Source organism: Catharus ustulatus, chromosome 2, assembly GCF_009819885.2.
Source record: "Catharus ustulatus isolate bCatUst1 chromosome 2, bCatUst1.pri.v2, whole genome shotgun sequence".
In the NCBI taxonomy this organism is placed as follows: Eukaryota; Metazoa; Chordata; class Aves; order Passeriformes; family Turdidae; genus Catharus; species Catharus ustulatus.
Window position 1 is genome coordinate 118,047,390 of NC_046222.1, and position 144,179 is coordinate 118,191,568.

The following is a 144,179-nucleotide window of genomic DNA, read 5'->3' on the forward strand; positions in this document are numbered from 1 at the left end:
TGGCAGGGAGCGCCAACACCAACCCTGGTGGCACATCTTGCAGAGGGCTCCAAACCATGAGGCTGCTCCCAGGAACAGCCTCCCCCCAGCCTGGCTGCTCCTCAGCACCAGCATCCACTGCTGGCCAGTGTGGGGCAGGATTCTGGCTGGGTGGGCACCAGCCTGGTGCAGCACAGCCACACTTAGGGCTCTGTGATTGATGCTCTAAGGTGTGTTGTATCATGGCACAATAATTTACTGCAATAAGAGAATCAAACAGTGAAGTCCAAACAAAATGGTTTTGCTTCTTCAGAGAAGAAATTATCACAATAATTAAAATCAAGCCTTCTGATGCAATATCATGATTTGATGACTTTGTTTTTCTAAGGATTTGGGTTGTGTTTTTTTCTGAGATTATTACATTTTCACAGAACATTTCATTTGCATTTATGCTGTACTTTCTTGTAGAAAATGAAGTCATTAGAAAACATAATTTATCTCTTCTGGAGTTTTGCAACAGTAAAATTGCAATTCAGATTGTCTGTAGTTGTAAATCAAACAGACTTATTTTAATGGCCTGGTCTGCAGAGCTGGAGAGGCCAGCTCTATCCATCCAGTTTGTAATGAATTGATGAACAACCCTGCTCCCACAGCAGTCTCAGACTGCTCATAACACTCCAGCACTGATGTCTCAATATGAACAGTTTCTTTAATTACCATTGCCAATTCTGATTTTCCAGGTAAAGGCAGCCACTTTGCTCAAATGTTGAAATCATTTATTACCTGTCACGAAGCAGAGTCTCTTGGCATCCTCCTGTGCAGTGAGATATGCTTTGATCTCAAAGCATTCTATCTACGGTGGGGTAAGACAAAGCACCACCTGCTATGAAGCTTGACAGACTATATAAAATATAATTTATGTACATTACCATCTTGTCTGGCATAAAAGAATCACATTAGAGAACAAGAAGAAAAAAAAAAGTAACTGTAGTCACAGGCACAAGTATCTTTAATTTGTGACAGGCTTAATAAAATAGGGTTTCTCCCAAATATGTGACTCTCTCCAGGAGCTGTGCAGTGACTTCATTTACATGATCTTAAATGAAAAGAATGCTGTAGTCAATACAGTGCTACCAAAAGAAAAATAAAAATATCCAGATGATCTGATAAACTTGTCTGGTCAGTCTTGTGTACAAAGGACCAGAAATCTCAGGGTAAGAGCAAAACCCACCAGTCAACATGTAATTAGTTTTCACATTTTCAGGTGGTAGAACTCCATTAGCAGCAATATCCCAACACCCTCCAAGATGCACAGGAGTGAGCATTTCTATACATTGTCTGGAAAGATGAGTTCCAGTTCCCACTAACAGATATCACCACATCACCTCAGATGATCCAGAGGTGCCATCCAACTCCCAAAGGGAAACCAAAATCCTTCTCCTCATCAGCAGATTCTAGGTGGCCAGGGGCCACCCTAAAAAATGGGCAGAGGAAATACAAGAGCTTGCTGCCAGAGGAAGCTGGTGGGATGGGCTTGGAGGTTGTGGTGTCAGGGATGGGGCAGTCCCAGCAGTCACTGCCCTGGGAGGGTCCAGGCACATCCCCCATGGCATGCAGGGCATCAGGATCCTGCACTTCCATGGTGCCCTGGTGGCCAAGAAAGCCAATGACCCCTGGCCTGGATCAGGAATGGTGTGGCCAGCAGGAGCAGGGAGGTCATTCTTCCCCTGGACTCAGCACTGGTGCGGGCACACCTTGAGTGCTGTGTCCAGTTCTGGCCCCTCAGTTTAGGGAGGACGTTGAGATGTTTGGACACATCCAGAGGAGAGCAGCAAGGCTGGTGAGGGGCTTGGAACACAAACCCTGTGAGGAAGGGCTGAGGGAGCTGGGGTTGTTCATCCTGGAGAAAAGGAGACTCAGGGGTGACCTCATCACTCTCTACAGCTCCCTGAGAGGTGGCTGAGCTCAGCTGGGGTTGGTCTCCTTCTCCAAGCAACAACTGACAGAGTAAGGCTCAGTCTTAAGCTGCACCAAGGGAAATGAGTTGGATATTAGGAAAAAGTTTTTTACAGAAAGGGTGATAAAGTACTGGAATGGTCTGCACAGGGAGATGGTGGAGTCACCATCCCTGGGTGTGTTTAAAAAAAGACTGGATGTGGCACTGGGTGCCATGGTTTAGTGGGGTGTTAGGGGTGGGTTGGACTTGGTGATCTTGAAGGTCTCTTCCAACCTTGTGATTCTGTGATTCTGTGTGTATTTCTGTGTGTATTTCTGTGTGATTTCTTGATAGACATGGCATGTTTGTAGGGCAGTGTGTTTCAGGCAAACCAAAGAATTATTACTGGAACAACGTAGGGTATTTCACTGTCATCCCTGCTGTGTCCCTCAGAGCATTTAGCTTTATATCCAGCATGAGAGGGTGAAGGTCCTTGATAGACAACAAATCCCCGCTTGCCATGATGCATGCTGCCAACTCAGAATTAAGACACAACAGGGGGTTGTGAACCTCATCTGAAAGGTTTCATTCTGGTCTTCAACTCACACCAAGGCTGGGGAGGATGAACAGCCCCTTCAGCCCTCATGCAGAGAAGTCTGGATGAAGCACAGTCTGGCACCCTGCTTTGCCCTTGCACAGAGGTGGCAGGGTCAGTTGAGAGCATTTCCCCCCAAAACTTACATCCCAACTTGGATCTTTGTACCCAGTCCCCTCACCAGGAATATGCAGTGGGGGCAGCGCCACTCACAAAGCCACGGGAAAATCTTGGCATCAGGGAACTGAAACCCTTTGTGAGAAAGCAAAACTCAAAGGGGATGGTTGGAGCAGTTCTGACCCACTTTGGGCAGCCAAGGGCTGTCTCAGGAGGGCACTTGCCCGACAGCCCAGGAAGGGAGGTGAGAGAAAGGACTTATGCAACCTCCCAACACATCCATGGGATACCTGCACTGTCCAGCCACCCTCCAGACACCAAGGACCAGGGAGTGACTGCCTTTGGGACCTATGGGGTCTTGCAGTTCTGAAACAGAAGGTCGTTTTTACACATCTAGGTCTGGAAAGGAGCACACAGGCTCCTGGAATTTTTCAGGAATCGTTGCATTATGGTTTTTTTAATTTTGTCCATCTGTACTACTCTATCACTCCTTTTCCCAAAACAAGCCTGAGCTTTTAGATAGAATACAGAGATGACACAATTTTGTTTTCCTGCTTTGCTGAGCAGTTTCAGAGGGTGAACACACAGACCAATGCAATGTTCACTTCTCATTTAGATTCAAGTACAGTGCCAGAAACTGGTAGCAAGGGTTACTCAACCCTGCAAAGTCAAGTTTTTTTCTTGTTTGCTTTCCAAATGAAAAATATTTTTCAGTCGTGTTTCTGATGGGGAAAACCAACATATCTATTGTCCCTTCCACATTTTTTTATTCCCTCAGTAGTAAACCTCTGTATTAATGCAAGAACTCCAAAGAAAGTCAAAGTGATTTTTTCATGTTATGAATTTGCCTAGACACTAAACATGTCATCTTAAATGTCATCTTCTTTCGTTTTCTTTTATGTCATTATAAATTAGATTATCTTGCTATTGTTCTACAAATTTGTTCTCTGGAAAAAAAATTCCAAGCCCCATTTCTTGCTTTCTGCTAAAGTTTGAAGTTTATTCTTAAAACTTCCTGGAACCAGAACAAAAATGGTTCAAATTGTCACTTGCTTGGAAATAGAAATGTTTGGTGGGAAAAGAGCAGAGAGATACTAGGAGCAAACAAACAAGGCAAAAAAATAGTCTTGCATTTACTGAATCTCTAATTTCTGAGTGTCCAACCTACAACTGCTATAGCCAGCCAAGCCTGAGGTTTATACATTTTCTTTTGACATTTGAAGATTAAGTAAATCATGTTTATGTGTGATAGTACCAGCACACACCTGACTCCAGTCTCTCCCCACCTCTGCAGGACCTGTGGCCAAAGGGGTGCTATGGAAACAGCATCAGGTGGAGATGGCCAGGAATACACACCCATGCACGAGGCCACCACAATTAATTCATCTCCTGATTAAAGGGAGCACTGACAAAATCTCCAGCTCTGCTTCCCTTCTGTGCTGGGCAGTTGCTATAGGTCTGTGTTCATGTGCAAATCAAGCTGATAGGCATGTGCTTGTTACCTCTACATTTGTGTTTATTTACCTCTCAAGTTTTAGTAAGGGTACAATTAAGGATACCAGTTCTTGGCTGCTGTTTGCTTTATAAAGTAAACATTAAACAACTGACTGTAAGTATTGAGTCTGCAGTGTTTTACTGAGGTCTGATTAGAAAACCACTAAAATGTTCTTAAAGGCACTCCACTTTCTAAAGGTTCCTGAAAGGTATCTGAGATTGGCTTGCAGAAGCAGAGTGTTGAGTTTGCCTTTATTGTCATTTATTTCTGGCCCTGCCTCATGTGGCTACAAATTCATTTCAGCAACTTTTGCTGAGGGTGAGAACAGATTCAAGGAGTTTTTTCCTGAGGAGTCCCATTCTGTATGGAGAATGAAAACAGTTGAGTCAGACACGGATGGAGAGAGGAAATGGAGGGAGAGAAGGAAGGGAGGGAGAAAGAGAGAAAGGAAGAAAGAAAGAAAGAGGAGGAATGCAAAGCAGAGAAATGCAGAAAAGAAAGTACAAACTGTTTTATAACCTTGATTTAACATCCAGTCTGAGCCAGACCTGTTATACAGAATATGGTTCCTTGGGGGTTTATAATGAAACTACTACAGAGAAACTAGCATGAAGTGACACAGCATGAACTATTCAGCAGCCTAGTAAAAATATGAATAGCTCATAATGACAGGAGAATCAAACTATTACTGTCTGGAATGTGAGATTATAAAATGTGAGATGATAAAATATCATGATCCAGATTGAAAATCAATACATTTGTTAAAGTTGCCAGCAAAGGAACATGGACTATTGGAAAACAGTCAGTGCATACCCTAGAGCTGCTACCAGAAATTCTTTGGATAAGGCAAGAAGTTGCAAGTTCAAAGTAAAGATAAATTAAAAGGTTCTTATATCAATTCAAAGCATTCAAAAATAGAAAATGTAATGGGAAGCAAGTAGTGGAAATCCAGAGAAGAGGGGTGAACAAGGGCAAATGCAGCACTGATGTCTCAAAAACAACAGGTACATCACCCTTAACTGGAGGGGTTCAGAAGGTGCTTTGCTGTAAGGCGATGCCCTTGCAATATTTAAAGGGGTTTGCTGTTGGAAACTCTTGGATTAGGAAATTTTACATGCGCCAAGTGAAATATCAAAGAGAGAACTAGCCAGCCTGCCAGGTTAGTCACTGGGGTTGGTGCAGGTAAGGAATAGCAGTGAAGTATCCCTGCTCAGATAAGAACTTAAACAAACGTTTAGAGTGTGCATATTGCTTAAGTGTTTATGTAAATAATTTAATACACTCTGGCCAGACTAATGAAATTCAACTGCTATTCATCCCACCACACAAGTGTCCTCCGTAGCATAGATATGAAAGCAAATAAGATAAAAGGAAAGGTAAAATAAGAAAAGAGGTGCTACTTACCTGTGCTATGCATTCTGTCTTTTTTTTTTTTCTAATGGAGCCATTTATAACCAATCCCTAGCATGGTTTGTATTAAGTCTGGATCACAAATGACACCTACCATGCAGCTGTTTACATCTGGCTCACAGGTGTGTGACTGGTGTTTGCCAGGGGCAGATGGATGCCTTAGAGGGACCTTCCAGTGCAGAGACAGAGAGGAGGAAGGGGTGAGAGTCTTCAGTGTTCCCTCCCTATTGAGCCTCATGTTATGAAATACAAGTCAGCTTGCATGGAAATACTGATTGGAAAAGGCTCCAGATTTTGCTCTAAGGTAGTAAAAAGTGCAGTAGGGAATACTTGAAGGAGCACAGGGCAAGTTGATTAGAAAAAACAATATTGCTTGGCAATCCAGGTAAAGCTTCCAGCAACAGGAACTCAGCCTATGCCTGTACTGGGATTACAGAGCTCATTGTCCTGTGTCCTGCTCCAGGGGACAGAAATGGGAGCATTAGATTAAAAATCTGTCCAGTGCTCGTACACACACACCAAAGGCATCACAAAGCCCTGTGTGATGCAGAGCTCAGTGCTCCCCACAGGCTGAGGGGCCAGCTCTGGTTCTGAAAACCCATTCAGCATCACCTGCTCAGAAACCAAGAGCTGGGTCTGACAGAGGGCAAACCTAGAGGCTGAGGGGAGACCTTAAAGTGCTCTACAGCTGCCTGAAAGAAGGCATCAAGTTGCACTGGGGAGGTTTTTGTTAAATATTATGACAAATTTCTCCACAGAAAGTGTTGTCAGGCATTGGAGCAGGCTGCCCAAGGAAAGTGGTAGAATCATTGGAAATATTCCAAGCATGTGTGAAATACTTGAGGACATGGTTTAGTGGGGAACATGGTGGTGGTTCTAGGTTGACAGGTGGATTTTGTGATCCCAGAGGTCTTTTCCAACCTCAGTGATTCTGTGGTTCTGTGCAAACCTGACTGGAGAGCAGGACTTGGTAATGTGGGGCCTGTGTAACCTGTGGGCTGCCAGGAGGACAAACCACCATGGCTTGCTGTGTTCCCACCCATCACAGCCTGAGAAAGCAGAAAGCAGCAGGACAGAAGGATGCAGGAGGCAGGATGGGCTGAATGAGCAGGAATTACCAGCCTGGCACTTTCAGAGCCAAGCACATCAGGGCTTTGGCAGGGGAGTTTTTTGGAGAGGAACAATGCCACAGACACGGGTGTAACAAAGAGATCTTTGTGAGCACAAGAGCAGGACTTCCTTTCAGGCTGGCTGCCTGGAATACAAGGAGGACAAACAGCTCCCCAAGTCAGAATAACATGGCCAAAAATCCCAGCACATCCCCAAAGCTCCCTGCCTGTGCAACTCCTCAGCTGTGCAGCAACTTCTTCCTGGGTGGGAGGACTTGAATGGAAAAGAAGGGGAGACGTGGGGGCTCAGGCCAGGCAGAGCAGGAGCTCTTTGCATGCATGCACACACAGCTCTGGCTGCAGGGAGCCAGGGGCTGCCTGGCTCCAGAGTTTGGGAAGCCCTGTGGCACATAAAGCTCTGTTGAACTGAGACAATAGTCCTAAATTCAGCGCTTTTGCTCTCCTGAGCCAATGAAAAAAATCCTCCCCCTCCCCCAAACTTTGGCAGATCAACTGCTTCCAGATTTCCTGATAAATTATCACAAGGAAGAGAAATCATCCTCAGCCCTTCCTCACTCAGAAAGTTGAGGATTTTTCCCCTGGTCTGTGTAAAATGAAGCACACCAAATTAGCACCATTCATTCTGCCACAGCCAAGAACTGCCTGTGCAAGTACATCCCCAGTAAGAGTGTTGCAGCCTGTCTTAAGAACATACAAAATAAAATGTACCCATAGAATCCCAGCTCAAACACACCACCAAACTCACCCACTGCATCTCTGACTTTTTCAATAAATTTAGGCCACAGGAACCCAGTTTACTCCAAAAGATTCCAACTCCTTATAAGCCAACTTCACAGAAGATTTTTCTTTTTAAATAACTGTCACCAAGCCTATGCCTTAACCAACATTCAGAAATCACATGCTCACCAGCTGGATTGGAAGCCTGTATTTTATTTTCAGTTCCCATCACAAATTCAGTCATCAACAATTCATCAACAATGCCATCAAGCTGTCTCTGAAATATTCTTACACCTCTATCAACTTCAGGGGCACTGCCATTAGTGAAGTGAGACCCTAAATCTTCCATGCACGAGCATGCCTGCAGATCAACACACATATTGCCACTGAACTGAAATATATTCCAAAGATACCACAGTGCCTTAAAGGAGAGCACTAGTCCCCTGGAGGAGAGCAGTGATGGCACTTGCTTTGCTGGTGTGAGGCTGGCTCTGCCTTTCCACAAGAACTGCCCTTAGCTCACAGTGACTTCAGAGTCCCAGCATCCTCATGAGGGGAACCAGAGGGGCAGGCACTGATCTCTTCCCTTTGGTGACAGGGCTCGAGGAAATGGCATGGATGTGAGACAGGGGAGGTGAAGGTTGGATGTCAGGAAAAAGTTTTTCATCCTGAGGGGGTTTAAGCACTGGAACAGGGTCCCCAGGGCAGTGGTCACAGCACCAAGCCTGACAGAGCTCAAAAAGGGTTTGGACACTGCTCTCAGGCACATGGTGTGTCCTGTGCTGGGCCAGGAGCTGGACTCAATGATTCTGATGGGTCTTTTCCAACTCAGCTTATTCTATATGGAACAAGAAGCTTGCTTCAGTGCAGAAATCCAAGCCAACCAACTGCCTCTATCCCTCAGGTTTCACATACTAAACCCTAATGGGATCCAAATGGAAAATCATCAGGTAACTAAAACCAGCAATAGAATGCTATGTGTTTTGAAAGAAATTTTCCCCAGCATCTGAATTTCTATCTTTTAAATATCTGCCACCCTCAACAAACTCATAACCAGAAACAAAACCAACTGAACCCTCCCTTGAAAAACTGAACAGCAACAAGCAGAAAATAAACAGTCTGTAACCCCATTTCTGCAGCACTGCCACGAGTGCCCTCCGAGCAGCCCCACTGCAATCCAGGGAGCCTCCACATGCTCCCCATGGAACCTGACACACACCACACCTGTGAGCACAGGACTGATGGAAACTGTGCAGCTGGACAGTGTGTGTGTGCTGGAGTGAGCTCTGCTGGACAGTCAGTAAAGGACCAGAGCACCCAGCTACCACTTAGAGGATATTTTTCATCAACTGTTCCCACTGATGGCTCAAATGACCATCCTGAAATGTGGCTTCTGATACAACTCCAAAAGGCAACACTGGAAAAGAAAATGCTCAAATCTACTAGAGTTTAAAAAAAAAAGAAATTATGGACTCAAAGTCCATGTACTTAAGGCTTGCTTTGATCTTCCTTCTGTCTGGCTGAATGAAGTTTGTTCAACATGGGCTGCCTGCCAGCATATTTCCCCTTGCTTTTCTCTGAAGAAATGAACATGTTATCAACTTCCCCTGCTAAAACCTCATCTGGTCACAGACTGTAACCACCCTTTTTCTCTCAAGTTGACTGGTCATCTGGCACAGCTGTGTTGAACAAAGAGTTATTGTCTCTCACCTGTGTTTTGGCTTCCTGTTTGGAAGATGCTGCTACTGGTTTCTGAGTCATGAGGTGAGAGCTGTGTGTCCACCAACATAACTGTCAGGTTTTTTGGGGTTTTTTCTGTATTTCAGCTGGTCTAATGAAAAATTCCACAATGCTCTTGAGCCCTTCACCCCATGATGAGGTGTCCAGGGAATACTGGTGGGGAAAAACATGTCACATGAGTGCCACACATCTTCTTCCTCAGGCCACAAGGAACAGAGTTCAGGTGCTTCTGGTGCCCACTGGCCTGTGCTGAGTGAGAAACGAAAAATACACTCAAATCAGATAGAAGCTGATAGAACCTTAACAAAAAAAATCAGGATGGAAAGCAAATGGTGACTCTGAGAGCTGGGACAACCTCCCTGCTCCCACCCCTTGCACCATAGGGAACCTCATCCCTCCTCCAGGAGTTTGGCTGTGCCTTGTGGCACCCCTGGCAGTGGTTGCTCTTCCCACCACGCCCATTCCCATGTCCATGGTTCCCATGCAGTGACAGGCCAGCTGCCATCCTGAGGCTGTGAATCTCTTTGGCACAGCCTCTGCTGCAGAAACAGCTTTCCTGAAACGCACGTGAGCCCTGGTGCTCCAGTTACTTTCAGGAATGTGCCCCTACCAAGGATTAAGCAAAACAAATATTATCTGGTTCCATATCTGTTTTCATGTTTGCTTATGCATACCTGCCTCCAGCCCAGTCCAGTGCTTAGATTTTCCAACAGCTCCTAGCTATTTGAGAGCATCTCAGTTTTACAGGGTCTCTTTTGACTTTTCAAGACCCTTTTCTCTTGAGAAGTTACCTGTTTCTGTTCCCTCTCTAAATCCACAGACATCATAAATAGAGTTACAGTTCCCTCAAAGGCACTGCAGAGACTATCCCTGCATTACAAAGAATTTGTGTGAAAAAACAACCAACAGGTTATATCTGAAGAATGCTAACATCTGCAAGATTTCTTTGGGTGTGCTGGTGAGCTAAGGGTGTCCAAATATTTTTTTTTCCTCTGGGACTTAGGTGAGCTCTCCTCTGAATTACTTAATGCATACTTTTTTTTTTAAATCACTTTTTTTGGATCATATTTTCTTCTCATTCATAAAGAACAGCTTCATTAAATATCACTTTTCTTGCTCCATATCCAGGCTACTTCTTCACAAAATAGTTCAGATTTTCTGCTAATTCTCACTGATGCTGCCAGTAGCATCTGCAAAGTGCTACCCCAGAGCTCTACCTGACCAACAGTGCTGATTTTTAGTGAACAATGTTCTTCTTCCCGCACCCCAAATTTGCAGCTATGACAGCTTCTGGTTTTCTGGAGATGAGAAAACTGTTGGACTTCAGGGAAAAGACCAACTCTCACACTTGGGGAGATGAGGACTTGCAATGTCTCTCTCTGCCAGCCCACTTCAGCAAGCTGCAAGGGAAGCACAGGGATTGTGGCTCCAAAATGAAGGGTCTTGTGCTTTACTTTTGTCAGCAAATAACACCAAGCAGGTGGTTTCACCCCGTGACAGAGACAGCTCCTGTGCAGCCATGGGGAGTTCAGGGTGGCTGTATGGTGTGGGCAAGTGGATAAATTTGCACATCACCACGTGCAGCTACAGGAAAACTCCCTGGGTGAGTTTTGCAGAAGGGGTGGTCACGAGCACGTGGGGCTGGATGTTGTGGGTGATGCTGAGTGGAATTGTTGGCCATTGGTTCCTGTGGAAAAAGGAGACAGAGAAACAAATTACCTCAGTTCCAGGCTGGAGCAGCACCTACTACTGCCCAGACAACTTATGCAAAAAAAACCTAGATCTTTGAACTTTGGAACATTTATAAACTTTGTGCCAGGATCCAGATGAGTGCTGTGTGTGGAGCCCTGCATTTATGAAAATTAATGAATGTACAAGAGCATTTGTTGGCCCCACCACCGAGCCAGTGATTTTGCCAGCAGCCCAAGCAGTGCTTCAGGGCAGATCATTTAAAAAACTTGTCCCAAAGCTTTCAGTTGCACCTGAAACGTGGCACTTTACAAATGAGTTGCAGATGCAAATAAGACTGTTTGAGTTCCCTTTACCTGCTTAGCATGAAATTCAGCTTTGTGGGGAACTCCTCAGGGGTCTTCCTGACGAGTCCTCAGGGCGAGAGCAGAGTGTTCGCTCCCCTTCCCTTCCACTCCCTCATTTCTGGGTGATCCCTGTAGGACCAGTGCACAGGAGGGGACAAAACCCTTCCTTGTGAAAAATCTGGCTGAACAAGACATGAATAGATGATTTTTACCTGCCAGGAGGACTGCATGGAATAAAAAAAAGGAAGAAAAGGAAAAAAAAGAAAAATGTGATGCAGTGGGTGTCCAGAGCTGTCAGCACAGCAGAGAGTCCCCAGAGCCGTGAGAACCCAGCCAGGCAGGGCAGTGCCAGGCCACACTCACCAGCCCTGGGCCATGCCCTCAGCAAAGAAAGAACCCCCTTTTCTGACAAACAAGCTGTGGGCAGGGTGCCAGCTGCCTGCTTCTGAACGGGGAAAGGCTGCTCCTTGGACAAAGGCTGGACCCAGGCACTGGAAAGATTTAACCCTTCCAGGGTTGGTTGGTTTTGCAGAATGTGACAGGGCAGCTGGTGTGCCCAGTGAGAACTCACCAGTGATAAATCCTGTCTAGCACAAGCTGATGAAGCTCACTTTTACAAGTGTTGTGCACCTCCAGAGCAGACAGACATCTATTTAATAATTTGCAGCATGGGGCCAAATCAAAGGCACGACAGCAATTGTATTATCCCCAGACATGTAGGCACTTACCATATTTCAAAGGGTGTTGTTGCAGTCTCCACAACTCTGTGCAGCTGTGTGGCCCATGCTCATCAGCATTCCTCATTCCAAGAAATGTGCATCTTGCAGAAGAGAAGGCAAGGACAGCTTAGCTTGTGTAGTGCTGCCAGTTTGCTTTTCCTCTGCAGCCAAATGCAGCTGATCTTCAGTGTTAAACTTTTAAATCTGTTTCCCCTGCACCCCCACCCTCAGTTTCTTTCTTTGTTAGATGTGTAAGGGCATGCTTTGATTTTCTTACTTTTTTATCCATCCACAGACCACCCATCTGCTGCCTGACAGAGCAGCACAACGTGTTGTGTACCACAGACTGAAAAGCACTTTCCTTTCCCTTGCCTTGGCATTACAAAATGCTGAACTAAACTACAGCTTTATGTTAAGAAAGAGCAACTATAAAATCCTTAGAAACAACCTAGCAGGACACCTCTAACCTATTATAAAGGTAGCAGTTAAAATACAGAAGGATTAAAGAATATTGCCAACTTCAGAGAAAATGCAAAAGAAAGTTCTCAAATTACACACACTTTGTAGTAACTTGTATGAGCAGGAGGGGACTGAAGCAGTCTCAGAAGATTCCACTGTGATTTACTATGGGTTTGGAAGGAAATGCATAAGTTAAAAATATTGCTGGTCAGTTTTTCAGGTCCTGCTAAGGGACATGAGCATCACACAGTTGCTACAGCTATGAAGAAGTAACTTGGGTAAGAGTCACTTGATCCCATGTCACATCCTACAATTGATCTGGTCCCTTCAGGCTTGCCCTGGCTCCTGACCTTTGTCTCTGCTGCTCCCTGATGCCCTCACAGCATCTTTTCACACCACAGACAGCCTGCTCAGGGGCAGGCCATGCATTATGGATGATCCATGCCTTCCTGCACTGTGCCTGAGTGCCTCGGCACTCGCTGCTCAGGAAAGGTCACTGCCTGACCCCCTGGCCCTCTGTGAGTGCCCAATAAAGCACTTATCCTTCACATGAAATTATAAACTCATGTGGCTCCAAAAATAGGCAGTGTCATCTGGTTTGGAGTTGTGAACCTTAAATCATTGGCTTAAAGACCAGGAAAAAGCCTGCTTTTCTCCATTAATATAAATAAATAATTGGTACCAGTGCAGCAAATTTGGGAATAATTAAATACTACTGTGTTATTTCATCCCTTTTTTTATATGGCTCATAGAACAAAATTTCAAATTACTATAGCAACAGGCTGAAACCATACTCTGGAACTTGTCGATATTTATCCCGTGATCTACCAGGGGTTTGTTGACTGTGCTACTCTGCAAAGCAAGGACATTAAGTCAGAGCTTTATTCTTTTACCATATGGTCCCCAGGAAAGAATTTTCTCTTACACTTTGTACTCTGCACTACACTGAAGTGCACCAACAATAAGATTCATAAAGAAAGCCATTAGTTACCTGTGATTAAATCCCAGGTATGGATTTTAAATTTATGGAAATAAAATTATAAACATAAAACTGAGGTTGCATAGATCCAGATGAGTGTTAACGAGTGCGAAGGGCTGCGAGAGTAATGTGTTATTTTACTGTTATTGTAACATATGTTTATCTTTAAAGAAGGCGCCTGTGGAAGGTATTGCACAGGGATTTAAGTCATGTGGGGAGGTGCAAGTAGCACAGGATTAGGTGGCTGGGGGACCAGGCTGAGATTAAGGAAGTTACGTCATTCCCAAATTCAGAAAACTCAGGAGTGAATCTCAAAGGAATGGGGAGAACTCCAACAGAAAATTCCTTAAGACAGAGGTGAATGAGAGGATGTTGCACTACTTTTGTTTTGTGGGGGATTTTATGGGTTTGGGGGGGGCTTTTTGAGGTGTCTTCCTATAAGACTTGCAAAAAATACAGCAAGACAGACAGTGATTCTGTTGGTCAGCTCAGGGATCACTCCCAGACCCGTACACAGAGTCCCACCTCTTGTGGGACAAATTCAGTTCACAGAACTCCACTGAAGTTTTTGACTTGACTAACACGCAGTAGCGTATCTTCCCATTGCATGATTTCTGCAGTGTTATGGAAAGCAGCAAACTGCTTTTTAGGAAGACACAGCTCATTCAAAACTGGTTAGAAAGGGCATGTTGATCTGCCTACAGGACTGGTCATGTACAGTAATTTGACGATTATAAACCGCACCTGATTATAAGCCACACATTACAATACAGAGTGTGATAAAAGGTATCTGTTCTATCACCATCTGTTGAGGGTGGGGGCAGTGATCCTGATCTCCCTGGGAGATATTCTGCTAATGGGCCATCCATTGAAACCAGGCAGGGCATTGTTCTTTATCTTTTCACAACCCATCCTTCCTCCAGCCAGTCATTTTCTGCTCATGGCCATTGAGTCCCACTGTGGGACTGATAAAATTACTGCATCCCATTGGGAGTTGCTCCAGCCAGGGGGAAGAGCCCAACATTTCTTACCAAGATAAAAACAGAGGTTTTGGGACACTAAGGGAGCCCCTTTCTCCACTGGACTCCAGAGGAAAACCGGATTTCTCCACATCCCCACTGGAGCTCCAGAGGGAAACTGCACCTTGTACAGGAGCACTGCTCCAACTGAGCCACATCTGTCACTGCAGGAGGATGCAGCCACCATGGAATGGGACTGCTGCCAACACCCTGCCTGATGGGTGTCAGGTTGTACTCTGACTTTGTCAGGTTTGGAGTTTGTTTCTTTGTAGTACTGTATTTCTATTTTAATTTCCCTAGAAAAGAACTGTTATTCCTAATTCCCATATCTTTGCCTGAGAGCCCCTTGATTTCAAAACTATAATACAGTAATTTCACGACTATAAGGCGCACCCTTTTGACTAAAATTTTCCCTGGAACCCGGAAGTGCGCCTTATAGTCCGGTGCGCCTTATCTGATCTACAAAGTTCAAAAAAATTGCCTACCCGGAAGTGCGAGCTGCGAGCCACGGCGGGAGCCGGCAGGGCCATGGCTGCCAGGTGGAGGTGGGGCGGAGCAGGGGCGGGCACGCCCCGGCCCTGTGGAGGTGGAGCCGCCCCTCCACAGGCACCCACCGGCCCCGTGGAGGTGGAGCCGCCCCTCCACAAGCACCCTCCAGCCCCGTGGAGGCGGCACGGCCCCTACAGAGGCACCCCCCGGCCCCGTGCAAGCGGGACGGCCCCTCCACAAGCACCCCCCGGCCCCGTGCAGGCGGAGCCGCCCCTCCACAGGTACCCTCCAGCCCCGTGGAGGCGGAGCCGCCCCTCCACAGGCACCCACCGGCCCCGTGCAGGCGGAGCCGTCCCTCCAGAGGCACCCTCCAGCCCCGTGGAGGCGGAGCCGCCCCTCCACAGGCACCCACCGGCCCCGTGCAGGCAGCACGGAGGGGCGGTGGCCATAGCCCGGCCCCGGAGAGGCAGCGCGGAGGGGTGGCGGCCATGCCCCGGCCCCGCCGGATGCAGGCGGGCCTGGGGCCCCGCGGCACCGCCCCTGCCAGGTACAGGCGGGCCCGGGGGCCAATGACTGCCGGGTTGAGGCGGGGCCTCGGCCAGCAACCGCGCGGAGGGAGCTGGGGGCGGAGCCTCGCTGCAAAAAAAAAGTGCGCCCTATAGTCCGGTGCGCCTTATCTGATCTACAAAGTTGCGAATTTTGCCAACTCCCGGCGGGTGCGCCTTATAGTCCGGTGCGCCTTATGGTCGTGAAATTACTGTAATTTGGAGGGAGTGGGTTTACATTCTCCATTTCAAAGAGAAGCTCCTGCCTTTCTCAGCAGACACCTGTCCTCCAAAATAAAAGAGCAACTTTTTATTCTTTGTCCATATATAAGACGCACCAGTTTATAAGCTGCACTTTGGGTTCGGACCAAAATTTTAATCAAAATGGTGCGGCTTATAATTGGGAAATTACTGTACTCCTTGAGTATTGCCAGCACTCCTGGCAATCCCAGGAAAAGTGCTTCCAAAAAGTCAGGCATGAATGAGTTTTGAGATGTGAGATTCACTAACCAAGGGTTAAAACGCTGTACCTGGCTTTAGAAAGGGAGATAAAATCCACATGGACAATGATAAAGCAGTCAGTGGAAGCTCAACACTGTGAAAAATACTCAGCTGAATTATTGACAGTCGGTCAGTGACTCTGAGAGCATAAAGGGAAACAGCAGCGTGGATTTGTGAAGAGCAGATTGTGTCAAACCAACTGAATTTCCTTCCCTGGCAGAGTCACAGGGCTGGTGGGTAAGTGTGGCTGTGGATGTGGTACATCTTGGCTTCAGAAAGATTTCCAACAGCATGAGGTTGGAGAGGTCTGAGTAGCACTTCCACAGATAAAACTGGAATTCAAAGCAGCCCTGATAAAACAAAATCAAACGGATCTAAAATCAGCAGGGTGAAACTCAGTGAGAGGGCAGCATTCAGGAAGGAAAACTCAGGTGCCCAGAAGAAGGCCAAGCTGGGCAGAGTGACTGGGCTGCTGCACACACCAGTCTGGGCACACAGAAAAGCAGGGATGGAGCATGAATGGACAATGTGATATTGTTGGAAAAAAGGCAAATGTCATTCTGGGACAGGCCAGCAAGTGCTGCAGACAATTACTCCACTCTGCTCTGCTTTGAACAACCCTGAGGAGCAGCCCTGTGCAACCTTGGCAGCAGGCTCTGCAGAGAATTTAGGCAGATGGGAACGTAAAGGAAAGAGGAGCAAGAGGAGCTGTGAGTGACTGAAATGCATTATTTATGGGGAAAAGATGAAGGAGTAACTTGTGTAGGCTGGAAAAAGGGTTCTGCCATAAATAATACACAGAACAATATTTAATGAGGAATTTCTTGGGGTTGCTGGCATGGGGCAGCTACCCTGGTGATCTGTGAGAGACACAGAAGCGGGGCACAGAAGCAGGGAACTGGTCCAAAATGCTTGAGAACAAACAGGCTGCAGGGACAAGGCAGATACATGGGGGCTTGCTGAGCTCCCAGGCCACTGCTTCATGGTCCCACCCTCTTCCTGACCAAGATCCAAACCCACCAGAGCCACTTTCTGTGAAACCCTGGTCTGAGCTCACAGCTCTGCTGGAAGGAGCCAAGGGCAGCGGGTCCCTGCTGTTCATTTCAATGTGTGACTGCCATGAAATTCTGAGCCCTGAGGATGCCCTGATGGGCTTTGGGCATGCAGGGTGGTAAGGACAGCACCCTGCTGTCAGTCTGTCTTCTGCCACATGGCACCCTGGACAGGAGTGCAGCAATAATAGTCTCCTGAAAAAAAAAAAAAAAAGGCAGAAAATCAAACCAACCAAGAAGCAACAAACAAACAACAAAAACAAAACAAAAACCTAAAACAAACCAAAAAACAACCAACCTACCAAAAAATCCCCAAAACTCTCCAAACCCCCAAAGAAGTGAACCAAACCAAACCAAACCACCACCAAAAAACAACAAAGAAGACAACAGCAAATAATTTCTGAATGTGAAATAGCTCTAGTAGTGAACCAGTCAGCTGAGAGAGGTTGAGCTGGAGGTTACTGCTCTTGTCCAGGACTGTCTTCCTATCAACAGACATCTGGAGGGTGAGGGCAGGGTATCTCCCTCCCAGCAATGCAGTCCGGGGTTATCTCTGCCAAGTACCACTCATTTTGGGGTGGGAGGGTGAGGGACACATCACACATGTTCATGGCAGTTGCCAAAATTAGGCTTGCTTGCCTTTGGAAAACAAAAATCTCACTCACCTTTCCTGTGCTTCACATGACAGCCCTCTCTGCCTGGGTCCTTTTGAAAAATCCCAAGGTGACCATGAACTTTGTTTGCTTTGCAGATCATGACAGTAAGAGCATGCTGTCACTATCTGGCTGGCACTGCACTGTACACACCAACATGTCCAGGGATTTTCTTACCCACAAGCTGCACCTTGGCTGCTTTTACACTGCCCTTCAGTCTTCCCTCACCCATACACCTCTCCTGGTGAAAGAAGGTTAGTGATAAATGATTCAAGATGGATTCTGGAACTGAAGAGGACTTTTTTTATTGACTTCTGGATTTTTCATCAACTTGCTGGTTTCAGACTAATTTTCTGATCACATTAGAAAGTTCCACTACTCTCTGACAGTGGTCCAGCCCTAGGCAGGTGTAAACCTTCCCCCTCCCCAGCACAGCTCATACCAGAATACTCAGGGCTTTCCATGATCCCATCCCAGTTGAGCAGTAAATCTGCAGCACTGTGATCTTACCCAGGCTAGAAATGTCTTTCCCATCAAAGAACATGATTTAATGCATGTCTGCTAAGTTGTGCAAAGCCTTGTATTTTACTGCTAGCACATCTTCTGGGACTGTGCATCCCTTTTGATTTTCTTGGAGGGGTCCCATTGCAGCTTGGAGAAGGGCAGGGGGAGGTTGTTTCCTCAGGGAGTTGGAAGATCCCCTCCCTGTCCTCACCCCAGGACTTCTTCCTCACAGGGAACAAGCAGTGTATACAACCAGGCTTTTTGAGAACAGAAGAGAAGCATGTGACAGTGTTTTTAATGTCTGCTGCTTTTTCCAGCCCTCCCCTGAGTTTGTTTCAGCGTCCAGCAAAGATTTTTGGGCAACTCTTTGAAAATCCTTCTCCACTGTGTCCGAGGAGATATTCCTGTGAGACAATACCAAGAAACAAAAAGCATTGTGGGCTTCCCAGTCTGAGGAATACTCTTCAGCTTGAGCACACGTATCCATGGAAGGTAGAGATCAAATGAAAAAACCAGAGAAGTGTCTCAGTTATTCTAATTAATGCAAATGCTGACTCTCACAAAGTCTTCATTTCCATTGATTGAGGCACAGCCTTTAACCCACCAGGAATTGTGAGTCTGGGCAGCTGCTTTGACAGTCCTGGTGACATCCCACTGTGTTATGAAACTCTGCAGTTGCTCCAGGCTCAGTGGGTTTGCTTTGTTGTATTTCATTTTGGACTTCCCAGTTCTCTGTTCAGAAGAAACACAAAACAAAAAATTGCTCAATATTGGGGCCCAATATCCAGAAACTGAGGCTCTTCTCCCCCATGATGTGCATTAATATGTCATAAAGAGTTATGAAGTTGGTAGATATCTTAAATATCCATTCTGTGAGCCTTCTGTTCCCATCCTGGCCCTGAAATGCAAGGCAGCTGGCATGAACAGGGAAGCTCTGGCTCTCCAACAGCCATGGACATTGGTCTAAGGAAATGGTGCTCATATCAATGCAGTGTTACCACAGGTCTTTGCACAGAAAATCATTTGGAATATATGCTGCACATAAAACATTAGTGTGTAAAATAACATACACAATGCATTTTCAAAAGCTTTCTGAGTAACCTCAGCACTGGATGGTAAAATCTGTCATATATAGAATTTTAGATAAGAACCCATTGTGAGGTGGAGATTTCCCAGCATTAAAAAATGCTGGTTGATTACAACACTGAACAACTTTTTCACTTGAGGTCTATAAACTACATCATGCCAGGCAGCCCTAGCAAATTCCATGATTCCCATAACCGCATGGGAAATGGAGTTCAGGGAAAAAAACATCTCCCAAGGAGGTAGCAGAGACCAGTGTCATCCATCTCCTCTTCAGTGCAATATTACTGTAGGAGGATGAGAAACTAGAGGCCTGCTGTAAGGCTGAGAATTTATGGTCATTTCTGAACAGATGCATGTCATTGGTGAATCACACTTGTCATACAAATTAAAAGCAGGTAATATCATGGTTTCTGGCTGGACAGAGGAATGTTGTTTACAGCTATTTTTTTTTTCCTGGAAAATGCTGGCACAGATTGAAAAGAATAAGTTCTAATTTATGCCCAATGTTGCCTTGGACTTGGTCAGATAAAAAATCCTAACAAAGTGAAAAAAATAATTAAATGTTCATATTCTAAGGATTAAATGCTATGCTTTCATGTCTGAAAACACAGTTCCAGTTTCAGTTATGTAATTGTAATGTTTGATTACGGGCACAAAAAGTCATTTTTCCAGTCATAATTTTTTTTCATTCTTTGGTTCATCTAAAACAGCTTGAATATTCTTATTTTGGGGTAACCTGAAACTAATGGTGGTTTAGTTCTTTCAGTGCTGTCAGTGAATTGAAACAAACCCTAATTATTCAATCTTTATTTGCAGGTCCCATGCTCTGTTTTAATCCTTCAAAGCCTCTCAGTTTTCTAGCAATTGACGGTGTTTCAGAAAGAGCATGCGTGTACATTTATCTATAAAATACATTCTGGCACAAAACTTTTGTAAGATGGGAAAAGTTTTTGGATTTATGAGCTGCTTTGCTTTGTTTTGCTTCTTTGGTACCTGACTGAAATGTAAGACTAACTTAAAGAGGACTTGAGAAGAATATTTTATTTTAACCTAGAATTGTAGTTGCTTTGGCTAATGATGATCAAAGTCTAAAGATGTGCTTTCTGTCTCTGTCTGAAAAAAACCCATCAGATCTCATCTTTGTTCTGGAAGTTTTGATGACATTGTAAATTTGTTTATTTGTCATTTACACATGCCTGTGAAGCGTCAGATGGTTTCAGTCCTTTATGGGATTTCCATGAAGAAGTAGTCACTGACTTACATAAGTGTTGACAGAAACCAAAATCAAAACTGTCTGTCACCAGAACAGGAAACAGATTGAACTGACACTGGGATATTCCTCCAGCAGGGGAGCATTTCTGGCCCACTGAAGAGCAAACCATCAGACTGAGCATCTCTTAGAGCTGCCCTGTGGTCACCCTGGTTTTTGTAATGCCACCACTTTCCCAGCTGTCCCACGAATGCAGCACCATCCAGGAATGCAAGATGTAGGCGATTTTTTTCATTTGTCAGCTCCAGAAACCCCATGGGAACCGAGGCAGTGCCAAGGCTTTGGATCCCATGAAGATAAAAAGCCTCAGGCCAGGGCTTTGTTCTCCCAAGAATTACACAAAGATTAGCTAAAACTTGTCCTTGTGTCCAGGCTGAGTGAAGCAGCAGCCCCAGTGACCTGTCCTCCCCTGTCACCCCAGCTTTGCCCTCTTGGCCACCAAGCTGATGCTCCCAGGAGCAGAGAAGGAATTGTCCAACATCAGTGCAGGTGCTGTAAAACTTGTCCACACAGAAAAAATAAACTCTTTATAAACCAGAGTAAGGCTGAGGTGAAAATCTGAGGCTTGGAGGGTGGTGTCTGTGAGAGAGGAAGGGTTCAAGAGTAATTAGATATGGTTGTGTCTCACCCAACCCTTCATCTCTCCAGAATATGCACTTTTTGCAGGGTGTTTTGCAGGCAAAAAAAGAAGGTGAAAGATAAGCAGTTTTAGAGTGCTGGTGTGTGTACAGGATGTCCATCCCACCCAGGCAGCTCTGCTGGGAACATAGATTCATCCACTCATCTCTTTCACTAACAGATAAAAATGAATGCTCAACAACATAATGATATCTCCTACTGGTGATTCTGACATGAAAAATATGTGATGTGTGTGTCAGGTATTTCCAAGCAACTCACATTCTTGGAAATAGGCAGTGGAAGTAGAAAAGCAGATTAAAATGTGATGGCTTAAAAAAAAAAAAAAAAAACGGCACCAAGAAAACAAAACAAATACAAAACAAAAACAACAACAAAAAACCCCAAAAAACTCAAACAATCAAAAACAAACCCCCTCTTTTCCTTATCTTTTTACAAAGCAGTTTTCATAGAAGTTATTTCCCCTAACACCCTGCAATCTCATGTTTGCATTAACACATATTGTGGGCAAGCATTTCCTTTCTCTCCATCATGAATTCAATGACAATATGGGACACAAGAGTGTAATTTCCTTTAATCCCGTTCTTCCTCCAGTTGGGATCCAAGGTTTACAGAGCTAAAACTGCTTTTGTCTTCCACATACTTCTGCCTTGGCAATGTCAGCTGTGGTATGAGAGCACTGGCTCCCCAGTGAAATATAGTTGTGGCTCTGAATTTGTCTCTCAGACCAAATATCCCATTTGGGCTACTAGTAAATTCAATGTGAAATATGTCAGATGTGCTGAATGCAAAATTTGCTATCTTAGTGTTCAATGTAGGCAAGTTTAATCCTGGTTTTGTGAGAGTCTGCAGCAAAGCTCTTGCTGGCTTCTGAAGGTCCAAGCTTTCACTCAGTGTGGTTTTTCTAATCAACAGTCAGGCAGTGCCATTTAGACAGGAATCTTTCTGACCTTCTCCTCCCCTAGGAGAAGTCCTATATCCCCAAAATGCCACACAGGTGGCCAGAGATAGGAAATTTATGTTCTATTTCTTTGGACAAGAAAAAAAAAAAAAAAGAAATAATTTATTGCATCAGAATTGTGCCAGCTGCCCCAGGGTGGCAGAAGAAAAAGCCATATTGTTAGCCAAGCAAGCCCTGCTTTGAAATGATACAGCAAGACATAGTGGCTTCTTGGAGCAGAACTGCACATTATCATTTAGCTGGATGAATGCATGACACATAAAAGTTGTTCCTGATTAAAAACAAATATCCAGCATGGCAAGAAAATGAGTAAGGATAAACAGTGATTAAGTGTGATATGTCTGAAGGCTTCCCACAGTATAAAAGCCATATGTGGGAGGCAAGAACCTAAAATTAAACTCCTAACAGTGTGAGTTAAGGTTTTTGAAAGAGGCACCTGACACAGTCCAAGGGGGAAAGTTTGAGTAATTGGCTCATCGAGGGTGGTTCTCGCTATTTTCCCATGATCTGCACCTTCTTTCTTCCCCTGTGCTCATCCAAGCAGGGAAACACCATCCAGGGGTCAGCCCAGACAAGCTGATTTACTCATCCCTCCAGCCCTGCTCATCCAAGGAGCTCCCGTGCAGAGCTGAGGTGGAGAAGCAGCTGTGGGCAGCCCTGGCTCAGCCCTTCAGGGCTAAAGGGGAGCTTGGGAGGATGAAAGTGGTACAAATGCCAAAGCCAAGTCATCCTGTTGCAGCCCAACCAGCTAAAGGGAGAAAGATTAATTGCAACAAGAAATTAAGTAATTAACGCAGGCCCTTCCTTGCAAACAATGAGCTGCTGGTTGTCTCTGTGTGGTGTTGTTGCCTCAATGCCCTGGCAAGCAGAAAGCCAGAGAAGCCTGTTTTCACTTCAGGCTGCCACTTTTTCATTCCCTCAGTGGTGCTGCAGTCTTGGGTTCCACATAGAGCCTGTGATCCCAACAAGAATCTTTTGGCTTTCCTGGCTCCTGGTGGTCTCAAGGACAGGCAGAATTCTCTGGTTATTGGGAATGCAGTATATCCCAAGGCTTCACCACAAGCTGTTTGCACTCACACCATGTTTTGAGGAAGCTGCACAGTTAAGGGCTCATGCACCTGGACCAAACTCAATAACTGCAAGTTGCTTTGGCTTGGTACACACTCAGTACTCTGGTGTCTCCCCCATTAATCTTCACTGTAGACCCAATCAACCTCATCTTCTCCTTTCTCCCCTAAGGAAGAAACATACCAGGTACAGTGATGTTGGATCCCACAAACCTGGGTTTTTGTGCTTTCTGTGCTTTCTGGCACTGACCCCCTGGAGAACACTGCTTGTGACCTGAGGCCTTGGAGAAAACTCCAAATTTGAGTGATGGAGTCAAAGTCACAGGTGTGTAGCTAGAATAGAAGTGTGTGATTTCACATGGGGAAGGGTTTGAATTTGAGCTTTTAATGACATAGTAATAGGTATGGGACAGGATGGAGGATTTTGGGTGGTGTCTCCTTTTGGTGATCTTCTTTCTTCTTCTTCTTGATTTCAGGCAGTAGTTTTTGGTTGGATGGTTAGTGCTGCACTGAGGGTCACAGGAGTTTGGTTATTGGGTCAAAAGCATAAATAATATAGGTGTCAATTCTTTATGGACTGTTTAGCTTTAAAAGACCTTGTAGCAGCTGGATTCTCCTCCATTTTGCTCACTTTTAGCTGGCAACTAGAAGTGTTGCAGAACTCTCTGTACTTTAGATAAGATTTAATAAACAACCAACCCAAACACGAGAAAATTCATCTCTTTAGTGTTTTTTAACCCTGGCTCTGAGTGAAGACAGAAGAAACTTCAGACAAGCCACTAATTAAGTGGTGCAAATACCACCTTTACACAGTCAGGATACATTTGTTAGAGACTGGGAAGCCCTGAAGTTTCAGGCTCTCCCTGTAATGCTGGAACCCTGATTCCTGCTGCACAACATCTTGTTCCAAGGCCTTTGCAGAGGGAGGCCACAAAGCAGCCTGGAGTCTTTTCCCCTCTCTCTGGACATGTTCAAGAACTGAAACTGAAATCATTTCCATGACCATCCTTGCCCACACACAGAGACCTGCTGTGACCATGGCAGGAATTCCAGCTCAGGCAGAGCATAAGGAGCCTGCACATAACATGTGTTGCAAAATAAAGGTGTAAATTTATTCTACTGAGAGAAAGTACAGACACAAACCCTGAGGGGGCCACTATGACTCCCAAACTATGAGCAAAACTTGCCAGGCTTTTGTTACTGACCCCTTTAGCAGTTAAAAATCTTTTCTGTCTTTGGGTGGAGAGGCTGTACCTAGTGAGGGTGCAGCACACTCAGAACAGCCTTGGCTCTGTTTTGGCAGCCCCAGGGCCCAGCTGTGGTGCCTGGAAGGATCCTGCACAGCCCTGGAAAAGGCAGGCAGCTCCCTGGTCCACACCCTGCTGCAGGATCAGCTGCTGCATTCTGCTCCCACAAGGAAGTGCAGGGACTGGATTTGTTATTGAAGCTATCCCCCATCCCGTGTCAGGTGTGAAATTAATGAATTATTGGGAAGGAGAGCCTTCCCTCTTCTCTGCCTCTGGAGGAGCTGTCTTCATCCAACTCTACACTGCTCCAAGATGAAGTAATTTTGGCTTCCTGAGTTTTAGCTATTTGAGATAACAAACCCAAATTCCTTAGTCATCCTAAGGCCAAACTGTCTTTATGTTACGGCTTCATTTTCACTCTGACCTGTGCTCTTGGATTAGCAGGACACAGAAGAAGCTCCCACACGAGGGAAGTTTTCTGAATGAGATGTTGAGGAAGAGCAAGAGGTGAAATTCAAGCATTATCAGTAAAATTTCCGTGCAGTGCCCACACAACTGTTAACGGGAGAATTTAATTATTGTAAAGTACAACCAAATAAACAGATAGAAAATTGTGCTGGGGTTTGCACTGTTGCTCACAGGCTGCCCTCTCTTAGTCATATCTGTTTGTTGAGGCTGGACACAGCAAAGGGATTAAGGGAAAGAGCTTCCAAAGGTTTAACTGTTACTAGAAACCCAGAGCCCTAGCATGCTCCAAAATCCAAAGTGATCATGGCTTTTTTACCATCTGTGTTGCACATAAAATTTGTTAGACAGGTGAGTGCACCTTTCTCTGAGTTACATCACAGATATAGCTGGGTGAGAGATATGGTCACTAGAAACCTGATTTTTTGAGCTGCACTTCCTTAGGCAGAGAGCAGAAGTGTGAAACAAGAAACCACACAACCAAGACATTGTAAGTATCTACTACTCACTGTGGCCTGCTCTAGGCCAGGAGTAAAAAATATATTTGAAAAGTTTTCCAGAAAATTTTGTTGATTAATGAGTGTTTTCAAAATAATGAGCTCTTGTAGAAATGCATTAAAAAGGAAAAAAAATATTAAATTTATCAGATTAATTTTTGCTGACAAATTATTAACACAGCTTTTTCAAGTAGCAAAAAAGGACTGTATGAGCTACTTTCCTATAATTGTCCTGTAATTGCCTCTTGGATTCCCAGTTCTATAGAGAATTTTTCTCTTTCTTTCAGCTTAAAAGAATCTCCCATCAAAAAGAAAAAAAATTGGATTTGAGTTGGCTAGCCTGAGGATGATTAATTTCCATCTTCTTCACTCATCTCAATCACAGTGGTCAGCCAAAATTTGGGATCCAAAACACTGTCAAATTAAATAGATATTAAATCCAGTTGACTTACTGAAGATCTGTTTATCTAACAAATTAGGCATGAAGAAAAAAAAAAACCACCAAAACTCTAAAGATCTGTTCTCCTGACAGGGATGGAGCTCTTTGAGGGTACCTCTCACAACATTTCTGGACAGCAGCTGTTCACAAGTGCTTGGTTAGAGTTGCATTACCTTTCCATCATCATCATCATCATCATCATCATCATCATCATCATCATCATGTCTCCTTCTGTAGTGGTCTCTCTTTCAAAAGTCAGTTCTCCCCAAAAAGCCCATCTCTCCATGAGGTTTACACTCTTGAGCTAGTTGTGACTCCTCTGAGTGTCATAATTGGTACACCTGCTGTCTCCTAAAGAAACTATATCACCCAAAATGTGTTTTCTGTTCCTCAGAAAAAGTTGCCAGGATTAGCTTCATGGGGATGCAGTAAAGGTTTAACTCAGACAAATTGAATTTGCTCAGATATGTGCCAAACTCTTTGTGTGTGTGCACAAGTGTATTTTTATATGTGTATGTATATATATGTATCTATGCATGTATTCTCACAAAACCAGTACACATACATATTTTTATGATCACACAGGAGATATTTCCCTACAATTATACCCATATACCCCAAACAGGTGAGTCTGTCACTGTTTTATCTACTATTTTGCCACCAGACAGAGGCTTGCAGATGTTACAAGTCTTCTATCCCTGGAAGAGAAGAAACTGATGAGTTCTGGGCAGATTAGGACACCCACACCTGGTGAGGAAGATGAAGGTTTGTGGGGTTGCTGCTGCCAACTCAGTGTGTTTGTCAAGACAAGGGGGAGAGATCATACACACAGGTGCTCTGAAACAGGAACATTAACAAACCCTGAAAGAGAAAATTCTGCTTCTTCTTCTTCAGGGTGAGACCATCTCTTATCTCTATGTTTTTAATCAAAACCATCCTTTGGGGATGATCCTTCTACTTCCCAGTCTCCTGCTATGAGTAGCACTAAGATTTTATGAGCAGCTAGTGCACTCTAGGATGGTAAATGCCCATATTCCTCACTTTCTCATCATTTCTCTGTCCTAAGGAATCAGAGCATGGACAAATCCCACTGATGCAAATTCTGTGGTATAGGAAGAATGTTTGCCACCAGGCCATGCTTTGGAATGACAAATATGCAAGAATTAGCATCTATAACTCTCTATAAACATTGGGGTTAATCTCCAGGGTTTACTAGACTCTTTAAATGTGTTTTAATAGCACAATATGTTTTAGGAAGGACCCATCCAACACTTCACATATCAGCAAAGTTTACAAAAGGTAAACTGAGCCAGGGTAACAGTTCAGAGGTACAGCCAGGGCCCTAAGGAGAATGCCAAACTCAAAGTAATACACTGATTTGCAAGTCTAATGCCTTCCCAAATTGCTGAGGAGCATTCCAAATCTGGCAGGACAGTTGGAAGGGAAGAGCTGTGGGAATTCCATTGTTACCTCTCAAACTCCAAAATGTAAGAGGATCAAATCACATTTTCAGCACACAATGATGAGCTGGCCTAGACCTGCTCTCTTAGACCTGCCCACCTCACCCAGCTTGGGCAGGACTCTGCTCCTGGGACAGTCCCGTTGAGGGGACCAGCACTGCCCCACAGAGAGAACAAACAATAGTGGTTAATTAAAACTGAAGGCCCTGCTCTGTGTGGGCACCTGTTACAGGAAAGGAGAACTGACACCCCTGACAAACCTGCCATTCTCCACTGAAGACATAAAAGTTTCCTTCCAGCTTCTTAAAACCAGGTGAGATGAATCCTGCCCTGGGTTTATTAGAACCCTGAGTGCCTACTTGCTTCAGGTTGATTCCACCTGAGCAAGTCATGAACCCCATGTGGATTTATTCTAGAAAATGATTCTTAAGATGGCTGGGCTCAGCTCACCACTACTCTCCCACTTTTGTATGTACAAAATGCAGAGTAATCATTTGCTAACAGATGACCAATTTGTTTCAAGTTGTATTATTCTTTCTTCGTTTTTCATCCAACACTGAATGTCAACAAGGAAATAAAGTTGAGAATTTTAAGTGATACATTCCCATTAAATCAACATGAAAACCAGCCAAATAATCTTAATAAATAGGATGAATGAGACACTCAAAGAAGAATGACTTCTTGTTTCCCTTCTTTATCCTAATTATTGCAGAACGTTGGCCTAGACTATTTTTCCACATCTCTGTAAAGACCTGAGGGCACTTTTTGGAGGGAGTCAGCCAATATTTTAGCTGTGTATTGTTTCTGTTTATCACTTGGGTAGATTTGCAATAAAAGGATGATTGCTTCATTATAATAATTCAATCTGCACTGAGACAGGCTGTCTCCTGTGTTACGTGAGAAACAGCTAAAAACTTTATTTCATAAGCAAAACCATCACTGGCCGTTTTAAAACACCAAGAGCAGCTGTCATGACACTGTGGTTTGGCTGGTTCTGTCCTGTGGTGCAGGGGCTGTGGTGGGATGGGGAGCCTGTCTCAGGAAGGGACTGACCTCACTGCAGAGGGGTGATGAGCAAGAGAAGATCCAACCACTCATTTAGCATCAAATCAGAAAGTCCAGCAAAAAAATAATCTGTAATTGCTCATCGAGTGAATTGGGAATGATTTTTACTCCTTTAGAAACACAGATTTGACCTGATCACCATGGCTGAAATCTGGCAGGAAGATTCCCATGGCTGGAATGTTTCAATCTTTATTGGGTATTTCAGGAGGATCAGCTGAGCACCATCTGAGGACTTGTACTGTTGTTTTGGCGTGCTTCCAGATTTCTAGCAACTTGGGAACAAACATTCTGGAGTGGGTTCTCTGATGCCTACTCAGCTAGAACCTGTACTAAAGACCTAAGTGTAGAGAAGTCACTAATCAAAAAAATTTAGTAAATTGGCAGTAATGACTATGAATTAGCTGTAAACTACAGCATCATGGTAAAAGAAGGACAAATGTACATATCTATGGTCAGCAGGAGTTTTAAAAGTATGTTAGCTGCAAATGGGATCACTAGAAGGTACCAGATTGCTTCTAAATGGACAAAGTCTATTGGCTAAAACTGCCAATAATAAACCCAAAGCGGTAAAAATGATGAGTAAATATTTCCCACTTCTGTTTGGGAAAAAGCCAGATAATGCACTGCATCTTATGTAAGAAAAACAAGCCTTTCTTTTATAACAATGCTTTCTAAACTTAGAAATTTTTAATTGGCAGTTCCTGAATAATTTGCATCCAAAAGGGAAAGATATTCACTGAACCCCTGCTGCTGATTTTGAATAGGTCTTGGAACACTAGAGAAGTTACAGATGTGAAGCAAAGATAAAGTTGTGCCAGCACTTAAACACAGTAACTAGGATGATGTGAATAAATATAGACTTGTCAGCTTGACACAAATCTGAACAAAATAATAGAATGGTTATTTGGGAACTCTCTTAAGAATTACACAGGGAAAATAGAATTACATTGAAATTTTCCTGAGTTTATCAAAAACAGACCCTATCAAAATATTTTATAATGTTGGAACATGAACATGTTTAATCAGTAAAGGTGATAGAGCTGATATAAATGATACTGTTGGACTATTTTACCTCAGATAAAACTGTCTTTGGGGAATTGTCCAGTTTCATGAGCGGGGTTCTTGGCTCATCACTGTTTAACTGTTCCCTGCTGATGGGACTGGAGAATGGCAGAGCCTGTTTGCTCCTTAACTGTGGCAGAGCACAGTCAGAGAGAGCAAAGCAGGCCAGACAATCCAAGTGAGGAGAATGGTGATTCTGCAGAGATCTCCAGGTCCTGGTAGAAAGTCAGACAAACTTCAGCTCAGGGCCTGAAGGGGCCAAGACAGCTTTTGGTTGTGCAAAGCAGAGTCCACCATGGAGCAGGTATCTGCTGTGTTTCACATTGGTGTGATGGCTCCTACAGTCCTTTTAGTGTTCAGAAAAAAAATCAAAATGGAGGGGATTCAGACAAAAAACACACTAACTTGATTAAAGATAGGAAAATATGTCTTATTCTCAGAGATTCAAGAGCTCAATTTATGTGACACATCCAAAGGAGGGCTCTGGGATGACATGATGCTAATGAGTTATGGCTGCACAGAACTTGCCCAAAGACAAAGTCCTTCACTTCTTGGACAAAGGTTTAACAAATCTCATGATCTGATGATGGATAGATTCATTCTGATGGAAATAAGGCATTGTTCTTCAGAGGGGAAAATAATTAACTGCCAGAAGTACTTGCCAGTGCTTGTTATTAATCAGTTCCTAATAAAGCTTGGAATATTCCCTAAATTAAAAAAAAAAAGCCCAAAACAGCAAAACAATAAAAATTAAAAAGAATAGAAAAGGTATTCTAAAACACTCCTATTGGGAATTTAAAGCTGACTTTGAAGAAACTGATGTAGGTTCCATGGGCTGTATTACAATGAAGATCACTCAAGGAGTCCCTAAGGTCCTTTCTAACCGCCAAAAAATCAGAGACAATAGAGTGACAGTGGTGACACATACTTGCTTTCAGTGAGCCTTTCAACCATCAGACTGTCTCTCACTGAGACAACTGGGAAGACCCTGTTCTACAACTCAGTGGTCAAGCATTCCTGAAGTTACTCTTTGCTCTTACCAAACACAATAAGATGTCTTAGCTAGTGCAACCGTGTTTAGTCAGTTAAGCTTTTCAGCAGTTGTTCTTTTAATTTTGTCTTGACCACACAGAAATTTCCTCAAGGCAGAGGACTTAACAGGTCTTGCAAATCAGTGAACATTTAGCAGCAAGGAAAGTAGAGGTTCAAAACTATTTATCCCATTTCTTCGTATGCTTCAGCTCCTTTTGTGGCCTTGTAGGACTTCTTGCCCACTGATTTTAGGAAGAAGCTGGACATGTATTTGTGCTTAAAACTCAATCTGAGATTGAGAGGAAGCACCTCTGTGAGCAGATCTGCTGCACTTAGTGGGGAAGTTTCCATTTGCAAGACTTGTTCTTTTATTTCACATGGCCTCGCAGCCCATCAATTTGACCAAGTCTGAAGTTCTAAATCACAACCCAAGCAAAATCACTGTGGTTTTCCCCTTATTCCCATTAAAAATCTGTGTAACTACCAAGTTTTCCATGGCTTTTGCCCAAAACCACAACCTGCTGCAAATTCATTGAAAAATAATTCCAAACTTAACCCAGATTAATAGCGCTTCCAATTAGGATAGCCAAGTTTTGCAGTTTAGCAGATTAAAATTTGTCAGGTTTCGTGTCTCTTTGGGAACATTGTGTTCCACTCAAACCACAATCTGACAAGAAATTATTACCATCAAACTAAAGTTATTTGAAAAAAAAAAAAAATCCACCTTTGCATTTCATAAGCTCCACACTTTGGAGTTCAGTTCTGCAGTTTAATTTTGTCCTGTTGCATAAATATGGGAGGAACCTACTTCTACATCCAGAAGGGTTTCCAAGCCATGGCCCTACCCAGATTGGGGTATTTGGACCCATATGTTCTTATTTGGATCCTTTGCTAATCTTTTCCTTAAAATGGAGGGTGTGATCGTATCATCTGCAAGTGTTTCAAGCTGACATGCTTTCAGCCATTAGCCTCCCTTCAGCTGAAAATCATTGCTCCTTGACTGGAGGGTAACCAGTGCAGTGTGAAACAGGTTTGCTGGCACACCCCAAGGATGAGAAGGAGATGAGAAGGGTGAACACATACAGGTATGCTAATTCAACTGTTTGTGATCATGCTGCACACCCCCTACATTTTTCCAAAGTTGTTTTTTTGCCCCTGGCCTCTGCATTCTTCTCCCTAGGTATGATATTTGGAGACAGAAGCATAGGCTGATGATGAGTGAAACCACACTCCCCTAAACATGATGGCCCTTGCATTTTCTAGACCAAAGCACTCTCTGGCACTGTGCTGAAAAAGAAGATTTATAGTTTTTAATCTCTTCATAAGGTATGACTGAAGTATGCTGTTATATATAGGACAGGAATTAATCCTGAATTTTTCTCTTTTTTTTCTTATAGCATGTGTCAGAAGAATGCCATTTCAATTATTTATTAAGAAAATTATGTTTTTCAAGGTAAATGCATTATTTCATTATCTGCTTTCAATTAGCTGGGAATTCACTATGTTCAGCCAAATGTCCATTCATCAACAAATTCCAGATTCCTGGCAGTCTGAGCAAATTCCCAATTTTCTTCTTTTATGGGTACAATAAGTGAAGATATTCATGCCTCACGCTAAATTATGGCTGGGGTTAGACTACCCTGGAGGGAGGAGAAAACAATTGTGGAAGGTCTTGAAATGTATTAATAGATGTTTTTACTGAAGTAGAGCTACAATATTTCATAACATTTTTTCTTCAGGTGCTTTGTTATTGTTAACTGGATGCCCTCTTGCCCTTCTTTGTGGGCAATAATGATATGAGCTGGTCATCCTCCAACATGTGGACATGAGGACGCCTCTGGCAGCAGCAACCACAAAACCAATGGAAAATACATCTTGCACCACTGCAACTCATGTCCAGTTAGAGAATTCCCATTTCCAGTGCAAGGCTGTGCAAAGTATTCCCAGCAGTGTCTCAGGCTGCTCCAGGGCCATGTGGACACCCTGGAGCATCAAGGGAGGAGTGAGCAGCAAGAAGGACAGCATCCAGCCATGTGCCTGGATGGATCTGCCTTGGAAATGTTGCAGTGCTGCTCCTCCTTTGTCCTCCTGCAAACCAGGGCCCTGAGCTGGGTGCCAGCTCACAGCTGGCACAGCCCCATGGCCCATGGGAGCCCCTGCCCAGTTCCTCACCCAGCACATGCTGTCTGTGCAGCTGCTTCCATTCCAGCCAGTTCCCTCCCCAGGCAGCTGCTCACAGGGAGAAGAGAACCCCACTCTCCAGAGTGGGATCTGGGCTTTTGGCAGAGGGTCTTTCTCTCCCCAAGGCAGCATCAGCACTTTTTAAAATGCTTCATGCCCAAAGGCACTTTTACTATCTGCTTGCAATGGACACTTACAGCCCTTTAGGAGGAGTTTCTCGGGTAAAACAGGAGGGAGGCTCTCTCCCCGTCAAATGATGGGATGGAAGGCAACCAGAAACGTTGCCCCAGCCTCTGTGCATGCCCACAGCACTCTGAGCTCAGTTACTCACCAGGCACTGCTTGGAGTGGCACTTCTGTGTACAGGGTGAGTGTACAGCTCATGGGGAGAGCAGAGGAGCTGGGTGATCTCACTGTCCCTTCTCCCTGTTTTTGTTGTGGAACTGCTGTCTCCTCTGGCTTCTTCAGCTGTTGTCAAAAATCCTGTGTCCTGTCATCTCCTACAGGTCATACAAAGGCACCTGAGTTTTCTGCTGCCTTTCTGACCCTCCAATTGTATTTGCTTGGTAACCTTCTCTTCCCTCCCTTTCATTCATCGTGGATATTTTCTGCTCCTTTTGCTCTCTCTTTCCAATGATTTGGGGTCAGCAGTGCTTTGCTTGCTCTGTGGAGCAGGAATTTTCAGCCTTTCTCATCATATTCAGGTGTTTGTAGGCGTCTCCCTCTCTGAGACAGGGTTCTCTTGTGCACTGTATTTTTCATCACGTGAATGAAGAAACAGAACCACTGCTCTGCCTCTCATTCCCCAGCTTGTGCAGAGCCATCCTCATGTGGGCTGATACCTTTCCCACCAGACGTAGGAGAGGCAGGAAGACAGGAGTTTTGTGTGATTTGTGTGCATCTCAGGCATTGCTCTCAAGCCGGATTAGGCTGAGTTTTGGGGTTGAAGCTGTGCCATCCTCACTTCTCAGGGATGCAGTCCTGAGAGCCACCTCACCACAGAGCAACTCTGCCAGTAGTGAGGGCTCTCCCAACAGGCAAAACCATCCCCTCAACACGTGTCTAATGTCCTACAGCCCAGGCAACTGAACCCATGTGTTTATTTTACTGGTGGAATACACCTGCAACTTAAATATTGTATGATAAGCAGATGTTCGCTTCTATAAATTGAGCAACACACCAAGATTTATGGACCCCTGAGGTTCAGATTTAGTGAGTGGGAGCCAAGGTCACAACTGGACCTTCAGATTCAATAAATCTTGACATTGCTGGAGCACTGGGGGAGGGGAGGAAAGCATCATTATAGACTTATAACAATTTTTAAAGTATGCCAGTGATGATCTGCAAAGCAGATGGAAGTCAGGCTGATTTTGATATGTTAAACTGACCCTGCCAGGTAAGAGATGAAATACCTCAGGGTCTGATTTGGAGCCACATATGGAATACAGGAGTGGGAACGATGATAATAAACCCCTGTTCACTTGGGAAGCAGAGGGGGAAAATGGTCCATTAAAAAGAACAAATGTTTTGTTTTCATGCTCTAAGAAGGACACTATTGGTAACATTAGTGGTGAATTTATTCTAATTAATAATTCAATGACTTATCAGTGCTGTGTTTTTCCATCATGCAGTGCACTAATGAAAACCACTGGTTAAATTCTGATAAAAATAAAGTCCTGAATGAGCAGAATAAATACCTCCTGGGGGACACCCCAAAGGTGTCTCCCAGCCCAGGATTCAGAGGGCTGGCAAGGGAAATAGGTTGCCAGAAGTTATTCAGACTTTAATGTCACTTCAAACTCTAGGAATTGTGAAAGTTAGGGAGAGGCAACGAGGAAGGTTTTGAATGGGCACCAAAATATCCTGACATGGGTGTGTTACAAATATCTTTTAGGGGCAACCCAGAAGCCATTCCCTTGTGATAGCTGCAGTAAAGTGGTGCTAAGGGTGTAAATAGAAATGGATAAAGCATCACTGGAGGCAGCCTGAACTGACCCCTGCCAGCTCAGAGCCCAGCCTGGGCTTGAAGCCCTCCAGAGGAGTTACACAAGTTTGTCTGCTCCAGACTCCACAGCAGACCCAGTTAGGTTAGGTCAGTCAAAGCTAAATTTCACCAGCCAACATGCTGTCACATGTGACCAGCTGCAGATGCAAAGAGGAGAAAACAAGCATCAAAATGTCATACTCATTTTTTTCTTCTCAATGTGGTGGGTGTGCATGTAAAAAACTCACCCAAATCCAAGCATGTGAAAGCAGAGCTGTCTGAAGCAGAAGCAGCCAGGAAGATGAAGCATTTGATGACTTCTATGACAACTAAAATGAAAATTTTCGAGCCAAAGTGAAGTTGTCACTAATGGCCAGGTGAATGTGGGACATAACCTGCCTGCCAATTATAACACAGATAACTCAGAAAGTATGACAGGCTGAAGCAGCTTAAGATTTTCAAAGTGCTTCCACAGGGATGCTCCAGATGTCCATAAACAAGTTCCTTCATGCCCTCCTGAAGGGTGGAAAGTTGGAGTCAGGCAGGGGAGGTCAGTGTCCAGTGCACTACCCTTTTAGCTCTCATTCTGGATCAATCCTCACCCTTCTGGGCACAAGGCTCATTTTAACTCTCACACCCCTGCATGCCAGATATGGGTGTATTTTGCTTTAGAGGGCGTAGTGAAGCTCATGATATCTACAGGCTTGGAAAAGGCTTCTCTCAAAGCCTGATGTACAACAAAACTTCTGCTAGCTGGTCTTGCATCATCTGTGATGTTTTCTGTGCATCCAGCTCCCAAGTGATGGGATGGAGGCACAGGGACTGATTTCCTGCCCCAGTGCCACCCAGCAGTCCCCTGCAGTGATCCCAGTCACCACCTCCCCACGCCTGTGGAATTTTTCCCTGTGGCCACAATATCCAGGGTCATTAAGGAAAGGTATTTCTTGGTGATTTTTCCACTGCCTTGTGAAAGTGTCAGACAAGCAGAGCAATCAGGTAGTGTTTACATTATCTGGCCTTTGTTCTTGTGTCTTTAAACACTGACTCCAAAATAATTCTGTTTTCCATACCAAACAAGCACATTGTGGCCTCTCTGCTGGTGAGACACAGACTGTGGATTTCTCTGCCTTGGAAGTTGCAAAAGACAACTCTGGTAACTGCAACATCTTTTAAATGAGCCCTTGATGTTCTTAATGAAAAATTCACTTAGGTGGATCAATGCTCAGCTTTATTGTTATCCTATATCAGACCAGGCTGCAGGTAACATGGGTTTAGTGGTTACTGTTTATTCCCAGAGGATTCCTAACCCCATTTCCCACTGCTGAAAAAGGCGTTAAAAATAAAAGTAATGTCTCACTGAAAGGAAGACTTTCCCAACAGCTGTATCCTTCAAAGGCTTTGGCCTTTTCTTTCCCCTTACCCTCTCCCTAGGTAGCCCTCTGGGACCCACGGTTATGTGGGATGCCAACTGCTCACTATTCATCACAGCTCTGTTCTCCAAGGGCCCATTGACTCTCAATAATTTATCACTCGATGCTTTGTGTGCTCCTGCAGAAATAAATCAGGGCTGGGAGCACCAGATGCTCCCGCATCCCATCACACTGTGTTAATTTATTAAAAAGGGGTTTTCTCAGCCCAGCCGAGGGGTGCAGGGATCTCCTCCACAAGGAGCAGCGAGGATGGGGGTTAAGGTCTGCTGAGCCAAGTGCAAAAAGTGTTGAGAGAGAGAGACTTCAGCGTGGAAGCTGAACTTGGAAACCCTCGCAGGGTGAGCAGGCGGTCGGCTTTCCAAGCAGAGCTCGCTGGGACTGCGCTCCAAGAAAAATACATTTAGTCCTTAAGCGTGTATTTTTCGTTCTGGGCTCACGGTCTCTTTTTGTTTCTTGGACTAGGTCTCGCACCCGGATACAGCAAGTAAATATCAGGCCATAAATCACAAATTCGATGCTTGCTTTTCTTTCTTCAAGGTTGTATAATATAATGGGAAAGATCAAGCAAATGCAAAGCTATTTTACGCTGCACATGCAGAGTGCAAAAGGCCCTGGGTCTCTTCCAATGACCCTGCAAGAATCACAGGCCTCCTGCTAACACAAAGATCTGTTTTTCTGAGGCATCACACAAATCCTCTCATGGATTGAAGAGTTTCTCCTGTTCTTGTTTTCTTTAATGTTCTTGCAACACAGTTAATTTAACATATAATGACCCTTCATTCAAACCTTCTGCACATATATATTATGGTTGTTTCATCAAATGTGTCTCTGGCAGAACAGGAAACGCAAATTTCCTACATTCTCTCCCAGAGTCCTGAATGCATGTCAACAGCTTTTTGGTACTTATCACCTTTGGTCATTTCTCATCTCCCCTTCAGAGGGGGAGGACTCTGCCTGCTGACACAGACTTGCCTCTGACACTGGAGAGCCAGGCTGACCCCACCTGGAAGATGGAAGAGTGCTGGGACTTCTTGAAGTTCTGGGAGCTTGTCCTTGAAATCCAGCCTTGCCAAAGTTGCAGATTGTGTTCCAGCACTCCCTCATGCAGCAGGGCCTGAAATCACACCACTGTTGCTCTGCCAAAATCACCCTCCAGTTACCTGCAAGGGGAAGAGCCAAACCAGTAAGGCATGGTTCATCCTTTCATGCTGCCCCCCAACACACTGTTCAGGATAATTCCTCCTCTCCAGCACAGTGCCCACCACCCAGGAATGGTATAAAGGGAGAGGAGCATTGCTGGTTCTGATGATGAATTGTCAGCCTCTCTGCTCATCTCTGAGCATGTAAAAATAGGATTTTAGAGGATCGTGTATCTAAATGACAGCTAGTTTTTGTGGTGACGGCAAGAAAACTCTTCCCAGGTTCCAAGTCACTGCCACACAAGGGACTTCATCTCTCTCACAGGAACAAGCTGGCAGATGGGTTGTAAATCCCCATTTCTTCCTCCTCCTCCTCCTCCTCCTCAGTTTCCATTTGCATGACATTTTCCCAAACTTCTAAGCTAGAGAAAGATATCCAGTGTACATAATACTAGCCTGAAGAGGTAAAGCTTGCCAATGTTATGAGAAAGCATAAGCAAGAGATTATAATGGGAAATGTTGGGCAATCCTGTCCTTACTGAAGGCAAAATCCCCCAAAGGGCCTGCCACCAAGATTAGTTCCAGATTTCCTTAGGTTCTTGTGACATGCACAGGGCCTGTCCCAGCACTGCTTAAGTGCTGTCAGGTCTAATGCTCTCTTTCAAATCTCTCCACCCCAGCATCAACAGCATTATTTGAAAAGATTTTTCCTGAAATCTACACCAGACAACATTGGGAAATGCTGGTTAGTCAGTAAGACCATTGTTTATCCTCCTGGTAAAACACAGCTTCCACTAAACCAGAGCCCTTTTCTCCTTGAAGATAAGCAAATGTTAGCAAAATGACTGTAAATCATGAGATTTCTGGTTAAGGTTGCAGCAAAACTCCATTTGCATCTTAATTCTGTTTTCTCTCATTTACGGTCTTCTTCAAATGTCTTCTTTGGCACTGAAAACATTTGTCTCAACCTAAAAGTGAACTTTGGAGAGGGGGAGTCTGAATAAAACCCCTACAGCTGTTTTTGAGTTATCCAGGAAGAAAAAAATGCACATTTCCCAGTATAAACATTGTCTTGGTTTTATTTTGGGGCTTTTTGTTGTTTTGTTTTTTAAGTTCAAGGAGAACATTCCGTTTATTTAGAGTTTGACTATTTTATTTTATTCAGAAATCAGCACAGTACATCTGTACTACTTGGTGAGACACAGGGACACAAGAGCTGCTCTGTGGAGTCAGAGCAAGGGCTGGTCCAACCCTGGCTCCTGTTTCTGACCATGGCTGGTAGCAGATTCTCAGAGCACGGCAAAGAGGGAACAGGACCATGCCACAGGGCCTTTCCTGGTGTCCCTGCTGTGCTCCCACCACTCCATGATCACTGGGATTCCTCAGCTGGAGCTGGAATGCTGCACTGGACAGTCACCAACAGCCTGGTCCTCTCTGACTGTCTAATTTGGAGCCTTTGCAGAATCTTGTGGTGAGGGCACCAGCACGAGGCAGCTCTGCTGTGAAAGCAGCAAATCCTCACCCTCTTTCTAAACCTGATCATGTCCTTGGGAGCCTCTTTGTTCTTACACTACAAGAAAAATTGAATAGGCTTTTTTTCCCTGCACAGGCCTTTTTCGTAAGCTGTTCCATCACTCCTCTCATGCAAGCTTGGCCACAGCCTCCTTGTTCTTGTTTTGATTCTCTCTCTACCTCTGGCTCCCCCATATTCACTTTAGGGCTGAAGCGTGGCATGGCTTGGGCTTATGATTCACATGACAACTTCCTCTCCTGGTAGTTTCCAGTACTTCATTTGATTATTTTTTTCCTTCCATTGCTGAGTATCAGAAGTATCAGAGAATTTCCCAACAATATTCCAAATCCTTTTCTAAAAGGCAGCAGCGTTCTGGCTGAGCAGTGGTCATTTTGTCACTTCCCCTCTGTTTCATTGCTTTGCTCTTCCCAGTCTGGTTTCTTCTGGCATTTGATCTCCAGTCCCTCAGCTGGGAGTGAGTGAGATCCTCTTGCAATCCTTTGCTGTTGGGAGCTCTGAAGAGATGAAACCATACACAAATGTGATTAACTCACTGCTTATCCCATCTTACAGACATTTGATTAACCCATTGGAGGACCCTGCACACATCTACACTGTTTTCCAGACTGGACCAGCTCCATGAGAGAACTCCAGCCCTTTGTCACCCACAGTTTGGCTCCCCAGTGTGTATGGGGCACAGTGCCATTTTCGGGAAGCTGGATGTGCTTTATCAGTGATGCCTTGCTGAGGCACAGCCTCACTGACCTCTGCAAAGCCTGCCAACAGATTTGGAAAGCCTGGGTCTTCCCAATAAAAGCAACATTTATTTCTTTCTTCCCAACATCTCTGTCATGCACACAGGATCCATCCCTGTTTGCCAGTTCTAATATGGGATAGAATTTTCAATTCCCTGACTGGTATAGAAGGTCAGCACATTAGTTTGCAGTTCTTAGGTTCATTCTTGAATTATTTCTAGTTATGGTTAATACATCTGGAATAAAATGTTCAAATGTGAGGTTTTATTAATAATTTAAAGGACAACAAATATTTACTGTAGATAAGTTTAGTTATCCATGCTAATTTTCCTGTTAAATTTGCAGCTTCTTCCATGAACTAGTATATCCACAATTAAAATACTTTAAAAGTTTTCCTTTTTCCTTAAATAAAGCATTGATTTGCATGGAAATCCATGGAAAACTTTCCCCTGTAAACTCCAATTTTGTATCCACAATTTTCACTCCTATAACCTCTCATGGGTCAAACACAACATAAGACAGAACTGAACATCCAGACGTTGTCACATTGTTTGGCATCTGCAATTAATGCTGTGATCTGAGTTCATAATTAGAGTCCTCCTACACTGGGAAATGCACTAGTGTTGTCTTGCCTCTAAAATTTCAGATATATTGGTGCAGTGGTTGATTCCCCAAGCTTGACAGTGTCCAAGAGATTTTTGGACAATGCCCTTAACAGCATTATTTAACTTTTGCTCAGCCTTGAGGTGGTCAGGCAGATGGATTAGAGGATCCTTGTAGGTTCCTTCCAACTGAAATTGTTCCAGTCCAGTCTAGTCTAAATCAGACCTTTCCTGTGCATACTCAATCTCTGGAATAATTGTGCATATTTATTGATATTTTAGCATATTTTCCTTCAGCCTGATTATTCCCAGTTTTACAAAGCAGAAATCTGCATACTTTTAAAATGCAGCCAGATGTATAAGATTGGGTAAAAATATCAAAGTCTATATTTGACGTGTCTGTGTGTCCTGTATACCCGAGCACATGTGTGAGTATGCAAAATACTCAATGAGCTTTCATGCAGACATTGGAGAGGATAAATGTACAAACATTATGTACAGGAGTGGTGGTTTGGGTTTGTTTTTTTTCTGAAAACTGCTAAATAAAACCCAAATATGTAAAAGTTACCTATAGCAGCAAAGGCATCAAGTATTTAATGATGAACACAACTACAAATATGAGAGACTGCCTGTGAAATTAATACAATCTATCAGCTGCCTTAAAAACAAGCTCCCACTTAAATATTTTGCCCACCCAGGCTTCAGTGAGTATCACCATGGTTCCACCCAGGTAAATAAAAGCAGATTAATGGGGGAATTGTAGGTGCTTTCCCCTCGCTCCCTCAAAATTGGCAGCACCACTGCACTGTGCAATCCCACAAGATAACACATCAGGGCTGTGCAGCTTTGCCTGTAGCCTTGAGTCAGTTCAGGGCCCTGTTTGTCTCTGGGTAATGTTAGATTTAGGGCCTGAGTTTGAGGACTGCTCGTCTTCACCTCTCAGCTCTCCCAGCTGCAATACATCACTGGCAGGCCAGTACCCCAGCCCATGGGGGGGTGTCCCATGTGACACACACTAATTTATAAATGAGAATGATATCTGAATGCATCACATTTCAGTGAAGAAAAACAAACCTTATGGACTCTTTTAAGGCTGTGATAAATTAGAATGTGCATGATACAAATATTTATCTTGCACCCTTATTACAAGTATTTCCTTTTTGCTGGTTAATTTAATTAAGAGGTGCCCCTTTGGATTAAAACTTTGTAAGATGGATATATTTTTCTCCAAGCCATAATTCATTTTGAATGAAGAGAGGAAAACTCAGCTCCTGAACTTATTAATAATGATCTGAATTAAAATACATTCCTGGCTTCCTTGAACACTTACGTATGTTAGGGGATAGCTGGGAGGAGAAACAAGAGGGATTATTTTTGTTTTCATGAGGAGGACCTGATCCCAGAAACACTGTTGAACACGTATGATGAGGAGTTAGTCACAATGATTTCTTTGGCAAGGGAGAAAGCAGCAGAAACAAAAACAACAGTGACCCAACTTTCCATCAGAGGGTGGGTGGGGGATGAGAGAGCTGGTGGGGGATCATTCTTCTCTCCCAAAGCCCAGGATCCCACCTCACTCCACGAAAGCCTCCTGGCTTTGGCAGCCTGTAGCTGTGCAGGACACCAAGGACAGGAGCAGAAGTGGTCAAGCCTGCCAGCACCCTCCTGCATGGCCCTGGGAGATGTGGGGACCTCCTTTGTGTCCCCTCTCTGCACATCATCACCCAGTGCAGGACGCTGGGCCCCCAGGGAAGACAAAACCCAGAGAAGAGCCCAGCTAGTTCAGCTGGCAAGTCCTGGGGAGGCATCCTGCCTCTGAAGACATTACCTGAGCTGTAGACCCAAAAGGAAAAAGGTAAAGATGAAGACACTGGAGAAGGAGCTGTTCAGGGCTTCAGAGGGTCAGGATTTTGCCTTGGGTTGCTGTGCTGATCTCATATGTGCCACTTCATCTCACAGCTCAGGATCCCTTCCTGACTTTTGTTGGACAGTACCTGTGGATCACAACCAAACTCTGCAGTGTCTGTGCAGAGACAACGAGGCTCAGGGAGCAGCTCTGCTGACAAACAGGCTTTACAGAGGGGTGATGACAAAAGTGTGGCTGTTTTTCCAAAATCTCTGCTTTGCCTCTGCCTACAAAGCAATTCCTAGAACTGTCCATTAGAAAATTAGTCCCTAGCTCAGTCCCCACAGAGGGATGAGTGATTTTGTGCCTGATTATCTCTTCCAGGTAGAGTTTAGACTTACAAATGTTTGGGAGATGTACCTATTTTGAGAAGCCTCTTCTTCCAGAAAGGTTTGTGTTTACAACATCCATCATCACCTCTGTGGCATCTGATGAGGAGCGGTTTTAATAATTCTTAAAGTAGAATAATTGAAAAAAAGGCTTGTCTTTTCCTTTCCTCTTTAGAAGAGAATTTTCTGATCAGTTTTGAGTATTGTGTCAATAAATCCTGTCACATTCCCTTTCATTACAGAGCCCACCAATACACTCTTAGCAGACTCATTAACAAGACAAGGGGCATCACTGTCAGAAGAAAAGGCTACTGAAATGTAAATACAAAGTCTAGCCAAACATCTCACTCATATAAGCTTGAACTTGACTCATTGCTGCAGGCATAGTTGGAGGGGTTTCTCAACACATTATTCAAATTCATGTTGAAGCTGTTTTGTTTCCCACACCCCTCCAGCACCTGCAGAAACCTCTCTGCTGACCTTGAGACCCTTGGTGAGATTCAAGCCAGAGTGTTTGGTCAATGCCAGCTCTGACATCAGTGACTGGCACCCCTTCATGGCTCCCTCGTCCCACTTTTAAAAGAATAATTACAGCAATGCTGTGAGTTGAATGACAAAACTCAAAGAAAAATGAACTTGAAGATGTTTCCCTAGCAACTGTGTGCAGCAGTGTTTCCACCAGGCCAACATTACAGCATCACACTCACAAACTGAAAAAAAGCCAGACTGAAATCTTTACCACTTGAATGGCAAGTGCAGCCTGGCAGAGACTGAGCCTTCCTTGGTCACACCAGCCAGTGCCCAGCTCATAATGAAGCTTTCCCCTTATGCTGAAAACTGCTCTGGATAAGGAACAGCAACAGCTGTGAACAGAGAGGCTCAAGGAGCACAGCAACCTCATGAAAATAGAATAAAATAAAATAAACCAACTTCATTTCCCTATTGTTAAAATAACGTTGATTGTCTCTTTCACTTTCCATTCCTGATCCTTCTCACCACTGCATCAGTGCCATTCCAGCTCATGCTGTCTCATGAGTCACCTTTGGCCATCTGATGTTCTTGAAGCAGTGGCCATGAGTTCCCAGAGGGTGATCCAAGGCTTACTCACCCAACCCAGTCATCTCTGTGCAGCCAGACCTCCCCAGTCCTTCTTTCTCATCATTCCTAAAACCAACTCTTGGAAACAACATGTTCTGCTGCAACCCACCCTTGCTTTCCTGGCAGACACACAGGTCCCCATTTTCTCTGCATCCCCCATACAGATACAGTGAGTGATGCAAGCAGGAGGAGGGAAAAGGCAACAATCCCATTACTATCCTAATAAACTCACCTCTCTTTTGTTTACCACCATCATATAAACTGATGTAGTCCAGAACAAGGCAAACTTTTTATGCTGAATGCTGCATTATTACCTTTCAGAAAGACAGTGACCATTTCACTCAAGGATGGTTTGAATATTTAGGCACACAGATGAAAAACTGCTATGACATCATACTTAAAAATCTATTTGCAATGGTACATTATTTATTAGTTATATTCCTGAGATAAATGCAACATTATGCTGTATCTTCCTGAAAATTATTTTTTTTTGCTGAAAACTCCCTGCTCTATCAAATTGGAGTCCAGCTTTTGGACCTTAAACATTCTGAAAATTCTCCCCAGACATGGCCAACTGATTGCTTTCTTTAGTTGATGCATGCTCAACATCACTAACATGTATTAAATTAACAATATTAAATCCAAAAATGTCTCTTGCACTATGATTTATAGCTTACCTCCTGCAAGAGGAGAGGCCTTTGGCACACTGAGCCAGAGATGCCTCAATTGCCACCAGTGGCACAATTTTATAAAAAGATTATGAGGAGAGAGAAGTGTTCATCAGGATCCACACATCAGTGGTGCAGCTCTTCCCCCTGTTTGCTGGGTGTTAATGCTCATGCCATTTGTGCTTTCAGTAGTTCTCCATGTGCCACCAGTGCCATGTGCCACGAAAAACTCAGCCTAGGGCTTTACAGGGAAGGGCTCAACAGGCCCAGAGTGCCTGAAAAGCTCAGCTGATGAAGCAGGAGGAAGACTGTGCACTCACCCTTACCCCAAGGAAGGCAGTGTTGCCTCTCACCCAGGGAAAGGGGGAGGTTTGTGCCACTGAGAGGAGCAACCCAGAGGGGAGAAGAATGATCAAAAAGCCGAAACCTCTCTGTGGTGAGGAGGCAATTGTACAATTGCTGGGCTTGCTTTGGGAAATCAGCTCCCCATCAGCTCCTGAGCCACATACAGGGACCTGAGCAGCCCACGAGACCCAAGGCCACCTGCAGACTTCAAAGGACAAGCTTCTAACCCTTCATGGTTTTCAGAGGACAGGCTGGAGCTGAAGGAGTTCTTGGCCCAGTTATGGCTTGGGCATTTGTGTCCTTTGGAGCCAACCACTGGTTTGGTTAAGGGGATGAGTGCATCTGTCACAAATCCACACCTAAATATCTGTAATACTGAATTTTGAGGTGGGATCTGACCCAGTCCTGGGACCTGGCTGTTGCAGCTGAAGCATGTGGGCTATCCTGAGACAAGTCAGGGATTTTGTGTGCAGAGGCAGGAATGCAGCAAAGCAATCACCCTTCCCCAGAAAGTAAAGCCAAACCCTGTTCCCACAGGAAACCCTGTTTCCCCATTTCACAGACATCAATAGTGAAACTGTTGGGGCCTCAGGAGTGACAGCTCAGGTCCTTCATGATTGTTTGCCTTCAAAAAGGAATTTTGCTTCATTAGGATGCTGAGTCTTTCTAATTCACATATTTGATTAGCTTCAGGTCTTGTGTTGTCTTCATTCCCTGACAACAGGGAATCAAAAGGGGCCAAGAGGGAATCAAAAGGGGCCAACAGGGAATCAAAAGGGGCCAACAGGGAGAGTCAAAAGGGGCATCTCTGAACCTGCTGCGAGGCTGTGAAACTTTAGTGGAGAATGTTACTCTAGGATGAGAGGAAGTGTCAGGCACATTCCCGGTGGAGTGCCCTCCCTGTTTGATACCATTGTTATGGAAACTTGAACCTTCAGGAAGGCCAGTGCAATGGAAATGCCAGGAAGCCTGAGAGAGACCATTTTCTCACTCCTTACCTTGGACAAAATGTCTGAGTTCCTGCCTTGTGAGAGCTTTCCCGGGCTCCTGAAAGCCGAACTCCCTGGCAGGCGTAAAGGTCAGGAATCCAGCAGCAGCGAGGTGATGGACACGAATCCCAGCAGTCACTTGAGATGCTTACTCTGGAAACAAACTCACAACAAAAGGGGCAAGAACAGCAGACCTGATGCAATGGCAAAACAGATGAAAGCTGCGTGTTCCATCCCAGGCTGAGTTACCTGCTGGGACAGGGAGTGTGGGAGCAGTGGTTCTGTGTGTTGCTCCAGCTTTTCGCAACCACTTGAACCCAGATGGTGAGTGAGGAAAAAAAAACTTCCTGCATTTAGATGAACTTGAGCAATATGATTTTAACAACACAGGAAGGAATGTCCTTCAGCAGCAAAGCAAGACACTGGATAGAGGTGGTTCCTTGCACAAGGATTTGCTAAGCAGAAAGGTACCTTACCATGCTGCAAAATGAAGTTCTTTTGGACAAAGAAATGTGCTCTTTTTTTTAAAATAGTTAAATTACTCACCACCCCCAGCCCCAAATGGAAAGGGGCTTGAACTACAAAAGGTCTGCTTGTATTAGTGTCCAGAAGAATAGATGCACTTCCCTAAAATTTATTTAGCCGTCAAAAAAATGCCAGCAGCAGACAGCTCAAAAAGTCTGAACTCTAGGCACTTCAGGGAGGATTTTCCTTTAAAACAATAATGTAATAATAATAATAATAGAAAAGTACACTGAAACCCAACTCTAGAGAAGATTTTGTTCCTATTCCTCCCGAGGGAGAGGCAGGGTGAGGATACCACCAGGCTTTCACATGCAATTCCTTCATGTAAATGATTTCCAACGGGATCTCCTGCCTTGCCTGCAGACAAAAGCAGAATGCATCACTGTTGCCAGACCACCTGGGACATGGGGAGGAGAGAAAATTTCCAGATGGGTTTTAAGACAATTCATTTATATTTATATAGCCAAAATAAATGTTGGTTGTTTTTTTTCTTCTGTGATAGCAATTTCCCTTTACTCTATCCAGACCACCAAGAGAAGAGGGAGGCACAGAATTTCTATTGCATTAATAGTACTGGTGTTTACAGTTTGGGCTTTTATGAACTTGGGGGAGCTGTTTATTGAGTCATAAACTCTACTAATGGGAATATTATCTCTAGATTATAGAAGTACTATAGTATTTGGGTTAGTTAAAAGAAATGTTCAAAATAGTTACACACTTACAGTTTATCTCAATTACCAATATGATCCCATAATGGGAATTTAATTGCTAATTGCTGGTTTATATTGTAGAAGAACTGCAATAACAACACACAATATATAGCCTATAAACATGTCCAGACAGTTCTATATCACCTCCTTTCACTGCTACCTTCTTATATAGAGGGGGGTTATTACAATGATTTAATTCCTAAATGCCTCAAATTAGGGATTTCTCTTTGTTAGGAGAGCATTTCCAGCAGCGCTTTGTGTGACACACACTTTGAACAAACAGGACAGCCTTATGTACACGCTTAAATACTTTGCTAAATCAGATTCCCAGAGAGCTCTAACAAAAGAAATTGTAGTTCCATTTAACAACAGAGATATTCCTGTTTATCCAGCTGGAGTGAAGTTTGAGCAAGACTCACCAGGCAGAGTCAAGCTCAAGCACAGTCAGGTCCACCACACAGACACAGCACTGAATCTGCTCATCCTGAGCTCCAGATTATCCCAGGGGAGGGATCCTGTGCATGTTCAGTGTGGACTCCTGGTGTTGTGGACTTGTGGTCCCATGGTCTCATGGGCTCTGCCCATTCCACCCAGCTCAGCCCAGACCATCCACAGCTGGGCTATCCTAGACATCAGCCACAACCTGCCCACAGGCAGGGAGCAGCCAAGGTCACCCTGCTTGGCCTCAGAGCTCCTCTCACAATTCCAGTGACCCCAAGGGTGGGACTCCTCTCCCCCAGCAGCAATGCAAACATCTACATTAACTGGTAGTTTCCAGTCCCTGCAGAGGGATGGGCAGGGATATCAAGCATCCTCCAAATATTCCTGTGGGCTGGTCACTCCCTGGAGGTGCTGATCACCCTTCCATCAGCAGTAAGGGATCCAGAGAGCAAGTGCAGCTGCAGACACCTGCACTGCCAACATCTGAGAGCAGGGACATGAGTATGGCCCAGACACATTCTCATTTGGAGGTGGCCTTGTCCCACCTGCACCACGGTAGCTCTGCAAAGGGTCTTCGTCTCGTCTTCCAAGGCAATGCCATCCTGAGAGATTTGCTTTGGGAGTGGGAGCTCTCTCAAGTGCTGTCAGATGATACAGTGAATTTTGTGCTGTCACAGATCATCCCACCATGCTGCCTGCCAGGGATCTGCATCAGATTTCGGGAGGTTTGTGAATCAGCTCCTTTACTTCTCTTTGTTCGTAGTTCTAAATATGAAACGATCCTGATGAAAGAGGAGAGCAGAGAGGACAGATGGCTGGGGTGAAGGGCAGATGAGGATAGCTCGTTCATTTGTGTGTAACACATACCAGAAGAAACTTCCAGATGATTCCAAAATGACCAGAGAAATGTGCAGAGGAAGAGTTCATTTAATCAACCCATAACCTTAATATATTATAGCTATATTAACTTCCTAATCTTGGGTTATGCTTCCTAGTTTTAAACTTTGCATTGGAGACTGGCAGGTACATGGACCTTCCCCCACACCTTTCTCTGGTTTCTTTGACCATTGCCCAAATCAGGAGTGCTGCTTTTCACTGGGTCTGAGTCACTCCCCCAAACAAACTACAAGAATAAATTTATTTAGAGCAAACAGTAACTTTAAAAATATCTTCTTTCCAGATAGTTTTCTCTCAAATGTTATCTGTACTGCCCTCTAAAACCTAAAAATAAATTTAAAAACCTGACTGAGCTCAGATTGTGGTACTTTTTTCCTCCTGATATTGTAAATTCTTCACAGACAAGCCACTACTCTGTCTTTCTCATTGTGCTGCAGCTTGATGGTTAAACAGCCTTGAAGAGGAAGAAATTCTGTAAACATGCAGTACTTCAGTTACAGAGGGAACAGGACATTATTGCTTGAAGAACTAATGTTTCCCTCCATGACACTGAACTACAAAACATTAAAAACTGGAAAATTCTTCTATTAGTTTCATGTCTCAAACCACAGGAACACTCAGAAGGGCCCAGCAAGCACACACCTGGTGAATTGCTGCTAATGATACATGGACTGCTGTTCTCTGAATGCAGTCAAGTGACTGAGAACATCCAGTATTTTTGGTTATTGTGGAATTAGGATCCCTGCAGCTTTCCCACAACAAGTTTTCCTTTGGGAGACAGCAATGTCTCCTGGGCTAAAAGGACAAAACAAAGAGAGCAGACACAGGAGCCAACTTAGTCCAAACTTTTTCCATGAAGTAGGATGAACTCACACCAGCACATGGGGAGCAAATGCAGAACAACTTTCACCCTTTCATTTGTGCAGATGAACATCTGCCTGATTTTGGTGCAATGGCTCTGCCTGGAAAAATACAGTAGCTGAAGAAGTCTTCATCACCTGCATGATGAAGAAAATGTTGCCTGGTGAGGAACACCCATGTTTTACCCCCAGCAGATGTCCAAGCTGCCCATGTCCGAGGGGGCAGGTGACAGCCCAGACACTCTGAGCCATCTTGTGTGCAGCCATTTCCTTGCCAGCAGCAGCAGCTATTCCAGAGAACTTGGAGCCTGTTCTTCCCAAATGCCAGGCTGAGGAAGCAAACATTAACACTGAGCACGCAGCAGAGCCCAGCCGTGGGACGGGAGCTGGGGCTGTAACGTGAATCCCTCCGCTCCTGCCGGGCCAGCACAGACACTTGTGGAAAGGAGATACCCTTGGCTGCCCTGTAGAGATCCAGAGCTGAGATTAATGGTAACTGTGGGGGCTGCCTGCCCCTCTGTGCCATGCATGCTTTAAAGCCGTGGCCTCCTGCCATCCTGAAACATAACCCTGTGGTATTGTCTTTATTCAGCCCCTCATCAGCAATGTGAAAAGAGAGAAGAAGCTGGTGGCAGGATTAGAGGAGAGGTTGAAATATTCTGGGCAGCATATGCTGTAAGTCACATTATACAAAGAGGATTATTGGGCTGCTCATTGGACAGGGTTTTCCATTCTGGAAGCACTGCTGCCTGTAGGAGAGAAAACCTGGTGAAAAGTGTTTATAGCACGTTGGAGCACAGTGTATGACACACTGAGCACAGTGACAAGCAATGAAAATATTTTTCAGGCCCTGTCTGCCCTCTCCTAGGAGATTGTTGTGTGTTTGTCAGGGTTATGCAAGATGCATGGGAAAAAGGGAAAACCAGAATTGAGACTAATAATTCAGAATGGTTATTATAAACTTCCTAAAATTACCATCATCAAATGAACCCATCTCAACCTTTAAACTGAGTACCTCTGTCTTGGAAGGCAGTTTGGGACCCCCTTTTGTTTTCCAGGTTTAGTTTATTCACGGCAAATTGTACCCATTTTTTCCTTAAGACTACCAATGGTTTTACCTGAATCAGATAATTTTCCTCGCCTGGCAACAATGTATTTACAGAGAGAAAGGATATTCATTCAATCTGAGCCTTCATTTTATCACACTAAGTAAGTCATTCTCCTTCAGTCATCTTTCTTATCTCCATTCTTTTGGTCACCTTTCCAGCTCTTCTCTGCACTGATTCCATTTTACAGTCCCTTTCTTGACAATGACCACCAGACCATGACTGAATAGACCTATGTATATGGTTCCATATGAAATTATAAAATATTGTATTTCTTGAACTATTTTTTTCTTTAAAAAATGCTTCTTTTGTCTCATACACATAAAGAGAAACAAACTAAAATGAATTTATCATTTCTAAAAGCCACTTGAGAGGTTCTCAGTGTTGACAGTCCCCTTTTCTTGGAAACCCTCAGCTGCACAAGGTTTCCACAACTGAAACAAATTCTTCTGAAATCTTGGGAACATTAAAAATTTATGAGGAAAACTGCATTCATTTGGTATCAATCTCAGTCTTGGTGGCATGTTATAAATATATCCAGCTGTCACCAAACTGGCTTCAAACACAAATTGTTGTTTTGGATCCTGACACTGTCCCTAAACTCAGATATTTCTTGTCATATAAGGAACCATTTTTCTCTTTTGGATCAAAAAGCAATTCATGGTCTTGTCTACAACTGGGAGCACTTTAAGCTTTTGCCTTTTTCATTTTGAGCCTCTGGACACAGACACTCCTTGCCCTTTTATTGCTACTCCTCCTCAGCAGCAACAACATAAATATGCCTTGTGTGAAGACCTTTTGTGTTGCAAAGAAGGCAAAGAGCTGTCAAAAGCTTCATATTCTGCCATACAGTACACTAAGAATAAGGATTTCATTTACATTATCACGCAAAAGTGTAGGAAGGTATTTCTATATAGGATCATAATTGTAAGGGGGATCTCCAAGTTTCCCAAAAATTCCTATTGTCTTTCCTTCAGTTTGGGGATTTAAATACATTGAATTCTCATCTTTCCAAATCAAACAATTTCTCCCCAAAACTGCAATTTCAGATTAAAGAAAAAACAGGGTTCTAAGTCTTTCCAGGCACCAGAAGAGGTGTACTGGCTCACACCTCTTCCCCAGTGGAATCTCATGGATGAATCAGCTCCATCTTCACCTCAGCTCTTCCGCTCTTCAGAGTGGGGTAGTTACTCCTCTCACAAAAGCACAAAGTAAATCCAGATCTAATCACGGCTTTGAGCTTAAAAAGATACAAAAATGCTAACAGGAACTCCATTAAGCCATGGAGAAAGGGAAGGGCATCACTGAATTTTCAAAGGGCAAGAATGCTGCACACTGAAATTCATTGAAACCCGTTCTCTTCAGACATGTCCCACCCAAGTAAAGCAAGGTGGGACTAAATCTAAACACAACTAAAACAAAAAGCAAGAACTCACATCTAAAAGAAACAGCAAGAACTGACAGCTTCTGTGCTGTGCCTGCAAAACATTTGCTTGCACTTTGGAAGGCTATAATTATCTCTGATACCAGAGCAGCTTTATAGCGTGCAAAAACCTTGCTGGCGTTTCCTCCACAAAATAACCAACTTTGACACGATCAGCACTTGAGCATCACCACGGGGATAGAGCAAAACCACGGCTAAGAGCTGAAGAGCAAGGGAGGAAATGTGAATGGAATGGCATTATTGTGCTAATGCAGCCCGACCCAATTTTAAGAGGTCATCCAACAACCTTTGTTTGCAGAACAAAGCAGGGTCAGTCCGATTTTGCACTGTTTGACTCAAAGATTTCTCAATACTCACAAATTCTCCATGCAACTAGACAGAGATTAGAGATCTAGTTTTAATTATGCTTGTATAAGTATGATAGAGTGCTGTTGATTTAGAAAGAGTTCCAAAAACACACAAGTATACATCTCTGTTGGAACAAGAAATGAAATGCAATAAAACCTATATCTGATTTTTTCTTATTTTACAAGAAATGTTTTCTGTATCTCTCTAAGTAATCTTCAGAGCTGAAGCACCAATCTTAAATCAGTGCCTTGCACAGATGAGATTATTCTTCCTTGCCAAACAGATCATCCAGAAGAGGAGGGTATCTGATCCCAGTCACAGGAGGGGATCGTGGTAGTTGGTTCCAGATATCTTCCCTCTGCAATTAGTAACCCAGAGAATATCTTAGTATATAATAATGAAAATAAGAATTATTACAAGCTGGTCAACATAAGAGTGAATGAGCTGCTTCAATTCCACAGACAAATCTGTTAAAGATTGGGTCTTTATGTAGCACATCTTCTTAAAAGATTATAACATGCACATACTTATGAATGTTGCAAAATATTTTATTTAAAATATTTTCTATCATTAGCCCTTTTGCAGACATTTTAAAATTAAATAATGCTATATTTTCTTCATTAAAATGCTTGTACTTCAAATTCTTGAAAGTCATCTGTGTCTCAATACCAAAAATCATGCAAAATAACAAGATAAGGAGAAGGAATAAAAAAGAAAGCCAGTTAAACAAGCACAACTCTGCTGCTGAAATCTATCTGTCAAATATAGGTACTGTAGCCTCAAAATACTGCTATTAATTTGTGCTAAGTCACTCACAGAATGACAATTGAATTCTAAAGCTGAACAAAATTCAAAACTTTTCCCATCTCTGATTTTTTTCCATTTTGTAGTTACCTCTCTTAAAATATTAAATATTTAATTATCACTTAAACACAGAATTAATCTGTAAAAACAAAGAATACCCCCTCAACAAAGCCTAATAAACACCATGATCCTCAGGATTGCTGTATAAAACACGTGGAACAGCTTTGATTTTGTCTGTAGGAGACAGAAAAATTCTTCACTAAGACAAAGCAAAAATAATCAACCATGTAAAGCAGAGCAAACCAACAGCCCTGAGCCCTCATTAGACACCCTCAGCAGTCTGAGGTGCTACAGAAAAAGTCTTGGTAAGTCAGGCAGGAGTGAGGAGTCAGGAGCACAGTGCCTGAGGAATACTGCTTTAAACTATGCCATGAGTGAACCTGAATTTAAAGGCATGCTGTTTCTAAATGGTCAGAACACAATGAAATACATTCTGTACAATACATTGGCCAAGCCAGAACAGCAAAATGATGTGTTGGCAGAAGGCCTTTGGATTTATCTGTAACAAAGTATTTAAAATTCAGCATAATTGCCTTATGGTCCTTCTATTTTAAAATGTTTCACTCAGCACAAGATGGGAAGATCAGATTAGTCTCTGCAGTTTGTTGATACTGCATTTTTATTTACCCTAAGTAGCAGGCTGAAGAGATACAAAGTTGATCCATCAGTTGTTTGCTCTGTGCACACCTACCAGAGATGTGGTGTGTCATGCACAGGTTTCTGAGGAGTTACACAAAATGCACAGCTATTTTCTGCATGTGTGTCAGTGGAGTTTAAAGAATTTTCTGACTACCTCAGCAAGAGAGCAGATCATTTGGCATGTGACGATGTTTGTGGGGGAAGAAGTACTCATGCCCATTGTCCATGGATAAATACACCTGCTTCCCCTTCTCTTTTTTCTTCTGTAAAATGTCCCAGAGATGTACAATAATTTCACAATTATAAGACGCCCCTGATTATGAGCCGCACGTTACAATACAGAGTGTGATAAAAGGTATCTGTTCTATCACCATCTGTTGAGGGTGGGGGCAGTGATCCTTATCTCGATGGGAGATATTCTGCTAATGGGCCATCCATTGAAACCAGGCAGGGCATTGTTCTTTATCTTTTCACAACCCATCCTTCCTCCAGCCAGTCATTTTCTGCTCATGGCCATTGAGTCCCACTGTGGCACTGATAAAATTACTGCATCCCATTGGGAGTTGCTCCAGCCAGGGGGAAGAGCCCAACATTTCTTACCAAGATAAAAACAGAGGTTTTGGGACACTAAGGGAGCCCCTATCTCCACTGGACTCCAGAGGAAAACCGGATTTCTCCACATCACCACTGGAGCTCCGGAGGGAAACTGCACCTTGTACAGGAGCACTGCTCCAGCTGAGCCACATCTGTCACTGCAGGAGGATGCAGCCACCATGGAATGGGACTGCTGCCAACACCCTGCCTGACGGGTGTCAGGTTGTACTCTGACTGTGTCAGGGTTTGGGGTTTGTTTCTTTGTAGTACTGTATTTCTATCTTAATTTCCCTAGAAAAGAACTGTTATTCCTAATTCCCGTATCTTTGCCTGAAAGCCCCTTGATTTCAAAATTATAATAATTTGGAGGGAGGGGGTTTACATTCTCCATTTCAAAAAGAAGTTCCTGCCTCTTTCAGCAGACACCTGTCCTCCAAACTAAAACAGCAACTTTTCGTTCTTTGTCCATATATAAGCCGCACCTGATTATAAGCCGCACTTCGGGTTTGGACCAAAATTTTAGTCAAAATGGTGCGGCTTAAAATCGTGAAATTACTGTAATACCCACTGGGCACCTCCTTGTCCCTGCTTGACTTGTCTGCTTCATCCTAAACCTCCCCTATTAAGCCTATTACAAAATAATTACTTCAAGAAAACAGGTAAAGATACACAAATATGAAAAAATGTTGCCACGTGTGTTTGGCTAAAACAGTCATGTTAAAGTTGGAGAAATTCTACTGAGACACTGGTTTTACCTTGGGTGGCTTCTTCATCTCCTCGAAAGCATGGACTTGATTCTGTCTCCAGTTCAGTGCATCAACAAACTTTCTGTAGTCTATTTGCTTTTGGGGATCTTCAAACCTGAGCAGAATAACCATAAAATGACTCAAGGTTAAAGGGAATTTTTAACAAAGTTATGTCATGTTATCTACAGCATAATAATATTATTGCCTTTGGGATAATAATTTTTATACTACTTTATTCCCAAACACAGGCAGGAGGGAAAAAACAGTACAAAATGTCAGGAACTCCTGTATTTTACATTATTTTCCATATTCTTACATCTTATTATTGTGTCTTACAGTAGAATTCAACTTCTTTGAATGAAGTTTTACTTCATTTCAACTATTTTCATTTTAGTTTTGAAGCACCTCAACCTTTTCCAACTGATCTCACAGCTTTTGACAAACATAGAGTTGAGATGATCAGTGTATTATTCCTTTGTGCAGAAAAGAAACAAAAAATTATACAGCAGACCTGTGCTGTAACACAACTAACTTGCTTTATTATGACTTCTACAATCATCTCCTGAAAATAAGTAATCCTTCAAAAATGCTGTTTGCTCTCACTAATGTATCAAATAATAGCCAGATTTTAAAATTATTTGGTAACAGGTTTATTGTAATGGGTTAATTGCACCACTTAATTAGTGGATTGTCTTTATTTTTTCTTGCCTTTACTTAGAGTCAGGATTAAAACACGAAGGAGATGTATTTTTCATTTGAACTTGGTTTTTTATTAAATCTTAAAGTGCAGAGAGTTCTGCAACACTTTTAGCTACCAGCTAAAAGGGAGTAAAATGGAGGCAAATTTAGCTAGTTATAAGGTCTTTTAAAGCTAAACAGTTCAATTAAAAGCTAACACCTATATTATTTATACTTTTGACTTAATATCCAAACACTTCTGGCCCACTTCTGATTTTCTTTCTAACCAAAAACGATTACCTGAAAGCATGAAGAAGAAGGAAGAGGAAGGAGAAAAGAGACAATGCCTAAGGACTTCCATCTTGTCTCATTACTATATTCTAAAACCCCAGATTCAAAACCCTTCACCATGTGAAATTACACACTATTCTAATTACACACCTGTGATTTTAACTCTATCACTCAAATTTGGAAGCCTTCTCCAAGGCCTCAAGTCAAAAGCAGTGTTCTCTTGTCTTGGGGGTCAGTGTCAGAAAGCACAGAAAGTTCCAAATTCCCAGGCTTCTGGGTTTCAACAGTTTATGGCACTGTTCTTTATTTCTAAGGATAAATGTATCAGTTGTGGCTGTCCCCTAAATGCATGAAGATATATATGCTGCCAGCTAAGGTGTACAGGTACATGTGGAAAATGATATTTTATTCCCTCAGATTTCTAAAATCCTTACCCTGCACTAATAAGCCCCATGGGAACAGATTTATTATAAAGTCACTTCATCCTTCTGCCATTGATTTGGATGAAGCAGCTTCAGAAATATAAGTCCTCAATTCAGCAGAACACTGAGGTGATCCAGGCCCTTGGGAATCTCTGTTCTTTCAGTGTCACCAGCCAAATGTTGAAAGATACCTTTGGGCTGAAGCTTGAAAAGAACAGCTGGAATGCTCTGTGATAAATACAGCACTGGCAGCTTCTGAGGGACACCTGTCTCTCCCAACACCACCCACTGCAAAAGGGACTCAGTTTGGGCAGAAAATCATAGCCTGGAAGTGTCTGTGCTACACTGGGGTGCATGGTGAGACACAGACACTCAGCAGGACTCAGTATCTCTTATCTGGTGGAAGGCATCAGGTTAAACAATTCTGCCCTGCCATCTGGTGAGACAAAAACTACTGCACAGCAAACAAGTATTTCAGAAAATCATTTTGCCTGGTCCTTAATGAAATAGCAGTGCACAAAACATGGCCTAAAAACCCTTCAGTCACTGCAGAGGGTTCTAACAAAAATTAAGCATGAAGGCACTTTAAGGAAGCATTTACAGCACAAACTTGGAAAACAATACTAGAGGAGAGATAGATCTGGTGACAAAAATAAACTGCAATAAACTGCAACTCATCCTTTCCTTCTCCTCCCCCCACACCTTTCATTTAATAGTCAGCAGGAAAGATAATAATAAAATATACTGAGAGCCATAAACAGAGATGGAAGCGATAAACTGGAATGTTAAGTACAGTGAGTTATGCTGAAGATGAAAGCAAAGTCAGAAAAGAATGCTACTGCTACTAGAATTAAATGGAGCCTGAAACACTGCCATGAGAAACCCTCCTATGACAGCCTGCTTCTTTATCATAGCTCACATGCAAGTTAACAAATCCATAAAACCTTACTTTTGGGGAATATATCCAATATACAAGAAAATTACCATTCCCACTTCCAGTGGGTTCTTAGTTCTTAGGTTCAGGGAGGGTATTTTTGCAGGTGGCAATAGGGAAAAGAAACAAGTATTGAATGAGATGTAATAAGACAATCAAAAAGCTTATACCTCTTGGAAAAATAATGGCACACAGATTGGAATTTCAGAGCTACCAGGACAAATTATTTTTCCTTCTACTATTATGTAGTTATCTTTTGCTCATTGTGAAAAGTCAAAAGATTAATTCTACCACCAAGATGCTGAGCTCTATAAGCAGGACTTTTAAACAAAGAACAAGTGAAGATGTGTTAACTACTTAAACTTTCTATTGAGGCACTAAAGTTGAGGAAAGCATTGCTTCTGCTTTTGACAAACATTTACAAGGAGAAAAGTCCTTCAATGTGACAGCACCAGTGAGCTGAGATGACAATAAGGGTTTGAAATTCTCTATAACCAAGAATTTTAACATGGGCAGAGGAAATGGGATCCCTAAATCCCATAATTAAATAGCTACAGAAAGCATCTTAAAATACTACTCTAGAATAACCCTGAAAGAAAAAAAATCTACTCTTCAGATCTTTTTACTGCTGTGACTTATTGTATCAACCTACTAAAAGCACACACTGGAGATTTGGCACAGAGCACCCAGATGGACTGAGGAGATGTTATCAAGTTGTGCATTATTAGGACAGAGATGTCATGCATTTCAGTGGCTGCAGTTAATAATGCTGAGACAGACAGTGCTCTTCAGAAAAGGAAATTAGATTTGTCTTATCAGGAAGATGCACCAAAGATAGTTTTAAACCACCCTTCTCTTCAGTTTTGCCCTGTTACTTCACCAATGCATGCGATTTTAGACTATGAAAGTCATTCCTCCATCCCTATCACAGTTTGCAGAGCTTTTTATTTTCTTTATCATTACAGAAAGAATTGCACATTTCTGCTTCTAAAAATACATCCACTATTAAATACTCCAGATAGATGAAAAATCTGGTCAAGTCACATTATGATCATTCCTGAGGATGCTTTGGTGAGTAAAGGTTACTTACTTATACGTTTTTCTTTCCCATCAAGAAATATATACCCTAAAGATTTAAGTGAAAATTTAATGTAACTTTCAGAGGTTTTTTTAAATTCCTTTATTTCAAAAAACATTTATCAACAAGTTCATCTGATAAGCAGAAGCATCTGTTGTTTTACCTTAGAGAAAATGTTGAGATTCTTCAGACTGTTTGATACTCTCTGTGCAACACAGTTCTACAGGGACTAAATTACCACAGGTGCACACCTAAATTGTCAGAAACTGCTCATGTTAAAGGACTTAAACCAGTAAGCACAACAAGTCATGATTAAATAATAATGGCTACCATCTCCTTTGAAAAATTTGTATTTATGTCTTGAACAAGCATGAATTGAGCCATCAGCTCCTCAGCAAAATGAGTAACAGGAATAATTTGTCTTAAGAGATTCAAATATGAATTCTAGAGAGCCTTTTAATCACAAATGGCATAGGGAGTCTCAGGCACCAAAGGTAACAAGAAGGCAGCAGGAGAAAAATCTTGTGATCATTTCCACTGCTGCTCCTGCTACTGGACACTTGCTGCAGCAGGAAAAGAGGATTTGCTTCCTGAAAGGAAAAGGTCAGCCCTAAAAAAAAAATACTACAGGTAGGAAACCAGGTGAAAAATTATTACCCAGCCACAATCCTGGGAAAAACTGAGCAGCCACGCGTGGCCTGGCCTGATTGGAAAGTGATTTGAGAACAGGGATAACCGTACAGGTCATCAGGCACTGCTACCTGAGGGACTGGAGATTCACCTTTTCAAAACAAGCCCCCTTCAAACAGACTCACCTCAGAAGTGTAGAGAGGTGAAAAACTACACAGCTGATTTTAATAGAAATTTTAAAACATAATTTAAAAAACTAGGGACCTACAATTACCAACTAAATTAATGCAGAATAATCAACATTTAATATTTCTAAACTTGGCATCCATTCTTTCTTCTCTCAGTTTTTCCTTCTTTATGTACCAGCTGTTTATAAATCCTCCAGGGAAGGAGTGCTTCTTTTTGAGTCCTTTTTAGCATCAATTTAGCATTGTAGTAAGCAAAAATAACAGAAAAATCTTAAACTCATTACTTAAGCACTTTGCAAAATTTATTTATTAAACAAACTGTAATTGTTAATTATGCCTGCATAAATTTAAAGACATGTTTATAAAGACTACTGTAGTTTTCTGGAAGAAACAACTGTGTACTGTCTACATTGCTTAATACAATGTGATTAAATTCTGTATTCTTCTGTGATTAAAGAAGTAAGTAAGAAAATGCTGATGGAGAAAGTAAATACTTTTTAACATGCCAGCTCAGGTAAATTGGAAAAATGTCCACATTGTTGGGTAACTAAATCCTACTATTTCAACATCCCACAATTATAAATATAAATTTACACTGGATGGACAATATGAAAAGGTCTTCTGAAACCCCAACTCCCTCTTCACTCCATGGCAACTGAGTGGCCTTTGGGTACAGTAAACAAAGTCTTGGGTCATTTGGAGGTGACCACAAAATTAGACAGTAATTTCTAGTCCCATCCCATGCTTTTAATAAGTGACAGATCATTGCAGTATAATTTACAAATGTAAATAATAAATACTTTAAGAGTACTACCTTTCAAAATAGAAAAATAAGAGTCATTAAGTCCTGGAGAAAGTCTTTGCCACCTAATCTCAGATAACAAAGCTGAAAAAACACAGAGCTTCAGCCTTCAGCTATTATCTGATCACATTGTCCAGCATCATTTTATAGCTGAATAGGGTCCAGCTAGTGCATTAGCTATATATGCTGATTTTGTGGGAATCAGTCCAGCAACTTTTATTGTACCACTTTTTTCCTTCATAAATACAGATAAACAGAGTAGGACAACCACTTCTTTTAGAAATATCACTGGACAAAAAATTCATGGCTCCTCATGAAAAGAAAGGAAGGCAGGAAAAAGAAAAGAAAGAAGGGAGAAGGAAAGGAAGGCAGGAAGAAGAAAAGAAAGGAAGGAAAGGAAGGCAGGAAGAAGAAAAGAAAGAAAAGAAAGGAAGGCAGGAAGAAGAAAAGGAAGAAGGAAAGAAAGAAAAGGAGGAAAGAAAGAAAGGAAAGGAAAGGAAAGAAAGAAAGAAAGAAAGAAAGAAAGAAAGAAAGAAAGAAAGAAAGAAAGAAAGAAAGAAAGAAAGAAAGAAAGAAAGAAAGAAAGAAAGAAAGAAAGAAAGAAAGAAAGAAAGAAAGAAAGAAAGAAAGAAAGAAAGGAAGGAAGGAAGGAATACTGATAAAAAACTTGGCCCATGGTGAATTGCAAACTCTCCAGGAATGAAACTGTTCTTCATTAACAATAAACCTGCCTGTTTCATGATTCTTCAGTGTTGAATAAAACTACAGGAAATGGAAAGAAAGGAAAAGTTTAAGTCTCATTAAGATAACTCAACTCTTCAATTTACAAACTACTGGAAATTAAGTCCTATTAAATGGAGCTTAAAAAAAATATTTCCCTGGCTCTGCACCCTCATAAAACAACAAACTTCGCAAGCAGTGCCAAGTGCATACATGATGAAGAATGTGACAGTCCTCATTACCTGCAGTGCTGTGACACCACCTAAACTGCCACATTTACAGCTGATGCTGTAACTTAGAATGCCTTACACAAGGCTCTCTGTCGAATGTAGCACTTCTCTCACTGATTTCTGAGGCCCAGGTTCACACCATTCTCATTTACAGTAATTTCACGACTATAAGGCGCACCCTTTTGACTAAAATTTTCCCCCGAAGTCGGAAGTGCACCTTATAGTGAGCCCACAACAGCCCCGAGCTGAGCAGAGCCCGCCCGGTGGTGGCATCAGGCCAGCACGGGGTCGGGGTGAGCCCGGCAGCATCGGAGCAGTGGCACCTGGGGTGGAGGGGGAAAGTGCGGCGGTGCAGCCTGGGCAGGGGGGCAAAGCCGCTGCATCGGCGCGGTGGCTGCGTGGGGGTGCGAAAGAGAGGCAACACAGCCAGGTTGGGAGATGGCCTCGCAGGGCAGGCCCCAGCGACATCGGGGCGGGCCACCGCACGGGAGGGTGAAAGCCACTAGAATTGGAGCGGCCGCCGCACGGGGAGGGAAAGCTGCTGGATCGTGGGCAGTGGTGGCATGGGGCGAGCCTGCCGGCATTGGGGCAGCAGTGGCACGGGGTGAGGCCTGCCGGCATTGGGGCAGCAGTGGCGCCAGGGGACTCCCGGAGCGCACCGGCAGTGCGGGGTTCCCGGTGTGCCAGGGGGCGCGCGTGACACCCAGAGCGCCAGGGAACTCCCGCCGGTGCACCTTATCTGATCTACAAAGTTGCAAATTTTGCCGGCTCCTGGGGGGTGCATTTTATAGTCCGGTGCGCCTTATGGTCATGAAATTGCTGTACCTTTCTCATACAGAAATCTGTAACAAGCTGGCCTCGGCCCCTTTCAAAACTAAGGAAAATGGATGGGAATTTAGAGATGCAGCTCTGATGCAGGATGAGGAGATAACTCCTCCAACACCTACAGAAAGAACCTACAACCTCATCCAGCTGTCATGGGTACCTTGCTAAAGCTGGGTGAAATCCAGCCCTTGATCTCCTCCCTGTGTTGTAAGCTTATCTCTAATTTTTATGATAGTGTACTGGGCTTTTTCTTTTTAACTGCCTACACTGACTCTTTAGAAAAGTAGAGGCTCAGGGCACAAAAGCTTTCCCTGGTATAAATTCACAAACAATAAACCTGTCGCTAGAGCCCAGGATGTGTCAGGCTTGTCTGCTTCTTATCAGAATGAGTTAGAACATAAAGGAAAGCTTCCAGTGCCCTGTTGTGCATCTATTCAAGTTCAGCCTTAAGAAATGGAATCTGTAAGAACCCTTTGTCTAATATGAGATGCCAGTTGTCCTTCAACAATTGTGTTGGGCAGCTTGGTGGGTGGGAGTTCTAAAATATCAATTGTAGATTACTGTTAAAATTCAGATATTTCTGAAGAATAATGCTCATAACTCAGTGTCAAAAGTGATGAACAGCATTATGAAGCTTTACCAAAATGGATTCCACATTTCTGCCTGACAAGGGTCGTTTCATTATTTACTAAACCCAGATACTTAACTTGCAGTTCCTCCTGAAATCAAGAAGCATATTTACCTGAAAGCATCTAAACATGACAGAAGACAAGACCTGCTCCTGTTTTTAATGCAGTATGAAAGCACAGACAAAACATGTGATTTAAGGATTTCTCTCAAGGGAAAGAAGAAACCAGTAAGTATGCTTTTAAACCTATTACTAAAAATCTGGCCATGAAAACCAAACTCAACAAGACACAAGTCTTCAGAGCACCACAACATGCTCTGAACTCTGGTCTTTAATACAAGTGCACTAAATAGTTCTTTTCACTTCTATTCCTATTAAAACAGTTAGCAAAGCAATTTGTCTCAAAAAAGCTAAATGAGCTACGGAAAAGTACCAAAGCCATGCCAACACTCCTTTCCCTTTTTAAAAATGACAATAAAATATGTTTCAGGTGAGATTAATAGGAATAGCAAACCAATTTTGTTTACTACTGATGCTGTATGCTTGATAAAGACACTTCATTGTATTCATGTTCATGTGTTCCTTGGAACTCACACAATGTGCTTTCATAAGATTATTGTTTTTACCTCACATCTATGCACAGGAACAACTAAAGCAAAAAAAAGGAATCTCATTGAAATGATAAGTATCAGCAACTGACTCTGGAAAGAATAATTCCATAGAATTCTGCCAAAATCCAGATGATTTACCCTGCTAGGCAAAATGAAGAGAAGTTGCTAAGATGGTTGCATCTCAGTTGACTATAAACATTCTATAAATAGGAAAGTCTGTGTGCGTTTAGCCATAAAATCTGCATGATGAAATTATTTATATTAGATAAATGACAAATTCTGAATATTTGTCTTTGCAGTAGATATTTTGCATTAATTTGCATCCATGCATGCAGGTCACACTATCTGCCCTTAAGTTACCTGGTCAGTAAAGTTTCTAGAAGATCATCAGGAAGTGGCAACTTAAAGGATTTGAAAATAGTCCTGCAGGTCTCATAGGGCAACAATCCACACCTGCATATCAGAAAGAGAGGTGTAGAAATATACATTAAGTATTTTCCAGATTTACTTCAAGTGAATGTTTCTGTGCATAGGAAAACATGTGAGGAATATCAGGATAGAGAAAAAGATAATAAAGTTTTATGAAATTTTGCTATTACAAAGCTGAGAAACTTGAAGGTCACATTGTAGCCTTTCTCATACTGAGATCCTCAGTGATTCTATGTGATGCTTTATCTGTGACATCAGAGAACTAAAAGGGCAAATGAGTCACATAAAGAATCCAAATTCTTTCTTTTTCCCCCCCTTAAATCACTATTTCTCCTCTTTGATTTAAAATCCTGTGTTTTGCCCATGAAACTGGTATCTGATGTCACAGAATGTCCAGTACAGCATCTACAATAAAAAGTCCACACACAAAATGCAAAATAGACAAAAAGGCTGTCCTCTTCCTGTCTACTGCCAAGTGCTGAGAGAGGCTTAACATTACACATATATTCTTTGTATGTCATTTGCTCAGCAACACAAAGTAGGTGGGTTTACAAGAAGAGCTTCTCAAATAACAGCTTGTGATAAAGAGAGCAAACTTACTTTTCTCGGTCGTTGTACAAAAACACTGCTATCAGTTGTTCAAAATTTTCAAAGGCATTTTTCTTTAGTTTTTCTTGAGCCACTGAAAGGAGGAGGTACAGGTCTGTCTGACTCTCATCTCTCATGCCATAGTGACGCCCAAGAGTCATAATTTCGTGTTCTGAAAATCCTCCAGCAGCGACACTGACCACCCAATTTCTGTTCACAAAAACAACAGCCTACATTAGCTTGAAGTAAATAAGCTAAAACCAATTAATAATCATTCATTTTGGGGGAGGATGTTCAAATTTCCTCAGTAGCTGTCTATACATACACAAATACATCCTAACCACAACTGAGGTGTTTTACCACAGATATCAAATAGATAATCACACCAAATCACAAGATCCCCTGGCAAGAATGTAAGACAGGAGGTAGCAGCAAGAGCAGCTCACACTTGGATGCTGTAAGTGCAAAATCAGATCCCATGCAGGGATGAGCCTGGGATGTGCTCTTCCAAGCCTGTGTGTGCTGCTCAGACAAATCAGCCCAGCACAAGGAAGAGGAAATTTTCCTGAGATCCATCTGATGGGACAGTGTCAGCTCCCTCAGCTGTTACAAGGCCTCTTGTCAAATCTGGATTAGTGTAACTACATTGGCTCTGTGATCCCAAACATCTGCCTCTGGTACACTCACATTCAGCCAGGCTTTTTAACAAGCAAGCATCAGCATAGGCCCATGTGTCTCAGTCAAAATTAGATTAATTATATATAATACTTGTGGATAAACTGCACTAAGAATAAACTTCACCGTAATTGCTGGTGCAATTAGTGCTGTACCTTGTGATACCCATGAGGACACTGAATCACTGTGATTAAACACCAATCCTTGAAAACAAATGGAAGAAATTAGTAGTGATGCACAGATTTCTGACACAAGACCTAAATGGCTGCCTGGAGAATACTTGAATTGTTGAATTAATCTGATGAGGGAACTCTTTAACATCCACATGTGAACTGAAAGCACAGAAACTTAGAACCCTTCCAAACTTTTAGCAAGAAATATAGTTCTTCACTTGCTTCCTCTCAGAGGCTTGTGTGGTCCTGTTCAAATGAAGAGATCACTTCATGTAATATGATTACACTTACACAACTATTAAAGAAAGGTTAAATACTGTAGAGTGTCTACTTTGATTCAATGGCTTCTTTTTTCATATTAAATAAATCAGAATTATATTTTATTTGCAGTGGCAGGAAATAAATACAAGGAAGTGACAAGTTGATGACAGCAAACCTTATTTGAGATTACACAAACTTAATGATCAAGACCTGGTCCATCTACTAAAAATATCATTAATTATCTTGTCAGTATTTTTTTTCTACTTACTGGATATTATTATTTATATTGCAGCAGCATTCAGAGACCCAATCAAAGCTGGAGCCTCCTTCCTGCAGCCTGCAATGAACACCACTGCACACACAAAGAGGACAGTGCTGCCTGATAAACTGGCATCCAGTGCTTGGGCTGGCAGAGCTGGGGGCTGGAGATAACATCAGCCATTTCCACAGACTGGATTTCCATACATGGCACAGGTTTTTCCAGTGTCAGGATGTTAAAAGTCTTTTCTTTTCTCAATCCAGTCAGTGACAATCAAATCACCAAAATCCACAGATAAAATTATTTCACATGGGAATTAAGGAATATTTTAGTGATTGTGAGGGACTAATGAGTAAGACCCAAGACTCACAAACAGAATGACATCTAAACTCTCCCTGACAAAAAAAAAAAACAAAACAAGCTTCAATAATTGTTCCCACAGCTTATCTATCTCTTGTTTAACTTCTTTTTTTTTTGTTTTAGAAGAATAAGACAGATTGCAATCTGAATTTATTACAGAAAGAAGAAGTCATAATTAATTGCTCAAGACAGCTGCTTCTCAAGCTGAATTGAAGATAGGCATCTTTGTTAGACCCACATGGTTCTTTGTCTCTAACAGCAAACAGTCTTGCCAGTAGCCTATAAGAAAAAACAGACTGGATAGGGCTGTGTGATGCACAGGCATCTAAGTTTTAGCTATTTTTTAATTCTCTTTTAAACCAAGCTTTCAATAATTCTAATGATAGCTTAGGGGACAGCTTCAGTGTGTCACACATTTATTTACTGGATGAAGTACTAAAGATTTGGACTCTGAAAGCAGATAAAGTAAACAGTATAATTACAATTCACTACATCATACTTATAGATGTAGTTTTACATGCAGATTATCTAAAATTACATAGGTAGAAAGGAAGAAATCAGAACAGCCAAATTCAGAGCACAGTAAAGCCTCAGCTGTATTTAAGATAAGAAAAGAGGATTATCATTGAAGCTGTCATACAGATAATTGCCTGTACTAAAAATAATCATTTGTTGTTAGTTATAGTCATGAAATGTCATGGCAGATTAAAAATAAACAGAGATGTAGACAATAAGAAACTAAAGAAAAAATATTCTATTCACATGAAAATATCTTGGAATTTTCATAGAAGTAATAAGAGACATGGATAACAATAATGAGAGCCTTTGGATTACTGGATGTGATACAAACCAACAGAAACAAAACCTACAATCACTACAGATCACAAATGTTCAAGGTTCCTTAGAGGCAAATTCTTCCTCTAAAATTGTGAATATCCTCTGTTAGACCCCAGACTTTGCCCTGTAGGAGGGATGGGGACCATTAAAGGGTGTTGAGAGTGGCCCAGGTGAGCCCTGAGGTTCAGAAAACCCTGAGTATTTGGGTTCCCCAGATTTTCTGCTCATGGAGAGGGCTCTTACATTTTTTATAGCTGAAACCAAGTCCCTCAATACCACATGATCAGACATATCTCTCTCCATGTCACAGAATAGCACCACCCTAAATTAAACAGTTGGACTGTTCACAGCTGCACAGATTATGTCCATGATTAAATTTACACCCAACTGAGCCTCTTCTGGATAAAATAAAAACCTTTCCCTGCCATTTAAAAGCACAATCATCCCTTCTAAAAGTTTGCTTCCCTAATTCTATCATACAAATGTTCCAAACCTTTGAGTTGCTCTTAGTGCATGCACAGAGTTTTGCACATAATTATTTCATAATTTGAACTAAAACCATTTTTAAAAAATAGTTACCTTGTACATAAATTAAAAACCTTTTCCAGGTGCCAGAAACTTTCTCCCATTAAACTTGAATTTTAATTTTCTCCCTTCTTATTCAAGTAATGCAATTAGCAATTCAAAATCTTGCTTCTGCTGAGTAAAATATCTGAGTTCAGAAATATTTTCACCAAAAGCTGACAAAATCTGTGGCCTTTTTTAGTTTAAATCCTACCTTTAAATCACTTATTTTTCAGTCCTGAATACCAGCTTGTTTTAATTTCTCACTACTTTCACTTTAAATTGCTGAAAGAACTTTCTGCTGATCTATTTCTCTTCTGAGATATTTCAGAAGCAATTCCTGCCTTGGTTAGCATTCCTATGGAGATGACATTCCATGCAATATTCATCTACTTACATGCCTTAGTTATTATGGCAGTTCCTAAATAGACAGTGTATTACTTCTGTGGAAAGCAAATGCTTCTAAGTAAAGTTTTCTCCTCTGTTTCACATCATTAACCTTACCAATATTGTGCCCAACACAGTTCATGCACTCCAGTATTCTGGTTGGGGCATAAACTGAAATCAGTTTGTATTTGAACATCATTTCCTCTTTCAAGTGTCTCTTCATCTGCCCATTGCCATATCTGGATCATTGCCAGAATCCAGATTTCTGCTCCCTTTATCTATGCTTAAATTACTCCCCAAGTATTAATTATTGCTCTCACTACTGCTTTCCAATCTTCTTCAAACATGCTAGCACTGCCTTCTAGAACTTCAACACACATTAGTTCTGTAAAGACTGTCCTTCTTTACCAATGGTTCAAAACCCAAACACCATTTTCAGGAGGCAATTGAACATTCCTATTTGAATTTCAAAACTACTGTTTGACTCTCAGGATGGATTTTCCTTTATCTTTCAGCATATATATTACTGCTGGCTTGTGCCCTTCTTCACAACAGCTCCATAAAAAGTAGACAATTTCTGTTGTGTTTTTCAGCTTACTTGAAACTATCACTTCTTTTTTTTTCTGGACCATGGATTTACTTTCTTTTTCACACATTATCCCCAAGTAAATGCAGAAAACAAATGTATGCCACTTGTCAGCTACTGGGCAGAAAGCATCAAAACTCAGTCATGCTTTATACATTTTGGGGGAATGGGCCTTTATTAAATATTAAAACCCCAAACTGTCTTACCTGAAAGTGTCATACCCAATCACATTGGTATGCTCAGGGTCAGTAGTAGCAAATGTCTTTCTGATTTCTTTGGCTCGAGATTCAGTCATGCTCTTCAGTTTGTTGAGGACAACACAAAAATCAGCCATGGGGAACTTAAAAGAGGAAAGTAAACCATAGATTATAAAGACCTGAAGGATAGGATGCCATCCAGAGGGACCTGTCCAGACTGAAGAAATGAGCCCATGGGAATCTCAGTAAGATTATCAAGAATATAAACAATTAAACAAAAGTTATCAGATCATGCATTCTCAGAAAGTTTAGTGAATCTACATAAGAGAACATCCACTTCTGCTTGAAACACTGCATTTTTAAAGCAGAAGTAGAAATATTTAAAGTACAGTTCTAATAATTTGGTCCTCATTTTATGGTGGTGTACCTCACTGAAATCTCAGGTCATAAATTTCACCATGTCAAAGCTAATTTTTCACCATTGGCTCCAGTGAAATGTTCCAACAAATTCATTTTCATTCATCATTCATTTTCCATTTTGGACTACATTGTCATACATACTCAGAAATGGCACATTGGAATTTTTTTAGGAACCAATTTTACCTGTTCTGTATAAAAATGTTCAAATATTTATTTCTTCCTAAATAGACCATTAAAATAAATTTGAACTCAGATTAAAGAGAACTGAAGCACTAAGGCTTTCAATCTATATTCAGATTGTTGTGTTAGTGCTCTACCAAAGATTTATTCCCTATACTTATTTTTAATTTAAAACACAGAAGTATTTAGTCATTAAATTGGGGGTGACTTCAAGTATGATTATCTGCTATGTCCTTATATTTTTCATGCTCTGTCTAGCTTAAAAAGCACAACGAACTGCCTGAAAATACTTTTCTCCTATTTCTTCCAATGGCAATTATTTGAAATTTGGTATGACTGGTATTAAGCACCAGGACATAAAAATCAGGCCTCAGTCCCAACTGTGCTGAAGTGTGTCTACAGCTTTGTATCACTTCAAAGTGATCTAGAAAAGAGTATTTAAAGTCCTCTATGGCACTGCCAGAGCAGTACAAATTCATCCAAGTTTAATCAATGCATCAGCTCTTGCAGGTTTTTCTCAGAACTGGAGAAGACAATTTCTGCCTATGCCAAAAGCCCAGGTGCAGCCCTGGCAGGCAGTGCCCTGCAAGGCAGGACCAGCAATCCAAAGGGTTTTAGAGGCAGCAGCTCTTCCAGGCCCCTCTCCAAGATGTTGCTGTTTGGGGCACAAGCACAGAGTCTTCTGCTGAGCAAGCAAGGAACAGGGAGAAAAGACAGAGCAGAAGGATTCAGGGAGCAGAGTATTTCAGGGTGGACAAAGTGTTCTGAATATTTAAGAGCCTGTCTTCTCTACATTAGCAAAACAGCTATTTTTACATATTTTTTCCTAAACTACATATTCCAGACACCTACATAGGCATTGAGTATCCAAGCAGCATGACAATAATTTCACCAGCTTTCCCCTTTTCATGTAACTTCTGACATGTTTCTAGTCACAGCCCAGTTTGGTTTGATGGTCTTGCTTAACTCAGAGATTATTGTGCTGAATTCAATGAAGTGAAATCCTTTTCCATATTTGTGCTGCAGCACACAGCAAAGTCAGAACAACTGATACAGTCCAGAGATGCTGAATTCCTTCCAGTGATGCCTTGTTAGAAACAGTCCTTCCCAAACCTGCATAATAAGAGTAGGACTGTGCACAACACACCTGTTCTGTTTTGCAAGCAAATCTACACTTTCTAAATAAACTTTTTTCCCCTCAAATTGAAAAAGAAACCAGAAGTGCTGAAAAGTTTTGAACTAGGTCCTTGATGTTACTTTCAGTAAAGGTGGCAATCAAAATGACAAGATTATGTGATTTTTCTCTCCCCTTAACATAAAAACAATACAGTAGGTATAATTTTGAAACAGAAAATTAAAACTTTCCAACTCTTAGATGGTGTCAAAATTTTTTTCAATAGTCACCTGCACTATGATTACCAATCAAAATTTCATCTAAATCACCACATGCCTATAGAACTGTGGTCAAAATGGCAATTTCCATGAAAAAATATTCCATGCAGATTTTTCACCAGTTTTCAGAAAACATACTGATGTGTTCAGCTGGAAGGAAATCTATTTATTTGTTTTCTAATTTTAGAAACTACTAACAAATAGGCATCTTTATATTGTTTCCCTTTTTTCCAAACAATCTTCCAGCTCTATCTCTCCAGTAACTTGCTGAAGTTGTGATTTGAGTATGTGATTCCCTGATGAACTGAGGCAAACTGCTGGAGCTGTAGTCAAAGGATATGAGTGAAACACCTACCTCTGGGAGAATCAACCTTCTTTTTCTACAAGTTAGCATTAAAACCTTAATTGTGCGAAGAACCTTTCAAAATTCACTTTAAGGATGTATTTTCAACGTTGCCTCTTCCCATTTTGCAGATTTTATTTTGATACTATGTAATCATTCAGTCTGGAGAACTAAAGTCTCATCCATTTGATCCAGGACAATCAATTCAAACAACATTCCAAAGAACTTTACAGTCTAAAGATGAGCTCTGCATTTTGGAGAAAAGGTTTGGTTTTGATTCTACCAGGAGAGGAAACCATCCAGCAGGAAGGAAACACACTGGATTGTATTTTTGAGGTTACAGCTTTGTATTTTACTGGTTTAGTTTTAGCATTTAGCCCTAGTATTTTACATCCACAAGCATCTTGCAGATCTTCCTCATTGTTCCAAGGAAGGCAGATGGTTAATCCACATTAATTTACAAAAATTGCACCATTCTACTAAAGTATAAAGCAGCAGAGGCACCCCAGTTTGCAATTTATTGTTGCTTTCACCTCTGAAGGCCACAAGAAAAGGCAGTAAAACTCAATAAACACTGTAAGCTTGAATACCTGACTGTGATATGAATTTCTACCATTATAAGGCAAACGTTTTGGTAGAAAAATGTGTATGAACCCAAAAAAATCAAATCAGGACATAAAATAGCTTGATCAGTAAGACTACAGTAAATTCACGAATACAAGCCGCACTGACTATAAGCCGCATCTCTGGGTGTTGGCAAATATTTCGTTTTTTGTCCATAGATAAGCCGCACCCGAACATAAGCCGCTTTGTCGTTCGCAGCGAGGACCCGCGTGCAATTAGTAACAGAACCGCGGCAGGGCGGGGTTTACTGGCTGAGCTAAGGCTGTGCAGGCTCGGCCCGCTAGGGGCCGCTGACGGGGCCAGGTGGGCCAGCACGGTGCTGCATCTCGGGGCCGGCCGCCGCTGCCACTGGGCTCGGTCACCCCGGGTCGGCGCTGCCCCGCGGGTGGCAGGCAGGGACGGAGCTTCCCCTGCTCCTACGGCAGCGGCGGCGGGCGGGGGACGGAGCTTTTCCCGCGCCCGTGGCGCCGGCGGCGGGCAGGGACGGAGTTTCCCCGCTCCTGCCGCGGCGGCGGCGGGCGGGGACAAAGCACCCCGTCGGCTCCCCGAGCCGCGGCAATGGCTGCGCGGGGCTCCCGTCGGCTCCCCGGGCCACAGCAATGGCTTGTGTGGGGCTCCTGTCGGCTCCCCGGGCCACAGCAATGGCAGCGCGGGGCTCCCGTCGGCTCCCCGAGCCGCGGCAATGGCGGCGCCGGGGCCCCCCCCCCCGTCTCTCCCCTGGGCTGTGGCAGAGGAGGAAAGAGAGCTCTCCCGCCTCTCTCCCTGTCCCCCGTGCTGCCTGCAGGGAGCCAGGCTCCACCCACGGTGCAACAGAGTAGCGATTTGTAGCAATCGCAAAATGCCGACTTTGCAGCTGCTCAGCTCAGCACTCTGGCAGGCACTTCTGAGGTTGTATTAGCCGCTCCTGATTATTAGCCGCATTTCCGGTTTAGGAGCAAATCTTAGTCAAATTGGTGCGGCTTGTATTCGTGAAATTACTGTAAATTGGATGTGTCCACATCTTGAGTACTGAACACTGTTCCAGTCTCCACATCTCACTGTTTCCTTGCAAGGACAGACTAAAAAGGGGTGAGAACTTAGCTGCACAGGATTAGGTTGAGGGAGAAGAATGTCTCAGATTTACAAAATTATGAAGGTGGAGCATAAGGTGAATGGGATCTTCCCCAAACTTCAGAACAGTAGAACTGGTCTTGAAACTAGTGGGAGGTTGGTTTAAAACAGATAAAAATATTTCTTTTATCAGATATTTGTTTTTTGTAGCAGGCAGTGAACTTCTCAACCTACTGCCACTGAAAGCTGTAGAAGCTGACAGTATCTGTAGGTTCAGCAAGAGTTAGATCAACTCAGGGAAAAGAGGTTCATGAACAACCCCTAATTCAAATTGAGTGGATCCTGAGAAAGGAGAAGGGAATGGACAGCAAAGAGTGGCCAGAGTTGTATGCACTCCCAGCTGGCATCTCCTAAATCCATTGCTAGACAGAAAGCACTGGGCTGTGAGCTTTGGGTGAGTATAAATAATTCTGAAAATTATATGGATAAACCAGTCCTGAGAGATAACAGAAACAAGAGCCTGCTTCACCTCATTTGCATTCCTCTCCATGTAGTTGAACGTGTATTCATCAGCATCCACCAAAAGAAACTTGTGACCATGGAAACAAACTCTGGCTCCAACAAACAGATCCTGAGCCTTGTAGTATTCAGATGGCTCACTCTTAAAGAGTTCCTGCCCAGGCTTCTTAATGCGACTTCTTTCCAGGAACTTCCCACCAGCTATCCCTACGGGAATAGAATTAATAATAATTAATTACAGCTTTACTTGGAAAAAAAAACACTCACACAAAAAAACCCTCCAAGCCATCAATAAAAAGATACCCCAAACCAGATTATTTGTTTTTAAATACCACATTTTGTGCTCCAGTTTGCTGTCTCAGAACACTCTCTTCCCCTCCCTCTCACTGCTAAAAGGACTGTCTCTGCCAGTGTCCACAGCAACAGTGACACTGTTGTGCACATTCTGTGACATGTCTCATTTGAATGCCTGCCAAACACCTTCCCTGCTTTGCTTTTCTTTAAAATGGGACAGAAATGTGCCTCTTCAAATCGTTCCCATAACCCTGCTGCCAGCCTTGGAACTGGCCCCTGAGAAACCCAAGATCCAAACACTAAGATGCAGGCAATTATCCTTAAACTGCTAAAAGCAGGAAAAGGAAAATAAAAATCACAACTTAAGAGAGTGCTGTCCTATGAAGATTCTGATGCACTGTAATTCTAACTTCTTTTAAAGGGCTTTTGAAATTTTTAAAAAACGTAGGAGTGACATGATACTGTCTTCCACACTACAGTTCTGCCAATGCAGTTTAACTGTGATCTGCTCTTTGCTTTGTGAGGTGGGTATGTCACATGGCTCCTTCTCACAGTATAATGATTTTATTTGCATCACTAGAAACTGCATGAGGTACTCAGGATGCTAAAGGGAACATTTCACTTTCCTGTATTAACTTCTGGTGTACCACAGACTGCATTACATGTACCAAGCTTTCTGGAAAACCTCCTGTCCCATGTTTAGTTCTTTGGGATATGTGCCCTTCAACAGCTCTCAGGTTTGCTTCCTGTTGATATTTCAGCTTCCAAGCCAAAAGCAAAAGCCAAAAGCTTACTTTAGCAACATTTAATGATGTCTTAATATCAGGTACTGATGCAAGTCAAATAAAAGGCTGATGAACAGTGTAATCAAATGCCTTTTATAGTCAAAATTATACATGAATGTGAAACCCAAACTACTTATTAAACCAGAATTTGGAGCAGATGTCTGTCTTAATTTCTTTATTAGCACCATAAAAGACAAAAAAAACCCCTCCAATATGGTAATCATCAGACCTTGCTCGAATCAAAAAAACAATTCATGTGACTCTAATGTTAACACATTCCTTTTCACCCAGCTATAAAAACAAATAAGAAATTTTTAGGTTATATAATCCTGGCAACTGTTTTTAATATTTAATATGTCTCTGTTAGACTGGAAATTTACTCTTGCCTCTCTATTTCCCTGCAATTATGCACTTGCATTGAAAACCTACTTCAGTCCCATAATGATTTTTTAAATGTTACAGGTTAACACATTACAAGTGGTATAAAGAAAAAATTACTGAAAATATATCAGTAAGTTAGAGATTTTACACTGAAACCTGATAAGGAGTTTTGATAGAAATCTATAAAACCCAGGCTCAAAGCACAAAATAAACAGCACCAAGAAAGACCCTCTTCCATTAAGATCAGATCAGAGTTTGCAGGTGTTTGTACAGCTGTTGGCTGGGTCTTACACTGAATAAAAAAGGGGTTGTGATCTTCTTCAAGGGGAGCCAAAGTTCTCATGCTTTGATCCCCATCTCAAGAAGTGCTTCAAGATGTCCAGCCCTGTGAATTTCATAGAGTTTCAGTGTTACTAATATTAGAGTGAAGTACTTCCCTGAAACCTTCAGGTTGCTGAAGAGCAACTTATTACTTCCATTTTTGGATTGGGATTTGAAGCATTACTTGCCAATTTGTATCAGTTCATGTAAATAAAAAGTTAAAATTAGCCCTCTGAGCCTGTGCACAAAAGGGATGGCCAGGTTGATATTTTGGATGCCTTACTCCTTTTCCTTAGCCCCAATTTCCTGACCTCTACAAAGCCATCTCATTCTTAATATTTAAGGAATTCATTCACTTTCCCTTCAGACATGAGTAAAATGAGGGAGGGATAGTGAGAGAAAAGAAGTAGAAAGAAAAGGAAGGTGGGAACAAACAAACTTGTGCAGACCCAGGCCTCTCTACCTCCTCCACCACATTCCTTGCCTCTTCAATGCTATTCTCACTAAACTCTTCAATGACCAGTTCTCAGCCACATCCTTCCATTTCACCTTTGTGCCACCTCTAAAAGTCACCAACTCCATCCATTTTAACACACCAGGGAAGTTAAAAGTCCACTTAGAGACACACGCCTTTCACATGCCTTGAAGCATTTGTTACTATTAGTGAGCAAATTTTCCCATTTATTGCTTCACATTTTATTTGACCAGCAGTGTTCAGTGGGCTCCCAGAAGAAATCCCAGCACATATTCTCATTCCAAAATAAGAGGAGGAAGGCAGCAATCTCTGGCCTGCCACTCATGCTGCTGATGGCTTGACCAGCTAATCAAATTTGCTCTGCAGTGCAGGGCTTTGACTCTTCTCTGGGTGCTGTGGGATAAATCTGGAATCTCAGCTCACAGCTATTATTACTGTGTGTTCAAGGCTCTCTGGGGCCTTGTCTAGTGGAAATGGGGCAAAGTAGAGCTAGAAGTGACTGAACAGGCAGTACCCATGCTTGGGGTCCAGGATTCAAACTGTTCCCTGGATTTCATCTGTTTAACAGTGCAGCTGTACCTTTATGTGTGTCCTACTCTGGATATGAAAAATGCCAATCAAACATGTCATTCAGTGGTGGAGAACTGACCTGCTCTTGAGCCCCACAGCAGCATTACAGATTAAATATATACAGAAGTGTGTGTGTGTATTTAGCTGCAACAAAAGAAGTTGCATTAATTTCAGCCACTGGATGCCAGGAAATGAGTAAAATATTGATAACAAGACACTGCTGCCATAAAATGCTAAATCTTGATGCTGTAGTGCAGCAGGATTAACTGGGAATGCTCACTGAAGTCCTAAGCAGTTGCTCTACACCTTATTAAAACACTTCTCAGAGAATGGCTTGTATTTTAGTTGGAGTTGAGATCCCTATTTATGCACTCATAACGTAGCTGGATACAAACAGAGATGCCATCATAGATTCTCTGGATTGAAAACACTTCTGGATGTTATCAGCTTTGAAACTGTTGCTGAAGATGTTCAGTGGGCTTCACAGAAAGACACTAATGTCTCCATCAGGGTCATGCTTAGCCAAAGCTCCCCATCTCTCTGAACTACAGAATAACTTCCTGACATCCTTCCTACTGCAATGTTCTTCCATCTATGCACAAGACACTTCAGGAAAATAAAAAGGTGCTTGAAAATCACAAAAACCTTTCATATCCTCAGCTGGAGGCAGCCTAAAACAGAGAACAGAGGCCAAAAGAATTTAAACATGGCAACATTTGGCAACCATGCTCCAGCAATAGGATAAATGTGGTCAAGCAACTGAGAAGTAACAAAGCATTTACTTGTCACTAAGACACTGTCAGTCTGGCTCTTGGAATACAGTTCAGTATTGTACACAAACACACATCCAGACTCTAGCATAGGGCAATCTTCCCTCTTTAAATGCTCAGCACTCCATGATTAATGGCAAAGTATGTTAGAAAGTGTCACAGCTGTTTGGCTTTCATGAGTTGCTTCTATACAATGGATGCTGTAGAGGTTTCATAACACAATTTTGCAAAACAAAGGATTTAGTCTTTCATTCTTGATGTCTTATATTTCCTGTCCCTATTTATCATCAGTTACAATACTATTCCTGTATGCTATCCACAATAAAAGCAAATGTTTAAAGGTCAGATATTCAAATTAAAATGTAATAAAAGTTCTAAGGCATTACACTTGCAGTATCCCACACAGGATATCGTGAAGTACCATAATGCAATGAACAATGTAATTCTGAGTGAAGAAGATCATTAATCACTATGACATCAGCTATGCAGGATACTGCAGCAGGCCTGCTGATGTACAGTAATTTCATGATTATAAGCCGCACCTGATTATAAGCCGCATATTACAATACAGGGTGTGATAACAGGTATCTGTTCTATCACCATCTGTTGAGGGTGGGGACAGTGATCCTTATCTCAATGGGAGATATTCTGCTAATGGGCCATCCATTGAAACCAGGCAGGGCATTGTTCTTTATCTTTTCACAACCCATCCTTCCTCCAGCCAGTCATTTTCTGCTCATGGTCATTGAGTCCCACTGTGGGACTGATAAAATTACTGCATCCCATTGGGAGTTGCTCCAGCCAGGGGGAAGAGCCCAACATTTCTTACCAAGATAAAAACAGAGGGTTTGGGACACTAAGGGAGCCCCTTTCTCCACTGGACTCCAGAGGAAAACCGGATTTCTCCACATCCCCACTGGAGCTCCGGAGGGAAACTGCACCTTGTACAGGAGCACTGCTCCAACTGAGCCACATCTGTCACTGCAGGAGGATGCAGCCACCATGGAATGGGACTGCTGCCAACACCCTGCCTGACGGGTGTCAGGTTGTACTCTGACTGTGTCAGGGTTTGGGGTTTGTTCTTTGTAGTACTGTATTTCTATTTTAATTTCCCTAGTAAAGAACTGTTATTCCTAATTCCCATATCTTTGCCTGAAAGCCCCTTGATTTCAAAATTATAATAATTTGGAGGGAGGGGGTTTACATTCTCCATTTCAAAGAGAAGTTCCTGCCTTTCTCAGCAGACACCTGTCCTCCAAACTAAAACAGCAACTTTTATTTCTTTGTCCATATATAAGCCGCACCTGATTATAAGCCACCCTTCTGGTTCAGACTAAAATTTTAGTCAAAATGGCGCAGATTATAATCGTGAAATTACTGTAATTCCCATTGCATTTAAAAATCCACATCCCTGCTTCTGCTGCTGTTGAGTCTGGCCACAATGTTTACTGTAAAGTCTAACCAAATGAGCAGGGGAACTGGGGCTGATTAGAGATGTTGCTACATCTTACCTGAGTTTCTCTCTGCATATTCAAACACAGAGATGGTGTCATCACTCAGGACGTAGGAAATGATGAATTTACGCTCCTTGTCAATGGCATTGTCGGTGACGAGTTTCGCCGCATAGCGCAGTATCTTACTGTCCATGCCATACCTAAAACAGCAAAGCAACAGGTGAGAAATTAAAAACAGAGTGGCAGAGAAGTTCTCACCCCTAGAGATGCTTTCTCCTAAGTTTTTTCCTTAGCACACATTAATTGTGTTTTTACTGCACAAGGAGGAAAATGGCATAAGATTCACTACTTTGCAAAAAACCATTTTCAGCTTAAATTAACAGAACCAGATAGAGAGGGCCAGATAGAAAGGAATAATTTTCAAGGGAAAATTACTTCTCTGCCACAGGTCTGGAATTAATTCTTATTCAGGTTGAGTTGCAAATCAACCCCCAAGTTTCTTTTCAGAAAATTTGTAAAGAAAGAACACATTTAGGTATGTATATTTTCAAACCAAATTCTGAATAGCAATTCATACTAGGATTATCTCCCACAAATTCAGGTACACCAGGTGATCTTACTAGCTAGATATTTACTGAGTGATTGTTTTAAATAATTTGCAGTGTCTGTACACACACTATCAATACATTCCCAAGCCTTTTTTAACAGATTTCTTCCTTTACAAAGGTTCTCCAGGTGAATCTTTAACAGGAGACTTTGGTTTTCTGTTTTGGCTTAACAACTGCTATCTAATAAAGCATTTCATAACAGAAAGTAAAGTGTTAAAGCTTTAGTAGTGCTACAGTAAACTGCACAAAATTCAGCAGACAAAAAAAAAAGTAATTATCAGAAAGTTAAACAAAAACAAATCTGTGTTGATCTGCAGGATCATCCAAAATTCCTGACTAATGCCTGGACTAAGATTTCTGTCAAATTCCCACTGAAGACAGCAGAGGGAAGGAGGTAGAAGATAGAAGGGTCATAGCATTTCCCATCTCCAAAGAGAAATTCTGCAGAGTTTGCAGAAAATTGGAGTACCATGTCACTGACCCAGGCCTCATGCACCTGTCCCCTAAAAGTCTGATGAGCTGCTTATTTTGTTAAAAAAAATTTTTGTTCCCACATAACATTTATCTCCTTCACAAAAATACATAATTTTAAAAACTGAAATCATTTTTCATACAAAATACCTGTCTTTCATCAGGAATTGCCTGTAATCCTTATGGGGACTCTTGACAACCACACTCCTGCAGGAGTTCAAAGAATCTTCTTCAGTACCAAATCCATTATAAGGAGGAACAATTATTTCTGGTTTTGGAGGTGGTGGAGTCTTATACTGAATTGGGGTGAAATCCACTGCAGCAAAGAGAACAAGACTTATTTGTTACTGCTGTGATGAAGGCATTTTACCAAGGATTTAAACTTCCAATATGAATAGTTATTAGCCTACTGCTGTAACAGACACTGATCAAAGTCAAACCAGGATCCCCCCTACTGTTACAGGGTAGGAAAAGACTCCATAGACCCAACAGCAAAATTATTTTTTCAAGCGTTTCAGGATTTCCTCTATAATCTTAAAATGTTTGAAAAATATCATTAAGATACATCAGCAAAAGGAAAGACAAATACAGTTTCAAAATGGGATAAAATAGTAAATTACAAACTCTAAATTAATTTTTCAGTTTCATCCTTGAGACAACATGATTAAGTAAATAACTGTCTTATGAGTTTCCTGCCCTGTGCTTTTGGCCAGAGGGAAAAATACATAAATAAATAAAATTTTACTCATTATTTAAAACACATATATAAAAAGTCTTTGGTACACTAAAGCAAATAACTTCATCCCACAACTCACTATATTCAGAGTTTTGGGAAGCTTTGTTTTTTCTTATTTTCCCCAGACTCAAGTCTTGTCTTGCAGTGATCAGTGGTCCTCACTATCCCAGGTACACAGCAGGAGCTGTTCTGACTCAGCAGAGGCACATCTGGTCAGGGACCTCCCAAAAGTGCTGCTCCACTGATTCTCATTACTCCTCTCCTGGTGAGAATCTTGTCCCATCTGGCCCCTGCACTGACCCTCTGCTGCAGGACAGCTTCCAGTGCATTCACAGAAAACTCAACAGAGGAGCTCAGCCTGCTGCTTAAGTGAGGTTAATGGAAAATGGGAAGGGTGAGAGGAGAACAAGGAACAAGCAAATGGGCAGATCTGAGGAAAATGAAGACTTGAGCACAGGAAAACTCAGGTTGGACAGGACCTTGGGAGGTCTCCTGCTCAGCACAGTCAGCCTCAGGTCAGAGGAATATAAGAGGTATGAGAACAGTGTATAAAAGTGGATCCCATTAAATAAAGGGTTCTATTTACTTTAAAACTTAACTTTTCTACCCAGAACTGAAGAGAGATGGATAACCTAAACTTGTAGCGTGGGTTTCAGTGCAAATAGAGGAGGATGACAAAACTGCTGTCACTTGGAACACTGAACTGGTTTGTGATTAAATGTTTTAAACATGGCTATATCAGAAGATCAAAGCACAACACTCCTAAAATCTGACTTGCCTAACAGCAGTGTGAGTTGAAAAATAAAGCAAGCATTTAGATGTCCGAGCTCTTCTTTAGCCTGAAAACATTCTGAGTTTTCCTTTAGCCTTTACCTCTCAGAAGAATATGGTCTGACTCAAAAAGCTGATAATTTCACCTGAATCAGTAAAATGGGGTTTTGCAAAACCACACCAACATTCTTCTCCATAAAAGCTACATGTGCCCTTTCTGGGACTCAGAAGCAAAAAGGCCAAGCCCAAAGAAAGACCATTAAGAAATCTTCAAAGTAATTTTAATCATGAAAAAGTATGTGTGTGCAAAAATGCACAAAAATCCCAGACTCATAGAATCATAAAATGGTTTGGGCTGGAAGGGACCTTAAAATCACCTTGTTCCAACCCCCCTGTCATGGGCAGAGACATCTTCCACTAGACAAGGTTGCTCAGATCTCTATCCAGTCTGGCCTTGAACACGTCCAGGAATCAGTTAGGTCATCTGAGGTCATACAGTCCAACCTATGATCAAACACAACCTTATCAATCAGACAGACCATGGCACTGAATGCCATGTCCTGTCTTTCCTTAGAAACCTGGTGGTGACTCCACTGCCTCCCTGGGTAGCCTATTCCCATGTGTAATCATCCTTTCTGTGAAGAATGCCTTCTTGATGTCCAACCTAGACCTCCCCTGGAGCAGCTTTAGACTATGTCCTCTCAGCCTGTCTCTGGTTGCCTGGGAAAAGAGCCCCAGCCCCACCAGGCTCCAACCTCCTGTCAGGGAGTTGTAGGGAGTGATAAGGTCACCCCAGAGCCTCCTTTTCTCCTGAAACACCCCCAGCTCCCTCAGCCTCTCCTCATAGGACTTGTGCTCCAGACCCTTCCCCAGCTCTGTTTGCCTTCTCTGGATCTGCTCTGGGTGGGGCATCTGAGATTTATCAGGACAATCTGTTCCAGTGCCTCACCACCCACATAGCACAGAATTTCCTCTTAATATCTAATCTCAGCATCCTCTCTCTCAGTGTGAAGTCATTCCCTTTGACCTGTCACTCCAGGCCCTTGTATAGTCTCCCTCCATTTTTCTTGTCCGTTCTCCTCTGGCACTGGAAGGCCACATTTAGGTCACCCCAAAGCCTTCTCTTCTCCAGGCTGAACTTGCCCAATTCTCCAAGCCATTGCCCACAGGAGAGGTGTCCCTTCCCTCTAATCAGCTTGGAGGCTCCTCTAGGCTCTCTCCAATGGGTCCCTGTCCTGGGACCCCAGGGCTGGATTCAGCACTGCAAGTGGGGTCTCAGAGGAGTGGAGCAGAGAGGCAGAATCCTCCTTTCCTTCACCTGCTGCCCACGGTGCTTTGGATACAGCCCAGCACATCCTTGACCTCTGGGCTGAGAGGGGACATGGCCAGGGCATGTCCTGCCCTCATCCACCTGCATCCCAAGTCCTTTTCTGCCTGGATACTCTGGATCTGCTCATCCCACAGCCTGGATCGATACTGGGGGCAGCCCCAGCCCAGGTGCAGCACCTTGAACTTGTTCTTATTAAACCTCATGAGATTCCCGTTAAACTTTATGAGACTCCCTATTTTCTAAACACTGTTTGTGACCAGACCACCACATTTTCACAGCTCCACAGGGTGTGCTTGATACAGGCAATTCCTGATACCATAATCATGGAGCCTGTAAATCGGCACAGACAGAGCAGGGAAGTAAACCCTTATGGCTACAGGTGCTGAGCGCCGCAGGTAGCACACAGGATCCCCTGGAGAGATTTCCTCTGGATTCTCCGTGGGATTCCCAGCTGGATTCCCACTGAATTTCTGGCTAGATTCCTGCTGGATTCTCCACTGGATTCCCTGCTATATTCCGGCTGGATTCTCCGATAGATTCCCCACTGGATTCCCTGCTGGATTCCCAGCTAGATTCTCGCTGGATTATCTGCTGGATTCCTGCTGGATTCCCCGCTGGATTCCCTCTGAATTCCCAGTTAGATTCCCACTTGATTCCTGGCTAGATTCCCATTGGATTCCCGAATGGATTCCCTGTTGGATTCTCCGCAGGATTCCCACTGAATTCCCGGCTAGATTCCCGCTGAATTCCCCACTAGATTCCCCACTGCATTCTACCCTGGATTCCCGGGTGGATTCCCTGCTGGATTCACACTGAATTCCTGGTTGGATTCCCACTGAATTCCCACTGAATTGCCGGCTGGATTCCCACTGAATTCCCACCGAATTCCCGCTGGATTCCCGGCTGGATTTCCGCTGGATTTCCGCTGGATTCCCGGCTGGATTCCCGCTGGATTCTCCGCTGGATTCCCACTGAATCCACACTGAATTCCCGGCTGGATTCCCCGCTGGATTCCCGGTTCCCGCACCGGGAGCGGCAGCTCCGCGCTCCCACAGCGCCACCCGGTGGCGGCGCGGCGGAGGCGGCGCGGGGCTGACGCTGCTCATCACCGCGAGCGCTAATTTTTGATTAAGCAATTAATTAGGAAGGAACAGCGCATTCTGGCAGACACAAGCCCCGTCTCTTTGCTCAGGTACCACAGGTCCTGCCAGAAGCGCTCGGGATACCGGGGCACCCTGGGCGCAGAGAACAAGAAGCTCCTGTGTTTACCGCTGGTCACAGTCGGCACATTCACACCCACGCATAAGGCATTCATTAACAGACACTAAAGCATTTCCCGTCTGTAAACTTCAGCACACGTGGATGAAAATTAGATTTATAAAGTAGAAGGAAAGTATAAATTAAGAGGAATAATGTTTTATCCCTGGGGGATGTGCTGAAACCCTCACAAGCAAAGCTCGGAGTAAGTGAAATCCAAAGGGAAGTTCAGCGCTTTGGTTCCCATCTCATCCCTGATCTTGTGTCGTTCATACAATCATAGAATCACTAATTTTAGAAAAGACTTTTGAGATCACCAAGTCCAGCCATTAAGCCAGCACTGTCAGGTCTACCACTAAACCATGTCCCTAAGTGCCACATCTATACATTTTTTTAACGCTTCCAGAGATGGTGATTCCACTCCCCTCCTTCCCTGGACAGTCTGTGCTAGCCTGACAACCCTTTAACTCAATATTCTAATATCTAATATAAACCTCCTCTGGGCTGTTCCATCTTGTCCTGAGACCAATTACAAGGTTCACCAAAGAGAAAAAATGCTAACATCCAGCCTTGTGACATTCATATTTTCCAGGCTTTTAAAGAATCTCATATTTTCTCCTGTGAATGAGGAAATTCAGAAAGAAATTGCCATGGAGAAATACAGGTTACAAAACTGGTCAAAAACTCATTTCTGGAACTTGTGAAGAGCCAGATAACTGAGATCAAAACTCATTTCATCTTTGCTCTGCCACACAGCATTAGGGCAGAATCAGACAGAAGCTGGCACTTATGTACAAAATGCACTCAAGATGATCACTGCTGTTTAAGAAAATTACCTCTGTCCAGTCTGGAAAATGAAACAATTCTTGCTTCTTCCAGGTTGTAACATTTACAGTGGGTAGAGAGCAAAGTGAAAGGCTGGGATTACAAATTTCTACTTTCAGGTATTTTTGCCATGTATAGTTCCATCCCTTGTTACTGCAGGAACATTTCACCTGGTTTATCAAACATGGACCTCATACTTTTAGATTTCTCACAACATCAAAGCCTGAGTGAGATTGGAACAAGCTCTGGAAACAGTAAGGAACAGAATAGCTCTAGCCACATCTTTAGCATAAAAATGGCTCTTCTTAGTAAGACAAACTAAATTCCTCAAGAAGAATTTGTTGCCAGAGAAGCAGCATTAAACCAGGTAGAAGAGTTTGTCAGCTTTCAGTTTCAATACACATTCTGAAATTTTGGTATAGACTGTGAGATTATCTTCTGCCCTCATTGAAGAACTGCAGGAAAACCCTCATGTATTAGATAAGAGCATATTTCAAAGAAGAGCCAAGTGCTACATGCTTTGGATTAGAATGATAACTATACTGAATATCAGGGTATATAAGCAGGAAAGAAATTCTGCATTCACAGAAAGAGGACAAGCACCTCTGAGCATTAAAGCAAAGAGAAATCCCACTAGGCTTGGACAACATAAAGAGGTGGTGACAAGCTGGGGAGATGGCAATTAGCATGGTGTTCTCCATACATCAGAGGAGATGTATGGCAAACAGCTGAGACCTTCTAGTGATAGTCTGCTTCACAACTGAGGTAAGAAATAAAATAAGAAGGCAAAAAAAATCATGTCTACAACTTTAACATGCAGGAATAAAGAAAACCTTGTGCTCAAAGAACTGTCCATGCAGCTGAAACATGACAGGGTTTATCCTGATTCAAAGAAAAATCTCAATTTACAGTCTTACTTCTTAATGATTATTACAGTTACTTGGGCAAATAAAGCATCTGTATATACACAAGTATATTTAGAAGCTGCTGCTCAGTCTCCACCACGTGTAGTGGAGAGGTTAAAAGCAGAGACACTGACCTCTGATGAGCCTAGTGCAATTTGGCAGCAGGTTTTAGTGCCCCGCTGAGGGGAAAGCAAGGAGTCAGCTGTTCTCCCTGTTCTCCAGGAGCAGCTGCCTGGCCAGCAGCACACAGCCCTGCCCCGGCAGCGGGTCAGGGCCGGAGCCTGAGAAATGAGGGGGTGGGAGGGGTGGAGAGCAGGCACAGGAGAGGGATTGCAGGGTGCTCTGAAAAGCCTCAACAGCCAGGCTTGGGAGGTGCTGGGACAGGGAAGAAAAAGCAGTAGGAAACCAGATTTTCCTGGTTTTGTTCCATCTTGAGTAATCTGTTATTTAAGAAAGAATACTTTATACTCTGTGCTAAGATACTGTATTAAGTGAGAAGGACAAGTACCAGCTTCCCCCCTCTGCACATCAGCCTATTTCCCATTTCAGCAGGGAGACCACAGCACCTACATGGCTACAGATCTTCTTCTCTGAGTCTGCACTAGCAAGTCTGGATAAGTAACTTCACATATTAATGCATTTTTTGTTGCATTCATAGTACTTGTACATGACAGTAATGCCATCAGCTTCCTACTGAAGAGTATTAGCTACGTTCATCCATGGAAAAATCTCTGCTTTTCACAAACATATTAAAATAGGAAAACCTCACTCTAGAAATATATCATGTTCTTCTTCTTCCTTCTCCTAAAAGGCAAATTCTGTGGGCAAGCAACTTGTGTTGAAACTGCAGACTCACAAATAAAGGTCAGCTTCTTTAATGGCTTTGGCAGAAGAGTATAAATTGAAGGGGAGTAATGTAAAAACACAATAACCAAACAGCTGGATTGATGCCATGAGGTGCTGAGGACTGTGCCTTGATGTAAGAACTAATTTATCCACTTGCTTACTCTTGCTCAAGTAAATGGTCTCCCTGGACTGGAACTGCAATTAAGTCCGTTCCAGTGTTTAATTGGATCGGAGTGGAATCCTGAGCACTTTGTGGGACTGAGCCCACTGAGAGCACCTTGTACATCCACAGACACACACAAAATGTGTAAATCACTAAGAGTAAAAGGTGAACACTCACTAGCTCTCTCTAAAAATCTGCTTTTAAGCCAAAACCTGCCCTGATTCTACTCCTGGTCCCTTCCAGTTAAAAAGTCATACTTACAATTTTTAATCCTTGTGGGGAAAGCAGGAAAGAATTTTACAGCAAAGTGTGTGAATCCCTTAGCTCTAAGAAAGTATTGTCTGTGAACAAGACAGGTTGCATCAAGATGGATGGTTTTCCATGTCAGCCAGAGTCTCTGCCATCATATATCCTTAAAGGTATGTGTAAAACACTTCCCAGTTTCCCAAAGGTCTCAGCTAGAGCACATCTTTGTGTGTTTTAGTGTCAACAAGACAGAGAAACTGCAGAAAGTACTAAGAAAAATCATCACAGATAGAAAAGAATGGACTATGGAGAAAGATTATAAGGTTTTCCCTTAGCAGCAAATGGCGTGGGATGGGGGCAGGGGAGTAAGGTTTTGTATTGGAATAGTGTTCAGATATGTACAAGGTTGTTATTAAAAGAGGCTACTGAGCAGTTTTTCCCCAAGTCCAACAGAGATAAAAGAATAAATTTACTCTCCCAGTTTACACAAACCAGTTTCAGAGCAGCTTTTAAGCAACATTTTTAACTATGAGGTTAGGACAAGATACCTCAGGAGGCAAAGAAATCTCCTTAACTGCAGAACAGGAACAGACTAGACCACCTACAGTCCCAGTTTTCTAGAATTCTGCACATCAGCAACTTCTGAATTCCCCTAACTTGCAAACCACCTAACTTTTAACATCCAGAGACATAAACAATAATTACTGAGCCAGCATTAGAGGAGGGGAAGGGCCTTTGCATTTGTGTATCACTTGGTTGCAGAGCTTGTTTGATCCACGATAGTCAGCTGCATTTCATTTATTGCCTGCCCTGAATAAGAAATCCCCATTCTCTGTTCAGGATAATTTGCTCAGACAGAGGATATTACTGCCAAAAAGCAGCAAGTGGTCTTGACTGAAGAAATTCTCAGAGCAGAACCCCCTATTTTGCATCTCTGGAGTTAAATTTGCTATTATTACAGGTAATACCATGGTCATTGAACATGGCTTCCTCACACACTGGCAAGATCAGGTTTACTTTGGTACAGACATGCCAAGGTATTATTGAAAAAGTCCTAATGAGAAATATTTTGCCAAATAAGAAATTTAGTGTTTGAATGGCAATGCTGCACCATTTAATTCCCCCAATGCAGCAGACAAGCTCTGATACACACACACTATCAGATCACAAGGTAACAGAAATAGTCTGCTCAGGTGTTTTATTTCACAGTGGCAGGGAAAGGTTATAGTAGGATTCTTCCAACCATCTCTGAATAGCTGGATTCTCAGCTATATTTATTGAATGAATAAACTGCCAGAAAATAACCAAGTCATTTTTGCAGGAAGATGTCCATGATGGAATTGTTAGCAAGTCTGACTGGGGACATTCAAAGACAGATAAATGAAAGCCCCTATTGTTATTCATTTCCAAAATGCTTTTCCATAATGGATATAGTTGTTAAATGTTTCCAGAATTTAGTACTGAAACTTCACAAGATATACACTCTAATGGTCCAGAATACACAAAACTGCATTGTAAAAACCAATAATGTGATAGACTAAAACTGTCATGTAGGAAAATCTTATTATGTGAGGATTCTGACATCCATATAAAATGAAATATAATGTAAGGGGGAATAATTGAGCTCATTCTACTTATCCACTTACTACACACTCTTTATTATTTTCTGACTGCAAACACTGCTATTGGAAGGTGAGGGGAAAGAAGAAATGGAAGTCTATCCATATGACTATTTTGTCACAGTAGATTTCAAATAGAGGCATTAGGAGCAGAACACATACATTAAATGCAAGTTTTCAATGGAGCAATGTATAAGAAAGCCCTTCTGGATTACCTGCAAAATTACTGCTTTGCTGCTAACAGCCTACAACAGATTGTTATTGCTAAAGGTTTTAATGAACATGTTTTGTCAGCAATAAAATTTGAAGACAGCTCTGTTAAATTTGGAAGTATAAAAATGCTCATAAGGAAAGGATAATTATCACTACTTACCAATTCCATACTTTTTCCTGTAATGTTCTTTAGTGAATTCATCACAATCACAGAGTAATATTTGCCTTCCCCAAACATTAATTACTGCCCCTATTTTCAAGTCACTGTCTTTGTAAAATTCCTGATGCACTGCTCCTGTCTAATAAAAGAAGGAACATTTATACAGCAGTTCCATAAATCTCAGAATCACACAACCTTTCTTAAAACCCAGATCATTTAGTGTGTGTGATTTAACACATAACCTTCAAAGTCCATTGGCAAGTATATTTCACCTCATGTTAAGCTCCTTCACTTTTACAAATGTGGGATTTACATACAGTAAATCTCAGTAGTTCTCATTTGAGCTATTTTCCAGTGGCAGCACAATTCTATAAATAACTCTCTTTGTTGCAGAGGATAATGACCATAGAAATTACAAAAACTAAGACAAAGATATTCAGCAGCTGGAGGCACTCAATAATTTCTGACCTGCAACACATCCCGAATGTAATAGCCTTTGTTTCTTTCTGGCTTTCCCAACACATTGAGCAGAGTGTAATTGGTGATGGTGCCTGGATGATATGGAGGAACAGGAGCATTCTGCAAGATAAGAGACCAACTCTTCAGAAATATGAGTGACAGTGAAGAAAGACAACTCTGCTACCTTAGAACCAGCAAGTTTTTTGTACACTGGCTGTTATTGTAGTATTTTCTGGGAGAATTTTTATTAAATTCTAAGATTCTACCACCAAACCTAAAAGCCAAAAGTGTATATTCCAGAAGTCTGTATGCCAGAAGCAGTATTCAGAATCTTACTCTCCCTCCAAGGGTAAAGTCTCCTTTCTCTTGGAAGCAAACAGAAAGCAAAGGTCAGCATACCCAAAGTACCACATCATTGTCAACATCTGCTCTACAGGCTATTATTTTGATTGGTAATAATTACAAAAACACGCAAAGAACAACCCAGAGTTGGTCCCATCCACTGCACAAACACAGGAGATTCAAGTCAGCATGATTCTGTTGGCAAAGATGTGGTTTTGTTTCTATTGTGAGTTTTAAAATTACAGTAGTAATTTATCTCAGTAATAGCAAACTTAGTATATATTTATGTCACATTTTTAAAAATTATTAATAAACTGCTGATGCAGGGTAATCAAAATGAGTTATTTTGTCTCACCACCTCTCCTGACCGCTCAGCTTTGGATTCCTCTGCTGCCATTCTCAAAATTTCCAGAGGAAAAAGCCAGAGTTTAAAATTGCAACATGCACTTCAGTGGTCAAATGGGTCTGGTATTACAGAGCCACTGCTAAATCAGCATGTCAGAACACAGGACTTACAAGGTGAGAAAAGTGTCATATTTTACTGGTAGGTTTGTATTATAAAATCTCATGTACATCTATGGTATCACAAATAGATTATCAATTCTAGAAGTATTTTATTCTGTCTGTTGATCAATGTTGTTCTATCATCAGGATCTGTCTGGAGTGATACAGAAGTGTATCCAGATCAGTAATTTGACAATCATAACAGGCTGCAGAGGATACAAAGCCTTTGAAGACTTCTCTGAGTGGAGCCTTTCTCATGATTAATGCCCAACAAAGCTTATTGATGGATTCCTATTGATTTTAATTGGCTTTGCTTAAGGTCCCAAATCCAGAAACTCAATTTTAAGAAATCACACCAGATTTGCTACAAAGAGGTAATGTTATAGAATACTAAAACTGACTTTTCCAAAGGCTGCAAATGGAAGTTATAGATCAAATCTGAATTCACCTCAGTTTTATGTAAGCTTATCAATATTAATTAATTTTCTTGTCTTCCATTATTGCAGAGTTCTATTAATACAGTTACCTTAATACATTAATATAGGAGAAAGAAAATCGTAGGACATCTCTGTGACTAAATGCTCCTTTTAGTTTAAGCATGACAAACATAAAGATAATTTTCCATCACTTATTAATTTACTATATGAGTATGTGTGCAAAACCCAAATCATGCAATTATGAAAACACTTTCTAAATATCATTACAATCCTAACACAGGATTTTCAAAACAAAGCATTCACTATTTATTACTTAGTGGAAGAATTTGAAATTTTCATTCCTCACCTTCGGTAGCTTATCTCTTTTGAGGAAAAATGGAACTACATCCCGTCCTGAGTTTCGTGGTAAAATTTCTTTTATATCAATAGTGTCATCAGACAAATAATATCGAAGAACAAGTTCCCGTGGGCCAGTGAGCTGTGATTCTGGATCATTCCACACACAAGAAAACCCTAAAACTTGTCCATCAAACTCCAGAAATTGTTTCAAAGTGTCAAAGCGCTCATAAGGGTGGAAAGGATTCGTGCTCGCCAGATGTCTCTGGTAAAACAGAAATTAAGAGAAACATATTTTTAATTATTTACTCCTAAAAACAGGATCACAACTGCATGGTGCTGTCTAATCTTAGAACATGGGTTTGGAATTTTCTAATGAAAACCACACTATTACAATACATGAAACACGATTTATGCCAGAGAAGTATTTACAGAGTTGCTGTGTCCTCAGAAAAAAACATGAAAACAATTTTGGATTGGTTTTAATCCTTGTTTTTCTTGCAACAAGATCCTCTAGATCAGAGAATTGTTAAATTATTTGCAGTACAGCTCATATTTTCAAGAAACTGCCTGTAGTAATCAGATGACTAAAATGCCAGATAGCATCACTCTTTCTGATTGACTTCCTTAAAAATTACTTCTTATAGATAGTGTCTGTAAAGAATCAATTCATTCTTTTCCCTTTAGTATTTTGTGTCATTCATCTTTAAAATATAGATTTTTGACTTTTGATTCATGTTACACAGTTGGCACGTCCTGGGTGTGTTTGTTCATCTCTCAAAACACACCCATAGGTCTGATAAGGAGCAGCAAATGTTCGACTAGAGATTCTTTCCAGCTGATGTGACCTGTGACAAGGTGCTTTCTGCAGTCATGGTTGCTGCAAAACCAGTAGCACTGGGTTAAATTGGCTCCCAGGATGATGATCCAGTCCAAGGACTGCATTTCTATACTGTTAGTTCACATATATAAACAGTGATCTGAACAGTGTTTTTCCAGTGTCAAAATTCACATGTCCAAAGTGCATTAAAAGGGATGGGATAATCCTTCTCACCTACAAAATTGATTCCAAAGAAGAATGGTGACAGATATTGATGCAACAATGTAAGCTGAACTGTCTGAACAGAAAACAATGTTGACTGTGGACAGTTTACATAATTGTCTAAATTTCTATTTATCCACTAACACACCTTCTGGCCTTAAAAATCTGAGAGGGAGAAGGCCCATTCTTTCAGAACATCAAATCTTAAAATGAGAGCAGAACCAAGTTGTTTACCTTCCCTGTGCTCTCTTTCCTCCTTTCTGACCCTTGAAGATGCAACAGACAACCAAACACAGCCACAGAACCAGGTAACACCCTTGCCATCCATGAAATACCACCTCCAATGATACAGGAGGAATTCCTTCTGGAAAGGGTTCTTAAGCATTGGAAGGGGATGCCCAGGGAAGTGGTGGAAGCCCCATCCCTGGAGGTGTTCAAGGAACATCTGGATGTGACACTCAATGCTCTGATCTGGGTGACAAGGTCAGGGATTGCTCACAGGTTGGGTTTGATGGTCTCAGAGCCCTTTTGTAACCTAAATGATTCTGTAATTCTGTGAAATGTGAGTCTAAATGGTTTACTGCACTTTCCACTTGCCTCATTTTCTATCCCATCCTGTTCCTTACCTTCCTTCATATCTTCATTTTCTGGCCATGTACTAGGAGTCTAGTGAAAACCAATTTAATTTTGCTCAAAGTAGTCCAGAGCAATCAAAAAAAATTACCTTCCACAAATTAGGCACAGAAAAGTGAAAGTGTAAGGCAGCCAGAATCTGCTAAATAACCTTTCTGGAATTCCTCAATAACTGAGAACATGAGGATATAGATTTTAGTCTTTTTTTTTTGTCCTCTGAAGCTCTTATTTCTCAAAACTTTTTCCTCTCTCCATTCTCTTTAGGGACCAATATGCCTTGAATGTTTTGCTTGTTGTTAAAAAAAAATTAAATGAAAATGGGTTATGCAGTGCCATACATAATGTTGACACAGTCTGACAGTATCAAGACAGCTCAGCATGTGTTTATATACACAGCTGTTACCTACAGGGGCTGAGTAAGGGAAAAGAAACCCATGGCCAGGCTGAGTCACCACAACACAGAACCAGATGCATTACAAATGCTGCTTTTCACTGGGGGACTGCACAAGCCTGGCAGCATGAATGAAGAGAAACAACTGGTTGGCCTGAGAGTGCCTCAGAGACATGGGAATTGTCCTACACATCTCAGTCATAGTCACCTTCCATTACTGCTGCTGAGACCTGCAGCAGTTTTCTCCCTGGGAGCACTAAGGATGCCACAGACACAGGGAGTATTTGCTGCTTTCAGAGCACCAGGCTGGATCTGTCACAACAGCCTGCAGATTGTGGGCCAGCAGTCCTAAGAGCCATGTCAAGTGCCATTTGCACTCATATTAATCAAGAAAAACAGAACTGAAAGAAACTTGTCATTCTTTCCAACAGAAAACATCACTCCCATAACTACTCCCAGAGAAAAACAAAGAACAAAAAAAAAAACCAAAACAATAAATCCTGCAAAGGGGAATCGACATAGAATGTAGGAGTTGTGTCTGAGACTTCTGCAGGTGTATGTTTGCATATATGTGTTCCCACATACTTACAAAAGAGGGAGGCAAATAAAACCTTAAAAGTCTTAAAACTGCAGAACACTGGGTTCTGTATGGCAGAAGAATTTGCTTTACACATGCAAAGAGCTGTTAAAAACATGTAGGGGGAGAGATGAAAGATAACATATCAATAGAAGAAAGGAGTCTGCAGGAAGCCACGGGTGGGCTGGAACCACAATTCCAATTAGATCTTCCTTTAAACACTTTAAAAGTGTTTATTATCATTGCATTAGCTCAAGCAAAATCATAAGTAGAACATGTAAATTTCAGTAGAACATTAATAGGTGCACCTTTTTTTTCCTTTCAGTTTAATAATGAAATATTTATATTATTTTTCCTAATTAATTTTATTCTGTTTTAAAAGGTGTATGAACACATCAACAGAAAATTATTTGCATAGTACAACGAGCCACATATCAAAATTTTTAAATCCAAGTTTTTTCTTGGGATTTACTATGTTGAAATAGTTACTTTCCATTTGCTATTAAAGCAATAATGTAGGTAATGCATATAACTAATATGCATTCAAATCAAGCTTTATTCAAATCAGGTTTCCACTAGTGCTGCCCCTCCTGACCTGTTCCCGCTCCGTGGTGTACGGGTCGTCCGGACGGCTTGCAGGAGGGTTTAGTCTGATTCCTATCTTCCTCAGGAAATTTTTTGTATACTCATCACAATCTATAATCTTGTATTTTCGGCCATAAAAGGTTATTTCTGTGTTGATGTTGAAATCATACATAGTATAGAACCGATCCTCGTCAGGAGGGGGAAGCGGAATCTGGTGCCGTCGAACAATAGTTCCTGTAAAACAGAATAAATTTGTGGAGTAAATAATACTTGCTCTAAGGACACCAATAGAAATAAGTTTAGAGAAGAAAAACATGCCTTAGCAGGGGAAAAAAGCATGACTTATCAAGCATGGAGGCAGGAATGCTGAACTGAGCTTCCTTAAGGAGCACATGGGAAGTAGAGACAACAGAGGTGAGTTGGGATGATTGCTGGTCTGAAGCAAAGAATCCATCTCAAAAATACAGAGCCAGGACCTCACAACCCACAGTCTAACAGGAACATTATCCAAAAAAAAGAAAGAAAGGAGAGAAGGAGAGAGGAGAAAGAAGAAAGATATTTTAACTGTGACAAAGTAATCACATACTTAAATTTTCCTATTCATAGTCTTTAAATGAAAGGACTGTTATCTTGACAGCATTGAATTTTATTACCTTTTGAAGATTAAAAGACAAGGAAGCTGCTATTGGCCTATCAGCTAAAAACTCTCAAATACATTGATGAATTGGGTGATGCTTCAAAAGTACTCCCTGCATGTGAGCAAGAGACTGGAATATCTCACATATGAGGAAATGTGAGAGAGCTGGGTCTGTTCAGTCTTGAACAGAGATGACTTGAGGTGGGGAAAACCTATCAAAAAGTTTATAGATATCTGATGGGAGGGAATGAAGAAGATGCAGCCACCTTCTCATCCCATCTTCTCCATGGTGCCCATTGAGAGGATGAGAGAAAATTAAAAGACACAAAATTCCAGCTGAGCACATAAAGCCACTTTTTTACTGTGAAGGTAGTCAAATACTGGAACAGGCTCTTCCAAAGAGTTTCAGTTTCCATGCTCAGAGATACCTGAAACTCAAAAGGACATGGCCCTGGGCATCTGGCTCCAGCTGATTCTGCTTGGGGCAGGGGCATGGACTCATCTCAAAGTATCCCTTCCAACCTCAGTGATTCAGGGATATCACAAATATTTTAGAAATAACTTAGAGGAATTTTAGAACTAGCTTAAGGAGGCCTGGGGAGAGAGGGGATAAAGAGAGGCAGAGCAGAAGAAAGATACCACTGTGTGTTTTGTTTGGTGTTTGAAGGGCTTTGTTCCTAGGTTAGTCCATGGAAATTCTTTACTGCTCACTTTATTTCCCTATGGACTAATTTGTATGAAATACCTTTCTTTGCTACATTATCAAAGTTGTTTGTTAAGTTCTAATTCTTACAATGAAAACATATCCTTAATTATTCAGGGGAATAAAGCAACAAAGCAGATTTACTTTATGTTCCCATTGAAACAATTATTTAAGACCCATTCATCATCCTGATATTACACATGTACCAAATCAAACATTCTGGTTACTGACTTTTGACTGTAAAATGAACTTTAACCTCTATCTGCTTAAGCATATTATACACCTATTTAGGATGTATCCTCATGAAAGATGTTAGAAAATGTGGGAAGTAGCACATCTTAATGGGATCTTAATGTATTGCATTAGCTTTAACAAAACCATATACTTTGAAATATTTTACCTGATTTTGGCTAATTCTTAGGTCAATCAACAGATAATGGGGTAAGTCAGACCATGCAAATCCTGTTGAATCATCACTTTAATTAAAATGTGATGGTTGATGATTTTCCAATATGAGGTGGTTTTGGAGATTATATTCACCTCAGATTTGGTGAATAAGCCTCAGCTTGTTTTTCACATCACTTTTAAGGGTGAAACACACGTACTCATTTTGTTCTGAGAGAGAATTTCTTTCCTAATGGAAAATGTCTTGTAAAGATAATATCTGTGGCAATCCTTCGCTTTTATTAGGTATCACTGTGCCCGATGTACACATGTGGAGGGTACATTTCATAAGGTTGAATTTGAAATTTAATAAAACCTGATCAGCTGGGGTTAGGTCTCATCATTTTAAAATTGTTCTTCCTTCTGGAAAACAATAAATTTCATCTAGAAATTTGTTGCAAGCTGTTAAAGGAGCATCTGAATGTGCAGCTTTCAGGCTGATCAGGATGGATTGCTATTCTTGATGGTTCTTTGGTTGTCAGTTTATTGAGCAGGACATTCTACTGCACCACCAAGATTTGATTTAGATATTTAGATATTGATTTAAATATTTACATCTGGTCAGACTAAAGCTCTGCTCTACTGTGCCCCTTGGAAACTGAGTTGAGCTACTTCTTTTCTCTGACAGTGGTGGTGGTACTGAGCTCCCACACCATTAATTTGTAGCATATCTTCTTTTCTCTTGGGCTTTGCATTGTTTGGCAACCAGCAGCTGCTTAACGAGATCTCACTAGTAGTGAAGGCCTTTTGACAACAAAGCTGGGCAGCAAATGATTCAGTCTCTGCTGCTTCTCTTCTCTGCAGAAGGAATAAAATTGTCTCCAGAGTTTCCTCAGCACTGCTCTCTGACTCTGCACAGCTCAAGAGTGCATTTGAGAGGGAAGAGGAATGAGTAACACCTGGAGTTTGTACATGTTTTGCTTGCACAGAAAGGAGGAGAAGCTACCACTATTATTCCTGCAACACAAAGAGTTCATCCCAATAAACAAGGAGGCTTCTTACATTCACTTATTCACCCTTCCAGAACACAGCAAGGTCATGATTTGGCCACCATCAAATATGGCAACATCACAATTATTTCAAGGCCTTGGGGAAGGCTTAAACTCTTAGATAATCTGTTTTATTGGAGGAGCTGATGCAACTTCACTTTCCCACTTGTACTTTCCTCTTCAGCCAGCCAGCCTTGGGAACCCAGCCAGGAGGCAGCTCCACTCTCTTTTTCAGCTGGCTGACCTTGGGGAAAGCAGCCAGCTGCTCCACTCTGCTCTGGCTTGCAGGGTCTGGATTGTACTGGAAGCTACAGTCAACCCCACGGGAACAGAAATGACCTTTTGATAAGACAGTATCAGCCAGCCACAGTCCTGTTAACTGGGAATTATATGTACAAAACACTTGCAACTGCCATATCTAGCCTGGCTCTCTATGGGAGAATTTTTTTTTATTCTGAAAGAATAATTATCATTCTGGCTGTGGAAGAAGCATTTGGAGTTTGTTATGTGGTCAAGTTTACCATCCTTTTCTCCTTATCTTGACTTGGGCCTTGGGCACTGTGATTGTCCTGCTGTTTCTTGCTTTGATCCTGCTTTCTCAAGTTCAAGGTTTTTGCATTCCTTCCTCCGTACCGATTTCTTCTAATGCTCCTAGTATTTGCCAAATACCAAGGCAGTACCCAAAATTAAATTATGTTTAAATTTCAGTTATTTAGTAGCAACTTTGTAAGTCCAAATTCATGTCCAAGTACAGCTGCCAGTTTCATAAAGCAGTTTTTAAAGTCACTGAAACATTTCCCACAGATCATTTACTTCATTGCTTTGAGATTTTGATCAATGGTAAAAGCATATTTTCTGGCTTTTTTTCTCTGAAGCCAGTTTGTTTAAGTTTTGTAAAATCATAATTGAACTTAGAAATTCTTCTAACTTCTTTGACCATTGTTCCTTCACCAGATCTTCCTGTGAGCCTCTCCAAATTTCTTTCCACAAAACCACAAGCACTACAAGAGTACAATGAGAAACTACTGAATTTCTCCAATCCCACCATTCCCAGACACCCATTCAGACCATCAAAGTTTGATTTGTGGGTTATGGCACAACCATTGGTAATCAAGGCATTAACCAGCCAAGATAAGATCTACCTTTGATCTACCCTGTCACAGCTCTACCTTCTCCCCAAGAAGCATCCTGTAAACAGCCATCCCAGCTGTCTGGTTCACATCTTTTTTTGACAGGGCAAACATCCAAGTTAAGGTGAGCAGCACTCTCTGCCTTCAACAGTTCAATTATACTTTATCCATTACTGTTTTTTGCTGTTCTTCCTTTACTGCAGCACTCCAATTCTTCACACAGACTGAGCCCATCCTCCTGATGTCCTCACACCTTTTTCTTCACTCACCTGTGCTCCTTTGTTCAGTGCAGTTTGCCTTTTAGCAAACCGAGTTCTCCTATGGCTGAACTCTCCTCTACAAGTCTCTGGAATTTTAATTAACTGAAAAGTTGTATTTCAGCAGATGTGCAGAGAGCAGCATAATGGTCAAGATCCTGAACTTCAGTTCAGTTCAGCTCTTCACCCTGTTATGACCTTTTCTGTCTGATCATGGGTAAGATTTTCATTCCTTTGTGCTTCAGGTTACCAGCTTCACAATCCAGACAGTTAAACTCCTGTTGCTCTTGGGCTTAAAAATTCCCAGTCAGGATAAAAAATTTGAAGAATGTAAGATAGATAGATAGATAGATAGATAGATAGATAGATAGAATTAAAATAAAAGAGGAAATGGGACAATTCTTTATTGAAAATTTTAAGATTAGCAGTTAATGATTCAGTATATATTTTTAAGAAACACTGTTTTTGCATGTATTCAACAACAAATATCTAGACCCTTTAACAAAGCTTTTGTCATTGGTCTTCAGTAATGGAGCATGAAGTCAAACTCCAAGTGCATGTGAGTAGAGAATCCTCTGATGGGTGTCCCCATCACCTCTTTCACTCTACTTCATATTAATTTCAAGGACAAGAAGAATATTCATGTAGATGTTTATGATAAAGTATAGGCCCTGTATCTATGCATCAACTGTGAAGCCCAAACACATTCTAAATAGTCCTTGGGCCTTTCAATCTACAGTTTTTCTTCCTTCCCAAATACAACCAATACTCAGAGCTTCCTTACCAGCTCAGATACCAGTGACAAATAAATTAAGTGTACTTTGGAGATCCTGGAACATTTCTTTTTAATCCATCATGTAAATACATATATCCCACTATCTCATAGAGACTTTCTAAACATCCTTGTATGGAAAACTGAGAAAATTCTTGGTTCTCTCTAGTATCATTCAGTTAATTTTAGGTCCAGTATCAAAGCTGACTCCAACAATCATTAACACAAGATACAACCAAGGAAACAGGAGGAAATTGTAGGCTTCCTGTCACCAAAGGAACAGGACTAGACTGCCAGGAACATTAGGGCTGAAGAGGCAGCCTGCACATCCCATAGTACAAAGACAATGAAAATAACTCCTTCAAAGGAATCAGCTTTGAATTTGCTTTATCCTGCTCTAAAGAATCTGGCTTCCACCTTCTCTCTCAAAGGCATCACCTCTGACTCTCTGTACTTCCTTTGTCAGTGGACATTTCCTTTAAGCCAAAAATCCCAGAAGCAGCTGTTCCCACTCTTGGAGCACACAAGTCAAGGAAAACCTAAACCTGATGATGTCTCCCACGTCTTACACATGGGTGCAGGGTGGGGGTAAGGGAAAGAGCCTCAAAATGCTTTTCTTCACATGAAAAACCACTTGCACAGGTAGGAGTAGGACAAGGTTTCATTGCAGTCAAAATCAGTCCCTGTTGATGAGCCTACAAAACTTCTGGCAAGAACTACTCAACACAGGGACAGCAGCACCTGAAGTACCAGTTTAAGAGATTCACAGGCAATTTTATCCCAGTCCTAACAGTAACTTTGCACATAAAACCTTTAAATATTGTCTCACTCTGATAGCATCTGCTGATCTGGGGAAAAGAATAGGGTTGTTAAATGGTTAACTTATTTTTGAAAATTGCTGTGCTAAGAATGTATAAAATGTACAAAATGTCTTTGGGGACTGGGAGGTGCAGTCATCCCAAGACATCCTGCTTCTCTGGATTATATCCCTTCAAAACTTTTAATTCTGGCAGTGACCCATAAACACCAAGAAGCAGCAGCTGTGTTCCCCCTCTGCAACAGGATGTTGACTGCTAGATCACATTTTCTTAGTATAAACCAAGTCAAATAATACCCCAGTAAATCAGCACAGTAAACCCTCCTCCTGAAGTCCTCAGGCTGGTCCCAGTGCATGGATGTGACACTGAGGCAAGCAGCTTCTCAATTTAAGAGGCATCAAGGAAAAATTACTGTGCCAAGGGCACTTTAATCATAAAAGAACCAAAGCCAGATGCACAGAAGACTCCTGTCTTCAGTAATGGCAGAGACACTGCAGTAGCTCATGAGCAATTACAGAACTGCTGCCACAGAACATCCTGTCAATGCCAAGATGGGAGGAGCCAGGCTCAGGAATGGAGATCTAGAACACAAACTGTTTTTGCAGGAGTGACAAAGACTTTACCACCATATGATTCCAAACTACTGTATTAGAGAAAAATTGTATGTTTGAGTAGGGGAGAGGATTCAGCCTTACACAATCCACATCTTGAGAAACTAAGACAATAAAAAGGTTCACATCATGTAACAGAACAGACAATTAAACCTGTGCATTTACATCCCATTTTAGCTATAAGAACTCACATTATATATCCTTTGGAATGGACCAAGACTGTACTGAAAAGAGATATAAAGGGGAGAAAAAAGGGTGCCAATAAAAACAGATACCTTGTTTTAAGCCACTATTTTTCACTACAGGCTCAGTCACTTGAATTGTATCATCTTCAAGGTAGAAATATATTTTACAGTGTCTGATTCTATAAAGCTCTTGATGTTTTTCAGGCACTTCTTCTTCAAAATAGGCATCAAAACACAACACCTATTAAAAACAATAAATAAATATAAAGCAGCAAAATCCCCAATACTTTTGAAAAATATGTCAAATAAACTTGTATAGGTTATAAGTAACTAAATGTATAGATTTCAGGAGGTAGATTTATCTCTCAGAAATGTAAGAACAGAAATCCACATTAAAGCACATAAATTTAAAATTCTTTGCTTGGCATTTTTATTATCACAACATCTAAGCAGAGATGGACCTCTAAAGTAAAGAAATAAATCAAATACAAAACTATCAGCAGGTTGCTTGGAAAATCTTCCAAACAAAGCATTTCTGATAACACAATGAGCTGCCTAGGCACTGAAGCAAATTTTAGACTGCTATTCTATGAATTACTAGAAAATACAGTGCATGATGACAGCAATGGCTTTACCATCAAAGTAAGTGGAAAGATTTCTTTTTAAGCAGATCTTGCAAGTGCTCAAATGAATGGTACTGAAGACTACCAGAGAGAAATGACATTTTTCAGGAGGCATTTACAGCTGTGTGATATTGGCATTTCAAAACTTCCCTGGTTCTGCAGTTCAGTGAGAAATCTCACAGAGTATAGTAAATTATCTTCATCGTCTCTTGTAACAGCAATAATGCAAAAAAAAACCCAACCTTTACAGGATTAGTGCTCACTGGTCTTCATACCTGGAGATCCCAGCTCAAGCTCAGACACCATTACACAGATTTTGCACTTCTTGGTATCAGTTTTTAATCACCAACACCAATGTTAAGGGAACATGAGAGATGTATCTACTTCCTAATGCATTATCTAGCATGATGCTTGCTTTGGTAAGTGTGTGCAGGAAGATATTAATTAATACAGGTTTCCATCCTGTCTCCCCAACACATTAACACATTTGGGTCAAATTACTGTTATTTATACTTTATTTTCCACATTAGTTATATTTAATAAATGCAATTACCTTTATTCTTGATTCATCAGACAACATGAAGCATTGAAAAAAAGACAATTTAGCTGCTCCCTATGTTTCAACAAGCATCATGAGTTGGAAATGTTTGAAATCTAGTAAGCTGGCTGAGCTCCCTGCATGACAGGACACACTGGTTAATAGTCTGCATTCCTTTTGCACGTGCCTTTGGGAATCTCAAAGTGCCTCCATGAGTGCTGGTGACAGAGATTTTATAGCACCTCATAGACATCTGGGAAGACAGAAGCAGCAGCTTGCCCAGGAGCACACAGCAGCCACCCTGTGTCCTGCTCAGACTTCTCAGTCACATTCCCTTCTCTCAGACAGGTTAAGTGCAAGATGGTAGTAATTCTATTTCCAGAAATTATTTCAAAGGCTCAGATCCCACTGATTTTCAGCAACCAGTGAACAGTATGACAGACACATTTTTGGCATCAATTCTCCTGCATTGTGATCCTCCACCACTAGAGAAATAAAATTTAAATTACAACCAAATGACATAACCATTACCTGTTAAACCTGATGGCATTAGATCTTCACATGAAGGAATCCAGAAAACTCAGTTATAGTTTGTTTAATTAGTACAACACGCAAGTTTCTGAACAATGTACAGATTTGAAAATAGATTTAAAAATTAATACTTGTCCATATTTTTTTAACTGTGGATTTAACTATTTCATGTATCAAACACAAAAACACTGGACAAAACACCTGACATACAACAGAGGCAACACAAACTATCCACCTTGAACATCTCTTCCTCCTTCCAGTTGTCTAAACACTGGTGTAGAGTGCCACTTTTGGTGTCCCAATGATCCTTCCTGGCCTCCAGCCACTGTTTGGAATGACCAGGAGCCCTGTGTAAATCTCTTGAACACTCCAGGGGCCCTCAAAATTACTGTGCTGGAACCACTGTATCCCAGTCTGAACATCCTGGGCTTCAGCTGACAAGGACCAGAATTTCATTCCTCACCCAGCTGCTGATGAGCCATGAAATCACTGAAAACATGGACATTTCTGCACCCTCTTGTCCCTGTTTTGCCAGTCCCACTAGAATAGGGACATTTGATGAAAATCCTGTTCAAGACATCTGCTTCATTACTAATTGTTCTTAATTTTGTCAATGATCTCTTCTGAGAACAGTTGTCTCCATGAGACACCAGCCAGGCAAAGCAGTCTGTTTGCACAGAACTCCAAGCTCAATCAAATCCTTAATACATTGGATTTATTTCTTTCTCTGGTTTATCCCATTCAAGGAGTTTGTGCAGGTTTTTTTGCACTCACACTTTATTCTCTTTATACCCTTATCAACATGCCAGTGTGTGACTGAAATATATGCAGCAACCAACTGTAATTTTGCAGATCAAAGCAGATGATTTGGGAAGAGTGAGGAGGAAAAGGAACAAAAAGAAGATGACTTACTTTTCATTTTGAAGAAAAGTTAGTCTAAAAATACTCAAAATGTAACACTTCCTAACTGGAATCTCATCTGCAGTGCAGAACTACAAAGTTCCCATCCCACTCCTTAAAAAATTAAATGTTACCTATGAAAACCAAGAATAACAAATATTCAATAAACTCTGTAGCACTTTTCAAAGTGCCACAGTGTCCCTGACACCTGTGGTTGTAAAACTATAAACATCATTTCAAGTCCAGGAGGCCTTGTGTGTGTACTTACTCATAGAAGAATTTAAATTTACACCTGCTTCCTATTAGGCAAGTGAAATTATGAATACTACTTCTCAGTCAACTTAATAATGAAGTTTTATGCCTGTCCTTCTTCCAATTACTATAGAACTATGGAAAGTTAGCAGCCAAAGTAGTAGGAAAGCAGTCTACATTTCAAAAATAAACACCTACTCAAACCATTTTTCATTAAGTGCATTCTGCTGAGACCCAAAGTGCAGCACAGGAGGACAGAGCTGCATTCCACTCTTAACTGGGGAAGTTAAATCAGTTGGGTAGCAAGTACCCTGTAACAATGTGCCATTAATACAAACACATGAGCCCTCCAGAGGCCAATTCTGAACCTGCAAACTCCTGTCCTGGACTGCCCTGTGGATGCACACATGGATTAGATCAGGAATGGCCAAAAGCCAGCAAGCTCCTCCCACAGCCAAGGCCAGGACCTGCTCACTGGAAGCTCCCTCTGCCTCCTACTGAACTCCCTGATTCCACAGACCTGGATCCAAGGCCTGAGGAGGCAATGCATCCCTCCTTGCTCCAGGAAGGGAGCAGGAAAAGCAAATCCAGGTCTGGCTGAAGCTTTAACATCTGCTCACACTGGAGCAGGTCATGCCCAAGCACAGAGCTCTGTGAGCAATACCAGGGATCTCAGAGGCAAAGGCAACCAAAGGCACATGAGATGTTCAAACCTTACATTTTCTTGTTGTAGTTCTGCTCTGCCAAAGATGAATATGTAATTATACTCCAATTACCTGCTTGGCTTCTCTTTTAAAGCAAAAATTATGAGATTTGCCTTTCTTCCCAGTATTTAAATACTATAATCATTTAATCATGCAATATTTCCGCAATCTGCTGAATTATTCCTTTTTCTGGATCATTTTCCTTCCCTGACTGTAAGCTTTATGCTTTAAAAATAAAACATCTCTAAGTAGAATTTAATGTGAATTTAAACATGGCAAGTAACAACAATGTGCTACAAAATTCCTGTCATCACAGGTTGCAGTTATTTGGTAACTCTCTAAAGGTGTCACTACATTCTTGGTCAAAAAACAAAACAAAGCAAAAAACAAACAAACAAAAAACAAACCACAAAACCCAAACAAACAAAAAACAAACAAAACCAAACAAACCCACCCTAATTTTAAATTCCTGTGTCTCTATCAGATGTGCTCAATTACACAATAACAAATCATAGAGAAATCCAGAAATGAACCGGACTTTGAGCATGCATGTATGATGGCATGAGTGAATCCCAAAGCTCTCCACTGAGCTTAATGATTCCCAAGTGCCCATGCACATTTCTCCCAGACTGGGGCTTACCTCACATTCATTCTTACCAGGTTACCAAATAATTTCCTGACTGTCATAATTTTCACTGAACAGGATGTGATGCCCACTCCCTTATTTTTGCTAAATCCTGTAGGAGATGAAACGTTGTATGGCATAACACATGTTTATATTTATTGTCCAATATATTAATATAATGAAAAAATACCCACTACCACTCTTTGTCTATCTAGGATTTTTTTTATATACAGAAAATAATCTTCTGAAACATCTGACTAATGGAAGTTCATTGCTACACTCTGTCATATTGTAGCTATTCATAAAAAAAAAAAAAAAAGTACATACCTGCTTGTCAAAAGCAATCCAAGAAGGAGGACTACTTCCTATTCCTATTCCTTCAGGAAATACACTGTTGGTAACTTTTAAGGTCTGACCAGGCAACAGTTCACCTCCTATTCCAGGTTTATTGTCAAACATCATAGGAACATCATTTGAGTAACAGAAGATCTGTGATCTGTGGAACTTGTCTTCCCCAATCTGTCAAAAGTGCAGAAGAAAAAGAGAAAAAAAATTCTGTGTGTTTGTTTTTAAATCCATACTAGCTGACTATCCAGGCAAGGAGGATTAATCATGCAAAAGTTTCTTTATATTTACTTTTAATACAGACTTTAAAAACCTGTGACAACTGGAATGCTGCAAGTGAAGTGACATTTTTCAGTGGTTAATTTGCCAGTCTTATAGACAAAAATGGAATAATATTCCAGTAATTTACCTAGGCTGAGAGACTGGATGGTACCAGATATTCACCTCCCACACTCCTCTCTGCCACAAGGATTGAGGTTCATGGTAGAGAAAGAATCATCACCCCCAAGAACTGTTGTAAAAGGTAAAGGGGAAAGGCCTTTCCTACAGCTCTCCAGAGGACAAATGGAAGCAGTACAACAGCACAGAGAACAGCCTGTTCTTGTTATTCATGTCAAAGATCTTATTTACACTTGCACCCCTGAGTGCAAAATAAATTCCTCTGTACTAGTGAATACACTTGAATTTTGGGAGGCTGGACCTGAATCAAAAGGCAGACATTCATTCCATCTGGGAGTATTTCAAAGGTCTCTGTAGTGATTCCTCTATATTATTACTAAATTTTCAGGCAATTAAAGATGGGGTGCTTAAAAAATATGGGAATAAGCAACAGCAAAGGAAACCATCTCACCCACTTGAATTTCTTGGCTGGGGCTGGAGCCAGTCTTCAAGGAACACAGAAAAGCTTCTGGGCTCACAGAAATATCACTCCTGTCTCTGGGAATGTCCCTCCTAATAAGCTGCCAGCTTTGCTGGCCAGTTCTCTCCAATGGAGGCAGTTGGTGTGAGCTGGGTTTGGGCAGCAATCCCCTAATGATCCCACACATCAGTCCCATAGGAGAGGACAGGGAAATAGGAAATGCCAACAGAAAACTCAACTTCCTTCCATGAGCAGCAATCCTGACTCATTAGCTCCTCTCACTCTACTATTCTTCCCTTTCTTGCCCTCTCAAATCCTCAAAATATTTTATCTGGGAAGCAGAGAGAGGCCACTGCACCCTGGCACACCCATTAAGGGGAGGGAGAGGCCATCAGAGCTGTGTCCTCCCTCAGCCTGGGACTGGGGGACCATGAGAGAAGATGAGGCTGAAGTGGGAGGAACTGATGTTATAGGTGAGAAAAGTAAAGGTAGAGAAAAAGGTTGGACAGCAAATTTTCACAGCAGCTCCAGAGCAGGATGTCAGTAAAGTAGCAGGGGGACAAAATTGCCTCCCCACTCCATTTGGCAAACTGGGCATCACATTGTGTGTAAACCACTACTCTCCCAGAAGGTGTAGACAGTTCTAAGTTAATATCCTAAATTTTAAAATGGTACAAATAACCCTTTTTCATGATGGCAACATTCAAGTGCTCCAAGATAAAGTAACACATGCCCAGCAGAGCAGCCCTGGGAACAAGGGCAAGCAGTGAAGCTGCAAAACCTGGAAGTATTCAAGCAGTTATTTCATTCTGTCAGTATGAAAAAGTCAGAAATCTGAAAGGCAGGGAAGCAGCCTCATGGCACAGAACTATCAGCACTGGTCTGTAGGAACTCCTGCACTTTGGGGGTCACAGTCTGAACTGTTCACCTGCCTCCAGGTGCTCCAAATGCAATGGCACAACAGAGAGCTGCTGACATGAACAGCCCAGTCACTGCTTTAACTCAACCTTGCTTAAAATCCTTTTGCACACCACTTTTGCAAGGACAGCAGTATGAAAAAGAATACTTACTCTTTTTTTCAAATCATTATTTTTAATACCATGATAATCAATGGTTATACCCTTGCTTAGGTTAAAAAAAGCTGAGCTAGTACTCTTTGAAATAGTTATTGCAAAGGAATAAGGTTCACATACTGGGGTCAGAAAAAATCAGAGCTATGGAAGCACATCCCCAAAGAAGATACTTTAAAGGTAAGCAGTGTTTTGAACAAAAGTGCATAAAAGAGCATGCAGAAAGTATCATAATTTAAAGAACAATACAAAGGAAACAGAAAATTACTCCTCAAGATATAACTCAAGAACAAGAGTTACTAAATAAAACAGAAAATAAATAAAAGGAAATGCTTGTAGGCAGTCCAGGAGCTCATGGGTCCTCCTACCACAGAGCATTGCTCAAGCCAGAAATTTAACCAGGGACATTTGCAGGAATGATGCCCAAAATTAAATATTTAATATCAGCACAGCTTTGTGAGGTGTGATATAAAATGTCATGCTTCAGTGTGAGCACTGACATTTAGGCATCAGGAGCAGAGCTTCATGCGGTCATCCCACCTTCCCCACAAGAGGTGAGGACAGGTGCTCTCCTGGAATCTGGAACAGCCAGGCACTGACAGGGGCTGGCACCTGCTTTGTAACACATCTGCATTTGGGATGGCTTCTTCTCTCTCATCTGGGTGCTACTGAACTTCCCTTTCTTCTTCTGTTTCTTTTTAAAATAATTTTGTTGCCCTGAGAAAGAGCTGGGGAGAAGTCAGAAGGGAAGGGAGCTTTCCACATCTATCAGTGCAAATGTACAATAATTGTAGTCGAGTTGAATTTTAAAAGGGGATTTTCTAGGCAGAAACATCTGATTTATACTCAGGGTGCTACAGAACAGATCCACTTTCTGGCACAGCAAGTATTTAATTATTTTCCCTCTATTACCAAAGCATCTGTTAAGGAGAAAGGAACAGTTAGCAAAGCACAGTGAGGGTGGCAGTTTTCCTGAGCAAAGGAAAGATTTTAATGTCCTCAAAACTTCTTCTAGAAGCATTTGCTGTTCTTATGTTTTTGGAGTTCAGAAGCAAAAGTATGGCAAAGTGTTCCTCAAAGTAATCCAGGTCTGACCCTGCTGGAATTTCAAGAATTTAGGGCTAAAATCACAACATCCTTTAAATCTGATATGAAAAATACATGACAGAACAGCTTCAATTCTGTTAACAATCTTCTGTGTCTTTCCTATAATTTTTTAGGGTTTGACAAAATTACTATTTTAGATTCCTAATTACATAATTCCTTATCCCCTTCTTCCAAAAAGCACCTAGATCCATAGACAAAACAATCTTCTCAACATTTGTACAGTTATTTCTTTAAAAAAAAAGAGAACAACAATAACAATAACAAGAATCGTTAAAATTGAGGATCACAAAAGAGAAAAATCACATTTGGGAAACTTCAGCTAATGAACTCAGACCACATCCAGCCTAAAATATGACAGAACATCATGCTACCTCCAAATGGAATGACTTCTAACAGAAATCTTTTAGAGAGCAGGGAAAGAGCTTGGATGTGTCTGCTGTGCTAATGCAGCTCAACTGAACAGGCTGGGGACCTGCTGAACAGAGCTGGACATTTTCTGTGTGCTGAGCCTGAAAAATATTGAGGATCCACTCAATAGTGACTAATACAAAGGTCAGGGCTCTCTGACTGCAGCTCTTGGCTTTGCAAACTCAGCCCCTGCAGTCCCTGGGGAGCACTGCCTTGTGCTCACTCCATCTTGCTCTGTAATAGAGTCACAGCAAACTCCCCAGGAAGCTGCACATTCCAGCTGAACCAAACACAGCTGGCAATCTCCCAGCACAGCAGCTGGAGTGATGGGAGAGCCCTCAGTGGGCTCTCAGAAGCCACGTTTTTAACTCAGTCCCACAGGGAGCCATGGCAGGAGTGGCAGCAGTTTTGTACCCAGTATCCATCTGTAATTCCCACCTTGACAGCAGCAGCTGCACCATTGATGTCCTGCTCAAACCCTGTATCAGGATGAACTGTGGCATTTCTGAACAATTCTGGGCTGCTGACAAAGTCTCCTGGCTGTTTCAGCTAAGGGATCGAAATAAATGCAAATGCTACACACCATGCCAGTCAAATTCATGTGACTGATTTCCAACTCTTATCACTCCCTGCTTGCTGCAGAGATCTCAGGATGTTCAGGGGTTAAGTGGTACTGGCAGAGGAACATCCTAAGACATCATTGAGAGCAACTTTAGTGCCACTCTAAAAACATCACAAAACAAGGTGCATCAACACCAGTAGTGTGGGTCAGTACATGAAAGGCCTGGATTTATTGTAGCAGGTCCAGAGGAGGGCCAGAAAAATTAGCAGGGGACTGGAGCACCTGCACTATAAGAACAGGCTGACAGAATTGGGGTTATTCAGCCCAGAGAAGAATCCAGGGAGACCTTATTGTGGCCTTTCTTTAAGGAAGAGTATAAGAATAATAGGGACAGACTTTTTAGCAAAGCCTGTTGCAACAGAACAAGGGGTCATAGTTTTAAGTGAAAAGAGAGCTGATGCAGGCTAGGTGTAAGGAGGAAATTTTTTACAATGAAGGTGATGAAACACTGGGATAGGTTGCCTAGAGAGGTGGCAGATGTTCATTCCTGCAAACATTCAAGGCCAGGCTGCCCTGAGTAACCTGATCTAGCAGAAGGTGTTCTGCTCATGGCAGGAGGATTGGCCTGGATGACCTTCAAAGGTCTTTTCCAGCTCAAACCATTCTGTGATTCTGGCCTGCTCTCACTACCTGGGAGAAGTCAGCTAATAGATAAAGGGAAGATTTGAGTTTGGTGATTGTGAACAGAGATCTGGGGGAGCAGGGCTGAGGGACAGGAGGTAGTGGAAGTGGTTCAGGGAAAGGTGGCCAGAGAAAGAAGGACAGTAGGCACCATTATTTATAAAGAGGTTGGCAAATGTTCTTGGGCAAGAAAAACTAATGTCCTGTTTTGTGGGTTACAGAGCAGCAGAAAATATTTCAGGCAGGAAACACAGTAGCACAGTTGAGGGCAATTCCAACCTTCTGCAATAAACAAGGAAGGTGTGGAATTTCTGCTGTGCCACTAAAGTTTGCAACAGAATTTTTTACAGTTTTTCAAGGATGTAGTTTCCCCATGAGATCTATAAACTCATTGCCCTATTCTCTAAGAAATGCCATGGAGAATGGTTGCACAGAATTTTCTCTCTGAGAGGGATTTCAAACATCAGGCAAGAAAATACACTGGTCAGCCAGCACTTGGCAAATCTGACCCACATGAATATGTGTTTCTCACCCTCCTCCTTAGCTGCTGACATAGGCAAGGACATCAATCCAGTATCAGAAGGAGAAGCTCCTTTTGAGAACAGGAGGCAGACAAGGAATACTAACAGAGGGAGTACTTGTGTTGTAACCAGTGCCATCTCTGACACAGACCAGGCTCCAAATACACAAAGTATTTTCTTGCAGTAATAGAGCAAACCTTTTATATGCTGTGTTTCCACCACGTGCTCAAAATACCTGTATTGTTAGATCTCCTCATCACCCACAAACAAAAAACACAGGCACTGCTAATGAGCAGCTGATCTTTGGAGTTCTGTTTTAAAAGAGGGGAAGGGTTTTTTTTTGATGAATGGACTTCTGTGCACACAAACTACTGTAATTTTGATTTTCAACTCTACTTTAAAGCACTGATTTTCTGCAGGCAGCCCAGCCACCTTATTAAACACATCCAAGGTAGACAGAAGACACAAGTACTCCCTTTCCATGCCTTCTGTGGGTCTACAGATGAGGCAGTGGAAGCATTAGGAGCAGAGACAAGAGAATTTCACTGGGAGCTCGAACAATAATGAGTAGAATTAATACTCATAATTATAATCCAAGAGCTGATAGGAACAACAATCCCCTGTCCCCTGTGCATCTTTCTTCAGGGAATGCTTTGCTGCTGTTGTTTCTGTGCAGTAAGAGGCATGGATGGTGATGCTCACAGTCCTGACAGGTGGAAACACTTCCTTTTCAATTTATCTAGAGCAGTGACACCATTTTTCCTTTAAATATGCTATTCTCAGCCTCTCATTTGTGGAGGTGAGTTGCCATTATTAACTCCAGTGTCTCAAGGACTGACAAAAAGAGCAATCTGGAGCCTAAAAACGGTCTAACCATGATTTTATAATGTTGTCTTGTGGCACTTTGTGAGAGCTTTCACACCTTCAATTCTCATAGCACACTCACTGTACACACTCCAGCATGGGGTGTTCAACACTCTCTGTGAGTAACTTTTCCCAAGCACGTGAAGTTAAATTAAATCAATTCAAGTTTGGAGAACAATAAAGCCACAGATACCCCTGAGCTGAGCTATTCTGCTCCCACCCAGCAGGTACCAACAGCACTCACCTATTCCAGTGCTGCTGAGACGCCCACTCAGCAGCCACCTCAAGTGTTACACACACAACCAATCCTTAACAAAACAAATCTCAGTTCAGCAGGAGACTGAGCATTCAGCACCAGACTGGTTTTCATACCCCTTCCAAAACAACAGCACCCAGCTGTTTCCAGGGAAGAAGATGCCTGAAAGATTCTCACTCTAGGCTGGGCTTGCAAGAGGTCCTGTGTTTGCAGACACCTATGCAGTGCTGAGACTGGGATCCACATATTTCTACACAATTTCATTTTCACTCCATTTCACAATTTTCTTTCCCTGTACCAGGGCAGTTTTGTGTCTATCACAGAATCATAGAATGCCCTGCATTGTAAGAGACCTTAAAGAACATTCAATTCCAACCCCTTTATCATGGGTAGGGACACCTTCCACCAGACCAGGTTGCTCAGAGCTGCACCCAACCCAGCCTTGAACACTTCCAACAATAGGGTGTTGGCATGTTCTATGAGCAACCTTGGCCACAACATGTTCATAGTGTGAAAAAGAGATTCTCTTTCAGATATTTTAACATTATTAAGAATGTTAAAATACACTGTTTCATTTGCCTCCTGAAGGCACCAGCCAGAGCGTTGTACAGAAATTCTGCCTTATCCCCCACAGCTTCACAATAGAGCGTGTTCAGAGAATTCCTAGCTATCCTTGATAAAAAATGTTGAAGTAGTGATGGCAGCCTTCTCTTTTGCTTGCTGCACTAAAATTATCATCTCGTCTATTTAGCCTTAATAGTATTGGCAATCCTGAAACAGCACATCAGCATTGCCCTTTCTGGCAAAGCCTTTGTGGTTTATGTAGAGGGTATCTGTATCCCTGTCTTGTTCTGTTAGAGCTGCAACAACAGCTCAAACGGCCCCAAAGCAGTTGCCAGATCACAAAATCAGTGAGGCTGGAAAAGCCCTCTGAGCTCATCGAGTCCAGCCCGTGAGCGATCAGCACCGCGTCACCCTGACCGTGGCACAGAGCGCCTGGAACTCCCCAGGGATGGTGACAGCACCGCCTCCCTGGGCAGCCCATTCCGAAGTCTAACCAGGCTTTCTGTACAGAACCTCCTGCTGGTGCCCAGACCGAGCCTCCCCCGGCACAGCTCCAGCCCCAGCACCCGCACCGCGGTGAGGCCGGCGGGGCTCGGGGCACCCGGGGCACCCGGGGCTCCCCCTGCGGGGCCGGCAGGAGCGGCCCCGGCACGGACCCGCGGCTCGGGGAGGGCAGGAGGGTGGCAGGAGCTGCCCGGGGCCCGGGCGGGCACTCACGTTGCGGCGCCGGGAGAAGCCGGGCAGCAGCGGCAGCGCCATGGCCGCCCCTCAACTGCCGCTGCTGCCCGGAGACCGCGCGGCGTGACGTCATGCGGCCGTGACGTCACCGGGCGGGGACGGGCGCGGGGGGACCGCGGGGCTCGTCCCGAACCGATCATACCGAACCGAGCATCCCGAACCGAGCATCGGAACCGAGCATCCGAACCGAGCATCCCGAACCCAGCATCGGAACCGATCATCCGAACCGAGCATCGGAACCGAGCATCGGAACCGAGCATCCGAACTGAGCATCGGAACCGAGCATACCGAACCGAGCATCGGAACCGAGCATCGGAACCGAGCACCCAACCGATCATACCGAACCGAGCATCGGAACCGAGCATCGGAACCGAGCATCGGAACCGAGCATCCGAACCGAGCATCGGAACCGAGCACCCGAACCGAGCATCCGAACCGAGCACCCGAACCGAGCATCGGAACCGAGCATCGGAACCGAGCATCGGAACCGAGCATCGGAACCGATCATACCGAACCGAGCATCGGAACCGAGCGTCCGAACCGAGCATCGGAACCGAGCATCCGAACCGAGCATCCGAACCGAGCATCCGAACCGAGCACCCGAACCGAGCATCGGAACCGAGCATCCGAACCGATCATCCCGAACCGATCATCCCGAACCGAGCATCGGAACCGAGCATCCGAACCGATCATCCCGAACCGATCATCCCGAACCGAGCACCCGAACCGAGCATCGGAACCGAGCATCCCGAACCGAGCATCCCGAACCGAGCATCCCAAACCGATCCATCCCAAACTGATCATCCTGCACATCCCAAACGGCTCCATCCCAAACTGATAATCCTGAATAAATCCATCCCCAACTGCTCCACCCGAACTGATCCATCCTGAAACGCTCCTTCCCAAACCGATCCATCCTGAACTGCTCATCTCGAGTGACTCATCCCCAAACTGCTCATCCCGAACCAATCATCCCAAACTTCTCATCCTGCTCATCCCAAACCGCTCCATCCCGAACCGATCATCCCGAATTGATCCATCCCCAACTGCTCCATCCTGAACCACTCCATCCTGAACCACTCATCCCAAACTGCTCATCCCGAACTGCTCATCTGAATGGCTCCATCACAGAGTCAGCAGTAGCAAAGTAGAAATAAATACATTCTTATTTATATATATATATAATAATTAATATGTATAATTATAGAAATATATCTAAATATGTGTATATAATTTATATAACTTTTATTATAATACAAATATATAAATGTATTGTAATATATTAAAAATATATAACATATATTTAATATTTATTTCACATCATTATGTACTGAATGCCAAATATATTTTAAGTCCAACACTAGCACACACTAAATCAATTTTTCCATTTTTCAGGATTAATGGCCATTTTCATCACCAATCTCTCAAAATTTGGAGTAAAGGAGTCTCATGGGTGACCTTATGGCTCCCTATAATTCCCTGACAGGATGCTGTGGCCAGGTGGGGGCCGGGCTCTTCTCCCAGGAAACGAGTGGCAGGAGGAGAGGACATGGTCTAAAGCAGTGCCAGGAGAGGTTTAGGCTGGAAATCAGAAGGAATTTCTTCACAGAAAGGGTGATGAGAAACTGGAATGGGCTGCCCAGGGAGGTGCAGTCACCATCCCTGGAGGTGTTTAAGGCCAGGCTGGAGGTGGCACTCAGTGCCATGGTCTGGGTGACACAGCAGTGCTAGGTCAGAAATCAGACTTTGATCTCGGAGGTCTTTTCCAACCTAAAGGATTCTGTGAACATTTACTCAAAGCTTTGCCTTGTCCCCTTGCTCTCTCCCAGCTGGTGAGGAGCAGTGACCTCACAGGACATGGTTCCCCCCAAATACCTCTGGAATTGGGGTCACAGATGGGGCAAATCCCAGCGCATTTGCCATTTTCTGCACCAATTAATTTTTAATGTTTTTCGTTTTGTGACTTTTACAGAGCACATTTTACTCTGGGGCTCCATCAGGCTTGGGGGAGGGGGGATGTGGGATGCTTTTACAGCTTTTTGTTTGGTTGGTTTTTTTTGCATTTTCGTCCACTGGGATGGGGAAACTGGGTCAGTGGGTTTCCACCTTCTGGTTTCCCAGCGCTCTACTACACATCTGCATTTGCATTTGGTGTGGAAAGGTAAACATTTAAAATATATTTTCATTGAAAATTAGAGAAAGCATCATTTTAATCACATTCATTTCGTACAGTGGGTGGTATTATGCAAAAATTTAAATTTCAAACAGAAAATACAGTGAGAGTTTCTCACGGATGGCTGGTGGGGGGAGGGGTTGTTTCTTTCTTTAATGGAAGTAACATTTTCCTTGTTGATAAGGGAGGATGCATTCCAGATCACTTCCAAAGCCAGTTCCAGAGAACAGCAACCATGCTATGTTATGTTCCTCCATCTTATGTAAAGCTGTTCATTAATATGTGTTTTTTTTAATTGGACTGCTTTTTACAGAACAATTAGTTTATGGATAAAATAACTTAAATCAAAATACTCCAGTTCTGCTCTGCCATCACCCTGTCTCAGAGGAGCTGTACTTCAGCTCCTGAATGTCCTTATTCTCATGGATGGAGTGGGTCTCCCCTGCCATATTTCATACTCTATGATGCATCAGACCATGAAATTCCCATAATGTGTCATCCCTCCTCCCCCAAACAGAGGCTCGTGGAACAGCATGGGAGATGTGCTCAGTCTGAGCAAGCCTGGGAGAGACTCCCTGTCCAGTCCTCAGGGAGCATTTGTGCAGAATTCATCCTCTGAATTGGAATTTCGCCAAAAATGTTCCAATTTCCAAAACTGTCATTTATGGGAAAATTATTTTGGGGTTGTTTTGGGGTTTTTTTGGTTTTTTGGCAGATGTTTGGGAGGGAGGGAGGGAAGGAAGGAAGGAAGGAAGGAAGGAAGGAAGGAAGGAAGGAAGGAAGGAAGGAAGGAAGGAAGGAAGGAAGGAAGGAAGGAAGGAAGGAAGGAAGGAAGGAAGGAAGGAAGGAATTGCTGTCTTCTGTTTAGTTTCTGTGGCTCACTGCATAACAAGGTGGTTGAAATATCTTAGTATCCCCTCTGATATCAAAAATAAACTGTTGCTCCAAGGTTTCAGGCAGTATGGGCAGAGGCTGCATGTGAAAAACAGGCAAAGGAAACAGCAGTCCTACTGGAGGAAAGTCGGTGAAATGCAGAGTATCAACAGAGTCCAGTGCATTTCCAGCAGAAAATCTTGTGAATTGTCCCTAAACCCTCAGGTCAAACTTTCTGCACCTCTGCTTCCCCAGTAAAGAAGCCACAGGGGGCTGTGGAGAAGGGGAGCATCTTCCTTGTGCACCAAAACACCATTGCAAGTTGATGTTTACTACCAGTCTTCAATCATTTTGTTTTCTTTCAAATGAAAAAAAAAAAATAAAAAAAGAGTATAATCTACTTTGGAACACAATTGCTTCTTCCTGCATTACCTTCTCTTTGGGGTTTCTCTCACATGTTTATCTTTTTTGTTCCTTGCTGTATTCATTCAGTAGTACAGACCGAGTGAAAACAAATTAATTTTAATGCCTTTTCTGGGAAAAATGAAAGTACTCCAGGAAAACCAATTTTGATAAAAGCTTTTTATTAAATGAAGATTGTTAATGACAACAACAGTAAGCAGTTGGCAGTAGTAAATTAACTGTGTGTTCTGACTACTCTGCAGATGATAGTGGTGGATGTACATAGGACTGCATTAGTTGCACAGTTCAAAGGAAGGAGAAGGCAGGAGGGAACTAAAGCTGGGGGAAACATGGAAAATGCTGTTTTTGTGATAAAAAGACAGCTATTCTAATCTCTTTGTGTTGGGATTGAGTAGGGGAGTACAAATTATAAAGTGAGCCACCCAAAACTTTCCAAAGAGGCTTAATTTAAAAAACAAAAACAAAAACAAACCTGGCTTTCCCTCTGACCAAATGCTGCAGGCTCCAGGCTTAGTCCATTTGTCTGACCAAGTTCTGTCAGTTTAGAATAGGAAACTTTAGAAAGGAGAGAAGACCAGAAAGGTTTGACTAAAATCAGCATAATTTAGTGCTGCTTGTCTGTGAAGACATGTCTCTGCTTCTGTCACATGTGTGACTTATCCTCTTCCTGGGACTGGTTTTACAGGCCATGTTAAGGCTTGGTTGCCCAAAATCAGATTGTTCCCAGGCTTCTCAATTTAAACTGAATTATGACCCTACATGGATCATCATACAGCACACTAAAACCTGAACCAAAATTGAACTGTGGCATACACTTAATTAGGTACCAGAAATAAACAATGGAAAATTACTTCCTATTAATACTGTCTTCCTTAGGCCTGTCTTAGAAAAATATTGAATGCTGTGTGAGGCATTGCAGAAAGTCACAGAGGAGATTGGATTAGGGGAATCAAACACAGCCCTGCCTGTGGCCAGCTTGTGCTGGGGGAAGGAGGGGAAACCCCAGTGTGGCTGATCATTGTGGTGCACTGTGGGTCAGCTGCTGCCTTCAGTGAATAGTCCTAGAAATATTGGTTCCTTACGTTTTATGTGTCTTCTATTACCTCATTCATTTTGTTTTTACCACTCAATGGCCATGTAGCCCATGAAGATAATTCTTCTGTGGCCAGAAGACAATGCTGAGACATTGGGCTGCAGCTGTGGAGCGCTCCAGACAGCCCACACAGGGAAATTCTGGCACCTTTGTGGCCATGGGTGTGTGCTGGCCATGTCCCACACGGATACTTGGTGCATCATTCCTGCAGCTGCCTCCTGCCCCACCAGGAGGACAAAGTGGAAACAGTGAATTCCCACATCTCATGGCCTGTAACCTTTTCCTCCTGGCATGCCATGGGGGAGAGGAGAACAGGAAAGCAGTTACAGCCATTTGGGTCTCACTGCAAGGTTTCCTTAGCTGGAATGACCTTCCCATGGCCAGTTGCTCCAACTCAGCCTGCTCCACCAAGGCACATTTGCACAATGAGCCACTCAATGAAGTGTGCCATGCCCTTGGGGACAGAGATGTGATGAGGGATGGAGGCACAGCATCCCACAGGTGCTGCCTGTGTGTGAGGGGCCTTGCCACAGGCTGGTTCTCCTGCCCTTGTGTCCCCACCCCATCCCACAAACTTCTCAGCCTCTGGAAACTCGATGGAAGAAGTGTTCTGTCTCACAGAACAAGCCTGGTGGGCAAGTTTCACTTTGCTGCTCCTGTTTGAAGTGTTTTGAAGTTCCTACTCATCTGATACCCAGCTCTTTTACATAAGGTGTGAGTTTCTCCGGGGATATTTGCAATCAGCCTGACTTCCGTGCCATGGGAGTCAGGGAGACCATGAGGGGCCACTTCCCTAAGTCCCCCACACTTCTGAAAGTACATGAAAAGAGAAACATTCTGGGCCTGGTAGATAACTCTGAGTTGCCCCCGCTGCATAAATTCAGTGAGATCTGCATCAGGGAGTAGCTGTTCAGTTCCTCCTTATGTGGGCTGATTTGAGATGCAGGCACGCTGGTAAAATGAACCTGACAGAAAAGCCTCTAATTTAATTCAGAGAGGAATGCAGATTTTTTTTTCTCAATTAAGCTATAGACATGCATTTAATACAGCATGCAGTAGTGGCTGGGAAAAGTTGGAAAAACTTTAGGTAAGACGTGTAACAGTGATGGGAATGAGGTATGAACACAGAGCTTGGCAGCAATGCCACCACAGTCTGAGTGCAGCTGAGGCCCCCCAGTTGTGTGTCACCTCTGCAAGAGCCAAGCACGCCTTCCTCCCTCCAGACAGCATCACTTTTAGGGTGAGGACAAACCACTGGGGAATTGGGAAGGCTTGGGAACACAAAGCCCCCGAGGCAGGGAGGCACAGTGACTCTCACAGCCCAGACAGTCCCAGGGAAATTCTGCTGCCACTCCAGTGCAGCACCCAGACCCAGTCAGACACTGCAGAGCAAATGGGGAGCTGCTCTCAGAAGCACAACAAAGGAGGGAGGCAGCTTTGCCCTCCTGACTGAACTTATTTTCCTTCTTTCACTCCTGACCTGTTTGGGATTTCTGCAGGTCAAACATTTCCTGACTTTCCTCTCACGCTGCCTTTCTGACAAAACCAGGGGTTTGGCTCAGCAGAAGTGTTAATACACCTTCCCTCCTCTCCACCAGGGTGTAACTTGCCAGTAGCCTGACTCTCCATGCCCATTATCCAAGCTCTCTCATCCAGCCAAGGAGGCTCTACAAGCCCCAAGAAAACCCAACCCTGGCTCTGTTCAGCCAGACTTACCAGTCTGGTCCCTTCTGCCTAGGAAAATTCTGTCAGCATTTCCCCAAGTCTTGCAAATTGCCTTGAGGGTATGCCATCAGCTGAGGCTGCATGACTGATCCAATCTCCCTCTTCTCCCATCCTCCATTTCCAAGCTTTGTCTTTGTAGCTGATGGATAGAACAACAAAAAACCCCCACCAACCATATTTTAAATTCCCATGGCAATAAATAGATAGATAGATAGATAGATAGATAGATAGATAGATAGATAGATAGATAGATAGATAGACAGATAGATTACAATTACCAGAAACTGCTATTGATCAAGGCTGGTTTAGAATTATACTTGCTTTCACGATCAAGCTTACAGTATAATTTGCCCTGCATTCATCATCTATTTCAATCAAAATGAGAGGAAAGGAAATGACACTTATTTTAAATAAAAGGCTTTCAAGCTATTCTTGCAGGCTGCTTTGAGGATCTAGGACAGATCAAAGCTGCTTTGAGAATTCATCCATTCTGCTTCAAATATGATAGCTCGTCGTCCATAGGGAAAAAATTAAGGCAGTATAAGTTATCAAAGCAACAAGTGGATTTTGGGTTTCCAAGAAGTGGTCTCAAAATTGGTGAAGCCTGCCAGGATAATAGCAGAACAGGAGTGACAGTAATCCCCTCTGTCACAGAGACCAAGACATTGGCACTACACCAGAAATCGTTTCTTAATCAAGCTCTGTTTTAATGATATCTGGGTCATCTGTATGGATCAAAAGTCTTGGTCAATACCAGCTTCTCAAAAGTGGCTGACACTGGTCAATTATGAATAGGTTAGGAATTGAAGTTTACCCAAACCTAATTCCTTTGCTGATTAGGACTTTATTCTAACTTCCAGCCTAAGGGCACTCTTGGGAAACAGATCCCTTTGATCCTTGTTTTGGCATTGTCCTTTGAATAAAATGTCTTTTTCTGCCATCCAATGCCTTCTCCTTACATAATGGTAGATAGCAATCACATCTCCCTTCAGCTTTTGGCCAAGTTTAGTGAACCAGACTTTTTGGCACACTGCCTGTGTGACAGTTCATGTTTCTCCTGAACTCCCAGCTCTGCTTTTTTCTCTGCCTGTTCCAGTCTGAGTGCATCTTCCTTGAATAAAAAGCAGCAATGCACAGTAACCTAAAAGAACTCTCTCTCACCAATGTGCTGCACTGTTCCAGTTACTCTCATCTCTGCTTTCCTGTCCTATGTCTTCTCAATATTTCTTTTCAATATTTCTTTCCCCTGCCTTCCTGCTTTCTTAGTTTTGTGCTTCCTCCTGGCCCTTCTCATTCCCACTTTTTCTGCTTTTTTTCTTAAGTGCTGCTTTTCTCATAGAAGCCCAAAATAAGGGAGGAAAGTGTCAGGTCCTCTTTTCCAAACCTGTTGATTGAACATGCTGAAGAATAAGTGATCTGCAGGGAATAGGATTTATTGGGCTGTTAGCTGGAATGGAGATGTCTGGCTCAGCCTGCCGAGTCTCCGAGCACAATTTCTCTCTGCATGGCTCCACTGCTGCTCTTCCTCTCTCTAAATGCACTTTGAAGGGTTTTGCTTTTGTATCAGTGTGTGAGGAGTATGGGTAAGACCTAATTTCAGGGATGGGAGAAGCATACTTCACTATCTGTCAGAGGTGGTTTCATGCCCTTACAATTCATTTTTCAAGGCAACTGATTCTGATGCTTCATGGCTAACTTGGCTTCCATCCACTGGAATCAGAGCTGCTGTCCTGGTGGGGTTTAGTCTCTTTGTTTGTGATAGCACAGAAAGAAATGTCTTCACCTGGAGCTCATTCTGAGCTTGTGATTAGTACCAGTTCTTTTTATGAACGAGATACCTATTTTGCTGTTTCTGCCTTAAGGATGGGGCAAACTCCAGATCTTGTCAATGAAAGGATAAAGAAGGTTTAAATCAGAGAAGAACCCCTCTGCCATGCCAGACATTTGCTGGTCACTAGCACATTCTACACCACAGCAAGACCTTTTTTTTTTTTTTTTGTGTGCCAAATACTGTAGCAAGGTTAGTACTCAAATAAATGAGTGGAGGTTCAATATTTAAGGTAATTTCAACTAGAACAAAAACTAACATGAAAGTTGAGACTGTAACAACCTGGACAGTGTCCCTTTAAATTTCACTTAATAAATACCAGGGAGCTGAAGTGTTCTGTGGTTGTGCATATATTTGTAACAAATGGTTGCACAAATATTTGGCTCCTAACGATGAACTAACTGGTATGACATTTGCCAGGGAAAATTAATTACTTTAACGTGTGTTGTATAAAATATGAGATAATCATGCAATGTATGTGTGTGCTGTAGAGTGTTGCTGAGTGACTAAGTTATTACCAAAGGAAATTTATGAGAAACAAATAAGAAACACTCGGAGATGCTGTAAATGTCATGCTATGCTCAAGGGCCTTTTGTGGCTGAATAATTTTTATGTGGATGAGGAGGACAGGATCATACTGTGAAAAATCAAGTTAGAATGAGTTAATCTTTGTATTTGCACATAATTTTATTGGTATTTAACGTAGCTGTGATGTTTCTGTTTCAAATTGTTGGGACAGTTCATAGTGAAGATGACAAGATTGAATCAGACTGAACTGAGTGATCTCAGAATCAAATTTTAAGCTGTCTGTGTTCAGGAAGAAAAGCTGCCTATTAAAAAAATGGGAAATAAAGTGGTCTTGATAGTCAAGTCATGGCTGCTGGTTTGGGAAAAATTTTACTACCTAATTTATGTGACTTTTTGGAAGGGTGGAGTAATCTCCCTGTGAAGAGGCGCGCACTGCTCTGTGCAGCTCTCGAGGGGGAAGGGTCAGGGACTGCCAGGGCTCTGCCCTCCCCTCCACCAGGATGCTCTGCAGGGTCTGCATGGGGCTGTGGGCAGCAGGGAGGAATGGGAAGCAGTGAACTGAACTGGAGAAACAGGAACTGGCGAGGGAAAAGCAGAGACACATCCCTTCTCAGACAGCGAGACAAACCCGATCTCTAAACGGCAGCAGGAAATAATGCAGTAAAAAATCACATCCATTACATTCTGCCTCCTACCCCCAACTAAGAAATTCAGAGAGGGGAGACTCACTCTTGAGGATATAGCAGAGTCATTTGGAAAAAAAAAAAATCTCAACAAAGAAACAGAGCTAATTGGTTTGAGGGAGTCTTTATCCACCCTCCTAGTTCTGAGGGAAATGATAAAGTAGGGCACAGCCCCTGCTGAGTGTCCCCAGCATTTTGCCAGGCAGCAGCTTCCCAGGTGGGGATCCTGGAGTCCTGGAGTTCCTGCTATGGGAGGGGAATAACTCGGGAATGTGAAAGGGGAGGACAGTGCTGGTGAGAGAGTTGCAGGATTTGAAAGCCTCAGGGAGTGCAGGGAGGATAGCACCAAACTCAAGGCAAAGGACTTGAAGGCAGCAGACTTAATACAGGGTATAAATTCCTTTGGGAATCAAATTCATTAAGAAAGGAGTTCCAGAATAAGTTGATGTTTCATTAAAAATAAATAAATAAATAAACAAAAGACTGTAGCAGCAGAATCACAAAATATCCCAGTGTGTAGAAGGGATAGGAAATGCAGAAGGAAATATCTGTGAAATCACAAGCTCCTCTATGATCTCAAGTGCAAGAAGGGAGAGTACAGAACATAGAAACTAGGTCAAATATCTAAAAATGAATGTAGAAAAAAAGCTCAGCATGAGCATACAGAGACAAAATCAAAAAGTCTAAATCAAAAATAAAATGCTTTTCCTATTGTTTGCTTACACTAATAAGGCATTTTAAGGGTATTTTTTTTAGTAACGAAAAAGAAAAACAAGGGAAGAATTACTCCGTGGGTAGGAAAATAGGCAGATGATGCTGAGAAGCTCAGAAAGCTTAGTGCTTTTTTAAAGAAGACTAGAAGGAGACAAATATAGTGCTTCTGTAAAGAGCCAAGGCAGGGAATTGTGAAGCCAGGGAATTAGAAACAATAGGGTCAGTGGGATGTTATAAATGAGTGTGTGCACTGTTTCTCACCCAGGATATCTTGGTGTGTCTCTGCAGTTATGGCCTGGCAGAAACCTGGAAAGGTGAGGGGATGAATGCATTTCACTCCTGGCAATCTGGCTCATCATTTGCTCCAAGGTGCACATTCAGGCTTGTCCCCTGTGGCCCCTTTTCCTTCTGTACAGCTGGCAGCTGTGTTCTCACTCAGAAATGGCTGGGGAGATCACTGGGACACATCCAGAGGGTGGGATATTTTATCTCTGGAGGTAGTTGGGCCAGACATGCTGGAAAAAAATCCCACAGAAGCTGTGTGAGGGGGTAACGAGTGATTAAACTGTTTGTTGGTGTAAGAAGGGTAAATAAGAGAATTCAGCTTCAACATGAAGTGAAGTTGCAATGTGACATGCAGCAACCCAAGCCCTGGGGCTGCTCCTGTTTCAGCCCTTCCAGCACAGCTGCTGCTTGTCCCATCAGCTGAGGAGAGGAGGATATTTTCTTTAATCCTGCAAGGCTGTCAAGGCAGTGAAGCTTCATCCCCTCATTGTGTGGAACAGCCTTCCTCTCTTCTCATCCCCTGCCTCTCTGTGTCACTGGGGGAATTAGCTGTTTTACTATTAAAAAGTCAGAAGTGCCAGGTGTACCTGCTCTTGGTTTTCTTAGCTTGTACAGTTCTGATTGCTCCCTGTGTTAATCAGCTTCCTCAAGTTTAATTTGGGGTTTTTTTCCAATTTCTCTCATAATTTTCATGAATCATCCCTTACATTTTTATGTCTTGATAGAGGAAGGGCTGCCTCTGTTGTTGTGGAGAGTGCTGGAGAACAGTCACCTACCATGAGACTCTTGGAATATCTCCTAGGAGAGCCAGAGCTGGTTCCTGTCTGCAGAGATCTGAGTAAGCTCCTTAAGCTAAATCAGCTCTTCTGAGCAGGTCTCTGCAGAGCATTAGGCTGACCAGAACCAGATCCAGTATTCCAGGGAAATCACCAAACCTTAATGGCACTGAAACATCAGAATATTGAACCTATTTTCTATTTCACTCCAAACATCCCCCAGCATCCTGTTTGTGATTTTACCACTGGTTTTACATTGAGCTTCCAGGTGAATTTCCCAGTCTTTCCCTGACTTTGCTGTCTGTGATTTAGGACCAAGAATTGTGCAGAGGGCTTCAGGTCACTCCATCTGCTGGACATGATTTTGAATAGATGAGAACCAACACAGCTTTATTGTCCCACTGCTTCGTGCTCAGACTGGACAAAACTTCTGGGAATTCTTTTCTCTCCATTGGCTTAACCTAGCCTAGAAACTTTGTGTCACCTTCAAATATTGCTTCCCCATCTCTTTTCTAGATCACAGTGAGATACTGCAAATGCCACTCATTGTTTTACACAATTCATTGGCGTATTAATACAGGACCTAAAAAAAAAAAAAAAAGACTGAAAAAACATTCCAGTTACAAATAGAGCAGATGCCAGGATTAAAGGTTCTTATGTCATTGTGATTTAGTGATTTAAATCCCTCTGTGCAACAATACAGATTTTAGTCATGGCTATATAAGGGCATTTCTGGGTTATGTCTTCCAGTGCTGTGTGATTCCCATCATTGGGAAGTTTTCTGTGTTCCCTGTCCTAAATCTTCTTTACTTCAAAGCTGATTTGTTCTTGTTCTTGTTTTGATGGACATGATGAGCGGGTGATGATAATCCTCTTTATAACAACCTTGTACCTACTGGAAGACTGGGAGACAGATTTTCTGAGAACCTGATTTCAGCGTTGAAATAACTCTTCTAAATTATTTTGCTTTTGTACCACTTGGCCACAAAATAGGCAGTTTTCACAAAAGAAAGAGACAGGAATGACCATTTGAAAACCATCTCTATCCCTCTGCAGCACAGGTTTAGTCCTTTGGGAGGTGACCTGTCAGACATTCAATTGATACTCTTATTTACCAGTGTCGTGTGCAATCTGCAAATTCTTTTAGTGTGGTTTTCAATTTTGTTCCAACAAAAATGTTTGGAGACTTTAACTGACTGGTGCCTCTGATCCCTTATGGAACTTGTAATGGCTTCAGTCACTGATTGCTGAGCCTAGGAAAGCCACATTAGGTAATCTAGGTGATAACACAATAGACTTCCTACTTCTTACATTGCTGGAAATTATGAAATGAGATGCAGATACAACAACAAACCCAAAATACACAAATACAGGAACATTTTCTCATTGGGGTGGGACTGATGCTGACACTTCAGCTGTGTCTGGCTCTGGGTGTGTCTTCTCCTCTCTTCAGAAAGAAACTTCTTGCACAAAACCCCTTTTGCCTTCTCTGAAAAATGGAGCCTGTTTTTCAAGGAACAGGAGCCCTCTCTGAAATCCAGAATCAGTCAGCAACACCTGTGGATAGCTCACACCACCTTTCCAGTTTAGATAATGGCTCATTGTCATGAAGGGGATCAAGGAAGAAGCAAGGAGAAAACAAAACTCCTGATGCTGAGCAGGCTGGAAAAACCCCAAACCCAAACCTGAGAATAATACATGTTGCACAGGTATCACTTCCAGCAATTTGAAGAAACACTTGTGCTCAAATTTCACTCAGCAAACACCAGTGTTGAATGTCACATAACTCCTCAGGAGCAGCAGAAATGATGGGTTAACAGCTGTGGGCACTGCCTTGTCACCCCCAAGTCAGTAAGAACTGTGGCAGTGCCCATCTGTGTGAGCTGAGGAGCAAAGCATGGTTTTATAGGCTTGGTTGTCTTTCCCAAAATCCCCACAGCATAAGAGAGTGCAGTGCTGCTCCCCCAGTCTCTGCAGCCTCCCCAGGGAGCTCAGCTGCTCGTGGACCAAGGAGCCACAGCCCAGCTCTGGCACAGCACAGCTGTGTGACCTCGAGTCAGGCTCTGGGAAGCCCCCAGAAAGTCTCTGCACAGATTAGAGAGGTACAATTACAGCCAGAGGTGAGAAAGCTGAGAGCAGTTTGGGGTAGAGCTGAAGAATTCAAGAGGGAAAACACCTGCAGGGAAATATATTGAATCCTTCAAAAGAACTACAAAAAAGGTGAGGCAGTTTGGGGACTGGTCAGAAATCAGGGATGATCAGGTCGTGTTTTTGGTGTTACCTCCCACTGCAAAGGCATAATCAGCTTTTTTGGGATGCCTGTTTTCCCTTGAGGTAAAATACTTTGAGCTCCTGATGTCCCTGCCAGCCTCATGGGCTCTGTCCCACACATGGAGAGAAGCTGCTGCTAAACACCAGGGGTATGGCTGTGTCCTGTCCATGTTCCATGGCCTGGAAAAGCAGGAATTGGCTTAGACAGCTCGAGGTGAAGCAAGGACTGAGGTGGGTCCCAGTGCACAAACCCCAGGGGATGGTGCTGCTTGGACACACACATGGCCACACACAGCCACTGCAGGCTCCCTACCAGATTTCTGTCCCTCTGAAGGTTAATCCCAGCTGAATTCAGCTATGCCTTTATTTTTTTTGAGTGCTGAAATTCAACCAAAGATGAGCTTGGACATCCAAAGTGGGACTGCACAGCTGAGCAAAGCAGAGGAAGTGTTGGAGGATGAGCTGGAACCAGAGGAGGACTGCAGGACCTGTGAGGGTCTGTCAGCCACCCTGCAGGGATGCTCATGTCCCACTGACCCCTGTTTGGGATCTGGACCTGCACAAGTCCTGGAGAAGCCCATCAGGTGCTGTGTCAGTGCACTGGGCAGGGTGGCTGCTGTAGGTGGGTGTTGGAGCCCTGAAGCCTGGGAGTTTTGAACTTTCTGTGCTTTCTGGCATTGACCCTCAAAAGAGCACTGATTTTGACTTAAGAACTTGGGGGAAGCTTCCAAATTTGAGTGATGGAGTTGGAGTCACTGGTGAGTAGCTTGAATAGAAGTGTGTAATTTCACATGGTGAAGGGTTTGGAATTTGGGGTTTTAGAATAGAGTAATAGGTATGGGACAAGATGGACATTCTGGGGCAGTGGCTTTTTCTTCCTTTTTATTCCTTCTTGGTTTTGAGTAGTAGTTTTTGATTAAATAGAAAGTACTGCACTGTGGGTCACAGGTGTTTGGTCATTGACTCAAAAGTATAAATAATACAAATGTTAGTTTTTAATTGGATAGTTAGACCTTAAAAGACCTCATAACAAGTGAGATGCAGTTCCATTTTGTCATTTCTAGCTTGTTAGCTAAAAGTGCTGTAGCATCCACAACTGAGTCCAAACATGAAAATCCATCTCTTGTGCTTCAATCCCTACTCTGACTGGATACAGAAGAAAGAAGAAAACAACCACTTATAGATGGAGAAGACCTTTGTGTCCCTGAACACTCCTCTCATTTTCCCAGTGGTGATTATTCCACATGGGCTGTTGCTCCCACAGCTCCTGCCTCGCTGGTTTCTTCCAGCCAGCCCAGTCAGGGGTGTGCTGCTGGTGCTGGGCACTGTGGAAGCTCTCTGGGAAGCATCTTTTCCACCCTTTTGTTGGCATCTCCTGGCAGCTGATTCCTCCTGCCAGCTGGAGAGGGACTGGTTTATCCAAATGCTTTCTGCAGAGGCTGCTCCCCTCAAGAGGTTCAGATTCTTCCATCCCATTTCCTTATTTCCTTATTTTTCCCTCGAACAGAGGTCCCTGTGGTGCTCCCCAAGGAAGGAACTGAATGCAGCTGTAGGAGAAGGTAAATGAAACACCCTCTGCAGCTTGTGACCTTCCCCTGCCTGGTCTCATTCCTTCAGCTCTTTTTCATCTCAGGCTGCTCCAGGCTGGGAGTTGGATGAGCCTGGGCTGTCAGTCCATAGCCTGTCAGCCCCACCATGGGCAGCCCCCACAGCTCCAACCCCTGGGATGGATGGGGATAACAAGATCCTGCTCCTCTGGGCAACACAGGATTCAACCAGCCCAAAATATCAAGCAGAGGAATTTGCCTGCTATTTTTATTTTTTAAAATTTTAATTTTAATTTTAATTTTTAATTTTTAATTTTAATTTTATTTTTTATTGCCAGCAGTTAGACCATGTTATAAAGGAACCGTGTTTCCTTCTAAAATGCATCAAGGAATAGGAAAGTGTGGAGACCAAAAGAAGGTGTGTGTAGGTATAGCATATGAAGGATTTGTATTCTTCTGCCTTCTTATTCAGCCTGTGGATGAGAAACTGCATAGTTCACATTTTTACAGAGCTTTGCAAAAAGTTACAGGTTACTTCCTCTAATGTAGGGAAAAACACCACTTGAAATTATAGAAACATCAGAAACCTTTTGCAAAAGTAAACCATAAGCATACCATTGCTCTTCTATTGAAAAGAAAAAAAAAGATTTGCACAGAGAAATCCTATTAATAGATATTATTTGCATAAATCTTTTGTGCAGCAGACTCCAAATAATTTGTATTATATACTTTTCCCATGGCATGCATGTTAAAATGGTGTATTTTTAATAATAATTCATGTTGCCACTTTCAAATCTACACAGCCATGACTCACCAGTGTCTAGTTTCTCCTGAGGTCAAGTGCAGTCAAGCTTAGAGATCTGTAAATGCCCAAACTTCATTAAACACTCACCAGTCCTCGGTAATTCCCATTCTAGCAAGTTATCACAAATGTCCCACCAAAGCTTTCCAGCATCTCCCACTCCCTTTACAATCCTAGGATGTGATTTATTACTCCAGTCTGGGTGCTCTGAGAACTTTTTAATAGTACTAATTGCCTTATTATCCACTCCAGTGCGAGAGTAAAACCTTTTGACATTTTCCTTCCTTCCCTGAGGAAAACAAATCCCAGTTCCTGGGATATTGCCTTCTGCTCCCTTTGTGATTACTGGGGCGAGGAATTCCTTTAGGCCCTTTGCCTTATCAGCCTCATCTGTCACCAACTTTCCATTCCCATCTCCCTTGGTGCTCCCTAATCACTTTGCATCTTCCGTTATTCTGTGCTATTTTTTTCCTTTTTCCTTTTCTACTTACAGTGTCAATCTTCATCACATATTTTATTCCTTATTTTCTATCAATGTATTTTTTTCACGTCAGGCTCTCTGATACTTACCTTGCCCCAGTTTACTATTTTTAAATTAGTGTAGGAGTGCCTATTGAAAAAAAGGAAATAAATGCATTTTTTTTCCTGGCTGTTCCATATTTAAGAATTTGCTGCAACAGCTCCAAGTAAACCACACACATACACAAATTCCTGTGTTTCAGCTACCAGAGGATGTTAATTTTTTAAAAGCAAATCTAATATCACCAAAAAAACCCAACATCTGTCAGGTTGCTAACCTTTCCAAAGCTAATAAAATAAATAAATTTGCTTTTTTCCTCTTTTTTTAGGTGAAAATCTGGAATTAATTGCAGTGCCACACCCCCTCAGGATCTATTTTTCCTGCTCTGCTCAGTAAGAAGAGAGCAGTCACAGAAAGCATTTCTGTTGCATGTTCAGATGTGAAGGAGCACAAGGTTAAAGCCAGGAGAAGGATGGAGTGGGATGATAACACCTGATGGTCACAGGAGGGGAGCACTGGAGTTCCTGCCCACAGCAGGATGGCTGGGCAGCAACCAGCCCTGTGTCAGGTCAGCTTTGTTCAGCCAAACCCTGTAAATTCGTGAGGAGGGAGCTCCCACAGCCACCCCAGTGACCTGTCCTGCTGCTGCACCCTCCTCCTGCTGGAAGATCTTTCCCTAATGTCCAGTGTGACCTTCCCGAGCCACAGCTCTGGTGGCTGCTGCTCCTTGCTGGGAAGGGTTTGGCTCCATCACCTTTGTGATTTCTCTTTTTGTGACTCCCCTTCAGGTGGCTGTGGTTGCCTTAGGTTCACCTCAGCCTTCTCTTTCCCAGGCTCAACAACCTCAGCTGCCTCAGCTTTAGACCCCTCATCAGCCTAGGTGTTTTTCTCTGGACCCTTTCTTCTTTCTCAACACCCCTCTTGAACTGGAGGGCTCAAAAGCAGTCATGGTATTCCAGCTGAGGTACCCCAGGGTTGAGTACAGACAGGCAGATTACAAATGTCCATAATTGGTGACCACACTCCTCCTGAGGCACCTCAGCCTGTGTTTTCTGCCATGTGCACTGACTGCAGGGTTCCTTCAAAATTCCACCATTAACCCCAGGCCTTCCCCAGCAGAGCTGCTACTCCTGCAAACTCTGCCTATGGGGTGCAAAACGCCAAGATAAAATTGGGATTGAAAAAGCTGGGTTATAGAAGGCTTTGGGGTGACCTAATTGTGGCCTCCCAGTACCTGGAGGAGGCTGATGGAAAAGTTTCAGAGGCTGTTTGCAAGGGCATGGAGTGGCAGGGCAAGGGGCAATGGCTTCAAACTGACAGAGAGCAGGTCTGGATCAGATGTTGGGGGGTTCTTCCCTGTGAGGTGGTGAGGCCCTGGCATAGGTTGCCCACAGAAGTCATGGATGTCCCATCCCGGGAAGTGTCCAAGGCCAGCTGGGTGAGGCTCTGAGCAATCTGGTCTGGTGGAAGGTGTCCCTGCCCATGGCAGGAGGCTGGAATGAGATCTCTTTAAGATCCCCTGCACCCCAAACCACTCTGTGTGTCTGTGATTTCCAGTAAGGCAGGTTTGCCACAGAACATTGACATAAGCAGGATACAGGGTACCCAGCTTGACACTCACATTCAAATTCCTCTTCTTGTGCCCTACCCTTAACTCCCCCACACTGAGCCCTTCATGGTTTCCTGATTCTGTGCAGACTACCTGAGGGTCTCAAAGCCTAACCAGAGATTCCTGTAATAACATAAAAAGAGGAAAAACGTGTGCATCCCTTCCCTCGATTGTCCTACCTTTGTTTTCACAGACAAACCCTGAGTCACTGAGGCACGTGCTTGGTTTTTCTTGCACACACAGCCTCAAAACAAATCTCCTGAAGAAGCCAGCATGCAATTCAGCCTTTTAGATATCATACATCATATATTTATACTCCATATAAACAGAAAAAATATTATTAATGTTGTAGAAAGGCATTTGCTCAATGTTTTAAACAATCATATACTTAAGAGCATTTAGAATATAGACTCCCTGGTTGCTGTTAATTTTCCTCCCTCCTCTTCATTGGCCCAAGTGGATTTTGAAATAATATTTGGCAACTCTTGATTTTCAAACATTCCTTTCACACATCTGTAGGGTTTTCTTACATTTACAGATTAATTCAGATGTATTTTGGCTTAGATTTCTGTCTCAGCAACATGTAGGCTATCAAGGCATTATGATTGCCTCACTGGAGAGGATTTGAAACCTGTAAATAAAAATTTGTAATTTGGCTGCAGTTTGAGTTTAGTGTCTGTTAAGCACACAAGAAAACAGAATAACCTCTACTTTGCCATTAATACTTCAAGAAAATAAGATGTTCAATTACAAATCATGCTACATATATTGGTCCTAATTTTCCAGGTCCCATGAGTGTGTACGGCAAGTATTTGAGAGCCTCTTGTTGTGACAAAAATTCAGATTATCTGTATCAAATGGGAATCATATAGCTTAATACTCAATTCTCTTTATGGATTAACATCTTCTATTTTTTTTTTAAATATACAGTCCACATGTGCGGAAATGGTTTTTTGTACAGATTAGAGCTATGAGGACTTGATTTTGTGTAGTTTTGTGTGGTTTGATAGTGAAACCCCACACCACCCCTTATCCAGGACTGAATGTATAACAATATATAATACAATACAATATATTCCAGTTCCCAGGTAAGCATCCTACCAAATGGGCAGCAAAATATCCTGGGTGTAACCTGCTTTCCTTTCTTCCTGTTGGAGCACTCCCACCTCAAGCAGCTCATTCAGCTGCTAACAAATGCCTCGGGTAAACTTTGAGGTGACCAGACCCGAATTCCTGTCCATGCTCCATGAACACTGAGGTACATCCACACCCCAGAATGGGGAAGCAGCAGAGACCAAGGTTATGTCATGCCAAAACACCTTCTGGTTTGGAAGGTAGGGCACTGGTCTAGGAAGCAAGAGAGGTTTCCCAGGAAAAGGTAACAGAATGTGCCCTCCAGTTTCCCTGAGGTAAGCCAGAGGCATTAGCTGTTGGGAAGTCCCACAGCTGAGCTGACTTGTGGGATTTATTCCCAACTTCACCTCATTTTGAAGCACTGCATTTCCTCTTTTTCACAGCTCAGTGCATGATGTGGTGCTCTGTTTCAGGGAGCTGTGAAAAAAACAGAAGGCAGGCAAAACCACAGCAGGGAGGCAGGAACAGTGCTCCAAGGAACTGGGAGCAGGGGAGAGGGTGAGGGAGGCAGAAAACCTCTGAGTGGGGAATCCATGAACTACACAAATTTGTACCACTGCATTGGTTTACCCAAGCTATGAATTGGAGTCAGCCCAGGTCCAGCAAGATTTCCTAGTCCAAGCCTGGCACCAGTTGTGCTGGAGTTGGCTGTGCTGTGTTCAGGCTGTGAGCACAAAATCCCACATGACACCTCTGTGCCACGTCCCACAGCACTCCAAGATTTAGATGCCTCCAAGCTTGAGTGTGGGACCAAACAAAACCAGGCTGGGTTGTACCAGCACCAGATGCTTTGTGCACACTCACCCCACAATTACCTTAATTAAAACTGGCTTCCAGTCTTACAGGTCCTGATGAATGTCAGCTGACTCACTTCCCAAACTGCCCCAAAATAAGAAACACCAGCTCTTCCACATGTCCCAGAAATGGGACATCACCACACTGCATCAGACCCGCTTCCCAATCCATGGGACCATGGCACCTCCTTCTCCTGGCAGATTTGACTCTTCTTCTCCCCCACCATTCACCCAGCCCATGCACAGTCCTAGGGTGAATAAAACTTTTTTCTTAGTGCCCACTCTCCCTTCTAAAATGTCACATTGTTCTAGTTCGGGTGAACGTTATCTTTTCCCACTATCACCTACAGACCCCAGGGAGCTGCATACCGCAAAAGTTTGATTTTTAAAGTAATTCTTTGAGATTTCCAACAATTTTCAAAAGGTTAGGGGGGAGGTATTACTGGTGCTTTTTCACTTTACTGAATTCACTGTAATTTATGGAGTCTGCACAGGCAGAATTACTGAATTACAATCCTGACTCCTACATTTTACTCTTGCCTCTTCCCTTCTTAAGCCCTCATGACAAATGCACTTGAATCTGGGAGGCAGCTCTATCTTTTAACTACAACATTTTAATTCTCAGTCTGGCTGCTGAAGCAGAAAGAGCCTTCAAAGTTTTAGCCAAATTCTGGCCTCTTAAAATTCAGTAATAAGATCACACTGGCATTTCACTTTAAATTAAAATGTACTGCCCAATGCTTTTTTAACTAAAAAGAAATAATTTCAGGAAATAGATTATCCCATTAAGATAATAGAAAACAAACAGATGATTTATTAGCAATCTCTCCCTGAATGCACAGGTTAATAAGCTGTTCACTAGAGGGATATATGCCATGCCTTCCTCAATCATTATCTTAGCATTCACCTTTGAAAAGTGGCTGCTAACAACTACTTGAGGGGAAAAATTTACACAAGCCTGTAGAGGGAAAAGGTAAGATCAGCTGGGATTTCATCATAAACTGCAATAAACAATATTAACTATGGTCAGACAAAACTGAAGTGGTTTTTTTTCCACCTTTAGATATAACTGAGACTCTGACAATGTTGCCCCATCTTTCCCTGAATGAAGGGCTCTTCCTTGGTCTCAGTAGCACACAGCAGAAATTAATTCCACAGAGCCACTGAGCATTATAGAAAGCTGTTTCCTACTGCCATGTCCGTGTTTTCCACCTTTAAGTTCTTCAGCTTTACAACAAAAACCACAGAAATGCTCTGTCAGCCTTTAAGTATTTCTAACACCTTCCTTCCTAATTAGCTTTCTAAAACTGATTTTTACACCTCAAAACAAATGCTCTTCAAAAATTTTTATTCCGTGTTTTTTTTCTTTAGAATTATGGAAGCATATAATGATTGAGGCTGGAAGAGACCTTAAAGGTCATCCAGTTCCAACCCCCCTGCCATGAGCAGGGAAACCTCCCACTATCCCAGGTTGCTCCAAGCCCTGTCCAACCTGGCTTTGGACACTGCCAGGGATGGGGCAGCCACAGCTTCTCTGGGCAACGTGGGCCAGGCCCTCACCAGCCTCTCTTCTCTGAATCTTCTTAGTCTGGATTATTCTTTGTCATAGAGAGCAACAGTAACTCTGAAATCATCCCAGAGAAGACTTGACCCCCAGAAACTTAATATTCCTGTTACACTCCATTCTGTTCCCAACCCATTTTTTGGCTTTACAGAGCAATCCCTCACATAGGTGAGACCAGTCTGAGCTGGCACATACAAAACTCTCAGGTATTTGCAAGAAAAGCTGCACTTACCTTGGTCCTGTACCACAGCAGCCACTCCATCACCACCTCACCCTGCCAGCTGTACCTGGAGCTGCTGGCAGCATTCCCTCTGCCTCACCAGCCCAAGGAACTGCATCACCAAATCCTGCTGTGCCAGCAGCCATTCTCCTTTTCCAGGCAGGAGTTCAGGACATGAAGCCAGTCCCAGTACAAAACATCAGTGTGTTCACCTTTTCAGTAACACCATTTCTCCTTGCCTTTTTAGTCCCTCAGACAGTTTTAGATGTACAACATTATGTCTCTTATTCCAAAGGCTTAAAAAATAAAATCTAATAAAAAAAAAAAAAGAAAAAAAAAAAAGAAAAAAATGGAAAAAATAAGAAAAAAATCCCATAGAAGCCTCAAATGTACTTCAATCGATTCTTGATCCACTGACTGAAAATCTCAGATGATGGCAGCAGAAGAGCACAACTTTTCTCTGCAGAAATCAGTCTTGCATCCTACTCATACTTTTGGTTTTAATTCTATTTCTAACAATGAAGTAAATAGTAATTCCTTGGTGAGGTGAGCAGCCTTTTTAACAAGCTCACTAAAGGATGCTCCTTTGAAATCCTTTCACAAGGTACACCAAAAATGCAGATGTACAGGTTCATGGTACTGAGGTGGTCACTTTATCCTCAAAGCCCTTCAGGATACCCAGTTCATTCCAGTCATCCAGGGTGGATGACTCATGTCAGTTGGCTTCAGTTCCCTTTGCATGTGCCAAAAACCCATGAGCTTCATCAGCAGGAAAGAGCTGCCTGGTTGGTTACCTTCCCATTATTCTTTGGGCTGAACATCACTGCAAAGGTTTTCACATTTTAACATTTTCATCTTTCTTTGTTTTACTCTAAATCCCAGATAACCCAGTAGACACATTCCTCCTTCCCATTCCCATTTCAATAAACTGTGCTTTTATAACTTCAGATACTCACTTTGAAACATTTAGGATCCATGGCCATTCATGTAGTTCAGGTTTGGAGGTTTAGTTTGGGTGTGTGTGTGTTAAGATTTATTTTCCAAAGTCTTAAACGGGCTTGATGAAACCCTTAAATCTCAGAGGTAGGCAGGACATGCTTCATACCTTACTCACCTTGGCCACAAACGCCACAAACACCACAAACATAAGGTCAGCAAGTAACACAAACCTCCAGAGCCAGGGATGCACAAATCCAAATATTTAGAAGGTTAATATGCCCAACATCCCATGTCCTGTGCATCCCAAGCTCACACCCATCCATCCACCTGATGCTACTGAACCACTACTGCTGTTCAGAGAAGGGAACAGGAACCCAAGGGAAGCTTGGTGGGAAACATTCCAGTTCACATTCATCTGCTGCTACAGCAAAAACCTGAGAGATCAGGGCAGTGCAAACTCTTCCTTGTGTAGAAATTTCTGAAAGGTTCGCAAGTTTGAAATGCAGAAAAATGCATTGAGTGTTTGGATTCTCAGCTTCTTTAGAATAACTTGGTAACCAATCACTAAAACCACCTTAAAAACCTGTCTGGGCAAACTCTGGCATCAGGTCCCTGCAGGCTATAATTGAGAGACTTCCTTTTTTATGTACACAAAGGCCAGTCTAAGTTAATTTTCACCTTTAATAAGCCCATGATTCTTTGTTATTTAATACTCTGTAAAAAGGTATTACAGATTATTGCAGTGACTTTTAAAGAAGATGGCCAGCCAGGAGGCTGAAACTACAACATCACATACAGTATGTAGTCATTGATACTACCTACTACAGCATGAAGAAAAATACTTTTTAAATAAACAGTATTTAACTGAAAACATAAAAATGGAGCTTTCATTCTTATAGTATGGTTACATAGCTATATTCCAAGAATAACATTTTAAAAAATGCTAGATCTTGAAAGGCCAGAGATACAAAGGGTCATGATGAGGATGAACCAGTTTTGCCCAGAAATGCTATAAAATGAGCACACTGCACAGTTTTTCAGCAAATCCTAGTTTTGCCAAGCTTCAAGAGGCAAAAGCCTGAAATGTAAAAGCTCCCCAGTTGTCTAGCTAGTCCACTTGTGTTGCTGTGGCAGAGCCAGTGACCCACACTGCTTGCAGACAGAGTGTCACCACAGCTGATCTCGGCCGACACGGACCCCGGCAGGGAGAGACGTTGGGGTCCTTACGATGCCAGACCCAACAAAAAGCCTCCAACAAACCCACTGGACACCACGATGTTCTGCTTGATAAATTCTGTGGACTGAGAAGAAAAATGATATTCATAAAGTTAATTGTGTTTGACTTTTATAATTTAATGCTTATCACAACTTCCTGGAAACAGGGACTCTAAACTTGTGGGGAAGGGGGAAGTGATGTGTTTAAACCATATAAAAATAGGTGGCACTAATGTAGTGCAAACTGACTCTCAGTCTTTAATGATATATTTAAAACACAGTGAGCCTTTTAAAAGTCAAAATACAGAGGAATTGTTACAGCAGTTTCATGCCAATACCACTCTTGTTTTGATTGGAACAAGACAGATGTTTTACACACTGCCTTGTCAAAAAAAGCGTGAGTACCACCATGACTTCAATTGTAATCACATGACAATGGTTTAAAATAAAATACTGCTTTTTGGAAGGTCACTGGAAAAGAAATACACTCCATTATGAGCCAGTTTCCTAACAACTTAATCCTAGAATAAACCACTTATGTATGATGACATGGGTGCAGAGTATTTAATGAAGTAGCAGCACAGACTATAACATCTTTTATAAAATGTAACATTTTATAAATCCTCTGCTTTAAACACTTCAGATTGGTAACTAACACACGGTTACAAGAGAGTCATATAATCTGAGAGGAAAAACACTGAAGGAAAACCAAAAACCCCATCCTATCCTACCCATTTCTACAGGTCAATGGAGAAGGAGAGGTTAAGCTATTTGAAGTACAGAGGAAGCAAGAAAACTCTCAGTCTTTAACTTTCAGTTCATATTCACATTAAAATTTAAGGTAATTTTTATCAATCTATATGCAACTCCATATAGGTTAAACCTGAGATGTCAAAACTCATTAATTAGAGAACACCAGTGTGGCTGCTGTTTCACCATCTGCAGCACATTCCCAGCCAGGATTCTCAGTTATTCAGAATGAAACTTAGATTGGATGTATGGAACATGAAAATATGTGAAAACAGGCTTTAAAAATCCCCAAACAACCACAAAATTGATTAAATGGAAGTCTTCAAATGACAGGGTGAAACAGCCCCAGTGACACTGATCACTATCACATCTACCTCTTCTCAACACAGTAGGCAACTGGTAGATTCTGAAGACAGATATTCTCCAAAATGTGTAAAAATGAGATCAAAATCACAACTCCTGTTACAAAGTAGCTACAGCTTTTCTGCAGAAAAGTCATTCTTGTCTAGACAAGTAATTTTATTATCAGCAGACTAAGAAGATTTGGGTTTTGTCTTTGTAGTTACTGTGTTTTACCCACACCATCCTGAACTTTTTACCATGTCATGACCTTATTGGTTTTGTCACCTGCCAAGAACAAGTTCATGTGTCACTTTTAACAGTGGCCAAACCAGAAAGCTGAATGAATAAAAGACAGCACAGTCTGATAACCTTTAACAAATTACTATTTAAATATACTATTAGTAAGCCAAACTATTTTTGATGTGTTCCAGTTTTGCATCTGCATTTTCAACTCATTATCACCTGCAGTGGAAGGTAAGAAAACCTGAGTGGTAAAAAGGAGTTTATCACCTTAGACTCACCTCTTCAATCAGAGTGTTGATTTCGGGAGCTGCCTTATTTGCACGCTTTTTTAACTGTTTTTTTGCTTTGTTTACATCTTTTTCAACTCTCTTCCAGTCAACTTGTACATATCCACTATGACTAGCAATCTAAGGAAATAAAGGCAGTTAGTACAGCTGCAATTCACATTCCATGAGTCAAAATGCATTGTGTTGGTGCCTATAAAATAGTTTTTCTTATTTTTACTTATTACAGATACAGGAGAAGACATTGTTCCAATTTCAGCAGGTTCTCTGCTTCAAATCTCTCCTTAGTGACAGCAGCTCAAATTAGAACAAGCAATGGCAAAGTTCAGTACACTCTTGATAATTTTAGCAGTTCTCTGTTTAGTTATAAAAGATTTGCAATGTTTTTCCTTCAGCTGTAACTTTACTTGTAAGAAAAACACATTGATAGGACAACAATGAAAAAACTCTTTTGTTTCAGCTTCTTTCAGAATTGTAGAATTCTGATTTGCAACAGAGTGTCTGGGGCTAATCAAAAGCATCATTAGAAATACTGAAAACTATTTTATCCTACACAATTTAAACTCTGCAACAACAACAAAAAAGTACTCATTACAAGAGAATTCTCACACTTCTTACAAAACAAAACCATTAAGCAGAAAAATAACACAGCCTGAGAACAGCACAAGTTCTGTAAAATCAGAAAAATGAGAAAGTTTGAGGAGACTGGTTCATACCAATTTACAAACACAAACTTCCAATTCTTTTAGCATGTCTAACCATCACCCCAAACCTTTGCCTCATTTCTGTTACTAATATTTGATTGCTGCATGTTCTGGAAAACAGTCAAACAACTGTTTATTTGGGGGGAAAAAATGAGAAAAAAATCAGTAATTCCTGCTTATTTTAACTGTCAGGACAAATAGATATAAATCACTAAACTTACATGTAAATGATTGTTATACAAAAACTCTTGCTAAAGAGAGATTTCTCAGGTACTTCTTAAGGTGGATGGGAAATTTGCCCAATTTACCTAACAGCCTTCCATGCAAACTGTCCAACTGGTAAACACAAGTCAGATATTGCACTTTTGTGGAACAGGTATTTAAATATATAATTTATTAGGTGCAGCCTAAATACACAGTTTATTAGGTTTAGTTTCACATTACTTGCAGGCTCTGAAGTTTGACTTTCACATGGATCTTGCTACCAAATAACTGAAATTAGACCATCTAGCTATAACTACAACTGCCACAGTAACTAAGCAACCTATTTCACCACAAACTGATTTCATAATCCAGGGGAAAAAAAAGATACAAGTGTCAGACAAATTTTGTCTCAATTCAAAGCTTTTAGATCACCTCTGCAAGAAAGTCAGCTTCAGTTTCCATCTTTGCATAATTAAAAAAAGTAATTCATTGGACAAATGCAAAATAAATTTACTGTATTTTAAACTCTCTTTTACTTCATGCCTCAAAATATAATTAATAAAAAATTAATTGACTTTGCCTGTCTCCTGTAAAACCATTTATTCACAAGGGCACAAGTGCCAGGCAGGCACAGCTCATTAAGGGCTGTCTGTACAGTATCAGAGCAGGAAACCAGTTTGAAACTGTACTGGTTGCACATCCAGTCACTGGATGACATACCAGGAAAAAAAAAATAGCTGCACATTGTGGCAATTGTTATTTTATTAATTTAACATAACCACAAGAATTTCAAAAAGGCCCCAGCATTGAACTGGTGCCTTCTCACTCATACAACTGAAAATTGAATGTGACTGATCTACTCAGTCCAACACAATGTAAGAAATGCTAATGTATCTGCTTGCTTGTAAAATGTAAATGGATCTTAGAAGAAACATTTCATTAAGACAACTTTAATTAGCTCAGTTATCCAGACAGCACAAAGATGAGGCAGAAGTTTTTAATTACGATCTGTTTGTAACTACTGCAGAGCTTACACTTGTATCAAAACCAGATTATCTTTTCTCCCTGAACTTTGTAGCCCTGAAATAAGAGATTCCAAATTCTACTTTTTGAGTGTTTATAAAATAAGCAACAGAGGGTAATGTTTTGAATATAAAATTTTTAACTGAGAAGAAAAAAAACCTGTACTTTGGCAGTGACAGAGCCTGTGTCGTATCTACTTTGGCTGCAACCCCAATAATTACATAATTTCATATATAAGTGCAGAAATAATACCCCTGAACTCAAATGCTGAAAAAACATTAGACTCCAATGTATCATAAAAAAACTATTTGCTTATAACAGTAAATTTACATAAATGCAAAATCTCAAAATTTACCAGTATTTTTCAATTCAGGTCCTATGATAACCAAGTAAAATAACTGGATCCCATTATCATATCCATGCTTGGATATATTGAGGTGTTGTATAGCTGTATACATATTAATTGCATATATTATTAAAGAGACCCATGGGGGTGGATTTTGGGTTATACAGGAATCTACATATCTCATTATTTTTTCAAGACCTTCCAAAAGTGTTGAAAAAATAACAGATTTTTTTTCCAAAAAGGCAACTGAAGAAATGCATCAGTGCAGGCACACTAAAATGTGTTATCTTTCTCAATATTAATCAAGAAAAGCGGAGAATCTCCAAGGGTACAGCTCGTTTTGGGGGTGATACTGGAGAGGCACACAGGTATTTTATTGTTAACATTATCACAAATAATGAGCAGGAAAATGTTTTGGAGCAAAAGATCTGTACAGCAAGATGGGACAAAAGAGTTTAATTTCCTCAGGGCAAAATCTCACACTAAAAGAGCCCAAGCAAGGCCAGAGGGCACAGATGAGCTCAGCTGCAGTGCACAGAACCCACAGGCACTCAGAGGTATTTTCTGCTGTTCAGGAAGGGAACAGCCCCCAGTTTCTGACAGATCTGACAAGTCTCAAAGCTCAGCACTGACAAGGAGGGACTGAGTGAGAAGTGACACAACACTTGGTGTAAGAGCTGAACTGCAGAGGTTGAACCCTCAGCCCCCACCTGCAGGCACAGCTCTGCTGTCCCCCCTGCAGGTCACAGATGCTCTGTCCCTCCACTTCATGTCAGAACCTGCCACAAACTTCTTCATCAGGCCAACTTCCAACTCCAATTTGCTTTGGCTGTTCCACTGAATATTCCCTCTAAATGTGCACACATCGACTCTTAAGTGGGATATTGAACATAAAATTGAATCCAGCTCTTCCTCACAAAGCCCCCAGCCCCAGAAGCAGGAAGGTTCCTCCCTGGGAACATCACTGGGCTGGAATTCCATGGTCCTTAAGGTCCCTTCCAACCCAGCCTGTGCTATGATTCCATGATCATCATGGTGCACCATCAACAAAACCCTGTACAAGATAAAGCCAAGGATATCTCAAGAGTTTATTTTGTTTCTTATGTTGTTTTCACATATTTACCTTTCCTAAATTAGAGTAAAATTTAATGAAGAATTCAATTTAATTCATCAATGACATATTAATGGGCAGAGGAAAAATGTATTAGTGAAAGCACAAGTAACTGAATAAAAATCCAGTTTCATTATTTAATAATAGACAATGCAGAATAGAAAAACCTGTAATTTGTATACTCACTGTAGAGCAAAAAACAATTAAACTGCTCTTGAGGATATAGGATTTTAAAAATAAAGAGATATTAGGTACTCATTAAGGGCAATTGTTTTTAACCAATTCATTACAGCAGAACCAAGAATACATGAGTTCATACTTCCCTACTCTTCAGGATTTTACCAAACAGTGCTGTATAAATAAGACGTTACACAAGGAAAAGGTCTTTTTTGTGTAACTCTTAAAATCAATTTTTAAGAGAAATGCATTATATTTTCCAATATATAGCACCTAGATATTGCTCTTATACCAGCATATTTGAAGAACTACATCTATTTCAACAGAAGAAGCAGACTTAATAATCAAATAATAATTAGTCAAATTAAGGTGTAGAAGTATTGACTGCAAAGATGTGATAACAGATGGTCACTTTGAACAGCTGTGCAAATTTCATGCAATTTTTATTACTTTTCTCAAACTACTTTTAATACAATCTGTATTAAGACTGAAGTTCTAGATCAATCACGAAAACGTGAAAAATCTTTTTTTGTTTCCTGTACAAACTGACACTGAAAAATGTATTGCTTTCAGTTGCCTACTACATTTCTTGAGATGAAGTCATCAACCACTGAAGAACAAAAAGGATTTTTTTGATTTTAAGACTGAAATGTTTCACTGAATGAGCTTTAGCCAAGAATCCTGCCTTCTGTAGTTATTATACTTGTTCTAGCATGTAATTATAATGTCAATATTGCAATCAGCAGTTGAAATGAAATCTGCAACTTCAGAGAAATTTACAGATAAAAAGGAACTTTCTAGTAATGTGCTGAAATATTCTTCTGCCCACTCAGGGGAAGCACTGAACACGTATTCATAGAATCAGGATGTGTGATCTTTAAATGAAAAAATTAAAGACTACAGAAATGTAATTACACCATAGAATTTATGACTCAGCCTTAAAATGCAAAATGTTTTGAATTAAAAGAGAGACCAAGGCATTTACTTCATTTCCTTTCAAGAGAATCTGATCTTACTTAAGATATAGACAATCCAATCAAAATACTTAACTCATATTTCCTCTTGGAAAATATTCCTTTTTGGATTCAGTGTAAATGAGATCAACCAAGAAATCAGACACTCAACCACGTGGCAAATCTACTGCATGTTCAGGAAAGCTCCCCAAACTTCGCAGTTCAACAAGCAAAAATCCTGCACAAGTGATGTGTTTTACTCAGTTTCATTCTCTTTTGTCTACAGGTCTCAGCTTTAACTTTTCAGCTTCCTGTAGTCAGGAGCACTGAGGAAGGCACCTGCAGCAATTTGCTGCCTCCACAGCCTCTGTTCTGTGGGTGCCTCTGTTCTGGCAGCTCTTCAGTCATACTGATAAAAGAATTATCAGTAAAAGAATTAACACCAATGGCATACAAAACACGGGAAGAGGAAAAAGCCAAACTAGCCCCCAAACCAACAGGGACCATGATTATGAAGGAAGTGTGTGTACTTCACACAACAGCAACATTTCAATGTGTTACACAGCAGCAGTTACTACCCCACCCTTCCTACCAGTGCTTGGCTGCACCAGTCACAGCATCAAAAGAAATAAAAGCAGGATATTCCTCTCAGAAACCCTCCAGGGTGATGCTGGAAAGAATAAATATATCTTTAACCTCCCCTCTCAAGAAATTGTGTATCATTAAGCCTAAGTAGGCATCAATCTATATCCCCTAGAACAATCTGAGGAAAAATGAGAAGCTCACAAGTATTAAGATATGAAAAATGCCAGTAAAATCCTGGCATCTTACACAAGGACACATGAAATTCTCCTTCACTTAAAGTTTCATCTAATTTAAAGGTTTTTTGGAAATATATCCCTGCCTAATCACAGTATCTGATGAAAAATGCAAATGATCATGCCAGATAACATAATTAAAAATTTCTGAACCTGAAAGCCAGGAGAGAGAGGAATGCAATGAAGCTGTCAAAATTCAGCCAGGCTTTAGAGGTTCAAGAGATAAAACACTGCAAGGGGAGAAAACAGAAAAACACAGCTCATGCTGGGACCAGAACAAGCCTCCCAGGCAACTGTCAAAGCAGCCTAAAGCTCTGGTAAAATTCTCAAACCAATGTAAAACAAACACATTTTAAATTCTCCCTAACCATAGGTTTACAGGCAGTTCCTCTCATGTGGCAACATCGAATCATGCACAGTATCTCAGCTTCTGCACAGAAGTCCCTTTGTCTTACAACACTCAATTTTACAGGACAGAGCAGATTCTGATGTACCACTGATTTTTAGAAATGTCTCTTTTGTACATTTGTACAAAATATCCCAGCTCAAATGTAAAGTTTTCACCGATAAGACTACAAAGATGAAGCAGATAAGAAGCCTTCCTAATTAAATGTTACCCAACAGCTGTGTTTTTCCTATTGTTCAGTAAATAACATTTGCCAACTTATAAAGCATGAAATGCTACATACTTGAAGCAGAAGAAAGCCGCCACCTACTGCAGTTGCTGCAAGCTTTCCGACTTTCTGGAACAAAAATCCCGCACACCTTAGGGGAATAAAACAAAAAAAAAACCCAGTCCAATGAAGTTTTCTGCTGAACAATGCCACACTACACAATTCCTGACTGCAACTATTACTATTGCTTCATTTTAAAAAGGGAATTCATCATTTCATATTTACAAATTTAAAAATCAAGGCTATTTAATGCAAGCAATATTAAATTAACCATGTCTAAAACAAGGCTATGTGATTAATGGTTGCCTGTTCCTGGCTGTCTGATGCCCCTTTAAAGCAAGCTTGAGATCTCTAGATCTTACAGCTGTTAAACGTAGCACGTTAATAAAGCACAACATAATTATGTAACAGTGCTGCTATAACAGCTCCCAAGTGGAATGTAAATACATTATACCATAATTTATATTAACTGCACAGCTCATAACTGAAAGATCTCAGCAAAAAGCAGCACATCCCTACCACAAGAGTTAAACTCAGTGAGGCCACTCTGCTGGGACACAGTATTAAGTTTGTTTTTAACGGATCAAGGCAACCAGAAAATTACCTTGTTCTCAGTCTCCAAACCCTCCCTCATCAAATGGAGAACAGCACAGACACTGATATTACAGAGGAGTGATAAGACAGGAAGGGGCCTCTGGATGTCACCTAGGCCAGTCACTTTCCCAGAACTGCTGCAGAGCCCAGTCCAATCTCAAAGCTCAATCAGGCTGCCAAGTGCCCTGACTCAGCTAAGAGCTTCCAGGGCTGATGGTTCCACAACTTCCCTGGGCAATTTCAGTGTATCTGAACACTGGCCCACACACAGAGGGGAATTTTTTCCCCTGCACATGAATAGTGAATTCTTATTTATATGCATCAGAAGGCACCCAGAGAGATGTGCATCTACAGATACTGAAATGTACATTTTCCAGATCATTCAATAAGCCAGTTTTATGGATGCCAGATGAACTATTCCCTAGAAATTTCTGAGTTTACATGTACACATGTAACTTTAAAGAATAATTTTAAGGCTACAGGAGCAAATTAAAAAATCAGACTGAAGGCTAAGCCTGGGTACAACAATTTCATTTTTAGTCTATTTCATATCCCAATTCTTGCAGAATCCCTCTTTGAAAATCACTGTGCTACCACAATGGTGTTTTCAAATGAATTTACAATTTTTCTCTGTACTAGAATAGACAAATACCATTCAAATTCTCTGAGAAATAACAAATACCTT

General features: G+C 42.1%; 2 protein-coding genes across 3 annotated transcripts in view; both read right to left on the reverse strand.

Annotated features, from left to right (window-relative positions):
• Positions 1 to 51,665: 51,665 nt before the first annotated feature.
• EFHC2 (EF-hand domain containing 2) lies at positions 51,666 to 111,675 on the reverse strand. Of its 2 annotated transcripts, none has more exons than XM_033053567.2 (15): positions 111,535 to 111,675; positions 103,908 to 104,099; positions 99,498 to 99,648; positions 92,872 to 93,095; positions 89,644 to 89,898; positions 88,024 to 88,134; positions 87,556 to 87,694; positions 78,635 to 78,800; positions 77,463 to 77,605; positions 72,366 to 72,562; positions 67,837 to 67,970; positions 63,541 to 63,738; positions 62,872 to 62,964; positions 54,484 to 54,589; positions 51,666 to 51,989 (listed from the first exon to the last, which is right to left on the reverse strand). In XM_033053567.2, exons 1-15 carry the CDS (start codon positions 111,574 to 111,576, stop codon positions 51,894 to 51,896), a joined length of 2,247 nt encoding a protein of 748 aa, XP_032909458.1. In that variant the 5' UTR covers positions 111,577 to 111,675; the 3' UTR covers positions 51,666 to 51,893. The 2 variants fall into 2 exon arrangements, with proteins under 2 accessions (XP_032909458.1, XP_032909457.1); XM_033053566.1 differs by lacking the exon at positions 111,535 to 111,675 and adding an exon at positions 104,780 to 105,347.
• Positions 111,676 to 134,719: 23,044 nt separating this feature from the next.
• The window catches only part of FUNDC1 (FUN14 domain containing 1), an 11,974-nt gene continuing 2,514 nt past the window's right edge, over positions 134,720 to 144,179 (reverse strand). Inside the window, exons 3-5 of the mRNA XM_033052880.2 lie at positions 142,916 to 142,991; positions 136,885 to 137,013; positions 134,720 to 135,357 (exon numbers count right to left, since the gene is read on the reverse strand). Coding sequence (XP_032908771.1) covers positions 135,280 to 135,357; positions 136,885 to 137,013; positions 142,916 to 142,991 — 283 coding nt within the window. The 3' untranslated portion in view covers positions 134,720 to 135,279. The remainder of the gene's footprint in view (positions 135,358 to 136,884; positions 137,014 to 142,915; positions 142,992 to 144,179) is intronic.

Excerpts from the sequence above, each read along its gene's own strand:
- EFHC2 (XM_033053566.1), bottom strand. The coding sequence starts at position 104,980 with ATGGGACTGATGTGTGGGATCATTAGGGGATTGCTGCCCAAACCCAGC. Across the intron at positions 78,801-87,555 it reads CAGGAAAAAGTATGGAATTG|TGGATTTCACCCCAATTCAG; the intron begins GTAAGTAGTGAT and ends TCTTTGCTGCAG. Across the intron at positions 62,965-63,540 it reads TTGTACAACGACCGAGAAAA|GTGTGGATTGTTGCCCTATG; the intron begins GTAAGTTTGCTC and ends TCTGATATGCAG.